General features: G+C 40.1%; 1 protein-coding gene across 5 annotated transcripts; it reads left to right on the top strand.

Annotated features, from left to right (window-relative positions):
- The first annotated feature begins 28,445 nt into the window (after positions 1-28,445).
- Positions 28,446-101,348, top strand: mvda (mevalonate (diphospho) decarboxylase a). Of its 5 annotated transcripts, none has more exons than XM_059564788.1 (11): positions 28,446-28,598; positions 28,847-28,915; positions 29,298-29,368; positions 29,490-29,604; positions 29,694-29,840; positions 31,855-32,057; positions 78,866-78,940; positions 81,514-81,732; positions 98,025-98,140; positions 98,253-98,361; positions 101,183-101,348. In XM_059564788.1, the coding sequence occupies exons 2-11, from the start codon at positions 28,870-28,872 to the stop codon at positions 101,270-101,272; spliced, it is 1,191 nt and encodes a 396-aa protein (XP_059420771.1). In that variant the 5' UTR covers positions 28,446-28,598; positions 28,847-28,869; the 3' UTR covers positions 101,273-101,348. The 5 variants fall into 5 exon arrangements, with proteins under 5 accessions (XP_059420771.1, XP_059420772.1, XP_059420773.1 ...); XM_059564789.1 differs by lacking the exon at positions 28,446-28,598 and adding an exon at positions 28,695-28,715; XM_059564787.1 differs by lacking the exon at positions 28,446-28,598 and having other exon boundaries at positions 28,724-28,915.
- The last annotated feature ends 42,831 nt before the right edge of the window (positions 101,349-144,179 follow it).

Below are 144,179 nucleotides of genomic sequence, written 5' to 3'. Positions count from 1 at the left end.
GATATGTCCCCAAAACCTTCAAACTGGCTGTTATTAAGCCTCTCATCAAAAAACCACAACTTGACCCCAAAGAACTAGTTAATTATAGACCAATCTCGAATCTCCCTTTTCTGTCCAAGATACTAGAAAAGGTGGTATCCTCACAATTATATTCCTTCTTAGAGAAAAATGGTATATGTGAGGATTTCCAGTCAGGATTTAGACCATATCATAGTACTGAGACTGCTCTCCTTAGAGTTACAAATGATCTGCTCTTATCATCTGATATCATCAGGAAACATGGTGTTAGCTTTCACTGTTATGCTGATGATACTCAGCTCTATATTTCTTCGCGGTCCGGTGAAACACACCAATTTGAAAAACTAATGGAATGCATAGTCGATATAAAAAACTGGATGACGAGTAATTTCTTACTGCCAAATTCTGAAAAAACAGAGGTGTTAATTATAGGACCTAAAAACTCTGCTTGTAATAACCTAGAACACTGTCTAAGACTTGATTTTTTCGTCATCAGTTAGGAACCTAGGTGTGCTATTTGATCGCAATCTTTCCTTAGAAAGCCACGTTTCTAGCATTTGTAAAACTGCATTTTTCCATCTCAAAAATATATCTAAATTACGGCCTATGCTCTCAATGTCAAATGCAGAAATGTTAATCCATGCATTTATGACCTCAAGGTTAGATTATTCTAATGCTTTATTGGGTGGTTCTTCTGCACGCTTCGTAAAACAAACTACAGCTAGTCCAAAATGCAGCAGCAAGAGTTCTTACTAGAACCAGGAAGTATGACCATATTAGCCCGGTCCTGTCAACACTGCACTGGCTCCCTATCAAACATCGTATAGATTTTAAAATATTGCTTATTACTTATAAAGCCCTGAATGGTTTTGCACCTCAGTATTTGAATGAGCTCCTTTTACATTATAATCCTCTATGTCCGCTACGTTCTCAAATCTCAGGCAATTTGATAATACCTAGAATATCAAAATCAACTGCGGGCGGCAGATCCTTTTCCTATTTGGCGCCTAAACTCTGGAATAACCTACCTAACATTGTTCGGGAGGCAGACACACTCTTGCAGTTTAAATCTAGATTAAAGACCCATCACTTTAACCTGGCTTATACATAACATACTAATATGCTTTTAATATCCAAATCCGTTAAAGGATTTTTAGGCTGCATTAATTAGGTTAACCGGAACCGGAAACACTTCCCATAACACCCTATGTACTTGCTACATCATTAGAAGAATGGCATCTACGCTAATATTTGTCTGTTTCTCTCTTATTCCGAGGTCACCATAGCCACCAGATCCAGTCGGTATCCAGATCAGAGGGTCACTGCAGTCACCCGGATCCTGTACGTATACAGACCAGATGTTGGATCAGCACCTAGAAAGGACCTCTACTGCCCTGAAAGACAGCCGAGACCAGGACAACTAGAGCCCCAGATACAGATCCCCTGTAAAGACCTTGTCTCAGAGGACCACCAGGACAAGACCACAGGAAACAGATGATTCTTCAGCACAATCTGACTTTGCTGCAGCCTGGAATTGAACTACTGGTTTTGTCTGGTCAGAGGAGAACTGGCCCCCCAACTGAGCCTGGTTTCTCCCAAGGTTTTTTTTCTCCATTCTGTCACCGATGGAGTTTCGGTTCCTTGCCGCTGTCGCCTCTGGCTTGCTTAGTTGGGGTCACTTCATCTACAGCGATATCGTTGACTTGATTGCAAATAAATGCACAGACGAAGCGCTATTCGAGTGGCGCCGATACAGGATGGCTGCCTCCGTGACGTGCTCTGCAGTTGTTTTTGTGTTTTTTTGTTAGTTTGTCCTGTCTTTAGTTATATTCCTGCAATCAGTTTCACCAGGGACGAAATGCTGGACATTCGGCAACACACATCTCCCGATATATCACCGGTTTTCGACTATTCTGATGTTTTGCTGGACATTCTTGTCGGCGGAGCGGCTGCGCTGATCACACGCTTCAAGAGGACGCGCAGACGGGGAAAAAGAGCTGGCGCGCTCGTGAGACTCAGAAAACGCAGATTTCGAACGCCGTTGCCTAGCATCCATCTGGCAAATCTCCGCTTTCTACCCAACAAAACGGACGAACTGCTTCTGCTCTCCCGGACGAATAAGGATTTCTCTCACTCTGCTGCTCTGTGTTTCACGGAAACTTGGCTGAATGACACCATACCGGACAGCGCGCTCCATCTGCTGGGCTTTCAGCTGTTCAGAGCGGACCGCGATGCAGAATCAACGGGGAAATCGCGCGGCGGCGGGACATGCTTTTACATCAATGAACGGTGGTGTACAGATGTAACTGTGTTAAAGAAGACGTGCTGCTCAAATCTCGAAACTCTCTTCATTCTATTCGCCGCGGAAGTTTCACTCGTTCATTCTGGTTAGTGTTTACATCCCTCCTCAAGCGCACGTGAGCTCAGCTTTACAGAAACTCGCTGAGCAGATCACAGAGACAGAACAACAACACCCAGACTCTGTTTTAATCATTCTTGGGGACTTTAATAAAGCCAATCTCTCCCGTGAACTGCCAAAATACAGACAGCATGTTACTTGTCCCACAAGAGACAGTAATATATTGGATCACTGTTACACCACAATAAAGGATGCATTTCACTCTGTTCCACGAGCAGCTTTGGGACGTTCTGATCACCTTCTGGTTCATTTTATACCGACCTACAGGCAGAAACTAAAATCAGCTAAACCTGTATTAAGGACTGTAAAAAGATGGACTAATGAAGCAGAGCAGGATTTACAATCTTGTTTTGACCTCACTGATTGGAGTGTTTTTGAAGCTGCTGCCACCGATCTGGATGAACTCACAGAGACCGTAACATCATATATCAGTTTCTGTGAGGATATGTGTATTCCTACAAAGACTCAACTAAATTACAACAATGACAAACCGTGGTTCACTGCAAAACTCAGACTGCTCCGTCAGGCCAAAGAAGATGCTTACGTGAAGGGGGACAATGTCCTGTATAAACAGGCTAAATACACACTGGAAAAGGAGATCAAAGTGGCAAAGAGGAATTATTCTGAAAAAATAAGGACTCAGTTCACTTTCGAACGACTCGGCATCAGTGTGGAAAAGTCTTAAGAAGATCACCAATTACAAGACACCACCCCCCAGCACTGTGGAGAATCAACGACTGGCAGACGATCTGAACGAGTTTTACTGCAGGTTTGAAAGAACATCCATCACCTGCCCTGAACGCCTCCCCACACAACCATTCACACCATTCACAACTCCTGCAACCCATCCTGATCACCTCTCCAATCAACCGCTCTCACCATTCACAACTCCTGCAACCAACCCTGAACACTTCTCCAATCAAGCGCTCTCACCATTCACACCTCCTGCATCCACCCTCTCCCCCACACCTGCAATTCAGATAAGTGAGGATGAGGTGCGCCAGGTCTTCCGGAAGCAGAAAAGGAAAAAAGCACCAGGCCCAGATTGTGTTACACCAGCCTGTCTGAAATCCTGTGCTGACCAGCTAGCCCCCATCTTCACACAGATCTTCAACAGATCGCTGGAACTGTGCGAAGTCCCTTCATGCTTCAAACGCTCCACCATCATCCCCATTCCAAAGAAATCCAAAATTACAGGACTAAATGACTACAGGCCTGTGGCTCTAACGTCTGTAGTCATGAAGTAATTTGAAAAACTGGTGCTGGCCCACCTGAAAGACATCACTGGACCCTTGCTAGATCCTCTTCAGTTTGCCTACAGAGCAAACAGGTCTGTGGACGATGCAGTAAACATCGGACTGCATTATGTTCTGCAACACCTAGACAGACCGGGGACTTATGTGAGGATCCTGTTTGTGGACTTCAGCTCTGCCTTCAACACGATCATCCCAAACCTCCTCTTGCCCAAACTAACTCAGCTCTCCGTGCCCACCTCCGTCTGTCAGTGGATCAACAGCTTCCTGACAGACAGGCAGCAGCTAGTGAGGCTGGGAAAATACACATCCAGCACCCGTACAATCAGCACCGGAGCTCCCCAGGGCTGTGTTCTCTCCCCACTGCTCTTCTCCCTGTACACTAATGATTGCACGTCTAAGGACCCCTCTGTCAAGCTCCTGAAGTTTGCAGACGACACCACACTCATCGGCCTCATCCAGGACGGTGACGAGTCTGCTTACAGACAGGAGGTTAAAGAGCTGGCTGTCTGGTGCACTCTCAACAACCTGGAGCTTAACACACTCAAAACAGTGGAGATGATCGTGGACTTCAGGAGAAACCCCCCTGCACTCCCCCCACTCACCATCATGAACAGCACTGTGGCTGCAGTGGAGTCATTCAGGTTCCTGGGCACCACTATCTCTCAGGACCTGAAGTGGGACATTCACATTGACTCCATTGTGAAAAAGGCCCAGCAGAGGTTGTACTTCCTTCGCCAGCTGAGGAAATTTAACCTGCCACAGGAGCTGCTGAAACAGTTCTACTCCACCATCATCGAATCCATCCTCTGCACTTCACTAACTGTCTGGTTCAGCTCAGCTTCTAAATCTGACCTCAGAAGTCTACAGAGGGTAGTGCGGACTGCTGAGCGAATCATCGGTTCAACCCTCCCATCTATTCAAGAACTGTACTTATCCAGAGTGAGCAAAAGGGCTGTTAAAATCACTCTGGACCCCTCACATTCAGCACACTCCCTCTTTGAACTGTTGCCATCTGGTCGACGCTACAGAGCACTGAGCACCAGAACGACCAGACACAGGAACAGTTTCTTCCCTCAGGCAATCCATCTTATGAACAGCTGATAATAACTGTGGAACACACTACACTATTTATATTTATATACACATACACTTATTTATCCAACTCATATACTTAGCGTACACTTAAATTTTTTGCACATAATATACATGTACATACATAAATGCTCATTGTAATATACCTGCCATACATTGTCAATTTGTATATTGTCATTCCTTACCCACCTATTTTTTTTTTTTGTATTTTTTATTCCTTATTGTGTTTTTTTGTTCTGTCGCTGTTATGTTGCACTGCGGAGCTTCTGTCACGAAAACAAATTCCTCGTATGTGTGAACATACCTGCCAATAAAGCTCATTCTGATTCTGATTCTGACACTATTTAACTGAACAGAGATGACATCACTGAATTCAATGATGAACTGCCTTTAACTATCATTTTGCATTATTGACACACTGTTTTCCTAATGAATGTTGTTCAGTTGCTTTGACGCAATGTATTTTGTTTAAAGCGCTATATAAATAAAGGTGACTTGACTTGACAGAGCGGGCAAGGACAATGGAAATGCCGATGCCCTCAGTCGTCTGCCTGTTCCCGATATTCCGGAAAAAGAAGCGAAGGAGGATTATGTCTTGATGTTGGACAGCGTTATTAGTCCTTTGACGACATCAGAGCAGATCAAGCACTGGACAACTCGAGATCTTGTCCTCTCTAGAGTGCATGAGTATGTACTTAAAGGTTGGCCTGATCACAGTAATAAAAACGAGTTTGCACCTTATAAACAGAGACAACAAGAGCTCAATGTTCAAGACTGGTGTGTGCTGTGGGGAGCCCGCATCATCATTCCAGAGCAAGGACGTGCAGGGTTGCTGGAACAGCTACAACAATCTCACCCAGGTATGTCAAGGATGAAATGGCTGGCCCATAGTTACCTGTGGTGGCCAAATTTAGATGCTGATATTGAGGCCCGAGTAAAAGATTGTACTGTGTGTCAAGACACTGTGTGCACCACTTCATCCATGGGAATGGCCACGACAGCCATGGAGAAGAGTGCATATAGACTATGCTGGTCCATTCCTGGGGAAGATGCTTTTAATTTTAGTTGATGCCCATTCTAAGTGGATTAAGGCATATCCAGTAAATTCAGCAACAACAGCGACTACTCTTGAGTGCCTCATAAAGAGTTTCAGTACCCATGGCATTCCTGAAATGATTGTGTCTGATAATGCTCAATGTTTTGTAAGTGAAGGGAGCAAAGAATTTATGTCTAGGAATGGAATAACACATGTTACTTCTGCCCCGTATCATTCATCATCCAATGGTCTTGCTGAGCGGGCAGTTCAAACTTGTAAGGACCTCATGAGAAAATGTTCTGGGAACACTATGGAGACCAGGCTGCATAGAGCCTTGTTCAGTTATCGTATTACACCTCAATCTACCACAGGATTGTCACCTGCCGAAATGATGATGGGGAGGAAATTGCAATGCACACTAGAAAAAATACACCCTGACTTCACTAGCAAAATTGAATTCAAACAACAAGTTCAAAGAGAGCAACTTGACCAACATGCAAAATATTGTTATTTTGAAGTGGGAGATACAGTGTACACTAGGGAACTTTGGATATGGACCAAGATGGGTGCAGGGAGTAATTCAAGATATTACAGGACCTGTATCCTATAAAGTAGCAATAGGAAGTGGCCAAGTAGTACGACATCATGTTGATCAATTATTCAGTCTACAACAACAAGAGATCTTGACTAAAGACTTTCCAGCTGCCTGGAGTGTTAAATCTTATGATGCTGATGTGTCAATGGATGCTGATATTCAAATGCCAGAATCACTCAGTATGTTGACAAAACTTGAGTTAATTCCAACTGTAGATAACTGGGAGCCTGAGCATTCGAAATCTGCCTGTCAAAGAAATCAGTTGCCAGATTCACCTTATGCTCAAAGAATGCCTGAATTGACTCAAACTGCAGATAGAAGGGAGCCTGAGTGCACCCTCGGGATGTATACAACGTTCAGTAATAGAGAGGAAACCACCAGCATATCTTAAGACTTTGTGACTTAAGAAATAGAGTATTCATAAAAAAAAATTTGTTCACTGTATAAATTGTCCTAGAAGATTTTGTGTCTTGGGAAAGGATGGCCTCTGAGTTAAGTGGAGGGGAAATGTTTTATGTTAAGGGTGATATTATGTGGCGCACTGGGTGTGTGGGCTGTAGCACTGTTAAAAGCAGAGAAGAATGCTCAGTGTGGTGTGCTTGCACTGTGTATTGCTGGCTATAGAGATGAGTCCCAATAAAGAGAGACCATTCAGAAGTTTCCGTGTTCTCTGAGTTAATCACTGGTATCTATGATACAACAGGTTTAGCGTATAGGGCTGTCACGTGATTAAGGAACGACTCGACCCGAAAGACTCATGAGATGAACGAATTATCTTTCCGGCTCGGACTGCATTGGTTTAGCGTATGTGGCTGTCACGTGATTAAGGAATGACTTAAACCCCCGAAGACTTGTCAGACAAGAGGTGAGGTGAGCTAATCACAGACTAAAGACCCAGGTAAAGAATGGATTAATCTTTTCTGTATCTTATAGCATTTTAGTTTTGTATTGTTTGTAGTGTGATCAACATTTGTGTAAGTACTAAATGTCTTGGGGAAGTAACACGTAACATGACGCCGCAGCATTTTCCCGGGCGCCGCAGCATAAATGGCTGCCCACTGCTCCGGGTGTGTGTTCACAGTGTGTGTTCACTGCTCTGTGTGTGTGCACTTTGGATGGGTTAAATGCAGAGCACGAATTCTGAGTATGGGTCACCATATTTGACTGAATGTCACTTCACTTTCGGAGTCTCACTTTCTTTCTGAACATTTTAATTACATTTTGCTAAAATGAACGAAATTACTCGAAAAAAGAGTCTGTAAAATGATCCGAACTTCCCATCACTACTGCAGATTGAGGGAGTAACCCCAGAGTGCAGTCTGGACGATGGGGCAGGGTGATACTTTGAGGCCCATATTTGTTTTTCCCTCCTTTGAAATTTTGCTCCGAGCCAGCAGGGGGCAGTTTGTGTTGAAACAAACAGAACGGTGGCAACTGCAGCATCAGAGTAATAACGATACCACGTTGATTGCATGAGGTGAGTAAAAGTGGTCGTACATAACTTATATGTTGACATTAAATGCGATGTTTGATCATTTATTTATCCATGGTACGTTAAATTTGAATAATTATTGTTAATAATTGTTATAACTTGCTAATTTTATTGTTCTTTGTGGATTGTAACAGTACACTCTGTACATGGCTTTCGTTCTTAGATTTTTTGCAGAGGTATGCCATTAAATTTTTTTCAAGTTATTTGAACAGACATGCATGATTATTGTGTGTATATTATTATTATTTATTTTTATTTATTTTTCAGGATGACATGCCTCTGATCAGGAGGTGGTGGTGTGCTGTTCTCTTGGACAACTTCACTCTGCAAATGTATGTAGCTGTTTGAATGTCCCTACATGAAACATTCTTTCTGTACTATATCTACTAATATACCTACCTCTTGTCATTTGTTCTTTTAGCCCTCAACCACTGAGGGGAGGAGCTTCACCATTCAAAAGGCAATGTCTTCAGGGAGAGTAGCAGGTTATTTGTGCACATACATTCAAAACGAATAACTAATAATTACATATGTGTGTACATGCAGAGGTATTTTTTTCTAGTTGTTACAGCTACATACTTGTTCAGATATGAAATTGAAGGGATTATGTACAAGTACTATATTGGTCAGTACAGCGGATCATTTCATATATAGCTATCAGTTAACATCAGCATCAAAGACATTTAAAAACAGTTCAGCTTAAATCACTTTCAGACAGCAGCGAGTGTTTGAAATAACTTCTGTTTGCGATCTAATGTGGATTTTGTTCACCATGTAAGACAGAAATATTTATATTCACTGTAAAAGATCTTCATGTGGATCATGTATACAAATATATACAAATATCTCACTGGATTATTACAAGTAATGGCAAAATTAATGTGTGGAAATGTAAACTAATATATCCTACTGACACACTACAGCAAAAGATATAAATAATTGGCTTAAAACTATTTTTTTCAATATGAAAATACTAACATGCCTAATACTTCTGCACCGTACTGTATATATTAATATTTTATTAGTAGTATAAAAGAATGAGGATGCAGTTGTGACAACAATCTATAAAGTTTGTCTAAAGCAAGGTTGTCTGTAGTGAGTGTTTATATAATGTTTATTATCTTTTATATATACATGTATAAAAAAAAAAACTATGTAGGTTTTTGTTTCAACAGCTTCCCCTGGAAATCCTCAGTGAAGTTATTTTGTCAACAGGTGACTCTGCATAATTGACACTTTCTCTGGTATGCAGATGGTTTAGAGATGTGGTCACTCAAGAAGTTTTTCGGAACGCGGGACACTTTGCATGTATAGTTCTTTCCTTGCAAAAAGTAAACAGATTTATTGTAGTAAAACTATTTGTTGGATAACTATAGTTTTTGTAGCAAAACCATGGTAAATTTTTGAAGGGAATGTTCATTATATTATTAGTGGCGTTCAGAGACTGGTCAATGTCACCTTTATTTATATAGCGCTTTAAACAAAATACATTGCGTCAAAGCAACTGAACAACATTCATTAGGACAACAGTGTCAATAATGCAAAAATGATAGTTAAAGGCAGTTCATCATTGGATTCAGTTATGTCATCTCTGTTCAGTTAAATAGTGTCTGTGCATTTATTTGCAATCAAGTCAACGATATCGCTGTAGATGAAGTGTCCCCAACTAAGCAAGCCAGAGGCGACAGCGGCAAGGAACCGAAACTCCATCGGTGACAGAATGGAGAAAAAAACCTTGGGAGAAACCAGGCTCAGTTGGGGGGCCAGTTCTCCTCTGACCAGACGAAACCAGCAGTTCAATTCCAGGCTGCAGCAAAGTCAGATTGTGCAGAAGAATCATCTGTTTACTGTGGTCTTGTCCTGGTGCTCCTCTGAGACAAGGTCTTTACAGGGGATCTGTATCTGGGGCTCTAGTTGTCCTGGTCTCCGCTGTCTTTCAGGGATGTAGAGGTCCTTTCTAGGTGCTGATCCAGCATCTGGTCTGGATACGTACTGGATCCGGGTGACTGCAGTGACCCTCTGATCTGGACACAGACTGGATCTGGTGGCCACGGTGACCTCGGAACAAGAGAGAAACAGACAAATATTAGCGTAGATGCCATTCTTCTAATGATGTAGCAAGTACATAGGTTGTTATGGGAACTGTTTCCGGTTCTGGTTTACCTAATTAATGCAGCCTAAAAATCCTTTAACGGATTTGGATAATAAAAGCATATTAGTATGTTATGTGTATGCCAGGTTAAAGAGATGGGTCTTTAATCTAGATTTAAACTGCAAGAGTGTGTCTGCCTCCCGAACAATGTTAGGTAGGTTATTCCAGAGTTTGGGCGCCAAATAGGAAAAGGATCTGCCGCCTGCAGTTGATTTTGATATTCTAGGTATTATCAAATTGCCTGAGTTTTGAGAACGTAGCGGACGTAGAGGATTATAATGTAAAAGGAGCTCATTCAAATACTGAGGTGCTAAACCATTCAGGGCTTTATAAGTAATAAGCAATATTTTAAAATCTATGCGATGCTTGATAGGGAGCCAGTGCAGTGTTGACAGGACCGGGCTAATATGGTCATACTTCCTGGTTCTAGTAAGAACTCTTGCTGCTGCATTTTGGACTAGCTGTAGTTTGTTTACTAAGCGTGCAGAACAACCACCCAATAAAGCATTACAATAATCTAACCTTGAGGTCATAAATGCATGGATTAACATTTCTGCATTTGACATTGAGAGCATAGGCCGTAATTTAGATATATTTTTGAGATGGAAAAATGCAGTTTTACAAATGCTAGAAACGTGGCTTTCTAAGGAAAGATTGCGATCAAGTAGCACACCTAGGTTCCTAACTGATGACGAAGAATTGACAGAGCAACCATCAAGTCTTAGACAGTGTTCTAGGTTATTACAAGCAGAGTTTTTAGGTCCTATAATTAACACCTCTGTTTTTTCAGAATTTAGCAGTAAGAAATTACTCGTCATCCAGTTTTTTCTATCGACTATGCAATCCATTAGTTTTTCAAATTGGTGTGTTTCACCGGGCTGCGAAGAAATATAGAGCTGAGTATCATCAGCATAACAGTGAAAGCTAACACCATGTTTCCTGATGATATCTCCCAAGGGTAACATATAAAGCGTGAAGAGTAGCGGCCCTAGTACTGAGCCTTGAGGTACTCCATACTGCACTTGTGATCGATAGGATACATCTTCATTCACTGCTACGAACTGATGGCGGTCATATAAGTACGATTTAAACCATGCTAATGCACTTCCACTGATGCCAACAAAGTATTCAAGTCTATGCAAAAGAATGTTGTGGTCAATTGTGTCAAACGCAGCACTAAGATCCAATAAAACTAATAGAGAGATACACCCACGATCAGATGATAAGAGCAGATCATTTGTAACTCTAAGAAGAGCAGTCTCAGTACTATGATACGGTCTAAATCCTGACTGGAAATCCTCACATATACCATTTTTCTCTAAGAAGGAATATAATTGTGTGGATACCACCTTTTCTAGTATCTTGGACAGAAAAGGGAGATTCGAGATTGGTCTATAATTAACTAGTTCTGGTGACAATTTGTTACACACACATTATATATATATACATATATATATACACACAGGGGTGCACATAATTTTTTTAAGCCTGGTTCTCATAAGAGAACCTGGAGATTTGGTTTGGTCCTCACACTGCATATAGCGTGACCCATTAAATATAACAAAAAAAAAAAAGATTAATAATAGTTATAATATTATTGCACTATATTTATTTAGTTTTTTTTAAATAAAATAATAGTAAATAAACTAAATAATAGTGTGATAATATTATTAAAAATAAAAGGCAGTCCTAGTATTAAATACAAATACATTTATTTTATAGTAAACTTAAAAATAAAATGCTAATATTTACTACTACTTTCTTTGTTTGCCTCTTTTTTTTTAACAATATATTTATTAAATTTTCAGTTTACATATCACATCAGATTACATAATGAATAACAATCATGTAAAACATAGCAAACATTTTTCACCCTATTATCCCTCCCACTACCCTTCCCCAGTAAAAAAAAAAAAAAAAAGGGTTGTTTCTTTTAAAGATACATAAATCAGGTAAGGAGAGTTTAACAATTCTACTCAGAAGATCATGATGCTACTCTATTCCCTCAGAGCTTGTTCTTGTTGTAGCAGGTTACCAACATTGACATTGTGTCTTAAGAAGTTAGTGAAAGGTCTCCAGACATCTTCAAAAGTATTTTGTTTATTTTTGACAATGTACGTTATCTTTTCCATTGACATATTTTATGCCATTTCTTTAACCCACATACCAATTCTTGGCCCATTGATATTTTTCCAATTCAGAGCAATTGTACGTTTAGCTTGTAAAATACACATATCTATGAATCTGACCTCTCTGCTCTGTACGGGAGGGCTGGTAGGATATATACCTAGGATAAAAAGCTTAGGATCCAGTGGTAGTTACTTTGATAATATTTGGTCAATCATATCAATAATCTCCTGCCAAAAGAGTTTCACTTTTATACATTCCCATATACAGTGGTACAAAGTACCTCTTGCCTCGTTACACTTTATACAGGTATCAGGAATATTATCGTTAAACTTGTGCAACTTGGCAGGAGTTATGTATGTACGCATCAGCCATTTGTACTGTATGAGTTTCAAGCTAGTATTGACTGTCTGCACCTGAGCTTTCTTACATGCCTCATTCCAATCTTCTAGGGATATTTCGTCATCTATATCTTCTTTCCATAATCTTAATCTTGATTCTGAGGATTCGTCAGACCCAGACACAAACAAGTCATACAGAGATGAGATTGAACCTTTATCATAACATATCATAACATGACCTTTATCATGTCCTATAATTGCTGCCTCTAGTGGGGAAATGTCCGGTATGTCTAATGAATGTTTTTGAGATGAGGATATAAAACTTCTAAGTTGAAGATATTTGAAAAAATGGGTCTTTGGAATGTCATATTTGGCTGATATTACTCCAAAGGGCATAAGTATTTCATCTTCACTGTACATATCTTGAATTTTTCTTAACCCCTTTTCAGCCCATATCCGAAATACTGCATCACATTTCCCTGGTTTGAAATTAGCGTTACCCCAAATAGGGCTGAAACGTGACAAGGGGGAATTCAAATTCAAATATTTACATGAATTAAACCAAATATTGATCATGTTCAATACAATAGGATTATCTGTGTTTTTTCTTAGGTATTTGTGGTCTGCTGCGTACAGGTATAGGTGCAGTGGTATTTTTGGAGTAATTGAACAAGCTTCCAAATCCATCCAAGCAGGAGGGCTTTCAGATGAAAAATAAAACATAATTGTACGCAGCTGAGCTGCCCAGTAATACCATTGAATGTTTGGACATCCAAGGCCTCCTCGGTCAAATGGTAGGTATAATAAAGATAGACGTAGTCTGGGACGTTTATTTTGCCAAATAAAGTTGGTAAACAATTTCTTAATTCTACTAAACAAAGGTGAGGGAGGGGGTAGGGGAATATTCTGGAACAAATAGAGAAATTTAGGGAGTATATTCATTTTTAGAATATTTATCCTGCCAATCATTGAGATGGGTAAAGATGTCCAACGTTCTATTGATGAGGTAGTATCTTCCAGAATTGGGTCATAATTTATCTGGGCAATCTTATTCACCTTGGGGACAATTTTTATGCCCAGATATGTAAATTTATCTGTTGAGGTAAAGGTAGACGCATAACTCGGGCAATTTTCCCTCTCTAATTCGTTAAGTAACATTATGGATGATTTTGAGTTATTAACTTTATATCCAGATATTTTTCCAAAAGTTTCAATGAGATCTAGGAGTGCAGGGACAGATCTGCTCAGGTTTTTCAGAAACAAAATGACGTCATCTGCAAATAGTGCTATTTTATGTTCCAGGTGACTTTCTCGGATTCCATAAATGCTACTATGCATTCTCACCCCTATGGCAAAAGGTTCTATTGCAAGGATAAATAATAAAGGTGATAGAGGACTTCCTTGCGGGCAACCTCTAGAGATGTTAAAAGGTTTAGAGACCACATTATTGGTCAAAACTTCTGCGGTAAGCTCAGTACAAAGCATTCTAACCCAATTACAAAATGTATTCCCAAAGCCAAAGCGAGTGAGCACCTCAAATAAGAAGTGCCATTCGACGCGGTCAAAGGCCTTCTCTGCATCAAGAGAGATTAAAGCCGTGTCTTTTGTCCCTCTCTGATTATGTAAAATATTGAGCACTCGTCTGACATTATGAAAGACCTGTCTACCTTGAATAAAACCATTTTGATCCTCTCCCACCACCAGAGGAAATTTTTTATAAATATCTATAGGTATGCCATCTGGGCCTGCCGCTTTTCCAGCCTGCATACAGTTAATTGCTTCTACGATTTCTACTTTTGTTAATTCTCCATCTAATGCACTACTTTCATTTTCTGAAATTTTAGGAATATTAAGGTTGTTTAGGAATTGTATTTGCTTATCGAAATTGCAAGTACCCTCAGAACTATACAGTTTCTCATAGAATACCCTGAAGGCCTCATTAATTTCTTTAGGGTCTACTATGGTTCTACCGTTTGGATCTTCAATGCAGTTAATAGACCTTTCTGTTTGTTGTTGTTTAATGCGCCATGCTAAAAGTTTCCCAGGTTTTTCCCCTTGGTCATAAAAGGATTGTTTTAGTCTCATTAAATTAACTGCTGCTTTGTTAGCTGAAAATTCATTGTTCATTGTAAAATTAATTGTACATGTATATCGTTAGAGTTGGGTTTCTTATTGTAGAGATCTATTTCAAGTTCTTTAATTTTCTCATCTAATGTCTTTATTTCTAATTGTGTACTTTTTTTTTTTTTGAGCTGGTAAAGATAATTTAAGGGTTTATCTGGCTAGCCAGGTAAGTTTCAGTTTAGTTTGCACCAATCCTGTACCATGAAAGTGGCTTGGCTAGCTACATTCATTGCCATAACTGCTCCAGGGCAGGTTATATTCTGAATTAGAGATCGAGGAGATGAGATGAGAGAAGTGACACACGTCTGACAAAACAAGTCACTTTGTTCATATGCCATCATGGTACAGGCCACTGCTCTGTTACCACTTTTATTTTCAAACAGAATTTACAAGCATATGGTAAAAACATATCACCTCACAAAGGTTTATCCTCATGCACAGAATCACAATGTGCTTAATCAGTATTAATTTGCAGATACTTCTTGACAATTTTAAACTGCTAAATCCTTCACCTGATAACTGTAACATAAGTGGAATCAATTATAAGACTACATACAATTATATTATGTAAATGCCTTTCTAGAATGATCAACAGTTAAAGGAAGTTATAACGTGTGTTCTCCAACACAACAGTGATGCTTTTAGGACAGATTTAGGTTGTAATTAAGTTTTAAAATTAAAATAATTTAAAATAAAAAAGTCAGCACTTTACTGTTAGACAGACAAACAATACACAAAATTTATGCTGTACATTTAAATGAAAATACGTGGAATACAATTCAATTCAGTTCAGGAAGATGTTGAAGAAAAAAGAAAAAAATTGGTACAAGAATGGAAGAAATCGATGGCTTCTTCAGTAAAAAACAGATCCAGATACTCCAACTGTTTGGTAGTCAGTTTACAGAGAATCCGCTGTGTAACAGGTCGCCTTTTCAGGAACAGTTGAAACAAAGATGAAAGCCAAAGTCTGGGTTGGCTCGCCATCATTACTTGCAGTTTGTACATCCTCTACTTATACACCACAGAAGAGTTATTGTTCAGTATCACTGAACTGACTTTTAAAACCTTACCTACACAAAAGATCATAAAGGAATTTAATTAATTTATCAGTGTAAATCATAACAATAAAGACTGGCAAACACTGGGAACCATAGCATCATGCTACGTGCAATTGACTCAAAGGGGTGGAGTGGTCACTTGTTAAGTCACCACTCCATCTTTCATATAAACATTCATATCTTGTTAATCACTGATAAATGGTATATATCTATTGCAAGCAGCTATATATATATATATATATATATATATATATATATATAATATATGTGCCTATGATTTGCAATGGAACTCAATTTTAATGTTTAACATGGGTGTATTCACAACACATATAGCATACAATATAATATCTTAAGATCATTCTTCATTCTCCCGGGTTTCGGCACCACTGTAATGATAAAAACCTTCGTATTCATCCGGAAGGAGGAGGCGGGAACCGGCGGACAATCAAATCACATTTTAATAATACAAAATAAACACAAAACAGCGCACCAGCCCCTCACGGACGACTGGTGCGCTCAAATAAAAACCAAAACACAACTAAAAGCCCAGGCCTGGTCCTCTCTCGTCCTTCACTGTCGTCGCTCCAGTTTTATATCCTTCCATCTCCTACGTGGGACTCGAGACCGGCGGTGGGCCGCAGGTGCCACTGATTTGCCAAATCACTGCCGGCCTCACTCGTGTTCCCACGTCCCTCGGCCCCGCCCCACTCGCCACAATTATGTTAAATAAATCATTACAATGTAAGAAAGTAAATCTATGTATTTATTTATAACAAGCAAGAGTCAATAATTATGGCCAACGTGTTTTGGAGAGAAACATTTTTCATAATTTAATTTCCCCCCACTTTTAATTTTTTTACTTCAATGACAGGTTAGATTTTTGACAATTTTTTTAATGAAAGGGTAAGGACAATAAACAATGCAGATTTCTTTTTTACATGCAGTTTTGATCATATTTACCAGGGGTGCCATTCATTCTGACCATGACTTTATCTGTTTTATCTGCTTATTTTTAAGTTACACAATATTTGATTGAAAAAGAAACTCAAACTTTTTGAAATGGTAGTATTATTTTATACAGAATCAATTATTTATAAATTTAGAAGAGGATAAAGTTAGTGTTGAATAAAATTAAGGAAAACAAATATATTGATCTAATATATATAGCGCATTACTTTTAAATTCATTCAGCTTCAATTGCCAAATATATCTAACTTTTAACTTTAAGTAACCGATACATTTAAAAAGGAGTAAGAGTGGGAGTGAGTGTGAGTGAGATAGATTGTGTGAGAGAGAGTGTGAGGGAGGAAGTGAGTGTGCGAGAGAGTGAGTGGGAGTGAGTAAGAGTGGGAGTGAGTGTGAGTGAGATAGATTGTGTGAGAGAGAGTGTGAGGGAGGAAGTAAGTGAGTGTGAGAGAGAGAGAGAGAGAGTGAGTGGGAGTGAGTAAGAGTGGGAGTGAGTGTGAGAGAGAGAGAGTGTGAGGGAGGAAGTGAGTGTGAGAGAGAGAGTGGGAGTGAGTAAGAGTGGGAGTGAGTGAGTGAGAGAGATTGTGTGAGAGAGAGAGTGGGAGTGAGTAAGAGTGGGAGTGAGTGAGAGAGATTGTGTGAGAGCGAGTGAGAGAGAGTGTGAGGGAGGAAGTAAGTGAGTGTGAGAGTAAGAGTGGGAGTGAGTGAGTGAGTGTGAGTGAGAGAGATTGTGTGAGAGAGAGAGTGGGAGTGAGTAAGAGTGGGAGTGAGAGAGGTTGTGAGAGAGAGAGAGAGTGAGAGAGGAAGTAAGTGTGTGTGTGTGAGAGAGAGAGAGTGAGGGAGTAAGTGAGTGTGTGTGTGTGAGAGAGAGAGAGAGAGAGAGAGAGGAAGTGAGTGAGTGTGAGAGAGAGTGGAAGTGAGTAAGAGTGGGAGTGAGTGAGTGAGTGAATGTGTGTGTGAGTTTTTCATTAAACATAACAATATATATTCCTGATCAACTATGTTAATGACTATGTTTTTACATAGACACCTAGAGCTACTAAGCTCATGGTATGTTTATTTTCACGGGCAAACATTTTAATAATTTTCTTGTTAAAAATTTGCTGTAATTATACTTGTGTAACAGAGCTCACTGTGAATTAATCCACTCTTGACACGGATTTGCTATTTTAAGCAATATTTCGGAAAAGAGAGAGGACATAACTAGCTAGTCTTTCATCCATATATTTCTTGAGAACATCATATCATATGCAATGCAAGTTATGTGAGACTTTTTTTGAAGGGTATTTTCCTAATTTGACAGTAAATATCTTTTTTTCATATTTAGAAATGTGATTTCTAGAAAATTATATTTATACCAAAGTATGCATTGAGGCTGATGATGAAAATAAAAATGATCTCACAGACATAAAATGGACCCACAATAATAGTATGGCCCACATGACTATTAACCAATGTCTCCATTTATCATCCATTCAATTTTGTATTTACAGATTCATTATTCTCCAATATTAATCCTCTGGACAAAGGTTTGTATAATATACAAGTATGCTTTTATGGACAAACACATCTTCCCAAATGAATGAATGAATGATCTCTCTCTCTTTCTCTCTCTTTCTCTCTCTCTCTCTGCTGGCAAGAAAGAAGAAATTTCCAGTTATCTTTCTCAACACTGTAAGAGTTGTTTTTTTGTTTTTTTTTAATTATAACCTGCGACTCATTAATTAATGCTGAATCTATGGCCTGGTTTCAGAGACAGGGCTTTGCCTAAACCAGGATTAGGTCATAGTTATTTCATAGTTATTTTATAAACATGCCTTAGAAAAAAGCATTACTGGTGTACAAATGCACTGACATGTTTTAAGATCAGTCAGTGGACGTTTCTTTCAGTTGAAATAGCTCAGATTTACATTTTAGTCTAGGGCTAGACTTAAGCCTTGTCTATGAAACCGGGGGTTAATGTGGCTTTTGATTTCCACTTTACTGCAGAGTTTAACTCCAACTTTGATTTAAACTCCACTCCCTTTAATTATCAATTAATTTAAATAATTGAATTATTCAATTAATCAACATTGGTTAGCTTAATCAGGTGTGCTAGATTAGGGTTGGAGCTAAACTCTGAAAAAGAGATGCCCTTGAAAACAAGTTTTGAAATTGCCTATTCTGTTTATATTTATACAGCAGAGGAATTGCTGCAGAAGTCAAGCATATCACGGCCTCTTGAAGGTATTTTTCTAAAATTCTATTCTAAAATTCAGAATATTATATTCTGAAATTCAGAGTATTATATTTATTGTAAATATTAATAAATCTAGTTAGAGTGAAATTTTGTCTTATGCCACAGTTGCTTCGCAGCTCCTCGTAGAAGAGCCCCAATGTTCAGACTCTGCAACAAAGAGTAAGTCAAGTTTTGATTTTTAACACTAGAGTAATGCTACACATTCAAGGAGCATTATGCATTATTGCTTCACAGGCTATCGCACAAAAGTCTTGCAAAGACTACAAGAAATTGTCGAGAACCAGCAAGACATTCTTGCCATGCAGAGGCAGTTACTGGCTGCAGTAGCTGTGACCATGACAGAGGAAGATGGGGAATTTTTGGAAAATGGGCCATGCCAAACACTGGGGGATCTGCAGACCCTTGACAGGGATTTGGAAAATAAAGAAAAAAGGGCCAAGATGGTAATACTTATGCAAGACACTCAAATCTATTACCAGATTTTTATGCAGGGGAGACCGGGGACAGTTGCAACACTTTTTGCATTTGGCTCTGTTACTCGGAGATTAGACAAACCAATTTTTTATACAATATACTTACATCTGTCTGTTAATAGTCTAAACCATTTAAAGATTGTTCCAGAATCTACATTTTTCACAATTTGCATTTGAATGTAAGGAGTCCGATGTTGCAACTGACCCCGTGCCCGGGGACAATTGCAACACTGTTTGGGGATGGTTGCAACATGTTACAAATACAATATATGTCAGTTTTAGCTAAATGATTATTATCAAATATTTATTCATCAGCTTTGATTAATGACAATTATAGATTTTTCTAGATGAATAGGCCTTATGTGCAGATGTAAAATATTCAAAATGATATCAAATACAGTAGGCTTTTAGTAAAATAAGAAGAATGGAACGATTTGTGAGGCAATTAACTTTTATTTAGCCTATTGTCATGTAAAACATTTTTTTTAAACTATATTTTTTATTATCATTTTTCATTTTAGCAAAACAAAGGTTTACAATGTAATGTCAACAATATAACTGCATCTTGCATCTACTTTAACGATAACTTTACAGCAATAACTCTCATTTTAACAACTGTCAAAACTGTAATATCAACAATAATATAATACTCTGGATTCAGTCAGAGTCGCAGTTGTGACATGTGTACACATCACCTCCAGGGGTACAATCCTTGTGTGCCCAGGATTTACAGCTCCAGCACTGTAACCAGACTTCCCTCGACTTTGAATAACTCTCGAGACAAACGATACAGAATTCTTCTGATTCTGATTCAGGCATTACGTTCTTGAGTTTTTTGCTCTTCTTTCCCCCTTTTTTTGTAACTTTTTTTCTCTCCAAGTCTTTTTTTTGCTCTCTCCAAAATATGGAGTGGGACCCCTCTGTCTGAGACTCTCTTCCTCACTCTGGGCATACTGAAAAGAAAGATAAATATATGTATATTTATAGGTAATTAAACTATTCACTGTGTCCTCCTCTGCACATAAACACACAGTTGCACCAAAGCATGGCCACAGACATCTGCACACATGCGCACACACACATAAACTTGATGAACTATATTATATCTAAGTAAAAACTTGTGTGCAGATGAATGAAAAATTATGAAAGAACTTTTAAAATGTTAAAAATACTGCTATGTGGTCTGTTTTTATATTTATGCATTGTACGGGGACAGTTGCAACAGTTGTTGCAACTGTCCCCTTACCTGTCAGCCATGATAAAACCTCATGTGCTAGCTAAACAAGGTGGCATTGAAACATGTTAACCATATTAGCTTAAAGTTAACATATCACTCATTTAAACCATATAAGTTTGAACTGAATCACAAAAAACAATTACAGCATTTTAACAAAAACAAAGCTCAAGAAAATAAATACTTTCATACCTCAAAAACAGTTTTTTTTTAATAAATCCTGGAGCATCTCAGGAATCTCCTTGATGTTTCTCTGCAAGGGAGGGGCATCCAACTGAGCATGTGCAGTGTGAGTGTCATCACTCTAGCTTCTTTCTGATTGGAGAAAAATGACATGTTGCAACCATCCCTTGTTGCAACTGTCCCCGGTCTCCCCCACATGATAATAGTGTATTTACAACCTAGTGCAAATAGTAGTGACCTTTATACAACATATAGGTTCCATTTACATACCAAGGGGGTCAAAAAATTTTTTATTTGAATCTAAAACTTTTTAAGAAGAGTAGGGTTGGGTATCGTTTGAATCTTATCGATTCCTAGTTTCGATCTGACCTGTTTGCAGATCCGTTTTCCCTGCATTATTCGGGAATGTAATATGTTTTCCCTCACTTTTCTTTCCTTTAACAAGCTTAAGGGTTGAGTGATGTTTATGCTGTTTTGAGGCCGAAAGTGTGCGGGAGAGCAAAAGCACGTAACAGCAAATTATAATGTGATTCTGCTCTCCCTCACTCTTTCAGAAACAACACCGCAGGCGGCATGCAAACCTTAACAATGCAGGATACTTTTACTACTATTAAGCTTTTTCTTGGTAGACTAACAAACTCAGAACTGAGGCCATTCATACTGTTCTACCCACTCTTCTACAGAAAAATCCTCTGTGTCCTGCACATTCTTGGTTTTCCATCTGCTTTTTGGCTAACTGAGTGGTTCTGAATATGACTAAAGTAATAGGAGTAAATGGAAAAAATTAATAAAATTAGATCTTAAAATAAGAACAATTGCCACCATTCACATGTTCAAAAGTTTACACCCCCTATGCAACATGCTTGCATTAATGAAATTATAGTTTTTGAATGAATAAAAGTAGAGTTGTTTCAGAAGAAAATGTTCACATATGAATGTGGAACAACACAATCACAGCTTGAATGCTTTACATTCAAATAAAAACAAAAATATTTAATCTGCTATCATGATGCCATATTCTTTTTTTCCTCTAAATAAGTCTTTCTTTCTTTTAAACAGACGAATTACCTTCGGTCCCTTGGAGGAGCAAACCCAGGTGCAACCTTGCGCAATATGCATCAAATGAAGTCTTAGGTGCCTACAGCCTCAAAGGGAAAAAAGGCAAACTACCCTTCCAAAACCTGAATCTATGCAACATGATCATAGGCATGTTATAAGTCTTTTTCTATAGTTCTAGCCAATTTTTTTGCACTTTGGAAAATTGTTCTTGTCCCAATGTACATCATTTTAAATAAAACCATATCCAAATGTTGACATGATATTATTCCTACCTCTAGGGGCAATGCAGAAGGTGTACAAGTCTCTAAAGGCCAGTGAGATTGAAGACCTCATTTCAATGGTCCTAAAATTTGCCCCACACAGGCGTTTAAAATGGTATGTAATCGTGTCATATTTGCTTTAATTTTCAATGATTTAATGTACCTCATGCAAAATAAAGTTTTGATATTAGTTTTAATAAAATCTAAACTTAAGTTAGAAAGTATAACTACTAGATGAATGTAAACAGTAGTTTAGTTATATTATCCTAGTTTATTATCTTCCCTGGGTGTCACTTATGCGGTAATGTGCAATAAAATTATTTTAGGGCAAATTAATTGTAGTAATAAATTCACATCTTAAGGCTTGCAGGTGACTTCAGTAGTTTTCATATAAGTATACATTCCCCCCCCAAAAGTAAAACTAGGGCAAGTTAAAAGCATTATATGATGTTTAGTAATTATTGTAGTAACTGCCTCATAAATAAATAAATTCCTGGCCAGTAAAAAAAAATATATATATATATATATATATATATATATATATATATATATATATATATATATATATATATATATATAAAATTATGGCTGCAAAATTTTGTGAACTCGCCGGCCATCGACACAAAGTCCAGAATTTTTTTTATTTATTTTTTTATGCCTATAATTTCTAACTGACTTGTGTCTTTTTTTCCCCTTTGTTTTTTTTTCGCAGCTAATGAAGTGAAGACTTGGAGAAGTTTTACAGTTTTGTTCACCGTATACGTTTTCAGTTTTGTTCCCTGCACACGTTCACTGTACACATTTTCAAACTTATACATTTTGTTTATTTAAAATAAAATGTTCATATCCCATTTCAGATATTGAGATCTTTTCTTTAAATGCAAGTCATATATATATAATTCATGGTTCATATGATTATGTACAATAAGAACAATATTATTGTTGTACTACAATAAAATATGTTTACAATAAACTATGTAGAAGTATTGGCTTGTTTACTGATTATTAATGTACAGACATCAGAATGTAGTGGTTAGGAGAACGTTCTGGGAACTTTATGAGAACGTTAGTTTTTGGTTCCCAGAGCGTTCCCTATTGGTTATCCAGGAAAGTTTTCTTAACGTAAATAGAACGTTCCCTTAAGGTTAAGGTAAGGTTCCCTTAAGGTTCTGGGAACGTTCTATTTACGTTAAGAAAACTTTCCTGGAAAACCAATAGGGCTTATTGAGCTCCCAGAGCGTAAAATTGTTAGCTGGGATATTGCCGTGTCACTTTAAAAAACCAGCGAGACTAACCATGTTCCGTACACTTTTCTCTACTCAAACTTTGATTGATGTCTTGGGACAAATAGTTTTTGAGAAAAGTGGGGAAAAGTAGTAGAACCACCTCAGCCAGTGTACGGAAGATGCTAGGGGTTAACTGTGTTCCGTACAGTGCTCATAACTTGATTTCATTGATTTTTATATTTAACAATTTGTGATAACATTAGTATGGCGTCAAATCCATGCCAATAATAACCGAGCATACAACTGATGCTTGCGCAAATCACTTCCGCGAGAGGAAAACTAAGGCCCTGTCCCAAATCGCGCACTTCATGTGGACTTTCGGTCTCGTGGACTTGAAATGCGCGTGCTCGCCGAGTCTACGAGTCCGTAGGCCGTCCCATTCAGCATTTTAACGCTCCGAAGTGTGCTCAGCAGCTCCCCCTTTGTACCATTGAAGCGGTCTTCCGCGAAGCCCGCATAGAAGCAGGCTCCACGCACTTCAACTACCCAGGAATCCTTGCGAAAGACCAATCAGACAACAGATGGGAGGATATTTCGCTCACGGACTGTAAACATGGCTGAGAAGAGAATATTTAAGTGTAAAAGTATCAATGTTTTTTATGACATAGGCGTACATTTTACCAGTTGTTACTTACAGTTATACAAACATTATCGACCAGTTGATATCTCAAACATAATAATAGCGCGTTAAATAATACGATCGCATTATGATTCATTACATAAATAGAACCGAATGTCATAGCTTTATGAGTCATATAAACGTAGTATGAATATTGAAACCTATACATTTTTATTAAACTCATTTTAATTTTGTGTTAAAATTTAACATTATGTATTATTATGTACAAATGTATTTATCATTTAAATAACCATGACATCTATTCTAATGCCCAGGTGGCATTTACAATTATAGAACTGTAAAAGCAGGCTGTGTATTTCACATGGACATATTATTTGGGAAATTAAAATCAATCCTGTTCTCTATGCTAAAGACTGTAATTTATTTAATGATATTTGTGATATTTTTCTAATAAAGGGGCTGATGAGATGACCTTTAAGTTTATTCATCTCCGTATGGAGAGGGATAAGTCAACCAGACCTTCTTCCTGTTTCCGGCGTGACGATCGAGTCTGTCCCAAAAATACCTCTCAATGCACCCTCGCGGACTCGCGCTAAGGGCCCTATAGGTCTGCACTACATGACGTCACCGAAGTGTGGACTCTGAGGAAGTCCACAAGTCCGGAGTGTGCCATTTGGGACAGGGCCTAAATCGGACGCGAGGAAACGGAAGCCCGTATGGAAAGCCAAGTGGGCCAGAAAACGCGTGCTTTTCAATGCCGTATTAATTTTAAAACGCCGTTTTCATAACGCCGCGAGGCGTTAAATAAGCGCCGTTATGCGATAAGTTAATGCTAGACGCCACCACGCGTTAAATAATGCCACAAGCCGACAGACGTTAAGTTAACATGACACGCCACTTAAGATGCAGATTTATTTACTCATCTACATGGACACACCTCTCATGGCTACAAGGACTCTAAGGCAAGTCAGAGCATCCAGTTTGCAAGAGCGCGAAGATGGCAAGGATAGCCCTTACAATTATACATATAGGGGAAAAATGCCCCTGAATGAGCTTTTGTCTCATAAAGTTATCACCCCAGTCATGAATGAGTGCAAATTTGGAAATTATTTTATTCAACAGTTAAATTAATAAGAAAGTAATATTGTTATTTTATTATTATATTATATTTTGAGTAGGCTATCATTTCAATTTAATAAATAGTTGGCGATAGTTTCACAAAAATAGAAATTCTGTTTATTTACATTTACTCAACCCAATGATTCAGATGCAGCTTCTGAAACAAAAGTATAGCATGTGTAATTCTAAATTAAATATTAATATTTAAAACTACATTTTGTTTGCTTTTTCACATTTAACACAATTAGGCTCTAAAATATCTTCTGAGGGTACTTTTTCTTCTTTTTTTAAAAACATAATAACATATGATAAACTGAAATCATACTCAAAAGTAGATACCTGATTTATTTTACAATAAAGCAATTACAAATATAGATAAAGGGGATATAGTTATTGAATGACACAAATAAGTCCAAATTTTGAAATTTTTACAATGGTTAAATAAGAAAATGTATGGCAAGTCCTGACCTTTTGGATGTATTTAATTATAAATACCTTTGTAATCTATAATAACAGTACATTTATTCATTCTTGAATATTAATATAGGTACCTGTAATTTTGGCCAAATTATATATACCTTGTTTGTGAATTTGCACATGCTATAATGTAAGCATCATTAATGACCCATTTGTATTTAATAAAAAAATTAAAAAAGATTGATTAGTGAAATGAAAGAATGATTTAATAAAAAATGAGATTGATTATTAATTGTCTCTTATTGGCCTGATTAGCTTAGCCCTCAAAACCTTTCTTATTTAGTGGTACAGTATTGCATGATTTGTACATAATACACTTTGCATAAACGTTTGCAATTAGTTTTTTAAAAGGTAACGTTACAGTATCAAGGCCTCTATGCTTACATTTCTTTTTTTATATTTTTTTTGTTTAGGAATATAAATAAATAGGGCAATATTTTAGTTTTTTTTTTTTTTTTTTACCTTTTTGATCCCATTTTCCATCTCAATTTTATTAAATTAGTAAAATACAATCCAGAAGAATAAGTTACCAGTCAAATGAAATTAGCATCAACATTTCAGCTTTGCGAGGCACAGAACTCTGCTGTTGCATTAAGGATTATACAGACTTTTTGAGAAGACTTAGAGGTGGCGTTAATGTATTTCATAAGAACGATGTAATTAATGTTTAAAATATAAAGTTTTGAAAATGGAAATATTAAACTATTTAAATGACTCATTTATACTTTTAAATTAAACTGAAACCGACAGTAGGTGGCAGCATGTCACTGCCTTATCAATGAATCATTTATTTAATCGATTCATTAATTCATTTAAGAACAAAGTAAATGACTCTCTTTATGAATGGGTGATGGGTAAATCATTGACTCGCTAGGTTTGTTCAAAAATGCAGATTCATTCAAAAACGTTGTTCAGAAACAGCTGTGTGTTTGCTTGGAGATGCATCGCGATCAGCTGTGACTTTCTTTGAATTTGTTTTTAAGAAATAGAGCAAATTAAGTGTTCCTGAAATTTAAGCCCATATGTTCAGGGGCGCCTGCAGGATTTCTTCCGAGGGAGCCCTCTCTACACTGTTTATGATGAATGACAATACTGCAGTCTGCTTTCATGATCTGAGGTGAACAAATAAACATTTACTGCCTTCATTCAATCCCCATACTCCGTCTCTTTAATCTTATTTACTATCCTAAATGCATTATTAATTATTAAATTAAATATCAATTTTTAAAACTACATTATTTTTTATTTTATATATATATATATATATATATATATATATATATATATATATATATATATATATATATATATATATATATATATATATAAGAAAAAATAATGTAGTTTTAAAAATTGATATTTAATTTAGAATTACATATGCTCTACTTTTGTTTCAGAAGCTGCATCTGAATCGTCATATATTTACAGACTAAAACAGTTTGGTTATCAGCATTCTTCAAAATATCTTCCTCAAACGCAATAAAGGCATAAGGTTTGAAACAACATTGGGTTGAGTAAATGTAAATAAAATTTCTATTTTCGTGAAACTATCGCCAACTATTTATTAAATTGAAATGATAGCCTACTCAAAATTTTATATAATAATAAAATAATAATTTAACTTATTAATTTAACTGTTGAATAAAATCATTTCCAAATTTGCACTCATTCGTGCCTGGGGTGATAACTTTGAGACAAAAGCTATATGTATAATTGTAAGGGCTATATATATATTGTTTTTTTTCTCAATGGCTCTGCGATGGAGGAGTACGCGTGTTCATTATCGTTGTTATTATTATAAAATAGAGTATTAATTAATGGTTATGTCGATGAATGACATTTGTTAATCATATTTTATTAAGTATGACAAAGTAAAAGTGACAAGATGCAGCTGCTTTTTTCAGGATTTTTTTATTTTATTGTATTTACTTAAAGAGTGTTAACTATGCGGCTGCACATAAAAGTAAACTATATTTAGTAAAATAAAGTAAATATTGCCACAACCCATTCGCTTTGGACGAGGATTCGGTTCAGGACTACAAACACTAATAAATAGAACTACAAGCATGGTGGACATGCGTGAGACCACTGATCTATAATAGAACATATATCATATATATAGATCAGTGCGTGAGACCGACGGTAAGCTATGACGGTAAGTAGGGCGAATTCTAAACGGAAGTGAGCATCCCTATGCCCTACTCCCTTCGAATGGCAGAGCCCTTTAAGTGTGTTCTTTGAAGGGTGCAGGGCTTTGGAACTCCCAAACTTTACCCTGACAACGCTGCTTGTGCGTGCAGAATTCAACACTTTATTGGTTGTTGCAAATGATTATTTCTTCTCATTATTATTGTTATTTTATTCGAATATTGTCTAATTGTGTCTTATTTACTATTACACTTTTTCAAACTAAACTTGCTTACACTATTTATATCAGTGACGAAAACAATGTTATATTACATTTAAAAAAGACAAATATAATTCGTCTATTCTACTTACGTTTGTATGTTTAATCGAAATCAACCCCAACTTTGCATTAAAAAGCATCGCAAGATCAAATATCTGAAGATCACATGATCACAAACGGAAATCACTTCCTGGAAGTGACCATCGCATGAGAAGACATTACATTGCATGTTCCCTTGGCTAACGGACTTCTGGAAGGGTTCAGTTGTTCACTTTAGTTGGAACGTTTCTACAAAGAGACGCAACAAAGACGTGGAGTTATTAATAATATTTTATCTTATATATTAATATATATTTATACTTTTTAATGCATTACTATGAAGAAGAAAAAAAAACAATTTGAGATGTCCTTTAATATGATAGTTTCGATGAATTTCCGGGTTACGGGCAGGAGGAGGACGGAAGAAAAGGCAAGGCTAGGAAACGAGGAAGCATCCATGTTAGAAACGCACACATGATCAAAGTTGTCCGTTAAGTTTTCTCCAATGGTGTAGCCGTGAAGGTTGTTATCTTCCAATAATAAGGTCATCTCATTCTCTAGTTCTGGTAAGACCATGGTCCGACGCCAATGATTGGGTCACTTTAATATAGGGTTGTTCGGTGATCTCTCTAATTGGTCAAATACGGATCCTCCTGTTTAGCGTGAACCAATCCAAACCCAAGGTTGTGTTTCATTTGCTTTCACACTGTTATACAAAAGCTGGTAACCAGTGCAAGTTACTTGTTTATAATCATTCACTTCTGTTAAATTATCCGAGTGTAGATTTTTTTTTATTAATTTATGAAAATGCCAGAAAACGACAAGCAAAGTCTCTCTATGGTCACCTGCACGGCACCGGTAAACATCGCTGTCATCAAATACTGTAAGTGTGCATACTTTAAACGTAACATATGATCTCTCAAAGTTAAGTAACAGTAGTTTCAACATTCAGTTGTGATTATTATGATGTGAGATGATCATTATTTTTGTTTTGAGAAAGTTTTGAGTGTTTAATTGTACTTATTTTACACTTTAGTAAAGATGTAAACAATACACTTTATACAATGCAGTGCCGGTCACACATTTGTTAGTGTGTTTAATTAAGTGACCAAATATGTTTTCGGTAAACTGTCTACACTTTCTGTAAATAGTAATTTGATTCGAAATAACATTTGCAATGAATATTAATAAGAAATTACATTTAACATGTTCTGCTTATGTTTTCATGTGTTTTATTGAGTTATTTATAATTGACATTCAATCAGGGGGGAAACGTGATGAAGATCTCATTCTGCCAATCAATTCATCCCTCAGCGTAACACTGCATCAGGACCAGGTGAATGATAGTACCCATAAACCCTGTCAGCATCTGTCACTGTACCTCAATTCATTTAAAGCGCTCCAAATTTAGCTCAAACAGTGAGGGAACCATTATATACTATAACTCTCTTTCTCAGCTCAAAACAACCACCACAATTGCATGCAGCAGAAATTTCCAACAAGACCGCATCTGGTTGAATGGCAAAGAAGAGGATATCAGCAATTCCAGGTTGCAGTCATGTCTGCAGGAAAGTATGTCCTTGGCTTTCAGAACATTACAATAAGTTAAACTTTATGTCAGGAGCTATCATTGTGATGTCAATCTTATTTATATTCACCAGTTCGAAGGGTTTCTCGCAAGAGACGAAATAGTGGTGATTCCACTTCTGATGTCAGCAGTGTTTCTCATAAGGTCCATATTTGCTCTGTGAATAATTTTCCTACTGCTGCTGGCCTGGCATCCTCTGCATCAGGATATGCCTGTCTTGGTGAGTGTAAACAAATTGCATATACAGTTTCAATCAAAATTGTTCAACCCTCTCAACTTGCAAGACGTTTTGCAGCCGTTAAGATAACTTTATGCAAATGGTTCAACCAAGGTATCAGTTATGGGGTTGAAACTGTTGCGTAATTCCAGATAAATATATATTTGAGGCACAAATAAATGTAAAGAGATTCACAAATGAGTTCCATAAATATATAGACGTTTTCAAAAATGATAAAAAAAAAATGTAACAAACAAAATGAGATTTGCTTAAAAAATGATAAATAAATTTAACAACAAAATGAGATTCTACTTTAATTTTACTTATCTCTTTACTTGTTTAACATTCTGTATTGTCATTCCACTATGTTTAGAACTAGCCATAGAAATATTATAGCCTAATATGGTAAATTCCCATACGGTAAAGTCAGTTAGGCCTACAGAAATACATTAATAAAGAATCAAAGCTTTATTGGCATTATTGTTTACATTTACAATACTCAAAAGACATAAGTAGAACATAAAACAAATAAACTGATTTTGAATTTAATTTAATTTAAATATCGGTGAATGGTTTTAAAAAAACAAATAAGCAGTTGGAACGTTATTGAAATGCTTTCAAAGGTACAGGGTTGCTTGTCTAATCATAAATTTAATTCATTTTTGTGAAACTGTATGTGGTCTCATTCTTTTTATTTGTGAATTTGGTTACATTTATTTGTGGCTCAAAATCTGTTTATCTGGAAATATGCAATAATTCTAACCCCATAATTAGTAAACTATTATAAAAAGTTTTTTAATACACATTTAAGTGATTCTGAAAACTTAAAATTGATGAGAAATCAAATAATTTCTAATTATTACTTATTTGATTAATTTCTAATTATTAATGTTTTCAATCCTTAAAAGCTAAAATTTGTAAATAATCTTTCATTCAGTAACCTCCAATAAATCTTACCTTTAAGTGCTTACAAGCTTCAGGCACATTTCTACTGGAATCTTGGCTTGTTCCTCAAGCTTCCTGATCATTGATCTATGGTTTTCATGTTGCAACTGCTTTCTTCAAATTAATCAAATGTAATAATTAATAAAATAAAATAAATATTTTTAATTAGATTTAAATCTGGAGACTGAACAAACCACATATAAACTTTATATGACTGATCCCCGAACCAAACGTACTGAACCAAACAGTAGATTTGCATATAAACTTTAGGATGGTTGACTGGCTGGAAAGATTATCAGCTTCAGACTATACACTAAATGTATTTCGGTCTTTGCCAAAATGGCCTGGTATTTCAAAGAATCTATGATGTCCTTTATATAGTCCAAAAAGTTCCGGTTTGGTTGCATCACTCCATAAAACATTCTTCCAGCACACTCAAAGGTTTTCCTCAACTTTAGCACATTCATGGGTTAAATGTATGTATGTGTAACAGCTCAAGCTAATTAAGTTTTGTTATAGAATTTCCAATGGCTTAAATTTGTGTTTTAAAAGTGACATGATGTGTAGCCAAGTATGGTGTCACCTACTTGGAATTTGTGCTCTGCATTTAACCAATCTAAGTGCGCACACACAAAGCAGTGAGTAGTGAACACACACACACACACACACACACTGTGAACACACACCCAGAACACTGGGTGGATATGTGCTGCGGCACTCGGGGAGCAGTTAGGGGTTCCGTGCCTTGTTTGGGTCTCAACTCATTCATGGTATTGAGAGTGGAAGAGAGCACTGGTCAATCACTCCCCCCACCATTTCTTTTCTTTTTTTTTTCTTTTTAAAAGATCCTGTAATTAAAAAATATTAAGTTATATATTGACATGATCAATTTTAACATGGCACTAAATGGTTGTAGATGCTACAAAGAAAAAAAAAAGATCTTAAGAAAAACTAACATTTGTAAATTATTACAGTTTCTGGAGGTTGAATAATTTTGATTGCCATGGTACTTGTACTAGTATGACATCCTGTTCTCCTAATGATCATAATGTTAAAATTTGGTTTGTTTTAGTGTATACTCTGTCACAGTTGTTCGGTGTGGAGAGCGAGCAATTGTCTGCAGTGGCGCGACAGGGCTCTGGCAGTGCATGCAGGAGTTTGTACGGTGGCTTTGTCCAGTGGAAATTGGGGGAACAATTGGATGGGAAAGACAGTCTTGCTGAACAAGTGGAATCTGAGTCGTACTGGCCAGAGCTCAGAATATTAATCTTAGTGGTGAGTGTGTGGATTTAATCCCTAGAATGGCATCAGCATAGAAATAGTGTTCCTAAAAGGTTATTTTATTTAAAATATTGCTTGAATGTTTTAATTTAACAAGTTGTATCTCCTAGGATGCATGGGGTTATTTGTTGATAAAATAAACCTATTATTACAAGATTTTCTATAAAATATTGAAACTAAAATAATGAGAAAAATGAAAAAAGTAAGACAAACAAGTATTGTTTGGTATGTATACAATCAGGGTATCTTCCTATCATTTTATTTATTTATTTATTTTTATTTAAAGGGTACATAACATACACAGTTTCACCTAATCTCATGCTAGTCTTGAGTACCTATAGAGTAGTACTGCATCCTTCATATTTCCAAAAAGTCTTTAGTTTTATCATATTTATAAAAGAAAAATACAGCTTTCCGATTCTCTCCGGAAAAAAGCAGAGCTCCTGGAGGCGTGCCATGGGTGGAGCTATAATACTGATGTTTTGTGTTGTTTCTTTTAACATATATTCACTTATGTGCTGATTTCCAACAAAAGACAGAAATCTGATGCTGTTGTACTTACATGAATGTGGTATTTTATCACTGACCACTCCATGTTTTAATAGCAAATGATGTGCAAGTCCAGTGTCGACCTGGGCTTGTTTATAAAACATTTGTCACTGAAATGACGGGAACACACAAACGCACTTGCTATACTCCGTTAGGCTGTTAAAACATGTTAGGCTACCTGTGAGGTTTTTCTTAAATAGACATAGAATAAAATTAGTAGGCTAAAAATCAGCATATTTCATGTCGTTGTAGATCATATAGGCCTACAGTAAAATGCAAATGTCATTAAATAAAGTAATTTCTGTTTTGCCAATAAAAACAAAAACAAACCTATTTATATATTGTCGGTGCAGTATAGAAGGGATGAAGGGATGAAGGGGGGGGGGGCGTTTCAGCACCGCCCACACATTCAAACAAATATTAAAGCATAATCAAATTTTTTACCCATAAACAAAAATACGAAAAATCCAGCTACATTTTAGTTTTCTGTTTCTTAAACATTTTCTCATTTCTCTTCATTTCTTTTTAAGCAGAAAATCAAATGACGAAAGATAAATGGACCGTAATCAGGGTATCTTCCGTCCATTCCAAATCCGTTTTCAATTAAAAAAAACTGAAAACGAAAGACTCGAGAGGATTCAAGTGAGAGAACATGAATTCAATAACGAGAAATGGAAAAATGGCTCGTTTATTCGTTATTCCATTTAGTTTAACCCTCTGGAGTCTAAGGGTATTTTTGGGGCCTGGAGAAGTTTTGTCATGCCCTGACATTTGTGCTTTTTTCAGTTTCTTATAAATATGTAAAAGGATAAAGTCTCATATCACTGTAATCAGCACAAACTGGTCTATAATAATATGTGAAATGCATGCATGTACATGATTGTATTTTTGAGAAAAAAAATATTATGTGTGGTTAGTGAAAAACTAAAAATGCAAAATGCACAAAAAAACACATAAAGAACATTGGTTCCCGGGACTTTTGAGAACTGGAGCTTGTAGCCTGGAATTTTTCTTTCTAAATTATGTGAAAATCATCTTGTTTACTCACTCACATAAAACAATATATTGATTTAAATTTAAGACACTTTTTGTTGGTAAAAGTCATATGCGAGTAGGCGTCAACTATCATGAATATCATTGTGATTTACACCTGAGAAGACAAAGGCCTGCAGAATGAGCTGCATAATGAGCCTCAGATTTGTCACTGAGAGGGAAAGAGTTACAAGAAAGAATGTGAGAACAAAATAAATCTATATAATTTTATGTTTGTAGTTTATTTAGAATATATTTAATTATCCCACAACATAATTTAATATCCACTTGGGGGAGCAGTTAAACAGTTTATTAGGAACAATCAAAGCTGAATTTCAAATTAATGTTTTTGCATCATTACTCCAGTCACACAATCCTTCAGAAATCCTTTTAACAATCTTATTTTCTACAAAAAAAATTATTATTATTATTATTATTAATGTTGAAAAGAGCTGAGAATATTTTTCAGGTTTTTTAGGGGGGATAAATTGAAAGAAAATATTGTTTGTTACATTTCTTAAAGTTATCTTTATTTGTTAAATTTATATGATTTACATCAAGCTTTTGAATTGTATAGTATTGTATATTGTTATTGAAACTTCATAATATTTCACTTGATTATACATTTAGTCAGGAATTATAGTTTGGAGAAAGTCTTTGGAAAAAGTCTAACTAGTAAAATGTTTACACATTATTTGAAAACTAGTACAAGTATATAAATCAATAAAAAGAGACTTAATCATGTTTATGATCTCTGCTGGATAAAGTGCTTCATTCTTTTTTTTCTGAGGAAATCCCAATCTCAAATCCTCAACCACATCACATCTTTTTGGGGTGAATTATGTCTTATTCTTCTCATCGCGAAGCAAACAGTAAAATAAAAAGAACTTGAAGAACAGTCTCGCTGCTTTTTCTTCTGTGTGGGCGTATTCAAACTGCGTGCTTCAGTTTGAATCTGAATAGAGCGTTCAGCGTGTGGGCGTGGTCTCATTTGAAGATAATGAAGAGAGACGGACAGACATCGCGTTGTTTTCATATGGATTACTTTATCACAGAATATTTGTTTTCGGCGGCACTTGTTTAGTTTAAAAGCAGACATGTCAAGCTTTCTTTAGATATCTCTCTCATGTCCCTTCGTTGAGTATTAACGGAGCTACATTTCATTTTAATGACGTGTTTGTAAATGAAGATCAGCGCAGACAAAGGCTGCAGACAGCACACCTTGTTTGTTATCTTTATTTTATAAGTGCACAAAGTTTTGTTGTTATTATGTCTGTATACAAAAAAAAGTAGGCCCTTTACAGATTCGATTGATGTATTGCTCTTATCTGTACGATTAAAACTGAAAGTGTCATTTAAGTTCTTTTCGGGGTTATCAGGAGAAAATGACTCAAAACGCGTATACGTGCTAATCAACTCTAGAGGGTTAACAAACGGAAAATTAGTTTTTGGCTCTATCTCATTTTGTCATTTGGGGTTTACAAATAGGCTTCAATATTTAATTCGCACTTGTGGGTGGAGCTGAAATGCTCCTTTCATCTGATTGGTCGAATCGCTCCGCCTTCAGCTCGGTCTTTTCATTCTTTCAGGCAGAATAAGAGTCAGTACGAGTGCGGCACTGTAATGTCTGAAACCACCGCTCCCTGTTAATTAGCATAATATTTGAAACAGATAGGCTGGGCACATAATTTATGCTGCTGCGACTTGCAAGTGACCCCTTTTGAAATTATTTCTAGGTTATAGTATTGTTTGAATATTGTCCCACTGATAAATACAGTGCAAATTGTTCTGTCCAATTAGATGAAAGTGAAGTCAAAATAAAAATCAATAGTATCGCGGCATATTATTGATTTTTATTTTGACTACACTTTCATCTAATTGGACAGAACAATTTGCACTGTATTTATCAGTGGGACAATACTGTGGGACAATCGTTTCCACCGAAATTACCCAGAACATTTGTACCAGGAACTTTTTTCCCCCCAGACCTGTTGCTTTCTGCATTTCGCGGTGTAAAGTACCTGGAAGATTAGGCAAATAGACTGGTGACATAGGTCTGCGCGCGTTTCTCAATACTATAGTACGCTGATTTTGTTTGGCATCCTCAGTAATTCAGACTTATCGCATTTGACTCGGAAGTGTGATGTCCGCGACGACGCAATGAGGACTGAGCTCTCGCTGTCTTTTTAAACAACTACATTCTCACCTGAAATACTTTTAAAATTAATTTCATGACACAATAACAGTAATATTTTGAAAATGATCAGAATAAAGGGTGGTTGAACTCAATCAATGCTGCGTGAACTCAACCAATCAGGATGTTTAGCGCCCAAGCCCCGCCCCCTAAAGTTCCGGAACTTTGAGAAAGTACTACCTCGCCAGCAGGGACTTTCTGAGGGGCATTTTTTTACCTGAAACTTTATTTAGTTCCTGGTTCCTGTGGTGGAAACACACCGAGTACCAGGCCAAAGTCCCTAGTTACTGGGTAAAGTTCCTGCGGTAGAAACGGGGCAATAGAATGAACAGTTCCATGATAATATATCTGTAACATTTACCACTCTCCTCTTTTAAGTCTAAAGGAAATAGGTAGGTGTGTGTGACATAATTAATTGTGGACATTAATATAGTTAAATTTATGAAATAAATTAGTAATATTAGTTTTATTACATACTAAATTGAATGATGTTTCTCTTCTTAGTCTTCTTTGTTGGGCTTGAGAAAGCCATTGGATTTGGAATGGACGGAAGATACCCTGATTGACCGTACACAATCAGGGTATCTTCCGTCCATTCAAAATCCATTTTCAATTAAAAAAAACTGAAACCGAAAAGACTCGAGGATTCAAGTGAGAGAACATGATTTCAATAACAAGAAATGGAAAAATGGCTCGTTTATTCGTTTTTCCATTTAGTTTAACAAATGGAAAATGAGTTTTTGGCTCGATTTCTCATTTTGTCGTCTGGGGTTTACAAAATCGGTTTATGGCTTCAATATTTCATTCGTACTTGTGGGCGGTGCTGAAACGCTGCTTTCATCTGATTGGTCGAATCGCTCCGCCTTCAGCTCGGTCTTTTCATTCTTTCAGGCAGAATTTTGTCTGAACACTTATTTTCTACAAAAATAAACATTATAAATAAAGAATAAAAAAAATAAACTCTAATAATGATGTATTTATATTGTGACTAGGGATGGGTACAGAAACCCGGTATTAAACTGGCCCGGGGCTAAATTATGAAAGACCGTAGTATCAGTAAGATCTCACGCTATCGGTTCTGCTTTCGGTACTGGAGGGAAAAAATTTATGTACTATGTATTTTTGCTTAATAATATTATCGTGCACATTTTATCTCACTAAACATTTCTAATGTGCGATATTAAGACGTTTGCCTGTGAGATCTGCGAGATCTCTCATGCGCGCCGCGGAGGCTGTCTGTCAGTCACACACACACCACAACGAGCGCGGCGCACACACATGCACAACAGTACGAAAACTCCCGCTTAATAATAAAGAGTGACGATGGCGAAGATATTTGCTTAATAATGTTATCGTGCACATTTTCTAATTTGCGATATTATTAAGATGTTTGTCTGTGAGATCTACGAGATCTCTCATGCGCGCCGCGGAGGCTGTCTGTCAGTCACACACACCCACAACAAGAACGAGCGCGGCGAACACACACGCAATAAGGGGCCGTTCACATATCGCGTCTTTTGCGCGCTCAAGTTCGTTATTTCAAATGTAGGCATGCGGTCGCGATGCGCACATGATGCGACGAGCTCGTCTTTGGGTCCGTTCACATATCGTTCACATAGCACCTAAAACGCTTTCTCCTTCTTTCCAAAGCGCTCAGGCAGTTGCGCCCCTGAGGCGACTGCCGTTGCTAAGCAACCATGACGTGCTCTCTCCATGAAGACGCGGAAATTTCAGCAAAGGATAAATTAATTTGTAGCACTAAAAATCTCTTGCAGTAGCTCTGCTACTAAATATATTAAAGGATGAAGCTGATTGGTTAGTTCTTGTCACATGACCCGCGGTGCGCTTGCGGCATTCTGAAAAGTTGAAATGTTTTGAACTCGATGCGGTGCGGACGCTCCTGGAAAAAAGCGGCGTGCCTACCGTTTTCCACACGTTTTAGACGCGATATGTGAACGGCCTCTTACAGTACGAAAACTCCCCTTAATACAAAGAAGGACGATGGGGACACAGTTAAACGTTCCAAAGTGTGGTTATACTTCACTAGAGTTGATGCAGACAACGCTGGTTGTCATAAGTGCAACAAAATTTTTGCATGTAAGGGCGGAAACACAAGCAATCTGTCAAAGCATCTTTCAAAAGTGCATTATGTGCAGACAGAGAAATGCAAAGTTTTCGACTGCCGAACACAACACAAAGTAACACAACACAATGTACCGATAAGAATACCGTTAAAGTACCGGACCGTTAAGCAGTATCGGTAAGAGTAGTAAGACCGTTACAAAACCTTAACGATACCCATCCCTAATTGTGACTCCCCTGAGGCCATCCTTAAAAATATTTTGGTTTGCAGTAACAGTAATTTTTTTTAAAAAAAGGGTCGGTAGGTCGGTCTATATTTTTTTTTCAAGTTTCAATGTAAAAAAAAAAAGTAAATTTTTGTGATGGTGATGATGTCGGTATGAATTTAAACAAATTAGCATATCGTGACGTCACTGACTGGGTCTTCAACCCGTGCCTTCGGGCGCATCATTGCAAACCTCATTTTGATGCAGGCTATATAGACCACAAACAAATTTAAATCTTTGTCAAAAACACGTTTAATGCATGAATTTCAGGTGAGAAAAAAAATGAGGTACAGTGTATCGATACGATACACTGGTGTCACGGTTCGGTACAGCAAAAAGAAAAAATTGGCAGATAAATTTCCTTGATTTTTAAAAAATGTTTTATTTATTAAAACTAACAAAGTATGTTTTTTTTTTTTTACATTGAACAATGATGGAGCTATTCTTTACCCATCTTCTATGGTGTTTTCTTAGCAGCATACTGTATAAAATTAAAACAGCTCCTTATAAGAAAAAAATGAAAATGTTATATTATTGTAGTAGTTCTGAACAAATACAAAGATGTAACTTTTTATATGGAACTCTATAACTCTTTATATTGAGTGTGTTTTTACTCAATTGGTTCTCTATAGGGCTTATGTTTTTTGGAACAAAGCAGGAATTACGGTCTGTCTGAAATGGGCTCGTGAAGGAGTATTGTAACGGGGCTCAATTACATTAAGCATGTTCTTAAAACCTACGTTTTCCACTACAGAGTAAGGCGCTCGCTCACTCAGTACGCGCTGAAGGCTCGTTGCAAAATGGCTAATGCGTTTAACAGACCAGAAATAGAAGATCCTCCAATAACCAACAGGTCTGGTGTTTGGGTGCACTTTGGATTCCCTGTAAGCTATAATGGTGATGATAGAATGAATGGTAAATAGTAAGGTCTCATATCCGCGGCTATAATGTAAATGTAGCCTACCAATCGCCATGGTGATTTTGCCCTGTTTGAATCCGTTGGAAATGTCTGTCTAAATGGTGCGGGGATAGTTTGTTCCGTGTATGTTTCTCCTTTTTTTCCCCAGATTTTTTTCCCCCACACTAAGGTGATGTCGGCGTAAATGAGTTGACATGTTTCAAGTAACGTATTCCCTGGTGTTTTTTTTTTTTTTTGTATTCCCGCTGGTGTACCCTAGATGCGACATATCGTTGTTTTTTTTATCCACCACTCTCTTGCCATCACCATTATAGCTTACAGGGAATCCAAAGTGCACCCAAACACCAGGGGCCTCATTTATAAAGCGTGCGTACGCACAAAACGGGGCTGGAAACGTACGTACGCCAGTTCCCACGCAAAGGTTGTGATCTATAAAAAACAAACTTGACGGGAGAATGTGCGCACCTTTAAGCAAACTTTGAGCCGTGCGTACGCACATTCTGGAGACAAAGGGAATTGGCGACACCGATGGTGAGGTCGTGAACTAAAGTTAGATTGTAGAAAATAAATGTGAGAAGAACGATTATAAGAATGAATGACATTTAATTTTCACTCCATTTCATACGTTATATCCACATTATCATGAAGATTAAATCCAACAGTGTTATTTGTGCCGATTGTTTTAGGCTATATACATCTAGTAAAATCCAAACGTAATTCAAAATGTATTAAAAGTAAAATAAAATAATAATCAGCGCTGCCTTACAGTCACATTGTCCACAACGGGAGCACAGGAGGACATGGCGCGATACATGTGATAGCCTACAGAATAGCATGAAATACCCTTTTATTAGAGAACTGCAGAACACAGTGTAAAAAGGAAATATTTTCCTTAATGTACATAGCCTATATCATAAAATGTCAAAGTCTGCAAATACAGTCATGAAGCACAATCGCTACTCATCATCGGTCCTAACTATTACGGTGTTCATTACAAAACCGTCAAGAAGCATGTGTTCACTATAACATTTTCGTCTTAAATTTTCGCCCACAAATTAATTAAGTGATTTTGTCAAGGTGTTAACGATCAGTCTATTTGCTAGAAACATATAAATTCTCCGGTGACCCGGGTATGTAATGCTTCATGATGGCACTCCTGGCACTGTTGGAGGATTACGCTAATGGCAGAATAAGGAGAGAACGAGTTTTCAGGGACCATGATGATTTCCTGGCCCATGATGATGACTGGCTAATAAGCCGATTTAGATTCCCTAGAGCTGTGCTCTTGGATCTATGTGCTGAATTGGGTCCAGTATTAGAGAGGGCAACACGCCGGAACCATGCCATCCCAGTCCAAATACAAGTCCTCACCACTCTGGGGTTCTTGGCAACCGGCTGTTTCCAGCGGGAATTGGCAGACAGGTAAATTAATAATATAAAAAAACTATAAGTAATCCTCAAATTTGTCTCTAAGACCTTTTTGTATATGAAATAATTCTATTGGAATCTATCATCTCACCCTATAGGTCTGGTATATCACAGCCGTCCCTGAGTGCCATAATATCTGTCGTTTTAAATGGTATACTTAATATGGTTAGTCGATACATCAGGTTCCCCTACACTGTGCGAGAACAGGCCGAAATTAAAACGCAATTTGCAGCAATGTCTGGTTTCCCAAATGTAATCGGCGCAATTGACTGCACTCATGTTGCTATAAGGGCACCATCTGAAAATGAATTTGCTTATGTTAATAGAAAGCATGTGCATTCTATTAATGTTGCCACTCGCACTGCTTCTTTTTATTAGTGACCCCACTGCTGTGGCCACCAAATAACACAGTTTTCCGAGCCTCCACCTCCCCTACAAGTGTTTCAATCTCAGTATCTGAGAAATTACGTTTTTTTCCTCTTTTCTCACCTGTCGCCATTATTAAAATTAGGCTAACAGAAATGCACGTTTTCACTTTCTTGGATTAATTAATTGGCGGGTCGCATGCCAGTTTTCCAGGTATATATGGGATTCCACTCTCATTTACATGCTGATCAGCAATCATGAGGTGATTTGCATTGACTATTTATGGTTAAAAATGGGCGTGTACAGGGCGGGATATGAGGCTGGTTCACGTACGCACATCTGCGGGTGATCTGTGATTTATAAAGGGAACATTGCTTACAGGTGTGCGTATGCACGGTTTTATAAATCGGAATATTTTTTGGCGTACGCCATTTTTGGCTTTTGGGCGCACGTAAACTTTTAGTAAAGATCCTACGCATAGTTTTATAAATGAGACCCCAGACCTGTTGGTTATTGGAGGATCTTCTATTTCTGGTCTGTTAAACGCATTGGCCATTTTGCAACAAGCCTTCAGCGCGTACTGAGTGAGCGAGCGCCTGACTGAGTAGCCTAACATAAACATATAAGTTGATGTTTTTTTCTTCTTCGGGGGTGTCAGGGGCGTTGCCTGTTACGTCGTTTGGGTTATTGGGCTACCTTGTTGAACGCATATCATTATATTTCACAATTTTTTTTTTTTTCCAAATGTAATTAATTAGTCCAACGAACCGTTCGGTCCATAATGCGTGCCGCGTACCGAACCGAAAGCCTCGTACCGAACGGTTCAATACGAATACGCGTATCGTTACACCCCTAGTAAAGACCAATATTTCTGATGATTTATTGGCGTGAAGTTACGTGCAAAATGACAAACAGGAGTGCAACATTTTCGAAAAACAATAAGCAGAGTGGACTGCCATAATGCAAAGCATTTACTGCAGGCTTCAACATGGCTGTGTTTACGATTAAATTTCAACAACAACAAAAAATCGCATAGGCGATTTTCTTAGGCCATCAAAAAATATTTTTTCGAATATTTGTCGAATTTAAAATAAAAATCCACATTCGAATACGCATATGAATTTTAGGTGTGCATTAAGGAAGCTGCCTTGAGCCCCGGAACGTGTTCCATTCCATCTGGCCGCGCACACAGCTGTGTCTACACAACTTTCAAAGGCGGACGAGCTCGACACGCACAATATCTGCTTTCTCATCTTTCACCTCCTGTACGCGCACGAGATGCAATGACAATACACGTGTCATTGCATTATAAGGTTATGTTAGCCTATCCAGTTGAAGCCACTTAAAAAAAATAAATAAAAAAATCAATGTGGAGAAGATCTTGTTTACATCAAAACTGAAACCGAGCCGTTCACACAGAACGCATATTTCGCCCATCTCATATTTTTAAATGAAAAAATGTATCCTGTGTTACTGGTTTTCCGCCCTTTTTATTTATTTAACAATGCATGCATACATGATGCTGTTTTGTTTATAGTTCTTTAAGCAACTTAATTAATAATAATTGGTTCATAAACATTTTATATTTAATTAAATATTATGTTTTTTTCACAGTCATGTATTCTAATGCTTTGAATAAACATGCAGTAATATTTTGCTCGATGCGCTATCATGAGCCTCAGAAGAGAAGCAAAAAGCTTTTCTTCACCCTAACTGAAATTATGCATTTAAAATTTGAATACAATTCAAATTTTGATCATATTTAAGTAAAAAATCCGAATTTAGTTTTTTCAGCTATTTTGACAGCCCTAGGCGATTCAAGCCCGAAACTGTATGAGACTGAATACCGGCTGAATTCACATTTCTGTTGTAAAAAGAGAAACATTGTGCAGAAGTATTATTTGCTGTTTTGCGTGTTTGTCTGAAGCTGCAGTTGCTGTGTGACGCCTGTTCAAAAAAAAAAAAAGAAAAAAAAACCTGGACGCGCTCCGAGAAAAGGTCGTTAAAATCATTTTCTTATTTTCGTTTTCGAAACTTGTGTTGGTTGATTCGTGCTTGATTCGTGCAAAAGATTTTCGAACATAAAGTGACAGTCGACATGGTCACGGTTTTAGACTAGAGAGGAGAAGGGATGGGAAAAGATCTGGGCACAGTTTTTCCAGAACTTCGTGCCAAGTTAAAGCGGTGTCGAGCTGTTTTAATAAATATTTTTAGATGTATTATGGTGCCCGAACCCGTATGACTTTGAACAGTGACCGCGAACATTTAGTTTACTGCAGCCGCAGCCATCATTACCAAGCGCGAACCGTTGACTCTGACAGTGAGTGAGAGTATGAGACGAAGCGAATGCACAGGCCACAGTGTGACATCCGTGTAAACACAGATGACGTCAAGGGTTTTTTTTTAATTAAAGAAGATAGCCTTCATTTGTATGTAGACCAAGGCAATTAATATATTTACAATACTTACTTAAATATAATTAATAGTATATTTATTGCGTTCATATTAGTTGTTTGAAGAGTAAAAAAATAATTGGTCTGTCTTAACGCAAATTTACAATCGGCAAGTCGGTCGGACTAAAAGCAAAAAAAAATAAAAATTTGAGTCGGTGCTAAATTGACAGGGTCGGTCGGGTTACGGCAAACAAGAATATTTTTAAGGATGGCCTGACAGTGAACCCTTGCTCAAAAAAAAAAATGTGTGTATCTATATATATAAAATCCTCAGTTCTAGGAGATATGTGAGTAAATAATAGATATAAAAAAGAAAAAAGTGGGTGCTTGGTTTCGGAAAACAAATACAGCTCGTAAAAAATATGATGAAAAAGTCATGCTAACATATTCATTCATAGAACTAAGCAATTAAAACCTTTTTTATACTAGATTTAACTTGAATTTCAATATTAAACTGACTTTAAAATCTCAAGGAGTTTATAAGTTGAAACGGTAAAATGTCACAGTGCATGTTAAATAGCCTAAATGAATCTAGTATCCGAAGACCTTGATTGCATGTTAGCATAAAACAATATCTTTTTTTAGGGCCCGAGCACCGATGGTGCGAGGACCCTCTTGTTTCTGTTCCGTTTATTATTATTAGGGCCCGAGCACCGATGGTGTGAGGACCCTATTGTATCTGCTCTGTTTATTATTATTATTCCGGTTCTTCTTCTTCTCCAAAATAAATCGCATTTTTGAGGGCTTAAACATGCGAAGATCTTGAGTTTTCATCGAAGGGCGTGTCCGTGGCGGCCTGGCGAATTTCGATGATTCGCCATGAAAAATGAAGTTGCTATAACTCAGACATACAATGTCCAATGTGCCCAAAACTTCACATGTTTAATAAGACTCCTGACCTGAACATATTTACATGCCCATATTCAGTTATAGTCATAGCGCCACCTATAGGCAACAGGAAGTGACATATTTTACACTTCGACAGACTACTCCTAGAAATTTTTTGACATCAATGTCTTTTTTATGGTCAGAAGTCTTATCCAACATGTGAAGTTTGGGGCAGATTGGACATCGTATGTCTGAGTTACAGCAACTTCCTTTTTCATGGCGAAACATCGAAATTTGTCAGTCCGCCATGGACACGCCCTTTAACGAAACCTCAAGTCCTTTGCAATTTAACATCGCAAAGGGCTTTAGATTACACTGACCAAGTTTGGTGTTCATCTGAATAATTCTCTAGGAGGAGTTCATTAAAGTACTACCCCTGAAAATGGCAAAAACAACACCAATTTTGCAGGGAAAATTCAAAATAACCGACTTCCTGTTGGGATTAGGATTTCGTACCAAGATACTTTTTTGTAGGTATTGGTTTGTACCAATTTTTGTACATGTACGTGAAACATAGCTCGAGGCGCACTCCGTTGAAAGTGTATAGGTGGCGCTATCGAGCCATTTTGCCACACCCGATGGAATATTGGCCTTCAGATCTGTTCAAAGGCATGTGCAATGTTAAATTGTGAAGATCTTGAGTTTTCGTTAAGGGGCGTGTCCATGGCGCCGTGACAAAATTCAAAGTCTCGCCATGGGAATAAAAGATGTTATAACTCAGGCATAAAATGTCCGATCTTCCCCAAACTTCACATGTGTGATAAGGGTCCTGGCCTGAACAGATCTGAAAGCCAATATTCCATTGGGTGTGGCAAAATGGCTCTATAGCGCCACCTATACACTTTCAACTGAGTGCATATACACATTCAACGGAGTGCGCCTCAAGCTATGTTTCACGTACATATACAAAAATCGGTACACACATGTAAAACACACCAGTACCTACAAAAAAGTTTCTTGGTATGAAATCAGAATCCCCCAACTGGAAGTCTGTTATTTAGAATTTTCTCTGCAAAATTAGTGGGTTTTTTTTTGCCATTTTCAGGGGTTGTACTTTAACGAAGTCCTCCTAGAGATTTATTCAGATCAACACCAAACTTGGTCAGTTAAATCTAAAGGCCTTTGCGATGTTAAATTGCGAAGATCTTGAGGTTTCGTTAAAGGGAGTGTCCATGGCGGCCTGACAAATTTCGATGTTTCGCCATGAAAAAGGAAGTTGCTGTAACTCAGACATACAATGTCCAATCTGCCCCAAACTTTGCATGTTAGATAAGACTTCTGCCCTTAACAGATCTACATGCCCATATTCAATTATAGCCATAGCGCCACCTGCTGGCAACAGGAAGTGACATGTTTTACGTTGTAACAAACTACTCCTAGAAATTTAATGACATCAACATTTTATTTTGGTCAGTCTAATCTAAAGGTCTTTGCAATGTTAAATTGTGGAGATCTTGAATTTTTGTTTAAGGGCGTGTCCATGGCGCTGTGACAAAATTTTATGTCTCGCCACAGCAAGAGAAGTTGTTGTAACTCAGGTATTAAATGTTCAATCTTCCCCAAACCTCACATGATTGATAAGAGTCCTGGCCTGAACACATCTGAAGGCCAATATTCCATTATAATGATAGCGCCACCTGCTGGCAACATGAAGATTGGCACATATTAATGACTTTGACATATTGCAATTATGTTTATGACATGAAATGCATATTTCTCACCGTTCATCTTTTTACTAAATCAACTCGCTGACGGTGAGCCCGGGTGCGAGGGCCCGTTCATCGCTGCTTGCAGCTTTAATTATTAGGGCCCCAGCACCGATGGTGTGAGGACCCTCTTGGAATTGCTCCGTTTATTATTATTATTATTATTATTATTATTATTAGGGCCCGAGCACCGATGGTGTGAGGACCCTCTTGGAACTGCTCCGTTTATTATTATTATTATTATTATTATTATTATTATTAGGGCCCGAGCACCAATGGTGTGAGGACCCTCTTGGAATTGCTCCGTTTATTATTATTATTATTATTATTATTATTATTATTCTTCTTCTCCAGGATGAATCGCATTTTTGAGGGCCTAAACATACTCAAAAAGTCATGAAACTTTGCACACACCTCAGAACCGGCGAAAATGTACATCTGATATGGGTTTCAGAAGTGGGTGTGGCAAAATGGCTCGACAGCGCCACCTATACACGTTCAACGGTGTGCGCCTCGAGCAATGTTTCACGTACATGTATGAAAATCGGTACACACATGTAACTCTCCAATACCTACAAAAAAGTCTCTTGGAGCAAAATCCAAAACCCAACAGGAAGTCGGTTATTTTTAATTTTATGAGCAAATTTTGTGTCATTTTTGTCATTTCCATGCGTTGTATTTTAACGAACTCCTCCTAGAGATTAATTCAGATCAACACCAAAGTTGGTATGCCTAATCTAAAGGCCTTTGCGATGTTAAATTGCGAAGATTTTGAGTTTTCGTTAAAGGGCGTGTCCGTGGCGGCCTGGCGAATTTCGATGATTCGCCATGAAAAATGAAGTTGCTATAACTCAGACATACAATGTCCAATGTGTCCAAAACTTCACATGTTTAATAAGACTCCTGACCTGAACAGTTTGACATGCCCATATTCAGTTATAGTCATAGCGCCACCTATAGGCAACAGGAAGTGACATATTTTACACTGCGACTAACTACTCCTAGAAATTTTATGACATCAATGTTATTTTTGTGGTCAATCTAATCTAAAGACCTGTGTGATGTTTAGTTGTGAAGATCTTGAGTTTTCGTTGAAAGGCGTGTCCATGGCGCCGTGACGAAGTTTGATGTGTCGCCATGGGAATAAAAGATGTTATAACTCAGGCATAAAATGTCCGATCTTGCCCAAACTTCACATGTGTGATAAGGGTCCTGGCCTGAACACATCTGTAGGCCAATATTCCATCGGGTGTGGCAAAATGGCTCCATAGCGCCACCTATACACATTCAACATAGCGCGCCTCGAGCTCCGTTTCAAGTACATGTACAAAAATCGGTACACACATGTAACACACCAATACCTACAAAAAAGTCTCTTGGTACGAAATCCTAATCCCAACAGGAAGTCGGTTATTTTGAAATTTCCCTGCAAAATTGGCGTTGTTTTTGCCATTTTCAGGGGTTGTACTTTAACGAACTCCTCCTACAGATTTATTCGGATGAACACCAAACTTGGTCAGTCTAATCTAAAGCCATTTGCTATGTTAAATTGCGAAGGACTTGAGGTTTCGTTAAAGGGCGTGTCCATGGCGGCCTGACAAATTTCGATGTTTCGCCATGAAAAAGGAAGTTGCTGTAACTCAGACATACAATGTCCAATCTGCCCCAAACTTCACATGTTGGATAAGACTCTTGACCTGAACAGATCTACATGCCAATATTCAGTTATAGTCATAGCGCCACCTATTGGCAACAGGAAGTGAAATATTTTACACTGCGACAAACTACTCCTAGAAATTTTATGACATCAATGTTATTTTTGTGGTCAGTCTAATCTAAAGACCTGTGTGATGTTTAGTTGTGAAGATCTTGAGTTTTTGTTAAAAGGCGTGTCCATGGCGCCGTGACGAAGTTTGATGTGTCGCCATGGGAATAAAATATGTTATAACTCAGGCATAAAATGTCCGATCTTGCCCAAACTTCACATGTGTGATAAAGGTCCTGGCCTGAACAGATCTGAAGGCCAATATTCCATCGGGTGTGGCAAAATGGCTCGATAGCGCCACCTAAACATTTTCAACAGAGTGCATATACCCTTTTAACGGAGTGCGCCTCAAGCTATGTTTCACGTACATGTACAAAAATCGGTACACACATGTAACACACCAATATCTACGAAAAAGTCTCTTGGTACAAAATCCGAATCTAAACAGGAAGTCAGTTATTTAGATTTTTCTCTGCAAAATTGGTGTTGTTTTGGGCATTTTCAGGGGTTGTACTTTAACGAACTCCTCCTAGAGATTTATTCAGATCAACATCAAACTTGGTCAGTTAAATCTAAAGGCCTTTGCGAAGTTAAAGTGGGAAGATCTTGAGGTTTCGTTAAAGGGAGTGTCCATGGCGGCCTGACAAATTTCGATGTTTCGCCATGAAAAAGGAAGTTGCTGTAACTCAGACATACAATGTCCAATCTGCCCCAAACTTTGCATGTTAGATAAGACTTCTGCCCTTAACAGATCTACATGCCCATATTCAATTATAGTCATAGCGCCACCTGCTGGCAACAGGAAGTGACATATTTTACGCTGAGACAAACTACTCCTAGAGATTTTTTGACATTAATGTATTTTTGTGGTCAGTCTAATCTAAAGGCCTGTGTAATGTTAAATTGTGGCAATCTTGAGTTTTTGTTAAAGAGTGTGTCCATGGCAAAAATGACCAAATTTGATGTCTCGCCACAGCAAGAGAAGTTGTTGTAACTCAGGCATAAAATGTTTGATCTTCCCCAAACTTCACATGTTCGATAAGAGTGCAGCCCTGAAAACATCTGAAGGCCAATATTCCATTATAATGATAGCGCCACCTGCTGGCAACAGGAAGATTTGCACATATATGGAATAAACATTGATATATTCTACTTATATTTATGAGTTTAAACGCATATTTCTCACCGTTCACCTATTTACTAGAGCCACTCGCTGCCGGTGAGCCCGGGTGCGAGGGCCCGTTCATCGCTGCTTGCAGCTTTAATTATTATTATTATTCTTCTCTAAGAGGAATCGCATTTTTGAGAGACTAAACATGCTCGAAAAGTCATGAAACTTTGCACACACCTCAGAACTGGCGAACATTTACGTCTGATATGGGTTTCAGAAGTGGGTGTGGCAAAATGGCTCGACAGCGCCACCTATACACGTTCAACGGTGTGCGCCTCGAGCTACGTTTCATGTACATGTATGAAAATTGGTATACACATGTATCTCTCCAATACCTACAAAAAAGTCTCTTGGAGCAAAATCCGAAACCCAACAGGAAATCGGTTATTTTTAATTTCATGAGCAAATTTTGTGTCATTTTTTTCATTGCCATGCGTTGTATTTTAACGAACTCCTCCTAGAGATTAATTCAGATCAACACCAAAGTTGGTATGCCTAATCTAAAGGCCTTTGCGATGTTAAATTGCGAAGATTTTGAGTTTTCGTTAAAGGGCGTGTCCGTGGCGGCCTGGCGAATTTCGATGATTCGCCATGAAAAATGAAGTTGCTATAACTCAGACATACAATGTCCAATGTGTCCAAAACTTCACATGTTTAATAAGACTCCTGACTTGAACAGATTGACATGCCCATATTCAGTTATAGTCATAGCGCCACCTATAGGCAACAGGAAGTGACATATTTTACACTGCGACTAACTACTCCTAGAAATTTTATGACATCAATGTCTTTTTTGTGGTCAGTCTAATCTAAAGGCCTGTGTGATGTTAAATTGTGAAGATCTTGAGTTTTCGTTAAAAGGCGTGTCCATGGCGCCATGACGAAGTTCGATGTCTCGCCAAGGGAATAAAATATGTTATAACTCAAGCATAAAATGTCCGATCTTCCCCAAACTTCACATGTGTGATAAGAGTCCTGGCCTGAACACATCTATAGGCCAATATTCCATCGGGTGTGGCAAAATGGCTCGATAGCGCCACCTATACACTTTCAACATAGCGCACCTCGAGCTCCATTTCAAGTACATGTACAAAAATCGGTACACACATGTAACACACCAATACCTACAAAAAAGTCTCTTGGTACGAAATCCTAATCCCAACAGGAAGTCGGTTATTTTGAATATTCCCTGCAAAATTGGTGTTGTTTTTGCCATTTTCAGGGGTTGTACTTTAACGAAATCCTCCTAGAGATTTATTCAGATCAACACCAAACTTGGTCAGTGTAATCTAAAGCCATTTGTGATGTTAAATTGCGAAGGACTTGAGGTTTCGTTAAAGGGCGTGTCCATGGTGACCTGACAAATTTCGATGTTTCGCCATGAAAAAGGAAGTTGCTGTAACTCAGACATACAATGTCCAATCTGCCCCAAACTTCAAATGTTGGATAACACTCTTGACCTGAACAGATCTACATGCCAATATTCAGTTATAGTCATAGCGCCACCTATTGGCAACAGGAAGTGAAATATTTTACACTGCGACAAACTACTCCTAGAAATTTTATGACATCAATGTTATTTTTGTGGTTAGTCTAATCTAAAGACCTGTGTGATGTTTAGTTGTGAAGATCTTGAGTTTTCGTTAAAAGGCGTGTCCATGGCGCCGTGACGAAGTTTGATGTGTTGCCAAGGGAATAAAAGATGTTATAACTCAGGCATAAAATGTCCGATCTTGCCCAAACTTCACATGTGTGATAAGGGTCCTGGCCTGAACAGATTTGAAGGCCAATATTCCATTGGGTGTGGCAAAATGGCTCGATAGCGCCACCTATACACTTTCAACTGAGTGCATATACATTTTCAATGGAGTGCGCCTCAAGCTATGTTTCACGTACATGTACAAAAATCGGTACACACATGTAACACACCAATATCTACGAAAAAGTCTCTTGGTACGAAATCCGAATCCAAACAGGAAGTCCGTTATTTAGAATGTTCTCTGCAAAATTGGTGTTGTTTTTGGCATTTTCAGGGGTTGTACTTTAACGAACTCCTCCTAGAGATTTATTCAGATCAGCATCAAACTTGGTCAGTTAAATCTAAAGGCCTTTGCGATGTTAAATTGGGAAGATCTTGAGATTTCGTTAAAGGGAGTGTCCATGGCGGCCTGACAAATTTCGATGTTTCGCCATGAAAAAGGAAGTTGCTGTAACTCAGACATACAATGTCCAATCTGCCCCAAACTTTGCATGTTAGATAAGACTTCTGCCCTTAACAGATCTACATGCCCATATTCAATTATAGTCATAGCGCCACCTGCTGGCGACAGGAAGTGACATATTTTACGCTGAGACAAACTACTCCTAGAGATTTTTTGACATTAATGTATTTTTGTGGTCAGTCTAATCTAAAGGCCTGTGTAATTTTAAATTGTGGCAATCTTGAGTTTTTGTTAAAGAGCGTGTCCATGGCAAAAATGACAAAATTTGATGTCTCGCCACAGCGAGAGAAGTTGTTGTAACTCAGGCATAAAATGTTTGATCTTCCCCAAACTTCACATGTTCGATAAGAGTGCAGCCCTGAACACATCTGAAGGACAATATTCCATTATAATGATAGCGCCACCTGCTGGCAACAGGAAGATTGGAACATATATGGAATAAACATTGATATACTCTACTTATATTTATGAGTTTAAATGCATATTTCTCACCGTTCACCTATTTCACCGTTCACCGGGTGCGAGGGCCCGTTCATCGCTGCTTGCAGCTTTAATTATTATTATTATTCTTCTCTAAGATGAATCGCATTTTTGAGAGCCTAAACATGCTCGAAAAGTCATGAAACTTTGCACACAGCTCAGAACTGGCGAAAATTTACGTCTGATATGGGTTTCAGAAGTGGGTGTGGCAAAATGGCTCGACAGCGCCACCTATACACGTTCAACTGTGTGCGCCTCGAGCTACGTTTCACGTACATGTATGAAAATTGGTATACACATGTATCTGTCCAATACCTACAAAAAAGTCTCTTGGAGCAAAATCCGAAACCCAACAGGAAGTCGGTTATTTTTAATTTTATGAGCAAAGTTTGTGTCATTTTTGTCATTTCCATGCGTTGTATTTTAACGAACTCCTCCTAGAGATTAATTCAGATCAACATCAAAGTTGGTATGCCTAATCTAAAGGCCTTTGCGATGTTAAATTGCGAAGATTTTGAGTTTTCGTTAAAGGGCGCGTCCGTGGCGGCCTGGCGAATTTCGATGATTCGCCATGAAAAATGAAGTTGCTATAACTCAGACATACAATGTCCAATATGCCCCAAACTTCACATGTTTGATGAGACTCCTAACCTGAACAGATTGACATGCCCATATTCAGTTATAGTCATAGCGCCACCTATTGGCAACAGGAAGTGACATATTTTACACTGCGACTAACTACTCCTAGAAATTTTATGACATCAATGTCTTTTTTGTGGTCAGTCTAATCTAAAGGCCTGTGCGATGTTAAGTTGTGAAGATCTTGAGTTTTCGTTAAGGGGCGTGTCCATGGCGCTGTGACAAAATTCAAAGTCTCGCCATGGGAATAAAAGATGTTATAACTCAGCTATAAAATGTCCGATCTTCCCCAAACTTCACATGTTTGATAAAAGTCCTGGCCTGAACAGATCTGAAGGCCAATATTCCATCGGGTGTGGCAAAATTGCTCGATAGCGCCACCTATACACTTTCAACGGAGTGCGCCTAGATCTATGTATCACGTACATGTACAAAAATTGGTACACACATGTAACACACCAATACCTACAAAAAAGTCTCTTGGTACGAAATCCTAATCCCAACAGGAAGTCGATTATTTTGAATTTTCCCTGCAGAATTGGTGTTGTTTTTGCCATTTTCAGGGGTTGTACTTTAACGAACTCCTCCTAGAGATTTATTCAGATGAACACCAAACTTGGTCAGTGTAATCTAAAGCCCTTTGCGATGTTAAATTGCGAAGGACTTGAGGTTTCGTTAAAGGGCGTGTCCATGGTGGCCTGACAAATGTCGATGTTTCGCCATGAAAAAGGAAGTTGCTGTAACTCAGACATACAATGTCCAATCTGCCCCAAACTTTGCATGTTAGATAAGACTTTGCCCTTAACAGATCTACATGCCCATATTCAATTATAGTCATAGCGCCACCTGCTGGCAACAGGAAGTGACATCAATGTTATTTTTGTGGTCAGTCTAATCTAAAGACCTGTGTGATGTTTAGTTGTAAAGATCTTGAGTTTTCGTTAAAAGGCGTGTCCATGGCGCCGTGACGAAGTTTGATGTGTCGCCATGGGAATAAAAGATGTAATAACTCAGGCATAAAATGTCCGATCTTGCCCAAACTTCACATGTGTGATAAGGGTCCTGGCCTGAACAGATCTGAAGGCCAATATTCCATTGGGTGTGGCAAAATGGCTCGATAGCGCCACCTATACACTTTCAACTGAGTGCATATACACTTTCAATGGAGTGCGCCTCAAGCTATGTTTCACGTACATGTACAAAAATCGGTACACACATGTAACACACCAATATCTACGAAAAAGTCTCTTGGTACGAAATCCGAATCCAAACAGGAAGTCAGTTATTTAGAATGTTCTCTGCAAAATTGGTGTTGTTTTTGGCATTTTCAGGGGTTGTACTTTAACGAACTCCTCCTAGAGATTTATTCAGATCAACATCAAACTTGGTCAGTTAAATCTAAAGGCCTTTGCGAAGTTAAATTGGGAAGATCTTGAGATTTCCTTAAAGGGAGTGTCCATGGCGGCCTGACAAATTTTGATGTTTCGCCATGAAAAAGGAAGTTGCTGTAACTCAGACATAAAATGTCAAATCTGCCCCAAACTTTGCATGTTAGATAAGACTTTGCCCTTAACAGATCTACATGCCCATATTCAATTATAGTCATAGCGCCACCTGCTGGCAACAGGAAGTGACATATTTTACGCTGAGATAAACTACTCCTAGAGATTTTTTGACATTTAATGTATTTTTGTGGTCAGTCTAGTCTAAAGGCCTGTGTAATGTTAAATTGTGTCAATCTTGAGTTTTTGTTAAAGAGCGTGTCCATGGCAAAAATGACAAAATTTGATGTCTCGCCACAGCAAGAGAAGTTGTTGTAACTCAGGCATAAAATGTTTGATCTTCCCCAAACTTCACATGTTCGATAAGAGTGCAGCCCTGAACACATCTGAAGGCCAATATTCCATTATAATGATAGCGCCACCTGCTGGCAACAGGAAGATTGGAACATATATGGAATAAACATTGATATATTCTACTTATATTTATGAGTTTAAATGCATATTTCTCACCGTTCACCTATTTACTAAAGCCACTCGCTGCCGGTGAGCCCGGGTGCGAGGGCCCGTTCATCGCTGCTTGCAGCTTTAATTAGGGCCCGAGCACCGATGGTGTGAGGACCCTCTTGGAATTGCTCCGTTTATTATTATTATTATTATTATTATTATTATTATTATTCTCCAGGATGAATCGCATTTTTGAGGGCCTAAACATACTCAAAAAGTCATGAAACTTTGCACACACCTCAGAACCGGCAAAAATGTACATCTGATATGGTTTTCAGAAGTGGGTGTGGCAAAATGGCTCGACAGCGCCATCTATACATGTTCAACGGTGTGCGCCTCGAGCTATGTTTCACGTACATGTATGAAAATCGGTACACACATGTAACTCTCCAATACCTACAAAAAAGTCTCTTAGAGCAAAATTCTAAACCCAACAGGAAGTCAGTTATTTTTAATATTATGAGCAAATTTTGTGTCATTTTTGCCATTTCCATGAGTTGTATTTTAACGAACTCCTCCTAGAAACTTATTCAGATCAACACCAAATTTGGTATGCCTAATCTAAAGGCCTTTGCGATGTTAAATTGCGAAGATTTTGAGTTTTCGTTAAAGGGCGTGTCCGTGGCGGCCTGGCGAATTTCGATGATTCGCCATGAAAAATGAAGTTGCTATAACTCAGACATACAATGTCCAATGTGCCCAAAACTTCACATGTTTAATAAGACTCCTGACCTGAACATATTTACATGCCCATATTCAGTTATAGTCATAGCGCCACCTATAGGCAACAGGAAGTGACTTATTTTACACTTCGACAGACTACTCCTAGAAATTTTTTGACATCAATGTCTTTTTTATGGTCAGTATAATCTAAAGGCCTGTGCAATGTTAAATTGTGAAGATCTTGAGTTTTCGTTAAGGGGCGTGTCCATGGCGCCGTGACAAAATTCAAAGTCTCGCCATGGGAATAAAAGATGTTATAACTCAGGCATAAAATGTCCGATCTTCCCCAAACTTCACATGTGTGATAAAAGTCCTGGCCTGAACAGATCTGAAGGCCAATATTCCATCGGGTGTGGCAAAATGGCTCGATAGCGCCACCTATACACTTTCAACGGAGTGCACCTCGAGCTATATTTCACGTACATGTACAAAAATTAGTACACACATGTAACACACCAATACCTACAAAAAAGTCTCTTGGTACGAAATCCTAATCCCAACAGGAAGTCGGTTATTTGGAATTCTCCCTGCAAAATTGGTGTTGTTTTTGCCATTTTCAGGGGTTGTACTATGTTTCACGTACATGTACAAAAATTGGTACACACATGTAACACACCAATACCTACAAAAAAGTCTCTTGGTACGAAATCCTAATCCCAACAGGAAGTCGGTTATTTTGAATTTTCCCTGCAAAATTGGTGTTGTTTTTGCCATTTTCAGGGGTTGTACTTTAACGAACTCCTCCTAGAGATTTATTCAGATGAACACCAAACTTGGTCAGTGTAATCTAAAGCCATTTGCGATGTTAAATTGCGAAGGACTTGAGGTTTCGTTAAAGGGCGTGTCCATGGCAGCCTGACAAATTTCGATGTTTCGCCATGAAAAAGGAAGTTGCTGTAACTCAGACATACAATGTCCAATCTGCCCCAAACTTCACATGTTGGATAAGACTCTTGACCTGAACAGATCTACATGCCAAAATTCAGTTATAGTCATAGCGCCACCTATTGGCAACAGGAAGTGAAATATTTTACACTGCGACAAACTACTCCTAGAAATTTTATGACATCAATGTTATTTTTGTGGTCAGTTTAATCTAAAGACCTGTGTGATGTTTATTTGTGAAGATCTTGAGTTTTCGTTAAAAGGCGTGCCCATGGCGCCGTGACGAAGTTCGATGTGTCGCCATGGGAATTAAAGATGTTATAACTCAGGCATAAAATGTCCGATCTTGCCCAAACTTCACATGTGTGATAAGGGTCCTGGCCTGAACAGATCTGAAAGACAATATTCCATTGGGTGTGGCAAAATGGCTCGATAGCGCCACCTATACACTTTCAACTGAGTGCATATACACTTTCAACGGAGTGCGCCTCAAGCTATGTTTCACGTACATGTACAAAAATCGGTACACACATGTAACACACCAATACCTACAAAAAAGTATTTTGGTACGAAATCCTAATCCCAACAGGAAGTCGGTTATTTTGAATTTTCCCTGCAAAATTGCTGTTGTTTTTGTCATTTTCAGGGGTTGTACTTTAACGAACTCCTCCTAGAGATTTATGCAGATGAACACCAAACTTGGTCAGTGTAATCTAAAGCCCTTTGCGATGTTAAATTGCGAAGGACTTGAGGTTTCGTTAAAGGGCGTGTCCATGGCGGCCTGACAAATTTCGATGTTTCGCCATGAAAAAGGAAGTTGCTGTAACTCAGACATACAATGTCCAATCTGCCCCAAACTTCACATGTTGGATAAGACTCTTGACCTGAACAGATCTACACGCCAATATTCAGTTATAGTCATAGCGCCACCTATTTTGAGTTTTCGTTAAAGGGCGCGTCCGTGGCGGCCTGGCGAATTTCGATGATTCGCCATGAAAAATGAAGTTGCTATAACTCAGACATACAATGTCCAATATGCCCCAAACTTCACATGTTTGATGAGACTCCTAACCTGAACAGATTGACATGCCCATATTCAGTTATAGTCATAGCGCCACCTATTGGCAACAGGAAGTGACATATTTTACACTGCGTCTAACTACTCCTAGAAATTTTATGACATCAATGTCTTTTTTGTAGTCAGTCTAATCTAAAGGCCTGTGCGATGTTAAGTTGTGAAGATCTTGAGTTTTCGTTAAGGGGCGTGTCCATGGCGCTGTGACAAAATTCAAAGTCTCGCCATGGGAATAAAAGATGTTATAACTCAGGCATAAAATGTCCGATCTTCCCCAAACTTCACATGTTTGATAAAAGTCCTGGCCTGAACAGATCTGAAGGCCAATATTCCATTGGGTGTGGCAAAATTGCTCGATAGCGCCACCTATACACTTTCAACGGAGTGCGCCTAGATCTATGTATCACGTACATGTACAAAAATTGGTACACACATGTAACACACCAATACCTACAAAAAAGTCTCTTGGTACGAAATCCGAATCCAAACAGGAAGTCAGTTATTTAGAATGTTCTCTGCAAAATTGGTGTTGTTTTTGGCATTTTCAGGGGTTGTACTTTAACGAACTCCTCCTAGAGATTTATTCAGATCAACATCAAACTTGGTCAGTTAAATCTAAAGGCCTTTGCGAAGTTAAATTGGGAAGATCTTGAGATTTCCTTAAAGGGAGTGTCCATGGCGGCCTGACAAATTTTGATGTTTCGCCATGAAAAAGGAAGTTGCTGTAACTCAGACATAAAATGTCAAATCTGCCCCAAACTTTGCATGTTAGATAAGACTTTGCCCTTAACAGATCTACATGCCCATATTCAATTATAGTCATAGCGCCACCTGCTGGCAACAGGAAGTGACATATTTTACGCTGAGATAAACTACTCCTAGAGATTTTTTGACATTTAATGTATTTTTGTGGTCAGTCTAATCTAAAGGCCTGTGTAATGTTAAATTGTGTCAATCTTGAGTTTTTGTTAAAGAGCGTGTCCATGGCAAAAATGACAAAATTTGATGTCTCGCCACAGCAAGAGAAGTTGTTGTAACTCAGGCATAAAATGTTTGATCTTCCCCAAACTTCACATGTTCGATAAGAGTGCAGCCCTGAACACATCTGAAGGCCAATATTCCATTATAATGATAGCGCCACCTGCTGGCAACAGGAAGATTGGAACATATATGGAATAAACATTGATATATTCTACTTATATTTATGAGTTTAAATGCATATTTCTCACCGTTCACCTATTTACTAAAGCCACTCGCTGCCGGTGAGCCCGGGTGCGAGGGCCCGTTCATCGCTGCTTGCAGCTTTAATTAGGGCCCGAGCACCGATGGTGTGAGGACCCTCTTGGAATTGCTCCGTTTATTATTATTATTATTATTATTATTATTATTATTCTCCAGGATGAATCGCATTTTTGAGGGCCTAAACATACTCAAAAAGTCATGAAACTTTGCACACACCTCAGAACCGGCGAAAATGTACATCTGATATGGGTTTCAGAAGTGGGTGTGGCAAAATGGCTCGACAGCGCCATCTATACATGTTCAACGGTGTGCGCCTCGAGCTATGTTTCACGTACATGTATGAAAATCGGTACACACATGTAACTCTCCAATACCTACAAAAAAGTCTCTTAGAGCAAAATTCTAAACCCAACAGGAAGTCAGTTATTTTTAATATTATGAGCAAATTTTGTGTCATTTTTGCCATTTCCATGAGTTGTATTTTAACGAACTCCTCCTAGAAACTTATTCAGATCAACACCAAATTTGGTATGCCTAATCTAAAGGCCTTTGCGATGTTAAATTGCGAAGATTTTGAGTTTTCGTTAAAGGGCGTGTCCGTGGCGGCCTGGCGAATTTCGATGATTCGCCATGAAAAATGAAGTTGCTATAACTCAGACATACAATGTCCAATGTGCCCAAAACTTCACATGTTTAATAAGACTCCTGACCTGAACATATTTACATGCCCATATTCAGTTATAGTCATAGCGCCACCTATAGGCAACAGGAAGTGACATATTTTACACTTCGACAGACTACTCCTAGAAATTTTTTGACATCAATGTCTTTTTTATGGTCAGTATAATCTAAAGGCCTGTGCAATGTTAAATTGTGAAGATCTTGAGTTTTCGTTAAGGGGCGTGTCCATGGCGCCGTGACAAAATTCAAAGTCTCGCCATGGGAATAAAAGATGTTATAACTCAGGCATAAAATGTCCGATCTTCCCCAAACTTCACATGTGTGATAAAAGTCCTGGCCTGAACAGATCTGAAGGCCAATATTCCATCGGGTGTGGCAAAATGGCTCGATAGCGCCACCTATACACTTTCAACGGAGTGCACCTCGAGCTATATTTCACGTACATGTACAAAAATTAGTACACACATGTAACACACCAATACCTACAAAAAAGTCTCTTGGTACGAAATCCTAATCCCAACAGGAAGTCGGTTATTTGGAATTTTCCCTGCAAAATTGGTGTTGTTTTTGCCATTTTCAGGGGTTGTACTATGTTTCACGTACATGTACAAAAATTGGTACACACATGTAACACACCAATACCTACAAAAAAGTCTCTTGGTACGAAATCCTAATCCCAACAGGAAGTCGGTTATTTTGAATTTTCCCTGCAAAATTGGTGTTGTTTTTGCCATTTTCAGGGGTTGTACTTTAACGAACTCCTCCTAGAGATTTATTCAGATGAACACCAAACTTGGTCAGTGTAATCTAAAGCCATTTGCGATGTTAAATTGCGAAGGACTTGAGGTTTCGTTAAAGGGCGTGTCCATGGCAGCCTGACAAATTTCGATGTTTCGCCATGAAAAAGGAAGTTGCTGTAACTCAGACATACAATGTCCAATCTGCCCCAAACTTAACATGTTGGATAAGACTCTTGACCTGAACAGATCTACATGCCAAAATTCAGTTATAGTCATAGCGCCACCTATTGGCAACAGGAAGTGAAATATTTTACACTGCGACAAACTACTCCTAGAAATTTTATGACATCAATGTTATTTTTGTGGTCAGTTTAATCTAAAGACCTGTGTGATGTTTATTTGTGAAGATCTTGAGTTTTCGTTAAAAGGCGTGCCCATGGCGCCGTGACGAAGTTCGATGTGTCGCCATGGGAATTAAAGATGTTATAACTCAGGCATAAAATGTCCGATCTTGCCCAAACTTCACATGTGTGATAAGGGTCCTGGCCTGAACAGATCTGAAGGCCAATATTCCATTGGGTGTGGCAAAATGGCTCGATAGTGCCACCTATACACTTTCAACTGAGTGCATATACACTTTCAACGGAGTGCGCCTCAAGCTATGTTTCACGTACATGTACAAAAATCGGTACACACTTGTAACACACCAATACCTACAAAAAAGTATTTTGGTACGAAATCCTAATCCCAACAGGAAGTCGGTTATTTTGAATTTTCCCTGCAAAATTGCTGTTGTTTTTGTCATTTTCAGGGGTTGTACTTTAACGAACTCCTCCTAGAGATTTATGCAGATGAACACCAAACTTGGTCAGTGTAATCTAAAGCCCTTTGCGATGTTAAATTGCGAAGGACTTGAGGTTTCGTTAAAGGGCGTGTCAATGGCGGCCTGACAAATTTCGATGTTTCGCCATGAAAAAGGAAGTTGCTGTAACTCAGACATACAATGTCCAATCTGCCCCAAACTTCACATGTTGGATAAGACTCTTGACCTGAACAGATCTACACGCCAATATTCAGTTATAGTCATAGCGCCACCTATTTTGAGTTTTCGGTAAAGGGCGCGTCCGTGGCGGCCTGGCGAATTTCGATGATTCGCCATGAAAAATGAAGTTGCTATAACTCAGACATACAATGTCCAATATGCCCCAAACTTCACATGTTTGATGAGACTCCTAACCTGAACAGATTGACATGCCCATATTCAGTTATAGTCATAGCGCCACCTATTGGCAACAGGAAGTGACATATTTTACACTGCGACTAACTACTCCTAGAAATTTTATGACATCAATGTCTTTTTTGTGGTCAGTCTAATCTAAAGGCCTGTGCGATTTTAAGTTGTGAAGATCTTGAGTTTTCGTTAAGGGGCGTGTCCATGGCGCTGTGACAAAATTCAAAGTCTCGCCATGGGAATAAAAGATGTTATAACTCAGGCATAAAATGTCCGATCTTCCCCAAACTTCACATGTTTGATAAAAGTCCTGGCCTGAACAGATCTGAAGGCCAATATTCCATCGGGTTTGGCAAAATTGCTCGATAGCGCCGCCTATACACTTTCATCTGAGTGCATATACACTTTCAATGGAGTGCGCCTCAAGCTATGTTTCACGTACATGTACAAAAATCGGTACACACATGTAACACACCAATATCTACGAAAAAGTCTCTTGGTACGAAATCCGAATCCAAACAGGAAGTCAGTTATTTAGAATGTTCTCTGCAAAATTGGTGTTGTTTTTGGCATTTTCAGGGGTTGTACTTTAACGAACTCCTCCTAGAGATTTATTCAGATCAACATCAAACTTGGTCAGTTAAATCTAAAGGCCTTTGCGAAGTTAAATTGGGAAGATCTTGAGATTTCCTTAAAGGGAGTGTCCATGGCGGCCTGACAAATTTTGATGTTTCGCCATGAAAAAGGAAGTTGCTGTAACTCAGACATAAAATGTCAAATCTGCCCCAAACTTTGCATGTTAGATAAGACTTTGCCCTTAACAGATCTACATGCCCATATTCAATTATAGTCATAGCGCCACCTGCTGGCAACAGGAAGTGACATATTTTACGCTGAGATAAACTACTCCTAGAGATATTTTGACATTTAATGTATTTTTGTGGTCAGTCTAATCTAAAGGCCTGTGTAATGTTAAATTGTGTCAATCTTGAGTTTTTGTTAAAGAGCGTGTCCATGGCAAAAATGACAAAATTTGATGTCTCGCCAGAGCAAGAGAAGTTGTTGTAACTCAGGCATAAAATGTTTGATCTTCCCCAAACTTCACATGTTCGATAAGAGTGCAGCCCTGAACACATCTGAAGGCCAATATTCCATTATAATGATAGCGCCACCTGCTGGCAACAGGAAGATTGGAACATATATGGAATAAACATTGATATATTCTACTTATATTTATGAGTTTAAATGCATATTTCTCACCGTTCACCTATTTACTAAAGCCACTCGCTGCCGGTGAGCCCGGGTGCGAGGGCCCGTTCATCGCTGCTTGCAGCTTTAATTAGGGCCCGAGCACCGATGGTGTGAGGACCCTCTTGGAATTGCTCCGTTTATTATTATTATTATTATTATTATTCTCCAGGATGAATCGCATTTTTGAGGGCCTAAACATACTCAAAAAGTCATGAAACTTTGCACACACCTCAGAACCGGCGAAAATGTACATCTGATATGGGTTTCAGAAGTGGGTGTGGCAAAATGGCTCGACAGCGCCATCTATACATGTTCAATGGTGTGCGCCTCGAGCTATGTTTCACGTACATGTATGAAAACACACACATGTACACACATGTAACTCTCCAATACCTACAAAAAAGTCTCTTAGAGCAAAATTCTAAACCCAACAGGAAGTCAGTTATTTTTAATATAATGAGCAAATTTTGTGTCATTTTTGCCATTTCCATGAGTTGTATTTTAACGAACTCCTCCTAGAAACTTATTCAGATCAACACCAAATTTGGTATGCCTAATCTAAAGGCCTTTGCGATGTTAAATTGCGAAGATTTTGAGTTTTCGTTAAAGGGCGTGTCCGTGGCGGCCTGGCGAATTTCGATGATTCGCCATGAAAAATGAAGTTGCTATAACTCAGACATACAATGTCCAATGTGCCCAAAACTTCACATGTTTAATAAGACTCCTGACCTGAACATATTTACATGCCCATATTCAGTTATAGTCATAGCGCCACCTATAGGCAACAGGAAGTGACATATTTTACACTTCGACAGACTACTCCTAGAAATTTTTGACATCAATGTCTTTTTTATGGTCAGTATAATCTAAAGGCCTGTGCAATGTTAAATTGTGAAGATCTTGAGTTTTCGTTAAGGGGCGTGTCCATGGCGCCGTGACAAAATTCAAAGTCTCGCCATGGGAATAAAAGATGTTATAACTCAGGCATAAAATGTCCGATCTTCCCCAAACTTCACATGTGTGATAAAAGTCCTGGCCTGAACAGATGTGAAGGCCAATATTCCATCGGGTGTGGCAAAATGGCTCGATAGCGCCACCTATACACTTTCAACGGAGTGCACCTCGAGCTATGTTTCACGTACATGTACAAAAATTAGTACACACATGTAACACACCAATACCTACAAAAAAGTCTCTTGGTACGAAATCCTAATCCCAACAGGAAGTCGGTTATTTGGAATTTTCCCTGCAAAATTGGTGTTGTTTTTGCCATTTTCAGGGGTTGTACTATGTTTCACGTTCATGTACAAAAATTGGTACACACATGTAACACACCAATACCTACAAAAAAGTCTCTTGGTACGAAATCCTAATCCCAACAGGAAGTCGGTTATTTTGAATTTTCCCTGCAAAATTGGTGTTGTTTTTGCCATTTTCAGGGGTTGTACTTTAACGAACTCCTCCTAGAGATTTATTCAGATGAACACCAAACTTGGTCAGTGTAATCTAAAGCCATTTGCGATGTTAAATTGCGAAAGGACTTGAGGTTTCGTTAAAGGGCGTGTCCATGGCGGCCTGACAAATTTCGATGTTTCGCCATGAAAAAGGAAGTTGCTGTAACTCAGACATACAATGTCCAATCTGCCCCAAACTTCACATGTTGGATAAGACTCTTGACCTGAACAGATCTACATGCCAATATTCAGTTATAGTCATAGCGCCACCTATTGGCAACAGGAAGTGAAATATTTTACACTGCGACAAACTACTCCTAGAAATTTTATGACATCAATGTTATTTTTGTGGTCAGTCTAATCTAAAGGCCTGTGTAATCTTAAATTGTGGCAATCTTGAGTTTTTGTTAAAGAGCGTGTCCATGGCAAAAATGACAAAATTTGATATCTCGCCACAGCAAGAGAAGTTGTTGTAACTCAGGCATAAAATGTTTGATCTTCCCCAAACTTCACATGTTCGATAAGAGTGCAGCCCTGAACACATCTGAAGGCTATAACTCAGACCTACAATGTCCAATTCCATTATAATAAATTCCATTATAATGATAGCGCCACCTGCTGGCAACAGAAAGATTGGCACATATATGGAATAAACTTTGACATATTCCACTTATATTTATGAGTTTAAACGCATATTTCTCACCGTTCACCTATTTACTAAAGCCACTCGCTGCCGGTGAGCCCGGGTGCGAGGGCCCGTTCATCGCTGCTTGCAGCTTTAATTATTAGGGCCCGAGCACCGATGGTGTGAGGACCCTCTTGGAATTGCTCCGTTTATTATTATTATTATTATTATTATTCTTCTCTAAGATGAATCGCATTTTTGAGAGCCTAAACATGCTCGAAAAGTCATGAAACTTTGCACACACCTCAGAACTGGCGAAAATTTACGTCTGATATGGGTTTCAGAAGTGGGTGTGGCAAAATGGCTCGACAGCGCCACCTATACACGTTCAACGGTGTGCGCCTCGAGCTACGTTTCACGTACATGTATGAAAATTGGTATACACATGTATCTCTCCAATACCTACAAAAAAGTCTCTTGGAGCAAAATCCGAAACACAACAGGAAGTCGGTTATTTTTAATTTTATGAGCAAATTTTGTGTCATTTTTGTCATTTCCATGCGTTGTATTTTAACAAACTCCTCTTAGAGATTAATTCAGATCAACACCAAAGTTGGTATGCCTAATCTTAAGGCCTTTGCGATGTTAAATTGCGAAGATTTTGAATTTTCGTTAAAGGGCGTGTCCGTGGCGGCCTGGCGAATTTCGATGATTCGCCATGAAAAATGAAGTTGCTATAACTCGGACATACAATGTCCAATCTGCCCCAAACTTCACATGTTTGATGAGACTCCGAACCTGAACAGATTGACATGCCCATATTCAGTTATAGTCATAGCGCCACCTATTGGCAACAGGAAGTGACATATTTTACACTGCGACTAACTACTCCTAGAAATTTTATGACATCAATGTCTTTTTTGTGGTCAGTCTAATCTAAAGTCCTGTGCGATGTTAAGTTGTGAAGATCTTGAGTTTTCGTTAAGGGGCGTGTCCATGGCGCCGTAACAAAATTCAAAGTCTCGCCATGGGAATAAAAGATGTTATAACTCAGGCATTAAATGTCCGATCTTCCCCAAACTTCACATGTTTGATAAAAGTCCTGGCCTGAACAGATCTGAAGGCCAATATTCCATCGGGTGTGGCAAAATGGCTCGATAGCGCCACCTATACACTTTCAACGGAGTGCGTCTCGATCTATGTTTCACGTACATGTACAAAAATTGGTACACACATGTAACACACCAATACCTACAAAAAAGTCTCTTGGTACGAAATCCTAATTCCAACAGGAAGTCGATTATTTTGAATTTTCCCTGCAAAATTGGTGTTGTTTTTGCCATTTTCAGGGGTTGTACTTTAACGAACTCCTCCTAGAGATTTATTCAGATGAACACCAAACTTGGTCAGTGTAATCTAAAGCCCTTTGCGATGTTAAATTGCGAAGGACTTGAGGTTTCGTTAAAGGGCGTGTCCATGGCGGCCTGACAAATTTCGATGTTTCGCCATGAAAAAGGAAGTTGCTGTAACTCAGGCATACAATGTCCAATCTGCCCCAAACTTCACATGTTGGATAAGACTCTTGACCTGAACAGATCTACATGCCAAAATTCAGTTATAGTCATAGCGCCACCTATTGGCAACAGGAAGTGAAATATTTTACACTGCGACAAACTACTCCTAGAAATTTTATGACATCAATGTTATTTTTGTGGTCAGTCTAATCTAAAGACCTGTGTGATGTTTAGTTGTGAAGATCTTGAGTTTTCGTTAAAAGGCGTGTCCATGGCGCCGTGACGAAGTTCGATGTGTCGCCATGGGAATAAAAGATGTTATAACTCAGGCATAAAATATCCGATCTTGCCCAAACTTCACATGTGTGATAAGGGTCCTGGCCTGAACAGATCTGAAGGCCAATATTCCATTGGGTGTGGCAAAATGGCTCGATAGCGCCACCTATACACTTTCAACTGAGTGCATATACACTTTCAACGGAGTGCGCCTCAAGCTATGTTTCACGTACATGTACAAAAATCGGTACACACATGTAACACCCCAATATCTACGAAAAAGTCTCTTGGTACGAAATCCGAATCCAAACAGGAAGTCAGTTATTTAGAATGTTCTCTGCAAAATTGGTGTTGTTTTTGGCATTTTCAGGGATTGTACTTTAACGAACTCCTCCTAGAGATTTATTCAGATCAACATCAAACTTGGTCAGTTAGATCTAAAGGCCTTTGCGAAGTTAAATTGGAAAGATCTTGAGATTTCGTTAAAGGGAGTGTCCATGGCGGCCTGACAAATTTTGATGTTTCGCCATGAAAAAGGAAGTTGCTGTAACTCAGACATACAATGTCCAATCTGCCCCAAACTTCGCATGTTAGATAAGACTTCTGCCCTTAACAGATCTACATGCCCATATTCAATTATAGTCATAGTGCCACCTGCTGGCAACAGGAAGTGACATATTTTACGCTGAGACAAACTACTCCTAGAGATTTTTTGACATTAATGTATTTTTGTGGTCAGTCTAATCTAAAGGCCTGTGTAATGTTAAATTGTGGCAATCTTGAGTTTTTGTTAAAGAGCGTGTCCATGGCAAAAATGACAAAATTTGATGTCTCGCCACAGCAAGAGAAGTTGTTGTAACTCAGGCATAAAATGTTTGATCTTCCCCAAACTTCACATGTTCGATAAGAGTGCAGCCCTGAACACATCTGAAGGCCAATATTCCATTATAATGATAGCGCCACCTGCTGGCAACAGAAAGATTGGCACATATATGGAATAAACTTTGATATATTCCACTTATATTTATCAGTTTAAATGCATATTTCTCACCGTTCACCTATTTACTAAAGCCACTCGCTGCCGGTGAGCCCGGGTGCGAGGGCCCATTCATCGCTGCTTGCAGCTTTAATTATTATTATTATTATTCTTCTCCAGGATGAATCGCATTTTTGAGGGCCTAAACATACTCAAAAAGTCATGAAACTTTGCACACACCTCAGAACCGGCGAAAATGTACATCTGATGTGGGTTTCAGAAGTGGGTGTGGCAAAATGGCTCGACAGCGCCACCTATACATGTTCAACGGTGTGCGCCTCCAGCTACGTTTCACGTACATGTATGAAAATCGGTACACACATGTAACTCTCCAATACCTACAAAAAAGTCTCTTAGAGCAAAATTCTAAACCCAACAGGAAGTCAGTTATTTTTAATATTATGAGCAAATTTTGTGTCATTTTTGCCATTTCCATGAGTTGTATTTTAACGAACTCCTCCTAGAAACTTATTCAGATCAACACCAAATTTAGTATGCCTAATCTAAAGGCCTTTGCGATGTTAAATTGCGAAGATTTTGAGTTTTCGTTAAAGGGCGTGTCCGTGGCGGTCTGGCGAATTTCGATGATTCGCCATGAAAAATGAAGTTGCTATAACTCAGACATACAATGTCCAATGTGCCCAAAACTTCACATGTTTAATAAGACTCCTGACCTGAACATATTTACATGCCCATATTCAGTTATAGTCATAGCGCCACCTATAGGCAACAGGAAGTGACATATTTTACACTTCGACAGACTACTCCTAGAAATTTTTTGACATCAATGTCTTTTTTATGGTCAGTATAATCTAAAAACCTGTGCAATGTTAAATTGTGAAGATCTTGAGTTTTCGTTAAGGGGCGTGTCCATGGCGCCGTGACAAAATTCCAAGTCTCGCCATGGGAATAAAAGATGTTATAACTCAGGCATAAAATGGCCGATCTTCCCCAAACTTCACATGTGTGATAAAAGTCCTGGCCTGAACAGATCTGAAGGCCAATATTCCATCGGGTGTGGCAAAATGGCTCGATAGCGCCACCTATACACTTTCAACGGAGTGCACCTCGAGCTATGTTTCACGTTCATGTACAAAAATTGGTACACACATGTAACACACCAATACCTACAAAAAGTCTCTTGGTACGAAATCCTAATCCCAACAGGAAGTCGGTTATTTTTAATTTTCCCTGCAAAATTGGTGTTGTTTTTGCCATTTTCAGGGGTTGTACTTTAACGAACTCCTCCTAGAGATTTATTCAGATGAGCACCAAACTTGGTCAGTGTAATCTAAAGCCATTTGCAATGTTAAATTGCGAAGGACTTGAGGTTTCGTTAAAGGGCGTGTCCATGGTGGCCTGACAAATTTCGATGTTTCGCCATGAAAAAGGAAGTTGCTGTAACTCAGACATACAATGTCCAATCTGCCCCAAACTTCACATGTTGGATAAGATTTTTGACCTGAACAGATCTACATGCCAATATTCAGTTATAGTCATAGCGCCACCTATTGGCAACAGGAAGTGAAATATTTTACACTGCGTCAAACTACTCCTAGAAATTTTATGACATCAATGTTATTTTTGTGGTCAGTCTAATCTAAAGACCTGTGTGATGTTTAGTTGTGAAGATCTTGAGTTTTCGTTAAAAGGCGTGTCCATGGCGCCGTGACGAAGTTTGATGTGTCGCCATGGGAATAAAAGATGTTATAACTCAGGCATAAAATGTCCGATCTTGCCCAAACTTCACATGTGTTATAAGGGTCCTGGCCTGAACAGATCTGAAGGCCAATATTCCATTGGGTGTGGCAAAATGGCTCGATAGCGCCACCTATACACTTTCAACTGAGTGCATATACACTTTCAAAGGAGTGCGCCTCAAGCTATGTTTCACGTACATGTACAAAAATCGGTACACACATGTAACACACCAATATCTACGAAAAAGCCTCTTGGTACGAAATCCGAATCCAAACAGGAAGTCAGTTATTTAGAATGTTCTCTGCAAAATTGGTGTTGTTTTTGGCATTTTCAGGGGTTGTACTTTAATGAACTCCTCCTAGAGATTTATTCAGATCAGCATCAAACTTGGTCAGTTAAATCTAAAGGCCTTTGCGATGTTAAATTGCGAAGATTTTGAGGTTTCGTTAAAGGGCGTGTCCATGGCGGCCTGACAAATTTTGATGTTTCGCCATGAAAAGGGAAGTTGCTATAACTCGGACATACAATGTCCAATCTGCCCCAAACTTTGCATGTTAGATAAGACTTCTGCCCTTAACAGATCTACATGCCCATATTCAGTTATAGTCATAGCGCCACCTGCTGGCAACAGGAAGTGACATGTTTTACGCTGCGACAAACTACTCCTAGAAATCTTTTGACATTAATGTATTTTTTGTGGTCAGTCTAATCTAAAGGCCTGTGCAATGTTAAATTGTGGAGATCTTCAATTTTTGTTAAAGGGCGTGTCCATGGCGCCATGACAAAATTTGATGTCTCGCCACAGCAAAAGAAGTTGTTGTAACTCAGGCATAAAATGTTCAATCTTCCCCAGACTCTGCATGTTCGATAAGAGTCCTGGCCTGAACATGTCTGAAGGCCAATATTCCATTATAATGATAGCGCCACCTGCTTGATATATTCCACTTATATTTATGAGTTTAAATGCATATTTCTCACCGTTCACCTATTTACTAAAGCCACTCGCTGTCGTTGAGCCCGGGTGCGAGGGCCCGTTCATCGCTGCTTGCAGCTTTAATTAGGGCCCGAGCACTGCAGTGCGAGGACCCTATTGGAATTGCTCCGTTTATTCTTCTTCTTCTTCTTCTTCTTCTTCTTCTTCTTTTCCGTAATGAAGCGCATTTTTGAGGGCCTAAACATGCTCCAAAACTTACGAAACCTTGCACACACATCAGGACCGGCGAAAATTTACATCTGATATAGGTTTCAGAAGTGGGTGTGGCAAAATGGCTCGATAGCGCCACCTGGTAAATTTCAACGGAGTGTCCCTCGAGCTACGTTTCACGTACATGCATGAAAATCGGATCGCACGTGTAACACACCAATACCTACAAAAAAGTCTCCTGGTACAAAACACGATTTTTTTTACACGATTTTTGTGCAGTTTTTGCCGTTTCCATGCCTCGTACTTTGACGAACTCCTCCTACAGTTTTAATCGGATTATCTTCAAATTTGGTGAGGGTCATCATAAGACCTTTGTGACGTGAAATTGCGAAGCTTTTGAGTTTTCGTCAAGGGGTGTGTCCCTGGCGGCCTGACAAAGTTTGATGTTTCGCCGTGAAACAGGAAGTTGCTGTAACTCAGGCAAGCAATGTCCGATCTGCCCCAAACTTCACATGTGTGATGGGTATTCTGTCCTGAACAAACACCCATGACCAAATTCAGTTATAGTCATAGCGCCACCTGCTGGTAACAGGAAGTGACATGGTTAACACAGTTATGGACTCCTTGCAAAATAATAAAAGGCATCAACAAGGGTTAAATAGGCTGGCAAAATTTTATAAGCATGCTAATACATGCTAGCAACATTTAGCTAAGTGCTAAAGCATGCTACTAATGCAGTGAAACAGGAAGTTGCTGTAACTCAGGCAAGCAATGTCCGATCTGCCCCAAACTTCACACGTGTTATGGGTGTTCTGTCCTGAACAAACACCCATGACCAAATGCAGTTATAGTCATAGCACCACCTGCTGGTAACAGGAAGTGGCATGGTTAACACAGTTATGGACTCCTAGGAACATATTAAAAAGTGTCAACAAGTGTTAAAAAAGGCTGGCAACATGCTAGAAACATACCAATACATGCTAGCAACACTTAGCTAAATGCTAAAGCATGCTAGTGAGGCAGTGAAAAAGGAATTTGCTGTAACTAATGCAAGCAATGTCCGATCTGCCTCAAACTTCAAACGTTTGACAAGAGTCCTGTATAGAACACATCAACATGCCCATATTTGATTATATTCATAGTGCCACCTGCTGGCAACAGGAAGTGGCATGTTTAACACTGTTATGGACTTCTTGCAAAATAATTAAAGTCATCAACAAGGGTTAAATAGGCTGGCAAAATTTTATAAGCATGCTAATACATGCTAGCAACATTTAGCTAAGTGCTAAAGCATGCTACTAATGCAGTGAAACAGGAAGTTGCTGTAACTCAGGCAAGCAATATCTGATCTGCCCCAAACTTCACACGTGTGATGGGTGTTCTGTCCTGAACAAACACCCATGAACAAATTCAGTTATAGTCATAGCGCCACCTGCTGGTAACAGGAAGTGACATGGTTAACACAGTTATGGACTCCTTGCAAAATAATAAAAGGCATCAACAAGGGTTAAATAGGCTGGCAAAATTTTATAAGCATGTAATGCTAGCAACATGTAGCTAAGTGCTAAAGCATGCTACTAATGCAGTGAAACAGGAAGTTGCTGTAACTCAGGCAAGCAATGTCCGATCTATCCCAAACTTCACACGTGTTATGGGTGTTCTGTCCTGAACAAACACCCATGACCAAATGCAGTTATAGTCATAGCGCCACCTGCTGGTAACAGGAAGTGACATGGTTAACACAGTTATGGACTCCTAGGAACATATTACAAAGTGCCAACAAGTGTTAAATAAGCTGGCAACATGCTAGTAACCTACTAATACATGCTAGCAACAATTAGCTAAGTGCTAAAGCATCATATTATTGCAGTGAAACAGGAAGTTGCTGTAAATCAGGCAAGCAATGTCCAATCTGTCCCCAAACTTCACACGTGTGATGGGTGTTCTGTCCTGAACAAACACCCATGACCAAATTCAGCAATAGCCATAGCTCCACTTGCTGGTAACAGGAAGTTACATGTTATGGACTACTAGGAACATATTAAAAAGTGTCAACAAGTGTTAAAAAGGCTGGCAACATGCTAGAAACATACCAACACATGCTAGCAACACTTAGCTAAATGCTAAAGCATGCTAGTGATGCAGTGAAAAAGGAATTTGCTGTAACTAATGCAAGCAATGTACGATCTGCCTCAAACTTCAAACGTTTGACAAGGGTCCTGTCCTGAACACATCAACATGCCCATATTTAATTATATTCATAGTGCCACCTGCTGGCAAAAGGAAGTGGCATGTTTAACACTTTTATGGACTCCTTGCAAAATAATAAAAGGCATCAACAAGGGTTAAATAGGCTGGCAAGATTTTATAAGCATGCTTATACATGCTAGCAACATTTAGCTAAGTGCAAAAGCATGCTACTAATGCAGTGAAACAGGAAGTTGCTGTAACTCAGGCAAGCAATGTCCGATCTATCCCAAACTTCACACGTGTTATGGGTGTTCTGTCCTGAACAAACACCCATGACCAAATGCAGTTATAGTCATAGCGCCACCTGCTGGTAACAGGAAGTGACATGGTTAACACAGTTATGGACTCCTAGAAACATATTAAAAAGTGCCAACAAGTGTTAAATAAGCTGGCAACATGCTAGTAATCTACTAATACATGCTAGCAACAATTAGCTAAGTGCTAAAGCATCATATTATTGCAGTGAAACAGGAAGTTGCTGTAAATCAGGCAAGCAATGTCCAATCTGCCCCCAAACTTCACACGTGTGATGGCTGTTCTGTCCTGAACAAACACCCATGACCAAATTCAGTAATAGTCATAGCGCCACTTGCTGGTAACAGGAAGTTACATCTTATGGACTCCTAGGAACATATAAAGATCTTGAGGTTTCGTTAAAGTGCGTGTCCATTTCGGCCTGACAAATTTCGATGTTTCGCCATGAAAAAGGAAGTTGTTGTAACTTAGACATACATTGTCCAATCTGCCCCAAACTTCACATGTTGGATAAGACTTTTGACCTGAACAGATCTAAATGCCAATATTCAGTTATAGCCATAGCGCCACCTGCTGGCAACAGGAAGTGACATGTTTTACGTTGTAACAAACTACTCCTAGAAATTTAATGACATCAACATTTTATTTTGGTCAGTCTAATCTAAAGGTCTTTGCAATGTTAAATTGTGGAGATCTTGAATTTTTGTTTAAGGGTGTGTCCATGGCGCTGTGACAAAATTTGATGTCTCGCCACAGCAAGAGAAGTTGTTGTAACTCAGGCATAAAATGTTCAATCTTCCCCAAACTTCACATGATTGATAAGAGTCCTGGCCTGAACACATCTGAAGGCCAATATTCCATTATAATGATAGTGCCACCTGCTGGCAACAGGAAGATTGGCACATATATGGAATAAACATTGACGTATTCTACTTATATTTATGAGTTTAAACGCATATTTCTCACCGTTCACCTCTTTACTAAAGCCACTCGCTGCCGGTGAGCCCGGGTGCGAGGGCCCGTTCATCGCTGCTTGCAGCTTTAATTATTAGGGCCCGAGCACCGATGGTGTGAGGACCCTCTTGGAATTGCTCCGTTTATTATTATTATTATTATTATTCTTATTATTATTATTCTTCTCTAAGATGAATCGCATTTTTGAGAGCCTAAACATGCTCGAAAAGTCATGAAACTTTGCACACACCTCAGAACTGGCGAAAATTTACGTCTGATATGGGTTTCAGAAGTGGGTGTGGCAAAATGGCTCGACAGCGCCACCTATACACGTTCAACGTGTGCGCCTCGAGCTACGTTTCACGTACATGTATGAAAATTGGTATACACATGTATCTCTCCAATACCTACAAAAAAGTCTCTTGGAGCAAAATCCGAAACCCAACAGGAAGTCGGTTATTTTTAATTTTATGAGCAAATTTTGTGTCATTTTTGTCATTTCCATGCGTTGTATTTTAACGAACTCCTCCTAGAGATTAATTCAGATCAACACCAAAGTTGGTATGCCTAATCTAAAGGCCTTTGCGATGTTAAATTGCGAAGATTTTGAGTTTTCGTTAAAGGGCGTGTCCGTGGCGGCCTGGCGAATTTCGATGATTCGCCATGAAAAATGAAGTTGCTATAACTCAGACATACAATGTCCAATGTGTCCAAAACTTTACATGTTTAATAAGACTCCTGACCTGAACAGATTCACATGCCCATATTCAGTTATAGTCATAGCGCCACCTATAGGCAACAGGAAGTGACATATTTTACACTGCGACTAACTACTCCTAGAAATTTTATGACATCAATGTCTTTTTTTGTGGTCAGTCTAATCTAAAGGCCTGTGCTATGTTAAATTATGAAGATCTTGAGTTTTGGTTAAAAGGCGTGTCCATGGCACCATGACGAAGTTCGATGTCTTGCCAAGGTAATAAAATATGTTATAACTCAGGCATAAAATGTCCGATCTTCCCCAAACTTCACATGTGTGATAAGAGTCCTGGCCTGAACACATCTGTAGGCCAATATTCCATCGGGTGTGGCAAAATGGCTCGATAGCGCCACCTATACACTTTCAACATAGCGCGCCTCGAGCTCCGTTTCAAGTACATGTACAAAAATCGGTACACACATGTAACACACCAGTACCTACAAAAAAGTCTCTTGGTACGAAATCCTAATCCCAACAGGAAGTCGGTTATTTTGAAATTTCCCTGCAAATTTGGCGTTGTTTTTGCCATTTTCAGGGGTTGTACTTTAACGAACTCCTCCTAGAGATTTATTCGGATAAACACCAAACTTGGTCAGTGTAATCTAAAGCCCTTTGCGATGTTAAATTGCGAAGGACTTGAGGTTTCGTTAAAGGGCGTGTCCATGGTGGCCTGACAAATGTCGATGTTTCGCCATGAAAAAGGAAGTTGCTGTAACTCAGACATACAATGTCCAATCTGCCCCAAACTTCACGTTGGATAAGACTCTTGACCTGAACAGATCTACATGCCAATATTCAGTTATAGTCATAGCGCCACCTATTGGCAACAGGAGGTGAAATATTTTACACTGCGACAAACTACTCCTAGAAATTTTATGACATCAATGTTATTTATGTGGTCAGTCTAATCTAAAGACCTGTGTGATGTTTAGTTGTAAAGATCTTGAGTTTTCGTTAAAAGGCGTGTCCATGGCGCCGTGACGAAGTTTGATGTGTCGCCATGGGAATAAAAGATGTTATAACTCAGGCATAAAATGTCCGATCTTGTCCAAACTTCACATGTGTGATAAGGGTCCTGGCCTGAACAGATCTGAAGGCCAATATTCCATTGGGTGTGGCAAAATGGCTCGATAGCGCCACCTATACACTTTCAACTGAGTGCATATACACTTTCAATGGAGTGCGCCTCAAGCTATGTTTCACGTACATGTACAAAAATCGGTACACACATGTAACACACCAATATCTACGAAAAAGTCTCTTGGTACGAAATCCGAATCCAAACAGGAAGTCAGTTATTTAAAATGTTCTCTGCAAAATTGGTGTTGTTTTTGGCATTTTCAGGGGTTGTACTTTAACGAACTCCTCCTAGAGATTTATTCAGATCAGCATCAAACTTGGTCAGTTAAATCTAAAGGCCTTTGCGATGTTAAATTGGGAAGATCTTGAGATTTCGTTAAAGGGAGTGTCCATGGCGGCCTGACAAATTTCGATGTTTCGCCATGAAAAAGGAAGTTGCTGTAACTCAGACATACAATGTCAAATCTGCCCCAAACTTTGCATGTTAGATAAGACTTCTGCCCTTAACAGATCTACATGCACATATTCAATTATAGTCATAGCGCCACCTGCTGGCAACAGGAAGTGACATATTTTACGCTGAGATAAACTACTGCTAGAGATTTTTTGACATTAATGTATTTTTGTGGTCAGTCTAATCTAAAGGCCTGTGTAATGTTAAATTGTGGCAATCTTGAGTTTTTGTTAAAGAGCGTGTCCATGGCAAAAATGACAAAATTTGATGTCTCGCCACAGCAAGAGAAGTTGTTGTAACTCAGGCATAAAATGTTTGATCTTCCCCAAACTTCACATGTTCGATAAGAGTGCAGCCCTGAACACATCTGAAGGCCAATATTCCATTATAATGATAGCGCCACCTGCTGGCAACAGAAAGATTGGCACATATATGGAATAAACTTTGAAATATTCCACTTATATTTCTGAGTTTAAATGCATATTTCTCACCGTTCACCTATTTACTAAAGCCACTCGCTGCCAGTGAGCCCGGGTGCGAGGGCCCTTTCATCGCTGCTTGCAGCTTTAATTATTATTATATTTCTCCAAAATGAATCGCATTTTTGAGGGCCTAAACATGCTCGAAAAGTCATGAAACTTTGCCCACACCTCAGAACTGGCGAAAATTTACGTCTGATATGTGTTTCCGAAGTGGGTGTGGCAAAATGGCTCAACAGCGCCACCTATACACGTTCAACAGTGTGCGCCTCGAGCTACCTTTCACGTACATGTATGAAAATCGGTATGCACATGTACCTCTCCAATACCTACAAAAAGTCTCTTGGAGCAAAATCCGAAACCCAACAGAAAGTCGGTTATTTTTAATTTCATGAGCAAATTTTGTGTCATTTTTGTCATTTCCATGCGTTGTATTTTAACGAACTCCTTCTAGAGATTCATTCAGATCAACCCCAAATTTGGTATGCCTAATCTGTGGCGGCCTGGCGAATTTCGATGATTCACCATGAAAAATCAAGTTGCTATAACTCAGACATACAATGTCCAATCTGCCCCAAACTTCACATATTTGATAAAACTCCGAACCTGAACAGATTGACATGCCCATATTCAGTTATAGTCATAGCGCCACCTATTGGCAACAGGAAGTGACACATTTTACACCGCAATGAACTACTCCTTGAAATTTTATGACAATATATGAATATATATTGAATAAATATTTAATGAATATTTTATGACCAATATTCCATCGGGTGTGGCAAAATGGCTCGATAGCGCCACCTATACACTTTCAAGGGAGTGCACCTCGAGCTATGTTTCACGTACATGTACAAAAATCGGTAAACACATGTAATACACCAATACCTACGAAAAAGTCTTTGGGTACGAAATCTGAATTCCAACAGGAAGTCGGTTATTTCGAATTTTCTCTGCAAAAATGGTGTTGTTTTGCCATTTTCAGGGGTTGTACTTTAACGAACTCCTCCTAGAGATTTATTCAGATCAACACCAAACTTGGTCAGTGTAATCTAAAGCCCTTTGCGATGTTAAATTGCGAAGATCTTGAGGTTTCGTTAAAGGGCGTGACAAATGGCGGCCTGACAAATTTCGATGATTCGCCATGAAGAAGAATTAGGCTGTCTACCTACTGTATATTGTGTAAATTCTTTAACCCACAGTAACAAATTTTAACCGATTAATCGTGTATTTTCGTTTGCTGCATGTTTTTTTTTTAATGCTAAAAAATATATTAAGTTTGTGAGAGGAAAAAAAATATACGTCATGTATAAGTTGCATTTTATTACATTCAGTAATAATCAAGGCAGGCCTAATAATGTTATAGGCTAATGTACCAACAGGATAGTTTTACTTCCCTTACAACAAATCATTTAAATTTAACAAATTAACAGAACAGAACAGAAAAAGAATTAAAAATATATAATTCTAATGGTTAAATATAATTGCAGTATATAATAATATACATACCCGATTTAAAAAAAGATCCGGGTACTGAAATTGCCAGCCTGCAGTCCAGATCTTTTAACCATAGAAAACATTTGGCACATCATAAAGAGGAAGATGCGAAAAAGAAAACCTAAGACAGTTGAGCAATTAGAAGCCTGTATTAGCCAAGAATGGGACAACATTCCTATTCCTAACCTTGAGCAACTTGTCTCCTCAGTCCCCAGAGATTTGCAGACTGTTATAAAAAGAAGAGGGGATGCCACACAGTGGTAAACATGGCATTGTCCCAACTTTTTTGAGATGTGTTGATGCCATGAAATTTAAAATCAATTTATTTTTCCCTTAAAATTGTACATTTTCTCAGTTTAAACATTTGATATGTCGTCTATGTCGTATTCTGAATAAAATATTGAAATTTGAAACTTCCACATCATTGCATCCTGTTTTTATTCACAATTTGTACAGTGTCCCAACTTTTTTGGAATCGGGTTTGTATACATTTAGTCATTATTTATTTATTTATATATATATATATATATATATATATATGTGACGCTTTAACAATAGCATACATAAGAGCCTATGTGTAAAGGTCTTTCTTTAAATTTTTGATGTGTAGACTGTAGCCTAAGACTATCCCACATTTTTAAAATTAACATGGGGTAAAATTTTCTAATGGTTTTTAAGGATGTTACAATGTTATATTATAATTGTGGTTTTACTTCCTTTCATCTTCATTATTAAACCAACATTTTACAATTACATTCAGACCGCATTCCATCTCTTTGCATCACCTGGCAGCAGTTTCGCGAATTATTTTAACACACGACTGACTTGCAGTTAACACCACGGCCCTGCGGTGGCGGTATTACCCATTCTGGTTGGCCACCTACTGTATGTCATTTGAATGGTCTCACAAAGTAGAATAAAGCAAGTTTAATTGTTTGGGGCTTTGACTAAACTTGAGCAATGCATTACTTCTGTGTATGTCAAACATTCATTTCGAAACTGTTAAGGGATACTTCTCATCTACTTTTCATTTTATGAGCTTTTATTTTAAGCAAATCATCTATATCGCTGCATTTACATGCTAAACGTTCAAAATGGTATTTGAAGTCTTTAGCGTGTTTAACGTGTTGTTTGGTTTAGTCTTTTTTTTTTCACTTTCTTATTTTTATTTTATTTTTTATTTTTTTACTGGTCAGATCATTAAAACACATAATACCCTACAAGATGCATTCCAGAGGACTCGCACCATCTATTGAGATCGTGAAAAATGCTGATGTCTTTTTGTCATTTACTCATTTCTGTATCTGATATGTAGATGTTTCCTTTTAGGTGAGTGCTGAGCAGAAGTCTGTAGGGAGCACATCTGGAATGCATACCAGTGTGGAGACAAGCCAGCTTCTGAAGGTTTTTTCATTTTTGTTTGTCTTTACTGACATGTGTTTTAGCAATATCACACAAGCAAGTGCTGTTGTTCTGCATAAAGTGTTGGGTAGTAATTTATATGTAATCCAGATTATGAAATCAGATTCTAAAATTAAGTACTTGTAATTAGATTATAATATTTTTTTTAAAAATGTGGTTATTCAAATTATAGTTACTTTTTTAATGAATTACAATTAATAAATATTATTTACACAATTGCAGTAAATTAATAATTTATTGATTCTCCCTGTTTTTTTTATGTTTCACACTTAAAAAAATTATACTGTGTATTGTTATGTGGGGCTGTAGTATAAAGTGCACGTCAAGGGAGTAGAGTCCAAGGAAGTAATTTTTTATAAATCTGCAGGGAGAACAGAACAATCACATGGGCACAAAACATTAAACATAATCAATACAGGACAGCCTGAGGAGAACTTGGAGCTTAAATAACTGGAGGAACGTAATCAGTAAGAACAGGAACAGCAGACCCTCCAGGGAAGGCCCATCCTTCCCAATGGAGTCCCAGTGGAGGAGGGAGAGTGGGTTCTCAGGAGGAGGATGAGGGACAGTTCATGGGGCCAGGGTGGAGAAGAAGGTGTGATGAATCAGGAACAGGATGAGCCAAATGGAGATCCAGACCACAGCCAGAACAGCGGCCCATGATGGTGTCGTTGGAGGGAGGAGCCAAGGTGAAGGTAGGGCTGGTGATATCAGGGGGCCAACAGACAAAGCTGGGGGAAGAGGAGACCAGGGCAGGAATCCAATGGAGCCAGAGTGACAGAGGACGAAGGCGAAGGCCGGAGGGATTAGGGAGCCTGATGAAGCCAGTAGGATAACGGTCCACAGAGGAGATGAAGGAGCTAGGAGCAAAGATGGAACCGATGGATCAAAGGGCCAAAGTGGAGGCCGGAGGTGGAGACAGGGAATCCTTGGCGCTGACTGAGGGTGAACTGAGTGGAATCAGTGGAGACAGGACTGAGGAAATGGCTGGTTTGAGGAGAGGAGGTGGGAGAGGGAGGCTGGGAGGGGACATAGGAGAACAGGAGCTGGGCGTAGATGCAGGAGATTGAGGGCTGGGCATAACCAGCAGAGACATAGGAGATTCAGGGCTGGGCAGAACCAGTGGAGAATTGGTTATTATCTCCCAAACCAGTCTATTAAATCCACATTAAAAATGTCTTCTAGTTACTCATAATATCCAGAGGACAGTTGCAGCTCACCCTAAGTGGCAAGCTTGTGGACAGGCTTCCCTCCAAGCCATAAATCTCCACTAGTACAACCACAGCGATACATGGTGTTGCCGGCACATGCACCTGGTCAGACGTGTCTTGAGGTTCTAGTTCGGGGGCGATGATCTGCTCAGTCACTCTTGTTTGCGATAGCCCATTGATAGCTGTGTGCTCTGGCTCTCTCTCTGTGGTTGGCTCGGGCAGACATTCTGTATAGCGTGATGGTGATGGCTGGCTTAGCTCTGGATCGACGAAATGCAGCAAAACTCCCTCAAGGACCATCCATGGGCAGGCTTGCTGAAGCTGACTTCATACACAGCGAGGGGTCCGGGAAGGTGGTGAGATTTCCCAGGTTGATAAATGTCCTTGTGCGCTCATCAAGGAAGTGATCTCCCTGCTCCAGGAAAAGCATTTGTAACCTTCCTCCAATCTGGGAGGAGGGAGAAATAGAAGAATAAATCAAACCAAACAAACCAAAATCACAGCAAATCTAAACTTTGGTCCTGTATTCTGTTACTTGTGGCAGCATGATAAAGTGTAAATTGACAAGTGATCAAGTGAAAAGATGGCAAGTGTGGATTTTGGGACACAAATGAATGGTTGATTCAGTCACTCACTCAAAAGGCTCTCACTTGTTGCCACCTCCAGCTGTAACAATGTAACCTGCATGTAACCCAGCAGTTCTCAATTCCAGTCCTTGCACCCCTCTGCTCTGCACATTTTGTTAGTCTCTCTTTATTAACATACCTGATTCAGATAATCAGCTAGTTAGAAGTGAGCTCTGTGCATGAACTGTGTTACGATTGACATCTTGGTCTCTCACATTGTTCATTGTTCCCTTCTCCCTGAGCAGGTGAAATCTAACAAAGTTTACTTCACTTCGGAACATTCACGGATTTGCGCTGCGCAACATCTGCACACACGGACAAGTGTGACATCATATAGCCTACCTCTGTAAATAAATTAAATTTAAATTCACGTCTTGCACACTTCAGTGGACTTTTAATGGAACATAAGTTTGCTTTGAACTGGAATCGTGGCAGAATATCCTGAGATGTCCACTTTGCAGGGCACTTACATTTGAATAGAACAAACATCTGAAGTGATAAGAGAAGCATACAAAATGTGCAAAGTAGGGGGGTGTGAGGACTGGAATTGAGAACCACTGATGTAATCTGTTATTATTTAAAACATTTTTTGCAATCAGAAGTGTTCAAAATTGCATCTGTTGTAATCTAGCAGTGGAATCCAAGGGAAGTAATTTAGATTGCTTTAATTTACATAGGTTTGTAGACAAATAAATTCACCTATTATACTCTTCCACAGTACCGGGCAGATGTTGTGGTCCCCAGTCGTATGGAGAAGATGATCAGGGTTATTCGAGAACGAGACTTTCCAGCATTTGGTGAGCTGACCATGAAAGACAGTAATCAGTTTCATGCCATCTGTCTGGACACATACCCACCCATATTCTACCTGAACAACATGTCGCACCGGATCATCAGTCTAGTGCACCACTACAACCAATACTATGGAGAGACCAGGGTGAGTGCAAGTGATAAATTCAGATCATTAGAGATTTAATGTCACTAAGCGAGCAAAATTTTACAAATTCAGTCATTATTTAATCCTTGAAAGAGCTCATAATTTCAACCTGGTACCCTGTAAACAAAAATATTGTTTCCAGACGAACAGACAAAACTAAGGTTACCTTTGTTTTTAGGAATTGATTTTTAAATTAGCCAAACACATCAATGCTCACTAGAAAGTGTTTATGTATGCAATAATCCATCAGAGAATCAGTGAATGGACTGTAAGTTTGAAACTATCTGAGAAGTCTTACAAACTCTAGAAAAGCCATGAAATGCCCAAACACAGGTCAGGTCAACAGGTCAATTTAGCTTAAAGGGAATAAATTAAGATTTTATAGGGAATTTGTACAGAATCACTGTTTCACGGCTGATCACTCTGCCAGCGATTTACTGAACGAGCTGTATAACATCAACTCTGCAATGGATATAAATATCCAAAATATAGTGAAAACACTATTAATTAGCACAGTAACAACAAGATCGGCAGTTTAAGACATTAACAGAAGCACAAAATACTTCTCTTTTCAAATTTAAATAAGACTTTATTGGATAAATCTAAGACATATAAACTAATCTAACACACGCATTCACACATTCATACAAGTTGCAGGGAGAAAGTGAGGAAAGAAATCCCAAGTTTAAAGCAATATGTGCAATTGCATAGAGCTGAACAACTGTCAGTCACATAATTAACACTCGAATTTACTTCCTCAATGAGGTTAAAATTTATATTAAATGCACCAGGTCAGAATCTGGAGGTACTTGCTTTGCTTGTTTAGGGGGTTTCCCGAGGTTGCTGATTGGCTTGAAGTTAGGGCTGTGCGATTTGGGGAAAATTTCTAATTGCAATTTTTTTGACAGATATTGCGATTGCAATTTGATTTGCGATTAACCCTGAAATCCTTTCAATTTTCAATTGGTGTTTTGGGAGGGGTTCTATATATATATGGCCACCGCCATCTGAACACCCGGCCTGTGGATCACCTTGAACTTAAAAGGCTGAAGAGCTAGATACCAACGAGTGATCCGTGCGTTGGTATCCTTCATGCGGTGGAGCCACTGCAGCGGAGCGTGGTCCGAACAGAGGGTGAACTCCCGTCCCAGGAGATAATAGCGGAGGGAGAGGACGGCCCACCTGATGGCAAGGCACTCTTTCTCTATGGTGCTGTACTTAGCAGGAGAGTGTAACAACGGCCCGCCACACAGAGCAGCCTTGACCTGGGTAAAGGCCTGCTGACACGGCTCCGTCCACTGGACCATATCTGGCACCTCCTTTTTAAGTCAGTCAAAGGGCTGGTGAGGTCCGAATAATTAGGAATAAACCGTCTATAATATCCCGCCAGCCCCAAGAACTGCCTTACCTCCTTTTTGGTCTTGGGACGTGGGCAGGTCGCAATAGCGGCTGTCTTATCATTTTGGGGACGCACCTGTCCATGCCCCAAGTGGAAGCTCAGATACCTTACTTCCACACGCTTACAATCGCACACTTCTTTGGGTTGGCAGTGAGCCCCGCTCCCCTCAGCGACCTCAGGACATCCCTCAGATGCTGCATATGCCGCTGCCAATCATTACTAAATATAATGATATCATCCAGGTAGGCAGCCGCATATGCAGCATGGGGCCGCAGAATCTTATCCATGAGGCGCTGAAAGGTAGCTGGTGCCCCGAACAAGCCAAACGGAAGGGTAACAAACTGGTGTAATCCAAACGGCGTTGTGAAAGCTGTCTTTTCTCTGGATAATGGAGACAAGGGGATCTGCCAATAGCCCTTTAAGTCCAATGTCGAATAAAAACGAGCCGTGCCTAGCCGATCAAGCAATTCGTCAACTCGCGGCATTGGATACGCGTCGAATTTCGACACAGCACATAGTGCACTGTCTGATGTGATACTGTAGCTGACGGCTGAATGGTTGCAATTTTATCTCTAATAGTATCGATTTTAGAAGTAAAGTAGTTCATAAAGTCATTACTGCTGTGGTGTTGGGAAATGTCAACACTTGAGGCTTTATTTTTCGTTAATTTATCCACTGTATTGAATAAATACCTGGGGTTATGTTTGTTTTCTTCTAAAAGAGAAGAAAAGTAATCGGATCTAGCAGTTTTTAATGCTTTTCTGTAGGATAGGTTACTTTCCCGCCAAGCAATACGAAATACTTCTAGTTTGGTTTTCCTCCAGCTGCGCTCCATTTTTCGGGCTGCTCTCTTTAGGGTGCCAGTATGCTCATTATACCATGGTGTCAAACTGTTTTCCTTAACCTTCCTTAAGCGTAAAGGAGCAACTGTATTTAAAGTGCTATAAAAGAGAGAGTCCATAGTTTCTGTTACATCATCAAGTTGTTCTGAGGTTTTGGATATGCTAAGGAATTTGGATACATCAGGAAGATAACTTAAAAAGCAGTCTTTTGTGGTAGAAGTGATGGTTCTTCCATACTTGTAACAAGAAGTAGAATTTACAATTTTGGCTATATGAAGTTTGCACAGAACTAAATAATGATCTGAGATATCACTTGGCTGAATAATTTCAACACTATCAACATCAATTCCATGTGACAGTATTAAATCTAGAGTATGATTTCGACAATGAGTAGGTCCTGAAACGTGTTGTCTAACCCCAATAGAGTTCAGAATGTCTATAAATGCTGATCCCAATGCATCTTTTTCATTATCAACATGGATATTGAAATCACCAACTATTAAAACTTTATCTGCAGCCAGAACTAACTCGGATGTAAAATCACCAAACTCTTTAATAAAGTCTGTATGGTGCCCTGGTGGCCTGTATACAGTAGCCAGTACAAACATAACAGGGGATTTATCATTAACATTTGTTTCTCTGGATAATGTTATATGAAGCACCATTACTTCAAACGAGTTATACTTGAAGCCTGCCCTCTGAGAAATCCTGAAAACGTTGTTATAAATTGAAGCAACACCTCCCCCTTTGCCTTTTAAATGCGGCTCATGTTTATAACAGTAATCTTGGGGGGTGGACTCATTTAAAATAATGTAATCATCAGGTTTTAGCCAGGTTTCTGACAAACAGAGTACATCTAAATTATGATCAGTGATCATATTATTTACAAAAAGTGTTTTCGTAGAAAGGGATCTGATATTCAATAAGCCAAGCTTTATCATTTGCCAATGTGGTGGCAGCAGTGGGATATTCCAGAAGAGGAGCATTGCTGTGTCAAATCTTCAGGTGTGATGGCACCAAAGCGGGCACGTGGTGAGAAACCAGCCCAGGTGGACCCTGGAGAAGATGGGGAAGAACTGCAAGGGGCTTTTGGAGAAGCTGTTGAGCTGATTTCCTATGAAAGTTCTTCTAAGGATATTGCAGAGTTGAAGGATATGTTCCAGAAGTTCCTGCTGAATCAAAAAGTGACACAGGATCGTCAAGAGCAAGAAAATGCATGGCAAGAGACAAGATGGAGGTCTTTGCAGCATCAGTTTCGACTCCTTCAGGAGGAAGTGGGTCAGCATACTGCACAGGAAAACTTGCCAGCAGGGGGAAGTGAAGATCCAGGCACTTCTTCCAGAATTTCTGATGGAGCGCAACATCCAACTGCTGGGAGTCTGTGGAAAGAGCCAAATATGCAGCAGCTCAGTGAGATGGATGACATTGAGCATTATCTTACTTCTTTTGAGCGAATTGCTACAGTGTGTAAATGGCCTCCAGAAGTTTGGGCCATTCGCCTAGTTCCCCTGCTCACTGGCAAGGCCCGTGATGTAGAGATGGCTGTGGATGAAGTGACCGACTATGTGCAAGTGAGAGAGGCAATATTGAGGAAATATTCTATCAATGCTTAGACTTACTTGCAACGGTTTCGTACCATGGAAGTGTTGATGGAAGAGACTCCAAAAGAACTGTATGTTCGGTTGAAAGATTTGTTTTACAAGTGGGTGAAACCGGCAGGAAAGACCGTCTATGAGGTTGCAGAGACTATCATTTTGGAGCAGTTTTTGAGAATGCTGTGTCCTGAGCTGCAAACCTGGATTAAAGAGCATGATCCATCTTCTGCTGAGGAGGCCACCAGGCTGGCAGATGTCTTTGTGGAAGCTAGGCGAATATATTTGATATAATAATATGTGAGCAGCATGTATGTACATGATTGTGTTTTTGAGAAAAAAAATGTTATGCGTGGTTAGTGAAAAACAAAAAATGTTAAAACACTTGAATAAGGCAAAAAAACACATAAAGAACAATGGTTCCCAGGATTTTTGAGAACTGGAGCTTGTAGCCTAGAATTTTTCTTTCTAAATTATGTGAAAATCATCTTGTTTACTCACTTACAAAAAACAATATATTGATTTAAATTTTCTAAGACACTTTTTGTTGGTAAAAGTCATATGCGAGTAGGCGTCAACTATCATGTATATCATTGTGATTTACACCTGAGAAGACAAAGGCCTGCATAATGAGCTGCATAATGAGCCATTCAGTCAGCTGTGCGACTGTGAGGGAGGTGTTACAAGAAAGAATGTGAGGACAAAATAAATCTATATAATTTAATGTTTGTAGTTTATTTAGAATATATTTAATTATCCCACAACATAATTTAATATCCACTTGGGGGAGCAGTTAAACAGTTTATTAGAACAATCAAAGCTGACTTTCAAACTAATTTTTTGCACCATTACTCAAGTCACACAATCCTTCAGAAACCCTTTTAACAATCTTATTTTCTACCAAAAAAAAACATTTATTGTTATTATTATTATTACCATTATTATTATTATTATTATTATTATTAATGTTGAAAAGAGCTGAGAATATTTTTCAGGTTTTTTAGGGGGGATAAATTAAAAGAACACCATTTTTTGTTACATTTGTTACAGTTACATTAATTTGTTACATTTATATTATTTACATCAAGCTTTTGAATGGTATAGTATTGTATATTGTTATTGAAACTTCATCATATTTCACTTGATTATACATTTAGTCAGGAATTATAGTTTGGAAAAAGTCTAACTAGTAAAATGTTTACACGATATGTGAAAACTAGTACAAGTATATAAATAAATAAAAAGAGACTTACTCATGTTTATGATCTCTGCTGAATAAAGTGCTTCATTCTTTTTTTTCTGAGGAAATCCATTTCTCAAATCCTCAACCACATCGCATCTTTTTGGTGAATTATGTCTTATTTCTCTCATCGCGAAGCAAACAGTAAAATAAAAACTTGAAGAACAGTCTCGCTCGCTGGTTTTTCTTCTGTTGTGGGCGTATTCAAGCCGCGCGCTTCAGTTTGAATCTGAATAGCGCGTTCAGCGTAGGGGCGTGGTCACATTAGATATAATGAAGGGAGACGTGAAAAACGGACATCGAGTTGTTTTCATATGGATTACTTTATCACAGAATATCTGTTTTCGGCGGCACTTGTTTAGTTTAAAAGTAGACATGTCACGCTTTCTATAGATATCTCTCTCATGTCTCTTCGTTGAGTATTCACGGAGTTACAGTTCATTTTAATGACGTGTTTGTAAATGAAGATCAGCGCAGACTAAGGCTGCAGACAGCACACCTTGTTTGTTATCTTTATTTTATAAGTGCACAAAGTTTTGTTGTTATTATGTCTGTATCCAAAAAAAAGTAGACCCTTTACAGATTCGAGTGATGTATTGCTCTTATCTGTATGATTAAAACTGAAAGTGTAATTTAAGTTCTTTTCGGGGTTATCAGGAGAAAATGACTCATAACGCATATCCGCGTTAATCGACTCCAGAGGGTTAAAGAGCATGATCCATCTTCTGCTGAGGAGGCCACCAGGCTGGCTGATGTCTTTGTGGCAGCTAGGCGAAGGACAGAACCTTGGGGTTATGCTCAGTGGAAGACTTCAAGCGTAGCTACAAGGGGGACTATTAAGCGTTATAGTTGTGGCCAGATTGGCCATAAAAAACCCATGTGTCCAATCCTGAATAAAAAGCTTACCAATGTCTGTTATGTTCCCCGAATGATGATACCTGAACCTACCAATTTTCCAATGCCCAGTGAGGTCACCATTCCTGTAAAACTTAATGGTTAAAAGGTTATAGCTGTAGTAGATACACCCAAACGTTAGTAGAAGCTGGTCTTGTATCTGAGTGTTCTTTGGAAATTGATTGCCCTGTCATGGTAAAAAGTTGAATGGTGAAGAACGGTCTTATCCGACCACTGAAGTGTATTTAGGGGTTAATGAGACATCTTATCTTATGAAAGTGGGGTTGGCTCCAAAACTGCCCTATCCTGTGATTATCGGTCATGACTGTCCTGTGTTAATGGATTTATTGTGTCCAGGTAGTACTTGCAATTTGGTGTTAACCCGGGCCAAATTTAGGCAGAGTCATGAGGTGAATGAGGGAAACCCTTTGAAATGTCTTCCATTTTATGATTGTGAGATTCTAACGCACCCAGTGAAGCCTGTGAAATCTAAAGGAGAGAAGAGGCTAGACAGGTTTCAGGGAACAGTGGTAGAAGTCACAGATGGGGAAGGTTTAGAAAAATTCAATTGTGAGTGGTAGATCCCTACTGATCTGTCAGAACTGCAGAAAACCGTTTCCGAAATTGGTCCCATCTATGTTAGAATGATTGAAAATGCAGAGCAAGGCAAAGATATTGTCTTTAAGGGTTCTTTTTTTTTTGCTTGGAGAATGGTATTATGTATCGTAAGACCCAAAATGCCCTACAAATGGTTCTCCCTTTGAATGTATGTTACATGGTCATGAAATTGGGGCATTCTGTTCCCTGGGCTGGTCATTTGGGTCGCCGTAAAATGTACTATCGAATTAGCAAACACTTTTTCTGGCCAGGCATGACTAAAGATATAGCCGAATTCCGTAAGAGGTGTCCAGAATGCCAGAGCACTGCCCCTCAGGGTCCCCCAAAAGCACCTTTGATGCCTTTGCCAATAATTGAGGTGCCTTTCCAATGGCTGGGCATGGACATTGTCGGCCCTGTGGAGAAAAGCAAAGCAGGTAACAAATATATGTTGGTAATTTGTGACTATGCAAGCCGATATCCTGAGGTTTTCCCTTTGAAAAACATTAAGGCAAAAACTGTAGCTTTTTGTTTGGTGCAGTTCTTTTCTAGGGTGAGTTTACCCCAGGAGATATTAACTGATCGAGGAACTAATTTTACCTCAAAATTACTGAGGCAGGTTTATCAACTGCTGAGGATAAGAGGTTTGAAGACCACCCCATACCATCCAGAAACTGATGGTCTCTGGATCATCAAACCCTTTAATCATTTAATCAAACCCTTGTTCAAATGCTCTGTAAGTTTGTTTGTGATACAGGGTCTGATTGGGACCAGTGGTTACCTTACATACTGTTTGCATATAGAGAAGTTCCTCAGGCCTCTACAGGTTTTTCTTCCTTTCAGTTGATATATGGGCATGATGTGAGGGGTCTCTTTGTTGAAGGAATCCTGGGAGCAAAGTTCACAGACCGTGAGTACAGTCAATGCCCTAAGGAGCAGCACCCAGCTCGCCCCGTTAAGCGCGCTAAACCGCCTAGACGTCAGGGCCCCCGGCAAAGAATTGTGCTGGACCCGACGCCCTCTAAATCCTCCTGATCGTTGGGGGAGAAAGAGGAAGGGGCAAAGTCCCGCCGTGGCCGGACCACCCCAGAAGCTCTCTCGACTGCCTGCTACTGGGCCCACCGTTGTTGCGTCCATGCAAAGCGCCATTATTATGGCGAACGCAATAAATATTTCACATTTTCAAAAAGAGAGCAGTTTTCCTCTTCCACACTTGTCAGTGTTCAGGCCCCTATTCTGCGGCCTGCCATCCAACATTATCCAGCCTCTTGTCACGCGAGCTGTGGCCTGGCAGGCCATCCCCGGAGTGTCCAAGTGGGTTTTGGGGATAATAAAACACGGCTACTCACTGCAGTTCGCCCGAAGACCCCCGCGTTTCCGTGGGGTGATTACCACTTTGGTAGAGCCGGACGATGCTCAGGTCCTCCGCACCAAAGTGATGACACTGTTAAGGAAGGGAGCCATAAGAGATAGTTCCTCCCTCAGAAAGCAGATCGGGGTTCTACAGCCGTTACTTCCTTGTCCCCAAGAAAGATGGCGGTCTCAGACCCATCTTAGACCTCAGGCTCCTGAACCTCTCCTTCATGAAACGGAAGTTCAGGATGCTGAGATTGAAGCAGATCCTCACGAAGGTTTGCCCCGAGGACTGGTTCTTCTCGCTGGACCTCAAAGACGCTTACTTTCACATCCAGATAGCCCCCCATCACAGACGATTCTTGAGATTCGCATTCGAGGGTGTGGCTTACCAATATACAGTTCTTCCCTTCGGGCTGTCTCTAGCTCCCCGCACTTTCACGAAGTGCATGAACGAGGCGCTTTTCCCTCTGAGACGGATGGAAACCGCGTTCTGAACTATCTCGACGACTGTAGCGAACCGAGCTAGACCACCACAAACCTGTGCTCCTAGGACTCAGGGTCAATTTTGCCAAGAGCTCACTGCTCCCCAGCCAACGTATTACTTTCCTGGGAGCGGTTTTCGACTCAGTCCATATGAGGGCGGTCATATCACCAGAGCGCGCTCTGGTACTTCAGCAGCTCACGGCCTCCGTCAGGAACAAAGCCTGTTTCCCTCTGAAGTTCTTTCAGAGGATGCTAGGGCTGATGGCCTCCACCTCCCCAGTTTTACAGCTCGGCCTGCTACGAATGCGGCCCCTGCAATACTGGCTGAAACTCCGGGTCCCACCTCATGCTTGGCGGCACGGCCGCTTTCGCATCAGGGTCAACCAGGCCTGTCTAGCAGCCCTGGAGCCTTGGATGAACCTTGTTTGGTTCAGCCATGGGGTACCCCTACAGGCGGTTTCCAGAAAGATGGTGCTCTCAACAGATGCGTCCAACCTGGATTGGGGCGCTCTATGCAAGGGCAGACCAGCCTTTGGCTCGTGGTCGCACGAGGAGAGCCATCTCCCTATCAACTGTCTCGAAATTGCTGGCAGTAGAACGAGCCCTTCAATTCTTTCAGGTGATCCTGAAAGGGTGCCACGTCCTAGTCCAGTCAGACAGCATGACAGTGGTGTCCTACATAAATTTCGTCCAGCTGCCTCTGTGCACTGGCAAAGCACCTCTTGAAATGGGCACTACCCAGGTTGTGATCGCTCAAGGCGACGCATATACCTGGCAAGACGAATCTGGGAGCAGACATGCTTTCACGGAGCAATGTCCCTTCGGACGAGTGGATGCTCCATCCCCAGACAGTTCTCAAAATCTGGGAGATTTTCGGGAAGGCAGATGTCGACCTCTTCGCCTCAGAAAGCAACTCTCATTGCCCAACTTTTTGAAGGACACAGATGCGCTGGCCCACGACTGGCCCAGCCTCCTCCTTTACGCTTTTCCCCCGATCGCTCTGATCCCTCAGGTCATCATACGAGACAGTGAAGACAGGCACAGAGTCCTCCTGGTGGCCCCACTCTGGAGGAGCCAAGATTGGTCCTCGGAGCTATTCAGGCTTTCCATGAAAGCCCCATGGCCGATTCCCCTGAGGCGGGACCTCCTCTCTCAGGTGAACAGGACAATCTGGCATCCCCAGCCAGAACTCTGGGCTCTGCACGTATGGTCCCTCGATGGAAGCCTCTATGCCTCCCAGGGGACGTGCTACACACCATTGCTCAGGCGAGAGCCTCGTCTACAAGACGCCTCTACGCCCAGAAATGGCCAGTCTTCATTGACTGGTGCTCAGCATGAAACGAAGACCCTGTTGAGTGTGATGTATCTCCGATACTGTCATTTCTCCAAGAGCGTCTAGACAAGGGTCTCACCCCTTCCACGCACAAGGTGTATGTAGCAGCCATCACAGCATTTCATGCTCCTATCGCTGGCCAATCAGTGGGTCGTAACAGCCTCATGCCCTGCATGCCTTGAGTTTGGGCCCAGTGACTCAAAGGTCATTTTAAAACCCAGGCATGGCTACGTCCCTAAAGTGCTCTCAACTCCGTTCAGAGCACAGGTAAATTCCCTCTCAGCTCTGCCTCCATTGTCAGGTGAGCGAGAGCTGGATTTACTCTGCCCAGTGAGGGCTTCGAGGATATACATTGAGCGGTCACAGCCGTTCAGGCAATCTGACCAGCTTTTTGTCTGCTTTGGTGGCCGCACCAATGAGTCTTTGGTCTCAAAGCAACGCCTCTCGCGTTGGATAGTCAATGCTATCGCTTTATGTTACTCCTCCATGGGCCTTGAGTGCCCCATAGGAGTAAGAGCCCACTCCACTAGAGGGATGGCCTCTTCTTGGGCCTGGTCTAGTGGTGTCTCTATCAAGGACATCTGTGAGGCGGCTGGCTGGTCCTCGCCGTCCACTTTTGTCAGATTCTATAACCTGGACATTCCTGACCTTGCACGCTCGGGTTCTTCCGGTTTGATACGACGGCCTCTATCAGACGCCATCATCATGCCACCTGCAGGGAGCTAGCTCTCTCTTAAGCAGTGTAGCGTTAAGGGTTTGACGGCTTAGGCTCTCTCACTTATCCCCTGGACCCCAAGGTGTTCAAGATAAGTTTTTTGTCGTTCCCTACCATGGCACAGCATGGTTGAATTCATTCCCCATACGCAGTATGAGTGAAGTATTGAAAGGGAACGTACTCAGCTATTCAGTCTTGCCCACTTCCATGTACCAAAAAGCAGATGTGATCTTTTTTTAGGTCTAGCTGGCTGGTATCGGAGGTTTATACCTCATTTTGCCACTAGGCTCCATTAACAGATCTGACCCGGAAGTCAAGTCCAAATCAGATTCAGTGGACTGAACGGGACAGGCTAGCTTTCCAGGATGTTAGGAATGCTTTACTGACTAATCCTGTTCTTTGTAGTCCTGATTTTGAGAAAATGTTTGTGCTTCAGACAGATGCTTCTGAAGTAGGATTGGGAGCGGTTTTGAAACGAGCAGGGAGGAGAGTTACATCCTGTGGCTTAATTGAGTCGGAAACTGTATCCTCAGGAAACAAGGTACTCCGTTATTAAGAAGGAGTGTTTGGCACTGAAATGGGCCCTTGATTCTTTCAAATACTATATTTTGGGACGAGACTTTTTAGTTGAAACGGATCATCGAGCACTGCAATGGATGGATAAAATGAAAGATACCAATGCTCGTGTAACTCGTTGGAGTTTGTCAATGCAATCCCTCCATTTCACTGTAAGACATCGGCCAGGGTCGGAAAATGTGACCGCTGATTTTCTCTCTCGCTTACCTTGCGAGAGCTTGGGGAAGGGGGAAGATGTCATAAGTCATCTTTAATCTTTGGGCTATGCCCTGTGTTTTTGTTTGGTTTATGTTTGTTTGGTTTATATTATTGATATGAATGTTTGTTTTTGGCTTTATTTTTCTGGTCTAAGGTGCACATTAGCTCAAGAAAAAGAGACGCCAAAAAGGGTTATTTTTGTAGTTATTTATTCAAAGTTTCAGTTTTATTTCCTTGCCTTTTTTCCTCTGGGGGATGAGGGTTTAAGAGGAAGTGCGGCCTTTTTGTTTTCTATTTTATACAATCAAATGGAATTCTGGGTAATGTAGGCATAGTCTACTGGCTAGTCAAAGCAGGGGGGTCAACGTTTATTGTTTATTTTGAATGTGTGTATATGTAAATGTATTGTTCAGTTTTTGAATGTATTTTTGTAATGTTAATCTTATGTTGTTTTGAACTTTATATTCAATTGAGTTTATGTGGCTGTTTATGTGTGTGTATATGATTTTTCTTTTTGTGGGTTTTCCTATAATTTGGGATGGTTTGGATCCTTGAGTTTAAAAAGGGCATGCTTGGCCTCTCAGGGTTGAGTGTTGGTTGGGGCCTCCATGAGGAGGGTCAACTTTAATATCTCCAGTGTCAGATGTGAGTCAATAAACTTTTTTTGACTGCAAGCAAGCGTCTCCCTGCCTTTGTTCTGGTCATGTCCCCACAGGAGCATACAGGTTAACCAGTGTAATAGGAACTAAATTTATTTCACCACAGAGAAATATATATCTTCCATTTTTATCAGATATAGTCTGTTTATGTATGAATGGTACTTGCTTCTTTACTATAATCGTGACTCCCTTTGATTTAGTAGAGAAGATTGACTGATCTCCTTGAGCTGCCCATCTAGGATTAAGAAGTTCCTTTCGTGTGTTTAATATGAGTCTTCTGTAGAAATAAAATTTCAGCATGCAATTTATTAATATGAGTATACACCTCAAGTCTTTTCACTGGAAGATTCATGCCTCTCACATTCCAACTCAGAAGTCTTACTATGCCTTCTCTGTGTGTTTGACCTATTCTATTCATAACTATAAATTCATATCTTTATATAAAAATTATTATATTTTTTCTGACATCCAACAAAAGTTTAATTTTACCAGGCCTTTCAACCGAACCATAACCCCCTTTCCAAGAACAAGGATCAGAGCAAGAAAAAACAGAAAAACCCTTATTCCCACCCACATTCAAACAGAAGAGAGAGAAAATGCCTCCTGTTGGATCTACTTGTGGCATGAACTGCTGCAAACTTCTGCAAAGGATTGTGGTTCTTGAAACAAAGTTACTTGCTGGACTTCCAAAACATATGGAACACTCAGCAGTCGTAATGGACCCCCCCAGCATACAGCTGGTGAGTCCCATGAATCTTCTGAATCTCAACAGTTTATACCAAGTGTAGAGGAACAATCCGAAACTGATAGCCACACTAATCGATGGGCACAAACAGGGAGCGAGACCCAAAGGAACACGAGACATCAGATTGTCATGGGTTTCTCGTATTGCTGCCATAGCTTCCTCTGCCCCAGATTTGACTATGAGAGGCTTGTAAATACTGGTTTTCTACCACCCCCTATACATCTTCAGAACAGATTTGAACCATTAATGAATGCGGGTGAGGAATCCTCAAATGTGATAAAACATGGATCGGATCAGCCTCCTTAAGAAGGACTTCAGTGAACTCTTTGAAACAATTCAAAGACTCAAAGTTCAGTCGTTCATCAGTGGACCACTCCAAGCAAGGGGAACAAATATGTTTTCACGGATGCTTGGGCTGAACACATGGCTACAAAGATCTTGCAGTATAAAAGGTGTGAATTTTATCGACAACTTCAATCTTTTCTGGGGCCATAGACAACTGTTTAAACCGGATGGCCTCCACCCAAACAAACTTGGTGCTAGAGTGCTTAAGGACAATATCTACTTCTCCCTCCATCATCCTTCAGCAGTCTGTGTCAATACATTCCACACGCACACCGGGTCCGTGTCATCATGTGGGTGGCATGTCCAACAAGGACACTGATAACACCATGCAGCCACAACAATCACTGCTGATGGACACTATCACACCTCTTTAATGTTATTTTTAGTGATCTCCGGCTGGCGAAGTCGAACATCATTAGCGCCGGCATGAATAACAATTTTACTGAATTTACGTTTAGCATTAGCCAGCACTTTTAAATTTGCCAAGATGTCAGGTGCTCTGGCTCCTGGTAAACATTTGACTATGGTGGCTGGTGTCTCTATATTCACGTTCCATACAATAGAATCACCAATAACTAGAGCACTTTCATCAGGTTTCTCAGTGGGTGCATCACTGAATGGGGATAACCTGTTTAATGTTTTGATCGGAATAGAAGAGCGGTGTTTTGACCCACGACTATGCTGCGTCACTGTCACCCAGTTGCCCTGCTGCAGGGGCTTTGTTGCCCGAACCGAACAATGTACAGGAATCCCTGAGCTAGACGTATCCAAAGCCATATCTAGAGCCCTAATATTCTTACTGTCCTCAATTAAAGTTTCGAAGCGTGTCTCTAATTCTGAAATCTTCTCTGTCAGCCTAACTATTTCCCTGCATTTATCACATGTGAATCCCTCATTGCTGACAGATATAGATAAACTGTACATGTGGCAAGAGGTGCAAATAACAATAGCAGGAGAAGCCATTACTCACAGTCCTTGATGAAATATTCTTACCCTTACCACAGTTGTTTGATGAACTTGTGAAAAACTGGAGCGAGAGAGAGGAGAGGAGAGGAGAGGAGAAAAGAAAACAGCGATAGGTATGAATGAAAACGTTAATGACAAGCTAATAAATAAAAGTGAACGATCAAAATTAATCTGATAAGATTGATCGATAATATCAGAAATGTGGTGGAAATTAAGTTATATTTTATCACTTTAAACAACAGAGTGATAGTAAGATAAAGATTCTAGAGAAAAAACAGCTACACGGAGCTACGATCAGCAGCAGCAAGGCCAGCAGCCAGGAAGCAGAGAAAACACTGTCCAACACCCGCAGTCAGGGAGACAGACACCCAGAGCATTAATAAGTAACACAATCCACCATAAAACGTGCAAGAAGAAGTAAATAAGGAACTGCTTGAAATGAGCTAGTGGTTTGCTGGACACTATACACTACTTCCGCATTTGTCCACGACACTGTTGTCATGTGGTTTCTACGTCAGTAAAGGCGGTAAAAAAGGGTAACTAACGTCATTGACAGGTGACTGCACTGCCCCGTGTCACTGTTTAGAATGGTAATTTTCTCATGATTTACAAGTAGTTGAAAACATTAGAGATATTGTTAGTAATCAGCTCGACAAAATATATAACACTAGCCTAGTGGTTTTTGGATATTTTACTGCAAATATCAAATTGTACCTTTAACGTTATGTTGTATAAATAACGAAGTGTATTCTATGTGAAATTATGAGTTGAATCCCATTGATTAAAAACTTGCTATCAAATGCTTCACTCTAATGGTCATCTTCAGCGCACGCAGCTCAAAACAGAAATGCAGAACATTAACTGCTAACGTTTTAGGCTAACGTTATAATGAGAGCACTATAATTGTCATAGTTTCGTTGACGTTAAGTGTTAGCTATCTGTTAATCAAAATATAAAACATTATTTACCGTTTATAACTGCAAGGTGTTCGTTACAAATTTTCCCTGTGTTAACATCGGTAATGATGTAAGTCGAATGTCTGACTTGACTCTTGTTAATGTATTTTGCCCCGCCCACCAAACATATGATTCGACTATCAGTCGAATATCGGCAAGATTCTAAAATTCCGATTATGAAAATCCTTAGTCGGGGAAACCCCTAGTTCTTAGCAATTCATTTTTCATCAAAAATGAAGTTTTGATATATTTAGTGTAGGACATTTGCAAAATTTCTTCATGGAACATGATCTTTACTTAATATCCTAAGGATTTTTGGCATTAATGAAAAATCAATAATTTTGACTCCATACAATGTATTTTTTGGCTACAAATATACCCCAGTGACTTAAGACTGGTTTTGTTGATTTTCAATTCATTGAATTCCAGCAACAGGAAATGGTCCCACTTTATATAAAGTGGCCTTAACTGACATGTACTTACATAAAAAAAAAAAAAGTACAATTGTACTATGTGGGAAACAGGTAAGGTTAGGGACAAGTTTGGTGGTATGGGCAGGTTTAAGGGTGGGTTAAGGTGTAAGGCAGGGATAGGCAACTCCGGTCCTGGAGGGCCACTATCCTGCAGAGTTTAGCTTCAGGCCTCATAAAAACTCAACTCTAGTAATCCCAAAAACACTGATTACCTTGTTCAGGTGTGTTTAATTTGGGTTGGAGCTAAACTCTGCAGGACAGTGGCCCTCCAGGACTGAAGTTGCCTATCCCTGGTGCAAGGGATGGGTCAACAGTATTATTAGAAATGTAATTATGAAATTAATTACAGATGTAATTACATGCTTGTATTTTTTAAATATAAGTACAATATAAAAGCATGTATGTTCCCATGACAATACAGCATGATTATTATTATTTTGTTTTGTTTTATTATCATTTTTATTTTATTTTTTATGCTGATGTCCATCAGCAAAGTCCCTACTCCAAGGGGATAGGGATGATCACTTCCATTTGGAATTTGCCCTGTGAACCGTTCAGTACCAATATCTGTACCGTCACACCCCTAGTACCAACCACCATTTACGCTTAGGTCATCAGGCAGTCCTTATTGCCAAGCCCTGCATATATTTTGTACACATTTCATTTTGCTTTGGCAAGTATTTAATTGTTTTACCCAAAGAAAAATTATGGCTTATGCAGCAGACATTAATAAATAAATCGGTGTCTTTATGCAATTAATAATTCAAATTGATTAAAATTTGTTGATTAATATTGGCAGCTGATACATCGTTGCATCTGTATTGAATACTAAGTCTATTCTGTCTCTTTCTTAAATCGTATAGCATACTATTATGCTTTGATGTAAATGGATTGATGTATTTGCACCATTTGAATTGTTTCAGGTGGCATACACCTTTGATGCTGGTCCTAACGCTGTTATTTACACCTTGCAAGACCACTTGCCAGAGTTTGTACAGGTGGTCCGTCATTTCTTTCCCCCAGAAGTCAATGGAGAGGAGTAAGTTAGAAATCAGGCCTGCTGTTAGTTTTAATTTAAAAACTAATTTTGCAGCTCTCACAGAGCACAGGCACGTCATGTTATGATCCTAACTCTAAATTTTAATTTGCAGGTTTGTCAAAGGTCTTCCTGTTTGTTCAGCTGACCTTTCTGAGGAGTTAAAGAGAGACATTAATATGGAGCCCACACCCAAGGCTATACGCTATATAATCAGCACCAAGGTAATTGTCTGAAAATGGCTGCTATGTGTATTTCATTAACTGTAAAGCACATTCATATGTCATCATCTTGTTCTGTATTGTATACCCTATTTTCAGTGTTGGGAGTGACGCGCTTCAAAAGTAACGATACTACAGAAATGTATTTCTCCCCCTTTATATTAAGTGGCCTTAACTACTATGTACTTACATTTAAATTAATAATTTGGTACAATGCACTTAATGTGTACATACATGTTTTTATATTGTACTTATATTTAAAAAATACAAGCATGTAATTACATCTGTCATTAATTTCATAATTACATTTATAATAACACTGTTGACCCATCCCTTACACCTTAACCCACCCTTAAACCTGCCCATACCACCAAACTTGTCCCTAACCTTACCTGTTTCCCACCTCAATAAGCAGCAAAAGTGTTTATCAATACAATATGAACACAATAAGTACAATTTTTTTTTTTTTATGTAAGTAAATGTCAGTTAAGGCCACTTTATATAAAGTGGGACCATTTCCTGTTGCTGGAATTCGATGAATTGAAATTTGAAATGACTGCAGAGACGGATTCTACATTTGTTAGACAGACACACTCCCATTACTTTCAGTTCATCAGAGAAAAAGACAAAAAAGCATAGTCAATGCAATATATGTGTGACACAACTCTCAACATCAAGAAATAGCACGAGTAACTGAATAAACACCTGGACTGCCACTAACACTAAGCTAATGGAGAGACCTGCAGGGTCGGAGAAGAAAGAGAAAGCAGTGGAAAAGTGCGAACAAGCAACAGAAATTAAGTTAAACTAAAAATAACAATCTGTTTTTTATTAAATCAGTCTATTGGGAGTGTAATGGTACACAAACATGATGGTTCGGTACTTACCTCGGTTTTGATGTCACGGTTCGGTACAGTTTCGTTACAGCAGAAAAAATAATAATAATTAAACACTGGTTTACTGAACAAAGTGCTCTTTTTTAATATAAATTCAGTTATAATTCTAATTTTCTTAAGGATTAAATTCTACCTCGGTTTATATGCTCTAAACTACAGTGAGCCCTTTTACATTAGACCTACTATAAGGTTACAGTTAACAACAGAGCCCAAACTTAAATTTAATTAATATTTATTTTTAAATAACAAGTAACTCTCAATTGAAAAAATATATATGCACATAATGCAGTTTTTAAATTAACTTCAAAATCATAAAAATTCTATTTGTTATTGAAATAGACAGTATATTAGGGCTGCACGGTAAATCTCCATCACGTGCATGCTTTCACATGGAGCAGCATTTACTACACAGAGCCATTTTTCCCTGACAAGCTGCACAAAGCCACACCCAAAAATTTTATGTTCATCTATTTACCCCCAGGGCACCTAAGATGTAGGTGACTTTGTTTCTTCATTAGAACACAAACAAAGATTTTTAACACAAACCATTGAGTCTGTCAGTCTTATAATGGAGGTTAATGGAAATCCATGACTAAAACATACAGTAAAACAATAAAAACATGCACAAACAAAACCAAATTCAACCCTGCAGCTTGTGATGATACATTTATGTACAAAGACACAAAACGATCTGTCTGTGCAAGAAACTGAACAGTATTTGTATCGGTTTATACTGATTGAGCGATTACCTGAGGCATACATGTTTATTTTGCATTAAAGCTAGTAGTAAAGTGGAAGACATGATCGCGCTGCCATTTGAACTGAGGCATTTATACAGCAATCTGTCACCACATCAAAAAGTGCCAAAATGGCATTTATTGTTTGAACATTTTTGGTATGAATGCATGTACAATGAATATATTTGACTTAATTAACCGATTAACAAAATGAAAAAAAGACATCTTTTTTTATTTAAAAAAAAAAAATTGCTGTTCGATCTCGCCATCCAGCGCCTCACAAACACACATGCAATATTGCAGTCTGTTCATTATCAGAATAAAACAATCAACCAAACATATAGCTATAGGCTGCTGGTTAATTTAATAGTCTGCGGTACAATCCGTGCCATTCATCTGTTACAGATTTTGTTCTTTGTTCTTTTTCGTGTGAGAATAATAGGATTTTCTTTTTTTTCATGTGAAGAGGATGTTTTTTTTTTTTTTGGAAAGCATGTTAAGTACAAAGCCTGGTTTACATAATATATAATAGTTTGGCATTCAAATTATTCGAATATGGAAACATTTAATTGGATTCGTGCTGAATGAGAAAGGTAGGCTGCGTGAGAACTGCGCCATTTGCTTAAATTTGTTTTGGCTGGCTTAGCAACTTATATTTTTCATTTTTGTTTTGCTCTGAATACTGTTTCAAAATAGCCTATAGGCTAGCTATTGTGTTTATTATTTGTACATTATAATATTCTGTTTTATTTACCAGTATTATTTCTGAATTTAATAACGCAGTTTGTGCTTATCTGTGTTTAACCTAAACTACAACATAACTTTAATGTAGACCTACATACCGGTATCTAAATATTCTTTTATATTTTTATGCTATAGTAGACCTACTGTACCACATCATCCTCCACTGTATGTATACTCAGCAGTAATAAACTACATTTTAGAATTTTAGAATGCCTAGTCAAATTCTGTGTAAATTTTGTGAAAGTAAAGTAGTGTAACGCATTACAATTCAGAGACAGTAATATTGTAATATAACTCATTACTTTCAAAAGACCGTAACTAGTAATATATAGAATGTATTTCATTTTGGAAGAAACTTGCCCAATGCTGACTATTTTGAATTCTGTGTCAGGAAAGAAAGTTTTATGTACAACCTGTTTACCATAATTGCTGCATTATGTATTTTAGGCTGGTCCTGGGCCATGTGTGGTGAAGGATCCAAACCATCATTTGTTAGGAGCTGATGGGCTGCCCAAGAAGAGTGCAATTTCAGATTAACCTAAAGATTCTTACAGAAAAGTAAAAATTGGTTTTGCATCAATAAAGATACTTTGTGAATATGTTTCAATATAAATTGTTGTGTAAAGTGTGAATTTACTCTTATTAAAATAATGATGACATATTTATTTATTTATTTTGTCTGATCTGCATAAAGAGGTTTTATTTATTAATTAAATTAATTTTAAAGAATGGGGGACATTTACAAAACTTTATATTTAAGTTTAAAATGTTTATGATCCACAAAAACAGCATATTGTCATCAGAAACCACTAGCATTAGCTTGTGATCTTTGTAGTTTAGGTTGGAGATCATTTTACTTTAAAAAAAAATTATAAAATATTTTAAAGTAAACTTTTAATGAAGTAATAAAGACTTGAAGAAAGCTTGCTGAATATTAATTGGCATATTAAAAAGAATATTAACATTGATGCAGCAATTGTAACAAAATAATCATACTCATTTTCACAAATACTAAGATAAAAAAAATATAATGTTAAATAAAAAAATACTGAAATGTTTTAATAGGTAATGGCATTGGTTGTTGATGTCATGTTTGACTTGAAATGTGCTGCGTTGGTCAGTTAAGCAACAACATCACAGCTTATCTCAGTCCTCCCAAAGATGTGTTGATTCCTCATGTTATGACCTGCTACTTCAGAGATTAAGAATTATGCACACAACAGACACGCCACAGGAGATTTGTGAATGGCAGTGAAGTGACGCTACTGATGCTGGTAGGTCTCATAACCGTAACATAGCGAATGTTACAAGCCTAGATTACATCTATAATTGTTACTCTTGATCATGTGTGCCTTGATAATCTACCACATAATAGCCTTAACACCAATGAATTTGTTGTTGTCCAGTGGACACCACAGAAATGAATAAATACCGTAAACTGAATCCTATTGCAAATTAGCTCAAAAGGGAAATGTATAAAAATAATTCAAATTAATTATAATTACAATTATTTACCTTAGCTGCCAGTAGTAACAGGCAGAATTAATATTACAATCATTAATCTGTTCGTCCAGTGAACATTCAGTGTAATTTCATATCTCTAAAAAAGGATATTTTTGTGGCCATTGAAAACTACTTTCTTGCAGTACTAATGCATTAGAGCATGTGGCTATAGATCAGATCATAAAAGGGACATTATTCACAAGCGATGATGGATCCAGAAACTCATGTAGTTTGTGCACAGAAGTTTTATTAACTAAACACTTCAAAAACAAATCAAAAACAGAAAAGAGAAAAAAAAACTTAGCTGAATTGGTACATTCATGCTAAACAAAGGTAAATTAATGAAGATAAAATCAAAGAGAAGGTGATAGCATAAACATGAAGTGAAACCAAGAGTGAGAAGGAGGAGAAAGAGAGAGAGGGGTCTAAGTGTCAGTGAGATGGTGACTGCTTGCAGTTGAGGTAAAGGGCTTAGCTTTGGCTACAAGCAGTTCTTTGTTTACACAAAGGTCTGTGAAGTGCATAGACAGTAAAAGAAATGGACACAGCGACCCCATTGGATTCAACAGAGACAAGTCAAGCTCAAACTGAGCTTGATGATGTAGAGGTCACGTGAGCAACCTGTCTGACAATTGTAAGTCTTCGCTGTGCCAAGAGAAATCTGAATGTCAATGTCACCTTTATTTATATAGCGCTTTAAACAAAATACATTGCGTCAAAGCAACTGAACAACATTCATTAGGAAAACAGTGTCAATAATGCAAAAATGATAGTTAAAGGCAGTTCATCATTGGATTCAGTTATGTCATCTCTGTTCAGTTAAATAGTGTCTGTGCATTTATTTGCAATCAAGTCAATGATATCGCTGTAGATGAAGTGTCCCCAACTAAGCAAGCCAGAGGCGACAGCGGCAAGGAACCGAAACTCCATCGGTGACAGAATGGAGAAAAAAACCTTGGGAGAAACCAGGCTCAGTTGGGGGGCCAGTTCTCCTCTGACCAGACGAAACCAGTAGTTCAATTCCAGGCTGCAGCAAAGTCAGATTGTGCAGAAGAATCATCTGTTTCCTGTGGTCTTGTCCTGGTGCTCCTCTGAGACAAGGTCTTTACAGGGGATCTGTAACTGGGGCTCTAGTTGTCCTGGTCTCCGCTGTCTTTCAGGGATGTAGAGGTCCTTTCTAGGTGCTGATCCACCATCTGGTCTGGATACGTACTGGATCCGGGTGACTGCAGTGACCCTCTGATCTGGACACAGACTGGATCTGGTGGCCACGGTGACCTCGGAACAAGAGAGAAACAGACAAATATTAGCGTAGATGCCATTCTTCTAATGATGTACCAAGTACATAGGGTGTTATGGGAAGTGTTTCCGGTTCCGGTTTACCTAATTAATGCAGCCTAAAAATCCTTTAACGGATTTGGATAATAAAAGCATATTAGTATGTTATGTGTATGCCAGGTTAAAGAGATGGGTCTTTAATCTAGATTTAAAATGCAAGAGCGTGTCTGCCTCCCGAACAATGTTAGGTAGGTTATTCCAGAGTTTGGGCGCCAAATAGGAAAAGGATCTGCCGCTTGCAGTTGATTTTGATATTCTAGGTATTATCAAATTGCCTGAGTTTTGAGAACGTAGCGGACGAAGAGGATTATAATGTAAAAGGAGCTCATTCAAATACTGAGGTGCTAAACCATTCAGGGCTATATAAGTAATAAGCAATATTTTAAAATCTATGCGATGCTTTATAGGGAGCCAGTGCAGTGTTGACAGGACCGGGCTAATATGGTCATACTTCCTGGTTCCAGTAAGAACTCGTGCTGCTGCATTTTGGACTAGCTGTAGTTTGTTTACTAAGCGTGCAGAACAACCACCCAATAAAGCATTACAATAATCTAACCTTGAGGTCATAAATGCATGGATTAACATTTCTGCATTTGACATTGAGAGCATAGGCCGTAATTTAGATATATTTTTGAGATGGAAAAATGCAGTTTTACAAATGCTAGAAACGTGGCTTTCTAAGGAAAGATTGCGATCAAGTAGCACACCTAGGTTCCTAACTGATGACGAAGAATTGACAGAGCAACCATCAAGTCTTAGACAGTGTTCTAGGTTATTACAAGCAGAGTTTTTAGGTCCTATAATTAACACCTCTGTTTTTTCAGAATTTAGCAGTAAGAAATTACTCGTCGTCCAGTTTTTTATATCGACTATGCAATCCATTAGTTTTTCAAATTGGTGTGTTTCACCGGGCTGCGAAGAAATATAGAGCTGAGTATCATCAGCATAACAGTGAAAGCTAACACCATGTTTCCTGATGATATCTCCCAAGGGTAACATATAAAGCGTGAAGAGTAGCGGCCCTAGTACTGAGCCTTGAGGTACTCCATACTGCACTTGTGATCGATAGGATACATCTTCATTCACTGCTACGAACTGATGGCGGTCATATAAGTACGATTTAAACCATGTAATGCACTTCCACTGATGCCAACAAAGTGTTCAAGTCTATGCAAAAGAATGTTGTGGTCAATTGTGTCAAACGCAGCACTAAGATCCAATAAAACTAATAGAGAGATACACCCACGATCAGATGATAAGAGCAGATCATTTGTAACTCTAAGAAGAGCAGTCTCAGTACTATGATACGGTCTAAATCCTGACTGGAAATCCTCACATATACCATTTTTCTCTAAGAAGGAATATAATTGTGTGGATACCACCTTTTCTAGTATCTTGGACAGAAAAGGGAGATTCGAGATTGGTCTATAATTAACTAGTTCTTTGGGGTCAAGTTGTGGTTTTTTGATGAGAGGCTTAATAACAGCCAGTTTGAAGGTTTTGGGGACATGTCCTAATGACAATGAGGAATTAATAATAGTCAGAAGAGGATCTATGACTTCTGGAAGCACCTCTTTCAGGAGCTTAGATGGTATAGGGTCTAACATACATGTTGTTGGTTTAGATGATTTAACAAGTTTATACAATTCTTCCTCTCCTATGGTAGAGAATGAGTGGAACTGTTCCTCAGGGGGTCTATAGTGCACTGTCTGATGTGATACTGTAGCTGACGGCTGAATGGTTGCAATTTTATCTCTAATAGTATCGATTTTAGAAGTAAAGTAGTTCATAAAGTCATTACTGCTGTGGTGTTGGGAAATGTCAACACTTGTTGAGGCTTTATTTTTTGTTAATTTAGCCACTGTATTGAATAAATACCTGGGGTTATGTTTGTTTTCTTCTAAAAGAGAAGAAAAGTAATCGGATCTAGCAGTTTTTAATGCTTTTCTGTAGGATATGTTACTTTCCCGCCAAGCAATACGAAATACCTCTAGTTTTGTTTTCCTCCAGCTGCGCTCCATTTTTCGGGCTGCTCTCTTTAGGGTGCGAGTATGCTCATTATACCATGGTGTCAAACTGTTTTTCTTAACCTTCCTAAAGCGTAAAGGAGCAACTTTATTTAAAGTGCTAGAAAAGAGAGAGTCCATAGTTTCTGTTACATCATCAAGTTGTTCTGAGGTTTTGGATATGCTAAGGAATTTGGATACATCAGGAAGATAACTTAAAAAGCAGTCTTTTGTGTTAGAAGTGATGGTTCTTCCATACTTGTAACAAGAAGTAGAATTTACAATTTTGGCTATATGAATTTTGCAAAGAACTAAATAATGATCTGAGATATCATCACTTGGCTGAATAATTTCAACACCATCAACATCAATTCCATGTGACAGTATTAAATCTAGAGTATGATTTCGACAATGAGTAGGTCCTGAAACGTGTTGTCTAACACCAATAGAGTTCAGAATGTCTATAAATGCTGATCCCAATGCATCGTTTTCATTATCAACATGGATATTAAAATCACCAACTATTAAAACTTTATCTGCAGCCAGAACTAACTCGGATGTAAAATCACCAAACTCTTTAATAAAGTCTGTATGGTGCCCTGGTGGCCTGTATACAGTAGCCAGTACAAACATAACAGGGGATTTATCATTAACATTTGTTTCTTTGGATAATGTTATATGAAGTACCATTACTTCAAACGAGTTATACTTGTAGCCTGCCCTCTGAGAAATCCTGAAAACGTTGTTATAAATTGAAGCAACACCTCCACCTTTGCCTTTTAGACGTGGCTCATGTTTATAACAATAATCTTGGGGGGTGGACTCATTTAAAATAATGTAATCATCAGGTTTTAGCCAGGTTTCTGTCAAACAGAGTACATCTATATTATGATCAGTGATCATATTATTTACAAAAAGTGTTTTCGTAGAAAGGGATCTGATATTCAATAAGCCAAGCTTTATCATTTGTTTATCCATATTGCTTCTGTTTTTTATTTGTTGAACCTCAATTAAATTGTTAATCTTAACTTGGTTTGGACGTTTTTTGTATTTTGTAGTTCGGGGAACAGACACAGTCTCTATAGTGTGATATCTAGGTGAAAGAGTCTCTATGTGCTGAGAATTAACTGACCTCTGTGACGGGAGGCAGCTAGCAGATGGTCGGTTTAGCCAGTCTGTCTGCTTCCTGACCTGGGCCCCAGTTATTCAAGTATAAACACTAAGACTATTTGCCATATTTCTAGAGAGAAGAGTGGCGCCACCCCAGGAGGGATGAATACCATCTCTTTTAAACAGGTCAGGTCTGCCCCAAAAGCTCGTCCAATTGTCTATGAAACCTATGTTATTCTGTGGGCACCACTTAGACATCCAGCCATTGAGTGATGACAATCTGCTATGCATCTCATCACCACGGTAAGCAGGGAGGGGACCAGAGCATATTACAGTGTCTGACATCGTGCTTGCAAGTTCACACACCTCTTTAATGTTATTTTTAGTGATCTCCGACTGGCGAAGTCGAACATCATTAGCGCCGGCATGAATAACAATCTTACTGTATTTACGTTTAGCATTAGCCAGCACTTTTAAATTTGCCAAGATGTCAGGCGCTCTGGCTCCCGGTAAACATTTGACTATGGTGGCTGGTGTCTCTATATTCACGTTCCGTACAATAGAATCACCAATAACTAGAGCACTTTCATCAGGTTTCTCAGTGGGTGCATCACTGAGTGGGGAGAACCTGTTTAATGTTTTGATCGGAACAGAAGAGCGGTGTTTTGACCCACGACTACGCTGCCTCACCGTCACCCAGTTGTCCTGCTGCTGGGGCTCTGTTTCCGGAACCGAACAATGTACAGGAATCCCTGAGCTAGACGCATCCAAAGCCGTATCTAGAGCCCTAACATTCTTACTGTCCTCAATTAAAGTTTGGATGCGTGTCTCTAATTCTGAAATCTTCTCTGTCAGCCTAACTATTTCCCTGCATTTATCACATGTGAATCCCTCATCAGCGACAGAGATAGATAAACTGTACATGTGGCAAGAGGTGCAAGTAACAATGACGGGAGAAGCCATTACTCACCGTGCTTGATGAAATATTCTTACTGCGGTTGTTTGATGAACTTGTGAAAAACTGGAGCGAGGGAGAGGAGAAAAGAAAACAGCGTCAGGTTCGAATGAAAACGTTAATGACAAGCTAACGAGTGCTAACGCTTTGCAGGTGTACTGCACTCACGGATATAAAATAAAAGTGAACGATCAAAGTTAATCTGATAAGATTGATCGATAATATCAGAAATATGGTGTGAATTAAGTTATATTTTACCACTTTAAAAAACAGAGAGTGATAGTAAGATAAAGATTCTAGAGAAAAAAATAAAATTAATCACCCGCAGAATCTTGCAGACGTTGTTGAACAATTTTGTCCTGTTGCTTTTATGGGCTTCTCCCTTGACTTTATGCCTCCATGTCCCCCCATAGCCTCATAGACAGTAAAAGATTGCCTGCGAGCTTCTCCTTCTGTCCATACGGTAATTTCCCTACTGTGCGACAGAGAGACGCAGGTTATGATGCAATCGTTAGCCTATTTTTAAAAAAATGGGGTTTATTAACAAGTTAATTAAGTTCGAGATGAGCAAAAAAAAAAAAACAGTAGGTACTGTGCACATACGCTTGTTTTCATATTTAGCATACAAAACATAATTCCACATTTAATCTCCGATTTATGAATGTGAATAGGCTAATATATGAACTGTCTGACCAAACAATTAAAATGCTAATTATGCAAGACAACCTCGTGCTTTGTTCATCTGAACAACTTGAATAGACTTTATATTGAATGCGATTATGCACACATTTTAATAAAGTCAAATCAGTTTTTGTAACAAGTGAATACGTTCATTGACTTAAGACATAACACATATGACACTTTTTCGCCACATGCTGGCATATTTTGTGAAATACGAATAAATGGTCACTGAACTAATCATTTTGGTGAACGAACTGAAAATGAATGAATCTCTTGAAAGAATCATAATTTCCACCACTAGTGCGTTGTAAATCAATACATTTTCAGGTGAAGACGCTAAATGCAGGTTTTGTGGCTAAAGTTTGTTAAACAACGTCATGACATAACTCTGTCGGATGACGATGCCACCACTTTTAACCACGAAGCAAAGACATTTTTCCAGAGTTGTCATCCACACTGAAATGTCTGAAGACATTACATTTGCCTTACTGTGCATGTTTAAACCTCACTGAGATGATACAGACATAAGTTTCATGGACATATTTCACCATTTTCTGGCATGATTACTAAGAATTTTTCTAAAACGCAACTACCCTCGTGTTTTGTGGCAGGACAGCAAGTGTGAGTAAATTTTCTGTTGTCTTTTTAGGACTGTAATATGAAAAGCATGCAAAGTAAATATCTTTAGAAACGGCTTGAATTTGAATAACATAACTGCAATTAACATTACTGCTATTGACATGTCTAGTGATACAATGTTTTACAAAACTAAACATGCTTCATCGTTTCTAAAAGCCTCTGTTTCCACAGTCCATTCTACAACGGGAAAACAGCATCCCAAATTTATCTGCTCTGGAGGCCGTTTAAATAGGCCGGAAGGCCAAAACGAGAGGAAAATATTCTTTTCCAACAGGAACGTAGTAATGCGGACAAGGCTTGAGCAATTGTCAAATCAGGCAACCAATTGCTAAGCTGGCAACACAGTAGGCTACCCAGACATTTTTAGCTTGCCTCATCAAATGTTACTAACCCTTCTACTTTCCCGCAGCCAACAACTACAGCACCTGAAGCAAGCACTTTTTTGTTGCAACACTGGCCTGCACATCCCAGTATTTCCATCATGTTACTTCTAACCCCCTTTTTCTTTTAAGTGTCCTCCAGCTCACGTAGCAGACATTAGCATAAGCATGCCTCTGCTAGCAGTGCAGGCTACACAGGTTCTCCAAGACATCACACACCCCAGCCCCTTCCCACAACCCACAGCTACAGCAGCTAAAGCAAACGTGAGGCCGCCTTCATTCGTAAACACGCCCACAAATCTTCCGCTCCCTCATGCTACTAACCATTTTTCTGTTCAGTGGCCTCCAGCTCCAGATTTTGTCAGAAGGCAGAGGGCACTAAGACCTATTAGTGGTCAGAAAAGTTCACCGAACCCTCTTCAGCCAACCCCTCTAACGCCAGCCCATCCCCATTCACTCAAACTTGTTATCTACCATAGTTAACTCTCCTAACATCCCCCTATCTATCTATAGATAGATCCTCACTCCAGCCATCCGAGCAGTACCCGCTCCCGCAGGAGCCTTTTTTCCATATTTCCTCTCTGCCGCAGCAGTGTATGCTCCCACAGGAGCCTTTCCTGTATCTCCCCACTTCCGCAGCAGTGTCTGCTCCCACAGGAGCCTTTCCTGTATCTCCCCACCGCCGCAGCAGCGTCTGCTCCTCCAGAAGCCTTTTCTGTATCTCCCCACTGCCGCAACAGTGTCTGCTCCCACAGGAGCCCTCTCTGTATCTCCCCACTGCCGCTACAGTGTCCGCTCTCGCAGGAGCCTTTTCTGTTTTTCCTCACTGCCGCAGCAGTAGCCGTTCCTGCAGGAGCCTCTACCTATATTTCACCACTGCCGCAGCAGTGTCTGCTCCCGCAGGAGCCCTTTCCATCCTTCCCTACTGCCGCAGCAGTTCTCGCTCCCGCCGGAGCCTAAAATTTTTTTTGTCTATACTTGATAGCAAAACTATCGCTTACTTCATTAAATAAAGTAAGAATGACCAAGAAAGGAAAATTTGTAATTCAACCTCATCAAGCTCGCTTTTCTTATGTCCAACTCCGGAACGCTCAATCTAAATTCGCGCTGGACCCTCTCTTCGTCAACGGCTTTTGGTTCCCAAAAAAAAAAAAAACCCTAAAAACTGATCCTTGCTCAATCAGGCCTACCCGCAGAAAATTTCCCAGCCACTCATTTCACATCGGGGCAGCAACTTCAGCAGCACAAAAAGGGCCTCTCAAAAAATCAGATAGAGGCCCTCGGTTGTTGACATTTTAAAAAATTACATCAGGTATGATCAACTCCACTCCAATAATCCAGCCCATGTAGCCCTGATCGGTAAAAAAAAAAAAAAAAAATTCAGCATTTTAAATCATGTTGTTTACTTGATTAATCAGAGGCTCTCCTTCCCAATACAGTCAGTTATCGCTTCTTTGGTCAAAGTAATGGCCCTCCAGCCGTTGTTACAAATTTCCTCACCTATTCAGCATTGGAAAGGGCTCTCCGTTCCGGTGCAGCAGGGCATTGGCTCCCTTCGGTCACAATGTGAGCCTTTAGTCTGTCATTGAGTTGCGCTGCGTGCTCAGTAGCGGGCGGGATTCTCCCTCCCGGTGCAGCAGAGCCACAGGCCCCCTTCGGTCGTTGTGACAGCCCTCCATCTGATGCATCAAATCACGCCTTGTATCCAGTCACAAGTGGGACTCTCCCTTCCGGTGCAGCAGAGCCGCAGCTCCCTTCGGACGCAGCGAGAGTCCCTCCAGCAGTCGCATTTTCTTGCTTACTCCGCATCGGACGGGGCTCCCCTCCCGGTGCAGCAGACCCATCGGCTCCCTTTGGTCGCAGGGTCATTCTTCAGTCTGTCGTTCTGAGTATGAAGCATACTCGGCGGTGGACGGGGGATCTCCCTCCCGGTGCAGCAGAGCTGTTGGCTCCCTTCGGTCGCAGTGGGAGCCCTCCATCCGATGCATCAAACCACGCCTCATATTCAGTCGAAAGGGGGACTCTCCCTTCCGGTGCAGCAAAGCCGCAGCTCCCTTCGGACGCAGCGAGAGTCCCTCCATCAGTCGCGTTTTACTGCTTATTCAGGATCGGACAGGGCTCTCCCTTCCAGTGCAGCAGGGGCGTGGCTCCCTTCAGTCGCTGTGAGACCCCTTCATCAGATGCTTCAAATCATGCCTCATATCCAGTCACAAGGGGGACTCTCCCTTCCGGTTCAGCAGAGTCGCAGCTCCCTTCGGACGCAGTGAGAGTCCTTCCATCAGTCGCGTTTTATTGCTTACTCTGCATGGGACGGGGCTCCCCTACTGGTGCAGCAGACCCACGGCTCCCTTCGGTCGCAGGGTGAACCCCCTGTCTGAGTTATGTTGCATGCTCAAGGGCGGACAGGGATCTCCCTCCCGGTGGAATAGAGCCGCTGGCTCCCTTTGGTCGCAGCAGGAGCCCTCCATCTGATGCATCAAACGGCGCCTTGAAACCTCTTGCCTATTCTGCATCTGACAGCGGTCTCCCTTCTGGTGCAGCAGACCCACAGCTCCCTTCGGTCGCTGGGTTAACCCCCCCATCCGAGTTATGTTGCATGCTCAAGGGCGGACCGGGATCTCCCTCCCGGTGGAATAGAGCTGCTGGCTCCCTTTGGTCGCAGTGAGAGCCCTCCATCAGATGCATCAAACCAGCCTCGCATTTAGTCGCAAGTGGGACTCGACCTTCCGGTGCAGCAGAGCTGCAGCTCCCTTCGGATGCAGCAAGAGTCCCTCCACCAGTCGTGTTCCATTTAGCATCAATCAGGGCTCTCCCCTCCAGTGCAACAGGGCCGCGGCTACCTTCGGTCGCAGTGTGATCCCTCCTTCTGTCATTTTGAGTCACACTGCGTGCTCTACAGCAGACAGAGCTCCCACTCCCGATGTAGCAGAGTCACGGGCTCCCTTCGGACGCTGTGAGACCCCTCCGAGGCGTAAAACCATGCCTCTTATCAACTCACAATGGGGACTCCCCCTTCCGGAGCAGCTGAGCCGCAGCTCCCTTCGGATGCAGCGGGAGTCCCTCCATCAGTCGCTTCTCTTTGCCTTCTCAGCATCGGACTAGGGCTCCTCTTCCGGTGCAGCAGACCCATGGCTCCCTTCGGTCGCAGGGTGAACCCCCTCATCTGAGTTATGTTGCATGCTCAAGGGTGGTTAGGGTTCTCCCTCCCGGTGGAGTAGAGCCGCTGGCTCCCTTCGGTTGCATTAGGAGCCCTTCATCCGACGTGCCAAACCCCACCTCGAATCTCATTGCCTATTCAGCATCTGACGGGGCTCTCCCTTCCAGTGCAGCAGACCCATGTCTCCCTTCGGTCGCAGTGTGAACCCTTCGTCTGAGTTATGTTGCATGCTCAATGGATCTCCCCCCCGATGGGGTACAGCGGCTGGCTCCCTTCAGTCGCAGTGAGAGCCCTCCATCAGATGCATCAAACCGCGCCTCGTACTCTGCTGCAAGAGGGACTCTCCCGTCCGGTGCAGCAGAGCCGCAGCTCCCTTCGGATGCAGCAAGAGTCCCTCATTTTTTATATCCGGCATCGTGCTCCTCTCATAGCAGCCATCTTAACTAACACAACAAGTGTATATATATCCAGCCTTCCTATCTCCTGTCCTACAATAGTTTTTCGGCATCCCTATTCCACACCAACTCCTCACTTCTAATCTATTTTATCCCAAATTAGGGATAGGGGGAGTTCTTTGGGTTCAGGCTATGCTCCGGGCCCGGACCCCTTCCCCAGGACAGCATGCCAAAATATGCTTACTATTCACTTTCAGATTAAAGCGAAGAACAAGAACAAGTGAGAGGCCAAGTGAGAACAAGTGAGAGGCCACTTATATTTGGTTTGAACTGAGCCGTTTGAGTGGAAAACATGCCTCCAAAAAAAGAGGCAAAACAGGAAGACGAATATGTGACTATCAGCAGTGTAAATGAACTGCTGCAGCAACAAAAGGCAATGTATACCGCATTACTGGAACAACAACACGACAATTTCAAAGGCTTTGTTAAGCTAATAATGGATTCCACGAACTCTAGATTAGAGTCAATAACCAGGGAACTACAAGAAATAAAAACCAGCCTGCAATATACACAAAAAGAAGTGGATGATATTAAAACTGAGACAACAGATCTGAAGGAACGCAGTACCTCGATGCAAAATGATATTTTTAAAGTCTGTGACAGCTTGCTGGCGGTCTCGGACAAAATGGAGTATCTGGAGAGCCAAACCAGGCGGAATAACCTGGTATTTGACGGGATACAGGAGTCACAAGGAGAGACCTGGTCAGAGACGGAGGAGAAGATAAAAAAAGTTGTGAAGGAAAAATTACAGCTGCAACGCGAGGTGGAGGTAGAGAGGGCTCACCGTACAGGGAAACCCGGAGGAGAACGACCAAGGCCAATTGTGGTAAAACTTCTAAGGCACAAGGACAGAACGGAAATACTACAAAGATCCAAAAATCTAAAAGGTTCCAGAATATACATCAACGAAGATTTCACAGAGGCAGTAAGAAGGAAAAGAAAAGAACTCATGCCGGATTTAAGAGCGGCGAGAGAAAAGGGGGACATTGCCTATTTACGGCAGGATAAACTGATTATTCATCCCCGGTCCAGTACACCAAAACAACCAAGACCAGCTAATATCAACACATAAACAGGTAGGCCTATGATATGTTGAAATTTTAAAGCCCACTATGTCACAAAATAAAATTCACACACATAACGGAGATAGTCACTTAATACAAAGATTGGTTGAATATGAGCACCTGGAACTGAACACCTTAGAGTACACGGAACACCATGAACAGGACATGGAAAATGACATTGATCCGGTGAACAATTTTTTTGCTAGCATCAACAATAACTGTCACTATTACACTGATGAACAATTTAATAGTTCAATCAAGACCGAGCAGCAGTTATCTATTATCCACTTTAATAGTAGAAGTCTGTATGCCAACTTTCACAGTATCAAATACTATCTAAAACAATTGAAACAGCACTTTAACATAATTGCAATAACTGAATCGTGGATAAACAGTGAAAAGGGATCAGATTTTGAAATTGAAGGATATGAAATGTCTTCTATTAACAGAGTAAATAAGAGTGGGGGTGGTGTGATACTGTATGTGGACAAGGATTTAAATTATAAGGTGGTGGAAAAAATGTCAATGGTGGTGGATAATTTGCTGGAATGTGTCACAATAGAAATATGTATGGAAAAAAAGAAAAATATTAGTGTAAGTTGTATATATAGGTCACCAGGTTCAAATATTGATACATTTAAGGACTGGATGGAGGAAACATTTATAAAAACTAGGCAAAAAGTCATGTTCATCTGTGGGGACTTCAATATTGATTTGTTAAACCCAAATAATCATAAAATGACAGAAGATTTTATTAACACCGTGTTTAGTTTAGGCCTGTATCCCCAAATTACCAGACCCAGCCGAATTACTTCTCATTCCGCAACACTAATAGACAATATATTTACAAATATCATACAAAATAATACAGTGAGTGGATTACTGATTAATGATATCAGTGACCACTTACCAATTTTTACAGTGTATGACAATAATTATAGTTTAAATATACAGGATAAAAAAACATTTTCCAAAAGGGTCAGAACAGAAGAAACAATGGAGGCATTAAAAGTTGATCTGCTAGCACAAGATTGGGAGTTTATGGATAATGAAAAAGATGTAGATAATGCATATGAAGAATTTCTAAGAATATTTAAATTATTATATGATAAAAATTGCCCGATTAAAATATTTAGTAAGAAACAAAAACATAATGATAAACCATGGATTTCCAAGGGATTACAAAATGCCTGTAAAAAGAAAAATACACTTTATAGAGAATTTATAATACATAGAACTATAGAGATTGAACATAGATATAAGAAATATAAGAATAAGTTAACCAGTATTATGAGAACTTGTAAGAAAGAATACTACGCAAAACTAATAGATAATAATAAAAATAATATTAAGGGTATGTGGAACATCTTAAATAATATTATTAAAAATAATACTAGACAGGCTACATATCCACATTACTTTATTGATAATGATAAAAATATCAATAATATGGAGGAAGTGGTGAATGAGTTCAATACATTTTTTGTAAATGTGGGACCTAACTTAGCAGAGCAAATTCCAATTCCACAAATATTAGAAAGGAATTATAATAATTTAGTAGAAAGAAATCCCAGTTCAATATTTTTGACAGCAGTTGATGAAAAAGAAATAAAAGATATTGTTAAAGGATGCAAAAACAAACCATCCACTGATCATGATGGAATAGACATAAAAATTATACAAAAAGTAATAGAGGGGATTGCCAAACCACTAAAGAACATCTGTAATTTATCATTTTTAACCGGCAAATTTCCAACAAAAATGAAAATAGCAAAAGTCACCCCTCTATACAAAACTGGAAATATACACCATTTCACAAATTACAGGCCTGTCTCTCTATTATCACAATTTTCAAAAATTTTAGAAAAACTATTTAACAACAGATTAGAAAAATTCATAGATAAAAATAACCTACTCTCTGACAGTCAATATGGATTTAGAAAAAAAAACTCAACATCATTAGCACTAACAGAACTCATTGAAGAAATCACAAATGCCACAGACAAAAATAACTATGCAGTTGGAGTATTCATTGATCTAAAAAAAGCATTTGATACAATAAATCATGAAATATTAATCAGTAAATTGGAACGAATTGGGATTAGGGGGGTAGTTTTAAACTGGGTAAGTAGTTATCTGAGAGACAGACAGCAATTTGTGAAGATAGGAGAGTATTCATCTGAATGTTTGAGCATGGTTTGTGGTGTTCCACAGGGGTCAGTGTTGGGACCAAAGTTATTTTTATTATACATTAATGATATTTGTAAAGTATCTGAAGTATTGAATTTTGTATTATTTGCAGATGATACAAACATATTTGGTTCTGGGGACAGCTTACAGCAACTCTTGGAATTAATCACTTCAGAATTTAAGAAAATAAAACAATGGTTGGACATTAATAGGTTATCACTAAATTTGAGTAAAACTACATTTATGGTATTTGGAAATTGTAAATCAAATCATCAAGCACAGATACAGATAGAGGGTGTTAACTTAGAAAGAGTACATGAAAATAAATTTCTTGGAGTGATCATAGATGAAAAGATCTGCTGGAAGCCTCACATAAAATACATCAAAAACAAACTGTCCAGAAGCATTGCAGTTCTAGCAAGAGCTAAGCATATATTGGATCTTAAATCTCTTCGCATCTTGTACTGCTCATTATTGTTACCTTATTTGAATTACTGTGTAGAGGTTTGGGGAAGCACTTACAAACATTCACTACAGCCGCTAGTTATAATGCAAAAAAGAGCAATGAGAATTATTCATAATGTCGGATTTCGGGAACACACAAATTCATTATTTTTGCAGTCTAGATTAATAAAATACCATGATCAAATTGAATATCAAATTGCAGTATTCATGTTTAAAGTAAGAAATAGGTTATTGCCAGGGAATATACAAAAGATGTTCTCAGAGAGGGAGGGAGGGTACAACTTAAGGGGAAGGGGAAATTTTAAGATTAATAGATTTAGAACAACAAGGAAAAGATTATGTTTATCAATTTGCGGAGTGAAATTGTGGAATAAACTAGATGAAAACTTAAAGCAATGCCCTAACATATTCCTCTTCAAAAAAATGTTAAAAGAAAAGATTTTCAAGAAGTATCAAGAAGCACTGTAGTGAAAGTAGGAGTGCTCCTTTGTTATGATTTAAATACTTGTTAGTGGTCACTTTGATGCATGTATGTAGGTATGTAAATATGTAGGTATGTATGTATAGGTATATGTATATACATGTATGTATATGTATGTGTTCATGTATGTATATGTATGTGTGTATAAGTGTGTATGTGATATCAGATAACAAAAAAATAATAATAACATAAAAAATTGTTATTTAAAGGAATGTAAGAATTAAAGGGGTAGGAGTACATAAGTTTAGCTTCTTCCTACTCCTTTTCGCACATGAGATAGAAGTATGTTTACACAGGAAAAAAAAAATTGTAATTTGTTACGGCTTATCTGGTGTCATTTTTTCTCTTTTTTTTTCTTTTATTTAAAAAAAATAAAAAATAAAAAATGCTTTAAACATTTTTGTATTTTATTTTACATATTCTTCTCTCATGTTCGAAATAAAGACTTCAATCAAAGCTGAAGATCTTTGCCCGAACTCGACCGGACCCGATGGTTTTGGTCGGGTTCGGGCTTAATTTATATCATCTTATGCGGGCTCGGGTCGGGCTCGGGCTTGCGCTCCGGTTTGCGAGGTAAATGAGCGGTCATGTGATGTGTTTCGATTACCGCGAGAAAGATGCGAAAATAAATGCTGAGTAGGTGTAACGGAGGCTTGCCTCTGGCGATTACGTTTTGGTTGCACCAGCAACTAAAGCAAAGTCTGAGGTGTGGAAAAGTTTTGACCATGTTTATAATGAGAATAATGAGCCAGTGGGTTATATTGCTGAACGCACCATCAGTAAGCGCAGGAACGCGCTGAAGCCATCTACAGTGGATTCAATAATTCTCCTCCTCAAAAACATGTAGACTTAGCCTAATCTCTGTGAGTAAAGATTTTTTAAATGATAACTAAATATTAATTGAGTCTTAAATGCATTATGAGGACAGTATTCACGCTAATGTTTGCATTATTTTTTTATTAAATGTCATCTGCTAGTGGCAAGGCAAATCCGGCGGAGCCGGATCTTAATTTAAAATTTATCTTAATTTAATTTGTTAAAAAAAGACTCGTTTTTATTGGTGCGTTGGTCTATTTATAGGCTAAATGAGCCTAGGTCTATTTAGAGTGCTGAGATGTTAAGATGTCACAGCTGACTTATTTTATTTCTTTATTCAAACTTCCGAGTGGTCTAGTCTACGTTAGTTATGAATAAATTGTGTTAAAATGTATAAATGACTCATTCTTGACAAAAGGCAAAAGAGCTGTGTGTGAGCACATTTGAATAATGTCGGGCTGTAAATGGGTTCTGGCTTTTAAAAAGCTGTCAATCAAAATGTACTTGTCGGGCTCAGGTCCTGTCGGGCCTAACTTTTACTGTATGGCCCGATTACCGCTCTATTTCAGATTAGATGTAAGGGTGAACTTGTGAATTGCTTCTACAGGGCCATAACGTAAGATGCAAGGTAAAGGCGCCTTCATATTCAATAAAATAAGAAACCCTGCCCCCTGGTGAAGTGAGTGCTGTTATCAGATTAACCTGGAAGAGTCTGCTCACACTTCCGGGGTCACATTTTGCTAGGAGACCAATGCAAGCTCACTTCACAGCCCAAGTGGAGCAGCGATTGATCTGTGCTGTCAGTAGTGTTGGGAATCGTTATAAATTTTCTGGTTCCGATTCCGGTTCCATTAAAATCATTAAACAACTATTAAAAAGTTGTGATATAGAAAAAAAAATGAACAGTACTCAACTACTCAATACTGCTCAATACTCAATACTCAAAACAGTACTACTGCTCAATACTGTTTATTAATTACTGTCAATTTAATTTAAAGTTTGGCAAAATTCAACATATATTACAGTACACAAATTTTCAGGTTCAGATTCCGTTTCCAATTAAATTAACTTTTATTATGTTTTTTACTATTTTACTTTCATTGAATGTAGTGTTGCTGGAAGGTAGTAAGTAGAGGAGGGAAAAGGAAGAGGAGATCATTCCTATTCAGATTATGCTTATTACTTGGTGCTCAGGACTATAAATATGCCCTAGTATTGGTCTAGATGACGTTAGATGAAATGAGAGCACATGTTGAAAATAAATAAATCAAAAATAAAAGTGTCTCTGCTTCCTTTTGAGGTTCAGAGAGAACATCAAACCAAAGTGGAACAAAAGGGGGTATAGAATGTAAATGGATTTAAAAATAGCTGACTGTTATTATTAACATAGGGTAATCAGTCTGATCTTAGAAACAATCAGTAGCACTAGTGATTAACTGTAAGATTTGTGTTGGGCAACACACCATGGTTGGTCACAGCTGCTGTGTGTTCAGCTCCCATGCTTAGACAATACCGTGTGTACCTTGCCCTTCGTAGCGTGTTTAATTACTATGCTACCCCAATAACTGAATAATTATTCTCTAGATAAACAGTAAATGTAACTACATTTAGATTTAATTAACTAGTAACTGATCAATAGCATTCAGGAAGGATACATCTAAGTTTGTTACATTAGCTGAGAAAAATTGGAGATAGGGAAACTGAGAATAGAGAATGTGAAAAATCAGAAACCAGGAATTAGGTTAAATTCAAATTATTTCACACTGCATACACAGATGCTGTATTTAAAAGCTTAAAGTAAAGGATTTTAAACCCCTAATTGTTAAAGCTATTGAGTAGCTTCCATTTAAATGAACTTTTATTATGTTTTTTACTATTTTACTTTCATTGAATGTAGTGTTGCTGGGAGGTAGTAAGTAGAGGAGGGAAAAGGAAGAGGAGAGCATTCCTATTCAGATTATGCTTATTACTTGGTGCTCAGGACTATAAATATGCCCTAGTATTGGTCTAGATGACGTTAGATGAATTGAGAGCACATGTTGAAAATAAATACATCAAAAATAAAAGTGTCTCTGCTTCCTTTTGAGGTTCAGAGAGAACATCAAACCAAAGTGGAACAAAAGGGGGTATAGAATGTAAATGAATTTAAAAATAGCTGACTGTTATTATTAACATAGGGTAATCAGTCTGATATTAGAAACAATCAGTAGCACTAGTGATTAACTGTAAGATTTGTGTTGGGCAACACACCATGGTTGTTCACAGCTGCTGCGTGTTCAGCTCCCATGCTTAGACAATACCTTGTACCTTGCCCTTCGTATCGTGTTTAATCACTGTGCTACCCCAATAACTAATAATTATTCTCTAGATAAACAGTTAAATGTAACTACATTTAGATTTAATTAACTAATAACTGATCAATAGCATTCAGGAAGGATACATCTATGTTTGTTACATTAGCTGAGAAAAATTGAAGATAGGGAAACTGAGAATAGTTATTTCACACTGCATACACAGATGCTGTATTTAAAAGCTTAAAGTAAAGGATTTTAAACCCTAATTGTTAAAGCTATTGAGTAGCTTAGCCTAAGATGAAACGATGCTAAGTCATGTTAGCTTTGCCACTTAAGATGGTCCTTTTACAACATGGCACCACCAGGTGACTTGTGTGCTATGTGGAGTTAGCACTTCCTGTTACAAGTAGTTGTCATTGTAACCAACGCATGCTAGTGCAATTCAAGCAGTTTAGTATCTGCCTATTTCAAAGAAGTTGCCCACAGTTTTAAAATGTGGTGCATTCAGTCCTTCAAGACTTGTTGCATTAAATAAGCACTTCTGCGAGTGCTTCTCTAATTTCACAATAAACTTCTTGCGCTTGTTTAAAGAATAACAAAACAGGCTTGCTGTAAGTTAAAGCCGGTCTAAACAAATGTGTAATTATGTGTGTCTCACACATGAATACTGAAGTACAGTATTACACCTTTAGTTTCACTCAGGTTGCTAGGCTTGTATACATACAGTCAAAGTGTAGATGAATTGCATCAATCTAATTATAATCTATAAGGCCTTGATGTTGTAGAAAGAGGTGCATCACTCAAATCTACCTTTATATAACACACTGCGCTGACATTTCTTAATCAGAAACAGAAACAATACTGCAATTTTGTGATTTCTTCACTAAAGCAGATTAATTCAGTAAAGTACAGTTTGTACATGCTTCTGAGCTGAGATTTCTTTGTCAGAACAGACTTAACGCTTTAATACTGAAATTAGGGTTTCTTCACTAAAATCAGATTAACTTTACACTGATACCATTAAGCATGGAATACTTATAGACTCTTTTAAATCCCAATATAGGTTCTAATTCAATCCCCTATTTTATATGCATTTAAAAAAGCCACCAAATGGGGACAAAAAGTCACACCTTATTCTTCCCTGGATTATATATAATTCCCCTCAAGCATACGCTGGCACACACTTTTAGGCTGACACACTTTTAAACTCATAACCTTTGTTTTATCATACCGCGCCCTCCACCAATTACTGTAGTGAATCAGCTCAAAGGGGGAATATGAATAATCAATCATAACTAGTTATGATTAATTATAAAAATTTAGATCCACTGTAAGTATTTACTTGACCTCTCAGTGTCAACTGTCTGTCTAAACTTGTCTGTCTGTCAAGGAAAATAACTTTCTTACTGTATAGTACTACTCAGAGCATGTAGCAAAAATCTGTTCCTCAGTTTTGAGTTGAGCAAACAATGAACATCCTCAAGTGTGATACATTTAGACTTTATTAACTACATAAACTCTTAAACTAGTCTAACATACACATACACACACACACACACACACACACACACACACACACACTTTTGTTTTTGTGAAAAGTGGGGACATCCCATAGGCGTAATGGTTTTTATACTGTACAAACTGTATATTCTATGGCCCTACACCAACCCTACACCTAACCCTAACAGGAAACTTAACAGCATTTTTACTTTCTCAAAAAAACTCATTATGTATGATTTATAAGCGTTTTGAAAAATGGGGACATGGGTTATGTCCTCATAAGTCACCCTCTCCTTGTAATACCTGTCATACCCATGTCATTATACAAAGTTGTGTCCTGATATGTCACAAAAACAAGAGCACACACACACACACACACAAGCATACAGTGGGTATAGGAAAAAGGGGTTATAGCTTAAGCAGTAAAGAGAAGAGAAATATAAACATGAAGCTATCATACAATTTGATATTCAGTAGATCTACAGCCAGAAGGAAACATCAGATTCTTAGTTCAAACACGCCTTTGTAAAAGGTGCATATGATACTTAATGTATCAATTAATAAGACTAAGTTTGACACCTGCTGTGGCAAAAACAATTACTAACAAATAGCATCTCAGTCTAAGAGACAAGGAATCAAATTATATTTAAGGAAAGAAGTTTATTTTCCTTAAAGAGGTCCGTTCACTGTTTCAGCAGCTACCCTGAAACACAACAGACCTGAATCACACTGAAAACAGACAGCCTTATTATACTGTTATCACCCCCACTTCTTACAAGAAGTCATAGATCCTCTTCTGACTACTATTATTAATTCCTCATTGTCATTAGGATATGTCCCCAAAACCTTCAAACTGGCTGTTATTAAGCCTCTCATCAAAAAAAACACAACTTGACCCCAAAGAACTAGTTAATTATAGACCAATCTCTAATCTCCCTTTTCTGTCCAAGATACTAGAAAAGGTGGTATCCTCACAATTGTATTCCTTCTTAAAGAAAAATGGTATATGTGAGGATTTCCAGTCAGGATTTAGACCGTATCATAGTACTGAGACTGCTCTCCTTAGAGTTACAAATGATCTGCTCTTATCATCTGATCGTGGGTGTATCTCTCTATTAGTTTTATTGGATCTTAGTGCTGCGTTTGACACAATTGACCACAACATTCTTTTGCATAGACTTGAACACTTTGTTGGCATCAGTGGAAGTGCATTAGCATGGTTAAAATCGTACTTATATATCGTACTTATATAGTTAATTATAGACCAATCTCGAATCTCCCTTTTCTGTCCAAGATACTAGAAAAGGTGGTATCCACACAATTATATTCCTTCTTAGAGAAAAATGGTATATGTGAGGATTTCCAGTCAGGATTTAGACCGTATCATAGTACTGAGACTGCTCTTCTTAGAGTTACAAATGATCTGCTCTTATCATCTGATTGTGGGTGTATCTCTCTATTAGTTTTATTGGATCTTAGTGCTGCGTTTGACACAATTGACCACAACATTCTTTTGCATAGACTTGAATACTTTGTTGGCATCAGTGGAAGTGCATTAGCATGGTTTAAATCGTACTTATATGACCGCCATCAGTTCGTAGCAGTGAATGAAGATGTATCCTATCGATCACAAGTGCAGTATGGAGTACCTCAAGGCTCAGTACTAGGGCCGCTACTCTTCACGCTTTATATGTTACCCTTGGGAGATATCATCAGGAAACATGGTGTTAGCTTTCACTGTTATGCTGATGATACTCAGCTCTATATTTCTTCGCAGCCCGGTGAAACACACCAATTTGAAAAACTAATGGATTGCATAGTCGATATAAAAAACTGGATGACGAGTAATTTCTTACTGCTAAATTCTGAAAAAACAGAGGTGTTAATTATAGGACCTAAAAACTCTGCTTGTAATAACCTAGAACACTGTCTAAGACTTGATGGTTGCTCTGTCAATTCTTCGTCATCAGTTAGGAACCTAGGTGTGCTACTTGATCGCAATCTTTCCTTACAAAGCCACGTTTCTAGCATTTGTAAAACTGCATTTTTCCATCTCAAAAATATATCTAAATTACGGCCTATGCTCTCAATGTCAAATGCAGAAATGTTAATCCATGCATTTATGACCTCAAGGTTAGATTATTGTAATGCTTTATTGGGTGGTTGTTCTGCACGCTTAGTAAACAAACTACAGCTAGTCCAAAATGCAGCAGCAAGAGTTCTTACTAGAACCAGGAAGTATGACCATATTAGCCCGGTCCTGTCAACACGGCACTGGCTCCCTATCAAGCATCGCATAGATTTTAAAATATTGCTTATTACTTATAAAGCCCTGAATGGTTTAGCACCTCAGTATTTGAATGAGCTCCTTTTACATTATAATCCTCTACGTCCGCTACGTTCTCAAAACTCAGGCAATTTGATAATACCTAGAATATCAAAATCAACTGCAGGCGGCAGATCCTTTTCCTATTTGGCGCCCAAACTCTGGAATAACCTACCTAACATTGTTCGGGAGGCAGACACACTCTTGCAGTTTAAATCTAGATTAAAGACCCATCTCTTTAACCTGGCATACACATAACATACTAATATGCTTTTATTATCCAAATCCGTTAAAGGATTTTTAGGCTGCATTAATTAGGTAAACCGGAACCGGAAACACTTCCCATAACAACCTATGTACTTGCTACATCATTAGAAGAATGGCATCTACGCTAATATTTGTCTGTTTCTCTCTTGTTTCGAGGTCACCGTGGCCACCAGATCCAGTCTGTGTCCAGATCAGAGGGTCACTGCAGTCACCCGGATCCAGTACGTATCCAGACCAGATGCTGGATCAGCACCTAGAAAGGACCTCTACATCCCTGAAAGACAGCGGAGACCAGGACAACTAGAGCCCCAGATACAGATCCCCTGTAAAGACCTTGTCTCAGAGGAGCACCAGGACAAGACCACAGGAAACAGATGATTCTTCTGCACAATCTGACTTTGCTGCAGCCTGGAATTGAACTACTGGTTTCGTCTGGTCAGAGGAGAACTGGCCCCCCAACTGAGCCTGGTTTCTCCCAAGGTTTTTTTCTCCATTCTGTCACCGATGGAGTTTTGGTTCCTTGCCGCTGTCGCCTCTGGCTTGCTTAGTTGGGGACACTTCATCTACAGCGATATCATTGACTTGATTGCAAATAAATGCACAGACACTATTTAACTGAACAGAGATGACATAACTGAATCCAATGATGAACTGCCTTTAACTATCATTTTTGCATTATTGACACTGTTTTCCTAATGAATGTTGTTCAGTTGCTTTGACGCAATGTATTTTGTTTAAAGCGCTATATAAATAAAGGTGACATTGACATTGACTTATATGACCGCCATCAGTTCGTAGCAGTGAATGAAGATGTATCCTATCGATCACAAGTGCAGTATGGAGTACCTCAAGGCTCAGTACTAGGGCCGCTACTCTTCACGCTTTATATGTTACCCTTGGGAGATATCATCAGGAAACATGGTGTTAGCTTTCACTGTTATGCTGATGATACTCAGCTCTATATTTCTTCGCAGCCCGGTGAAACACACCAATTTGAAAAACTAATGGATTGCATAGTCGATATAAAAAACTGGATGACGAGTAATTTCTTACTGCTAAATTCTGAAAAAACAGAGGTGTTAATTATAGGACCTAAAAACTCCGCTTGTAATAACCTAGAACACTGTCTAAGACTTGATGGTTGCTCTGTCAATTCTTCGTCATCAGTTAGGAACCTAGGTGTGCTATTTGATCGCAATCTTTCCTTACAAAGCCATGTTTCTAGCATTTGTAAAACTGCATTTTTCCATCTCAAAAATATATCTAAATTATGGCCTATGCTCTTAATGTCAAATGCAGAAGTGTTAATCCATGCATTTATGACCTCAAGGTTAGATTATTGTAATGCTTTATTGGGTGGTTGTTCTGCACGCTTAGTAAACAAACTACAGCTAGTCCAAAATGCAGCAGCAAGAGTTCTTACTAGAACCAGGAAGTATGACCATATTAGACCGGTCTTGTCAACACTGCACTGGCTCCCTATCAAGCATCGTATAGATTTTAAAATATTGCTTATTACTTATAAAGCCCTCAATGGTTTTGCACCTCAGTATTTGAATGATCTCCTTTTACATTATAATCCTCTACGTCCGCTACGTTCTCAAAACTCAGGCAATTTGATAATACCTAGAATATCAAAATCAACTTCGGGCGGCAGATCCTTTTCCTATTTGGCGCCTAAACTCTGGAATAACCTACCTAACATTGTTCGGGAGGCAGACACACTCTTGCAGTTTAAATCTAGATTAAAGACCCATCTCTTTAACCTGGCTTACACATAACATACTAATATGCTTTTAATATCCAAATCCGTTAAAGGATTTTTAGGCTGCATTAATTAGGTAAACCGGAACCGGAAACACTTCCCATAACACCCTATGTACTTGCTACATCATTAGAAGAATGACATCTACGCTAATATTTGTCTGTTTCTCTCTTGTTCCGAGGTCACCGTGGCCACCAGATCCAGTCTGTGTCCAGATCAGAGGGTCACTGCAGTCACCCGGATCCAGTACGTATCCAGACCAGATGGTGGATCAGCACCTAGAAAGGACCTCTACATCCCTGAAAGACAGCGGAGACCAGGACAACTAGAGCCCCAGATACAGATCCCCTGTAAAGACCTTGTCTCAGAGGACCACCAGGACAAGACCACAGGAAACAGATGATTCTTCTGCACAATCTGACTTTGCTGCAGTCTGGAATTGAACTACTGGTTTCGTCTGGTCAGAGGAGAATTGCCCCCCCAACTGAGCCTAGTTTCTCCCAAGGTTTTTTTCTCCATTCTTTCACCGATGGAGTTTCGGTTCCTTGCCGCTGTCGCCTCTGGCTTGCTTAGTTGGGGACACTTCATCTACAGCGATATCGTTGACTTGATTGCAAATAAATGCACAGACACTATTTAACTGAACAGAGATGACATAACTGAATCCAATGATGAACTGCCTTTAACAATCATTTTTGCATTATTGACACCTTCTATTGGCTCCTTCTCTGTAAATTTCCACTTAACCCGTAAACCAAAACTAGCTGTTTTCAGAAAACACAATGGTCTTCCTAACCCCCTGGGCTTTTATTATCTTCACACCCGTGAGGTCAAAGGTCTTTATTTATGGCTAACCCCTCTGTCTTTCCTGAGTAAATTACCCACACTAAAGACTTCAAAGGCTCTTTGTTTTACTGTGTGATGTCTTCGTTATATTTCAGGTGACAAACATACATACTGAGAGGGAAACATAAGTTAAATCCAAAGGAAAAAATAAAAATTTATGAAAACCCACTAAATGTCTAAGAAAGTAAATAAGAAAGAGTAAAATATAAATTTTTCTACAACAATTCCTCCTCTTTATCATTCTCTGATAAACGATTTAGATTAATTAACATTAGTTTTGATAATAACAACTTAAAAACTTGCTTGTTTTTAATTCTAAGCAAACTCATACATGATTATAATATCGAAAACGTAATTTATTATAATTTTCAAGTCATTTCATCACAGTTATTACTGTCTTTCGTATACCTGATCAATCTTCACATTTTTGTGTAAATGTTGTCACTCTCGTCACTCTCATAATCATCACATTTGTATTCACTATCTATTGGATAAGCGGTCAGTTTTACTGCTTGTATGGGTGACCCAGCCCTGACCAATCATTGTACTGAGCTGGAAATACACCTCATAATTCATGGCAAGCAAAAACAGAATCAGAATTCCTATCACTACAATTGGCAGAACAGTTTGAATTATCAGTACATCCATCCTCCCCACAAAGACATAAACCCATCCGGCCCACAGGTTGTCAGTCCGCTCGGGTTCTCTTAGGGCCTCTCTCATGGGTTTAATTATGTTGCAAAGTTGAATGTAGTCTTACAAAGTCCACACATTCCTGGCAGTCTGAATGGGTACCACGGTCTTGAACAATCCATCTTGTCTAGTGATTGCAGCTCTTTGCAATGATCAATATCTCTGGTTGTGGCTGCACAAATGGCTTTACTCTGCACAATGGCCTTATCACTCCTTCTGAGTGACTTTGCTCTTGCATTTGGTGTTTGGGCTCAATCTTGAGGCTTATTGTTGGACTTGTTGTTGTTGCTGCTGAGGCTCCTCCTCCTGTTGCCCTTCCGATATGGGCGGAACTCTCCTGCAGTGGCTGGCGTGCACCCACGTAGCTCTCTCTCTGACCTTCACTGCCGTGTGTGTTCTCAACAAAACTTGGAATTGCCCTCGTCACCGTTTCGCCCTCCAGTTCTTCCTCCTCAGGTCACAAATTACCACGTAATCCCCCGGCCTGATCTTATGCAGAAATGTCTCCGCAACCTTCTTCTGGGCGCTTTCGCCTGCACAGAACTGTTGGATAACAGACAAGACATCTCTTTGCAGTAATTCAACAATTCATTTTCAGACACATCCGTTGATGGAAGCCTGCGTTTTCCCCGTTCTATACCCATGAATGGTGGTCTACCAAAGAGAATTTCGAATGGGCTCAAATTTGTTTTGACTCTCTTTCTCATTCTCATGTACATTAACACGGTTGAGAGTGCTTTCACCCATGAGAGTCCAGTTTCCTCACAACACTTTGCCAATTTGTTCTTTACTGTCTGATTTTCCCATTCAATAGCCCCTCCACTGGCGGCGTGATAGGCGCAATGTGTTCTCATATCAATTCCTAAGAACTGACCCACCTGTTTTATTGCCTCATTGACAAAATGTGTACTCAAACGGCCCTTCTAGGTCTGGTTGGGATACCAGTTGCGTTTTGACACCTTGTGCCACATTGTGTGTTTTACAGATAACACATCACATCCACAATTCTTTCATCTGTACAATCATTCCCCCTTTTGATACATGGATCTTATGATACTATGATACTTACTATTATACTTATGTCAACTTAGCATAATGTTGAAAGAAATGTTTGGGAAAACAGGGCGTTCCAACAACGGATCTCCACACGCTATTAACAGCCTGACGCCTTCCAGTTGTTTTTTTCAACTCTTGTGGAAAAAGACTGCATGCTCTGTAAACAAGGAGAAATGTCAAGATTAATGTCAACTTGTGCGCAAGTGGTGCTTTTACTATTATCTTCAGTCTGATCCGCAGTCATATCAGCCCTAGCATTTCCTGTTGAAAATAAACTTTTATCATTAGTATGCGCTGCGCACTTACAAATCCAAATTTTGTCTGGCAAAAGAATAGCCTCGGGCAGGTCCGATACCAGAGACGCGTTTAGTATCGACCTCCCTTCTGATTTCAAGAATTTTTTGTGCTTCCACAAAGCACTAAAGTCATGCTTGACCCCGAAAGCATATCGCGAGTCTGTGTATATTGTCACGCATTTATCTGCCATCAGTTTACACGCTTCGGTCAATGCGACCAGTTCCGCTGCCTGCGCAGAATAGTGTAATTTGTCAGACTTCAGAGTTTCAAATTCAGTCGTTACAGCATAACCCACTTTATTTTGTCCTGTTTGTGGATCTTTCGAGGGCAGACCCATCCACAAACAGGACATTGTCACAATTATCAAGCGGTATGTCTAAAAGGTCTGGATGTGGTGTGCACACCTGTTCGAGCGCTGACAGACAACAGTGATTTTCCCCGCCATTCTCCTGTGTGGGCAGAAGGGTGGCAGGATTCAAAGTTGTGCATCATTTTACAGTTATGTTTGGCATGTCCAACAAAATTGTATGATACCTCAGCCATCTGGCTGTAGACAAATGTGACGTTCTCTGCTCTTGCAAAATCATGGATACTGCGTGTGGAACCACTAAAGTCAAATCAGAGTAGCTTAAATTCTCTCGAGGCCATAACAGCCAGCTTGGCCGCTGCCACTGCTCTCAGGCAGTGTGAAAGTCCTGCAGCTACAGCATCAAGTTTCGTTGAAAAATAGTCCACAGGTTGCAGTCTGTCACCATGAGTCTGCAAGAGACTGGAAGACATAAAACCATTCTTTTCATCGACCATCTGTACAAACGGGCGGTTTATGATAGGAAGGCCTAACGCTGGAGCCATAGCCAATTGCACTTTCATGTTATCAAATGCTTCCTCAGCCTCGCTTGTCCAAACAAGTCTGTCACCTGACCTCAGCCTTTTCCCTGTCGTTAGGGCATGTAAAGGCTGCTCAAAAATGCATAATTAGGAATGAATGTTCTGCAATAAGCACACATCCCCAAGAATGACAGCATCAGTTTCTTTGTAACTGGTTTTGGCACCTCTTTTATGGCCCGCACCCGTTTCTCAGACAGTGCTTTGCTATTTGGTTTGATAACATGTCCCAGGAAGGTAACTTCCTGTTTCACAAACTGCAGCTTCAAAAGACTAACCTTGTGTCCCCCCTGCTCAAGATGCTTCAGGATAGTCACAGTGTCAGCAACGCAGATAGTTTTATCTTTGGCACAGATTAATAAATTATTGCTCTTTCCAACAATTTTGACAGTATTTCTGCCAAAGAAATCTCTGAAATGTCTGAGGCAGAAATAGCCCCCACCCCATGTTTTGTGACATCATTCTTCACAACAACAGCCACAGTTCTCACAACCTGCACATCAAAATCGCAGTTTAAATGCTCCAAAACTTTTGCTCTGTGCTATGTCTGTATCAACTTCAACCCAGTCTGTGGCCTGCAGGCACTTTTTCACAAAAAGCCCTAAATCTTTCCACTGCTGTTTTATGACATTCGACAAAGATAGGTGGGGAACCCTCTCTTCTGTCATTAAATAACACTGCAATTGTTGTTCATTCAAACTCACAGAAAGTGCACACATATTCTCTGTCCAGAAGATCTTGTCAAATTTCACACTTTCATTCTCCACACCATTAAACCAAGTTTCTTCATACTCTGAGTCTCGCTCAACTACGACATGTGACGTGCAATGCATTTTATCAGGCTTCAAAAACTCTGTGTTGGTGTTGTTCGATCCTTAGCCAATTTCAAAATCATCTCTACCCAATCAACTTTTTTTATCTGCCATTCTTAAGCCACTGCGGCACAAATTCAGAACATGTCATTTGTGGTGCTTCCTCAATGCTAATTCCATAGTTGTGGGAAGTTGTGGCCTAATGGTTAGAGAGTCGGACTCGCAATCAAAGGGTTGTGAGTTCGAGTCTCGGGCCGGCAGGAATTGTGGGTGGGGGGAGGGCATGTACAGTGCTCTCTCCACCCTTAATACCACGACTTAGGTGCCCTTGAGCAAGGCACTGAACCCCCAACTGCTCCCCGGGCACCTCAGCATAAATGGCTGCCCACTGCTCCGGGTGTGCGTTCACAGTGTGTGTGTGTGTGTGTGTGTGTGTTCACTGCTCTGTGTGTGTGCACTTCGGATGGGTTAAATGCAGAGCACGAATTCTGAGTATGGGTCACCATACTTGGCTAAATGTCACGTCACACTAAAATAGGAATCAGCACTGATGGTCAAATTTAATTCACACATTAAATCTCTGGCCATTAGAGGAGCGATCAAATGGCCTGAAGCCGAAGTGTTTTCCAACACTTTTCCTGTCATTTTCGGCACACATGGCAAGTCACATGGTCGTAAAGTGCTCTGGCACGCCGGTATTGACTTAAAAGTTAATTATTACTCCCTCGACTATTATTGGGTATCTTGGCATTTGAGAAAACCCTGTGCTTTTGTACATTTTTAAAAATTCATCAGAAACACTGCTCAAAATTTCAACATTCACAACATTGTTCAAAACACACAAAGATTTGCAAGCACATTCTTCATTGCAGAAATAGCAGAAAGTAAATCAGTGTATGTGTTTGTGTATGTTTTGCGTGTTAGAAATAAATGTTCACTTCCCTTTCTCTTGTCAGCCACCAACCTCCTCGAACTGGACCATCTCCTTCCTGCTCTCCGTCTCTTTAATCTTTTCAGTGTCCACACGCAGAGGAAATTCTGCTCTTATGGTGTTAGTGAAATTTTCCACTTCTTTCCTGTATGGTTCGTTGCTTGCATGGTCCCAGTCTGTGTGCACACCTCTCACGTCCGTTGTTGCCAGTTTTCCGCTCACCTTATGCCAGTTTGCTGGACCCATTTTCACACCCAGCATCCGTCTCAGTTCTTGTGAAGTCGTGCTGAACTCTTGGCACAGTAAAAGCTGTTCTTTCGTAAACCTTTCGCTCGCGTCCTGTGGATCTGGTAACATAAGATGTGCCATCACGTCTCTCATATCCCTGTCCAAGCTCTTAAAAACAAAACAAAAAAGCATTGGCCCATCCGGACCCGCAACTTCGACCATCAGAGCTCTTATGTTTTCGGCACTGTGTCTTTTGGAGCTGTGACGCTGATCTTTCCACTTTTAATCGTCTTTGTTCTTGCCACTCTTGGCCTGCTGGTGCTAGGTCTTTCTGAATCAGTTGTGCTGGGAACAAGTTCAGACGCCTTCCCGAAAACGTCCTGTTCTTCGTCATGTGCACTGCTGCGTCTGCCGCTGCTCTCGCTGTAACTCGTGCTGCATTTTGTGCTGGTCTTTGGAACGGAGAGCAGTTGAGATCATGGTCCAGTTTCAGGGCTGTCAGCTCTGCCACAGGGTAGTGATGTTTATAAGCAGGTGGTGCTGACCCGATCTCGGGTGCATATTGGAAAACACAAACACACTTTTCATTAGTAGCATTTTGCTCCAGTGGAGCTGTTTTCTCACACACATTCTCTTTTTCATTTCACCCCTACATGCCAATTCTTTCTCCATTTGCTTACGTTCTTGTCTTTCAGCCTCTTCTAACCAACAACCTATAGTCTGAGTAGCATTCTGTTTTCTCACCTTGTTGAATCACCTTGAACTTAAATGGCTGTAAAGCTAGATACCAACGGGTGATTCGCGCATTGGTATCCTTCATGTGGTGGAGCCACTGGAGGGGCGCGTGGTCCGAGCAGAGGGTGAACTCCCGTCCCAGGAGGTAATAGCGAAGGGTGAGAACCGCCCACCTAATGGCCAAACACTCCTTCTCTATGGTGCGGTACTTAGTCTCTCTCTTCAAGAGCTTACGACTAATGTACAGCACCGGACGGTCCTCCACCTCCTGGGACAGGACCGCGCCCAGCCCCCTGTCCGACGCGTCAGTCTGCAAGAAAAAGGGGAGAGAAAAATAAAGAGAGTGCAGGAGCGTCCCGCCACACAGGGCAGCCTTAACTCGGGTAAAGGCCTGTTGGCACTGCTCCGTCCACTGGACCATATCCGGTACCTCCTTTTTAGTGAGGTCAGTCAACGGGCTGGTGAGGTCAAAATAACGAGGAATAAATCTCCTGTAATATCCCGCCAGCCCCAAGAACTGCCTCACCTCCTTTTTGGTCTTGGGCCTGGGGCAGGTCGCAATTGCTGCCGTCTTATCGATTTGGCGACGCACCTGCCGTGGCCCAAGTGGAAGCCCAGATACTTTACCTCCACCCGCCCAACTGCGCACTTCTTCGGGTTGGCCGTTGGCCGTTAGCCCCGCCCGTCTCAGCGCCCTGAGGACCGCCCTCACATGCTCCAGGGCTGCCAGTCCCCACTATAGATGATAATATCATCCAGGTAGGCTGCGGCATATGCAGCATGGGGCCGCAGCACTCGATCCATGAGGCGCTGAAACATAGCCGGGGCCCGAAAAAGCCGAAAGGAAGCGTAACAAATTGGTGTAATCCAAACGGTGTGGTGAAGGCTGTCTTTTCTTTAGATATGGGAGAAAAGGGGATCTGCCAATATCCCTTTGTTAAGTCCAATGTCGAGTAAAAGCGAGCGTACCTAACCGATCGAGCAACTCGTCAATTCGCGGCATAGCATCAAATTTGGATACTGCATTCACCCTGCAGTAGTCTACACAGAACCGCACCGAGCCGTCCGTTTTAGGTACCAAAACTATCGGGCTCGCCCAATCAATGTGTGACTCCTCGATTACTCCCATCCCCAGCATGGCCTCTAATTCAGTCTGAACTACTTTTTTTGTGTTCAGGCAACCTATATGGCCGGCTGTGAATTACGACACCCGGCTCTGTCTCAATGTGGTGCTGAATCAGGTCCGTACGACCAGGTAGGGGTGAAAACACGTCCGCAAATTCTACCTGCAAATGCGCAATGTCAGTGAGCTGCGAGGGCGAGAGGTGATCTCCCCCTAGGGCCAGTGCGAGGGATTTCTCTTTAGTAACCGCCTCTGGCCCGAGATCCTCCTCCTCACTCACTGCTGTCGCTAGCAGCACTGACTCCTCCCCGCTCCATTTCTTAAGGAGGTTGAGGTGGTAGATTTGCCGTGAGTCGCCTCTATCTGTTCGTACTACCTCATAATTGAGATCCCCTATCCGCCGTGTGACCTCAAAGGGTCCTTGCCACTTGGCCAGTAATTTGGAGCTAGAGGTTGGCAGTAACACGAGCACTTTATCTCCCGGTGCAAATTCTCCTAGCTTCGTCCCCCTGTTATACAGCTGGCTTCTGAAGCAAGTCCTGGGCAAGTCCTGGGCCTGAAGCAAATTCTCCATAGAGAGCCGCCCCAGTGTATGGAGTTTTGCTCGCAGGTCCAGGACATATTGAATTTCATTCTTGCTATCCGAGCGTCCGTCCTCCCAAGTTTCTTTCTTTCTTCTTCCTGTACGAACTTCCAGATCATGGTTTTCAATCTGCGATTAAACCGTTCGACCAGGCCGTCTGTTTGTGGGTGATAGACGCTGGTACGCACCGCTTTAATGCCCAACAATCCATACAATTCGCTTAACCCTCTGGAGTCTAAGGGTATTTTTCGGGCCTGGAGAAGTTTTGTCATGCCCTGACATTTGGGCTTTTTTCAGTTTCTTATAAATATATAAATGGGTAAAGTCTAATCTCACTGTAATCAGCACAAACTGGGCTGTAATAATATGTGAAATTATTGTACGTACATGATTGAGTTTTTGAGAAAAAAAATATTATGCGTGTTTAGTGAAAAACTAAAAATGTTAAAACAATTGAATAAGGCAAAAAAAACACATAAAGAACAATGGTTCCCGGGATTTTTGAGAACTGTAGCTTGTAGCCTAGGATTTTTCTTTCTAAATTATGTGAAAATCATCTTGTTTACTCACTTACAGAAAACAATATATTTCAAAAAAATTTTTGCATCATTACTCCAGTCACACAATCCTTCAGAAATCCTTTTAACAATCTTATTTTCTACAAAATAAATGTATTGTTATTATTATTATCATTATTATTATTATTATTATTATTATTATTATTATTATTATTATTATTATTAATGTTGAAAAGACCTGAGAATATTTTTCAGTTTTTTTAGGGGGGATAAATTAAAAGAACACCATTTTTTGTCACATTTGTTACAGTTACATTTATTTGTTACATTTATATTATTTACATCAAGCTTTTGAATGGTATATATTGTATATTGTTATTGAAACTTCATAATGTTTCACTTGATTATACATTTAGTCAGGAATTATAGTTTGGAAAAAGTCTAACTAGTAAAATGTTTACATGTTATGTGAAAACTAGTACAAGTATATAAATAAATAAAAAGAGACTTACTCATGTTCATGATCTCTGCTGAATAACGTGCTTCATCCTTTTTTTTCTGAGGAAATCCATTTCTCAAATCCTCAACCACATCACATCTTTTTGGGGTGAATTATGTCTTATTCCTCTCATTGCGAAGCAAACAGTAAAATAAAAGAATTTGAAGAACAGTCTCGCTGCTTTTTCTTCTGTTATGGGCGTATTCAAGCCGTGTGCTTCAGTTTGAATCTGAATAGCGCGTTCAGCGCAGGGGCGTGGTCACATTAGATATAATGAAGGGAGACGTGAAAAACGGACATCGCGTTGTTTTCATATGGATTACTTTAACACAGAATATCTGTTTTCGGCATCTGTTTATTTAGTTTAAAAGTAGACATGTCAAGCTTTCTATAGATATCTCTCTCGTCCCTTCGTTGAGTATTCACGGAGTTACAGTTCATTTTAATGATGTGTTTGTAAATGAAGATCAGCGCAGACAAAGGCTGCAAACAGCACACCTTGTTTGTTATCTTTGTTTTATAAGTGCACAAAGTTTTGTTGTTATTATGTCTGTATCCAAAAAAAGTAGACCCTTTACAGATTCGATTGATGTATTGCTCTTATCTGTACGATTAAAACTGAAAGTGTAATTTAAGTTCTTTTCGGGGTTATCAGGAGAAAATGACTCATAACGCGTATCCGCGTTAATCGACTCCAGAGGGTTAACGTGCGTGACATAAACGCGGTGCCCTGATCCGTGAGAATCTCCTTCGGGATTCCCACGCGGGAGATTAAACGAAACAGGGCATCCGCCGCACTCTTTGCCGAGATGTTGCGGAGCGCCACTGCTTCAGGATATCGTGTCATGTAATCCACTAAGACCAACGCGAAACGATATCCCCGTGCCGATCGTTCTAACGGCCCGATGAGGTCCATACCAATTCGCTCGAAGGGGACCTGCTCTAGGGGAATAGGGCGCAAAGGCGCTTTTGTGGTGGCCGGTGAGTTTGCCAACTGACATTCCCGACAAGACGCGCACCACCTGCACACGTTCTCGTGAATGCCCGGCCAGAAGAATCGGGTCGTTAGTCGATTTAGTGTTGCCGCTACTCCTAAGTGTCCTGCCATAGGATTACAGTGCGTCGTCTGGAAAAGCATTTCCCGACGGCTCCGAGGTACTAACAATTGGGTTGTATCTTCTTTTGTCTGAGTGTCGCGGGTCACTTGATACAACCGATCCTTGATAATGGCAAAATACGGCTGGGCTAGCGGACACTCAGGGTGGAGGACCTGCCCATCGATAGAACGGACCTGCTCGAAAGCATGTTTGAGTGTCTTGTCCTGGGATTGTTCCAGGGGAAAGTCATCGCGACTGGAAAGGTTTAGCCTCGCCACGTCACACGAATCCCCTGAGACCGCCCCGCTAGGTCCTGGTACAGATTCTCCCACCTGCGGGCTCGACCCGCCCCCCGGCCGGTTCTATCCCCCGACAGCATCCACTGTCAAACACCCCAATAAATGCTAAAACGCTGGCCAATTACTTCCCAAGAATAGCGGATGCCGGAGGCGCGAACTAACGGCCACCTCCACATTATGCTTTTGGCCCCAAAATTTAATGGCTATGGCCTTTACGGGGTATTCCACTATATCCCCGTGCACACACCTCACTTTAACCATGCGGCCCGTATCCAATGCCCCGGATTGTATCAGGCTTTGATGGATGGAGGTCTGGTTACAACCTGAATCCACCAAAGCCTGATAGGTACCCCCTTTAATACTCACGGGTATTTGGTACAGCCCGGCTTGATCGGGGGCAGCCTGCGGGTCGTCCGGGGTCCGGACCAGTGTCCCCACCTCCATAACCGGGCACCTATCCACAAAGTGGCCCGGATCCCCACAACGCCAGCAGGCCGGCCCAGGCCTCCCCTCCGCCCTAGTAGCAGGAAGTGGGTCAGGGGATTGGCGTGGGGAAGCAGCAGAGGACTCCTTACTCCCCCCTCGTTGGGGTGCGGCCATTCCCCGCACAGGGCCTCGCGCCCCGGCTGCGGGCTCCATCCACATCCTCCAGCGGGGGCCCGGCCTCGGTGGCCCCACCCAACGGGACCTAGGGAGAGGGACAGATTTAGGGGCAGGGGGGAAGGGGGAGACAGGTGAAGAGAGAGAGAGAGAGAGAGAGACAGAAGGGAGGGGCTCGCCGACCCCGGAGCACGCCGCCAGCTGGTCTTCCGCCAGTTGAATGGCCAGATCCAACGACGCCGGGCGGTGGCACTGGACCCACTGGGCAGTCTTCTTTGGGAGGTGGGAGATGAACTGTCGCTGCCTCCGGCCAACAGCCATTTGCGGCACGAGTCCCGGAGCTGCTGTGCCAAGACAAAGGGTCTGGAGGATGGCTCTTCTCAGGTCGGCATAGACCAGGAGGTTCGGGACAGGTGGTTGTTGTGCCGCCTTTTGGGCCTCCCCCAACAGCAGTGGGATCACCCGGATGGGCCAGCTGTCCATCGGCCACCCACATGCCTCTGCCGTCCTTTCGAAAAGGTCCAGGAACGCCTCTGGGTCATCTGTGGGCCCCATCTTCGTCAGCGGCATGTGGGGGGCGGGGCCGGCACTAGGGGAGGTCGTACCCATCCGACCCTCCCGGTCCAGCAAGCTCCGGAACAGCTCGCGGTCCACCTGCTGGACCTGCATCATGGCCTGGAACCGGTGTTCATGGTCGGCCCGCAGATCCAGCAGGGCTTTGTGGTGTTCCTGATGCAGGCCCGCGAGCGATGTTATGATGTCCTGACGGAGACTGCATGGCGGAAGTGTTCTCCTTCCTCCCGGGTTTCGGCACCAGTGTGGTAAGGTTCAAATGATCAAAGAGGAAGGAGACCGGGATCAGCGTTCTGAGGCTCGTGGGTATTTATTGATCAAAGTAAAACAGAAAATAAAGTCGCGCCACATGCGCCCACATTCAAACGTCCTTCACGCTAAGTTACTGCTGTCTGCTTCGAGGTTTCTCCAGCTCGCCTCGGCTCTTTTCCCCCACGAGTCCTCAGCTCTCTCGTCCTTTGCCGGTTGTTGTGCAGCTTAAATACCGGTTCCCCACACCAATCACTGCAATGAGATCCAGCTGTTAATTGTCTCTCACCTGAACCACTTACCACCGCTCGTCTCTTCATTCGCTCTCCCATTGCAGACTTCGCTAAACCACGCCTCCCCCGCTACAATCCTTTACACACGTGACGAACACATACAACAACCATTCTGTTTCTTTTTTCTTTTGTTCTTTTCAACTGACCCTCTCACAACATTCAGTCTAACTTTACTCAATGACCCTTCTTCAGGAAAATCATGATATTTGATCAGCTTTTCTATGTGTACACTTATGCCCATAATTCTTTTTCTATTTGACCGAAAACTGGTGTATAAAAATTTTGATAGTTACTGTTTGCTGATCCCATGTTGGCTGACTTCAATCTCTTCTGGATTTCCTTTGACGTACGTCTATAATCTGTTAAACGTCTTCAACAAATCCGATTTTGTCACCTCAAATCGGCAAGGTTAGCAAAAATGCTCTGTAATTACAGCTTACTCAAAATCTTCCCGTGAGTGCTTTCCAGCGCTCGATTGATTCTAGTTCACCTAATCAGCTGTGGCTCTTCCGTCCACCTACAAGTTAGTTTTCGGCATAAAATTGACTCGACTTCCCCATGTTACAATTTACCCCTCGAAAACCTTCTCTGCTCGCACCAAAGCGATGGTCAGCCACTATGGTGCGGTACTTAGTCTCTCTCTTCAAGAGCTTACGACTAATGTACAGCACCGGACGGTCCTCCACCTCCTGGGACAGGACCGCGCCCAGCCCCCTGTCCGACGCGTCAGTCTGCAAGAAAAAGGGGAGAGAAAAATAAAGAGAGTGCAGGAGCGTCCCGCCACACAGGGCAGCCTTAACTCGGGTAAAGGCCTGTTGGCACTGCTCCGTCCACTGGACCATATCCGGTACCTCCTTTTTAGTGAGGTCAGTCAACGGGCTGGTGAGGTCAAAATAACGAGGAATAAATCTCCTGTAATATCCCGCCAGCCCCAAGAACTGCCTCACCTCCTTTTTGGTCTTGGGCCTGGGGCAGGTCGCAATTGCTGCCGTCTTATCGATTTGGCGACGCACCTGCCGTGGCCCAAGTGGAAGCCCAGATACTTTACCTCCACCCGCCCAACTGCGCACTTCTTCGGGTTGGCCGTTGGCCGTTAGCCCCGCCCGTCTCAGCGCCCTGAGGACCGCCCTCACATGCTCCAGGGCTGCCAGTCCCCACTATAGATGATAATATCATCCAGGTAGGCTGCGGCATATGCAGCATGGGGCCGCAGCACTCGATCCATGAGGCGCTGAAACATAGCCGGGGCCCGAAAAAGCCGAAAGGAAGCGTAACAAATTGGTGTAATCCAAACGGTGTGGTGAAGGCTGTCTTTTCTTTAGATATGGGAGAAAAGGGGATCTGCCAATATCCCTTTGTTAAGTCCAATGTCGAGTAAAAGCGAGCGTACCTAACCGATCGAGCAACTCGTCAATTCGCGGCATAGCATCAAATTTGGATACTGCATTCACCCTGCAGTAGTCTACACAGAACCGCACCGAGCCGTCCGTTTTAGGTACCAAAACTATCGGGCTCGCCCAATCAATGTGTGACTCCTCGATTACTCCCATCCCCAGCATGGCCTCTAATTCAGTCTGAACTACTTTTTTTGTGTTCAGGCAACCTATATGGCCGGCTGTGAATTACGACACCCGGCTCTGTCTCAATGTGGTGCTGAATCAGGTCCGTACGACCAGGTAGGGGTGAAAACACGTCCGCAAATTCTACCTGCAAATGCGCAATGTCAGTGAGCTGCGAGGGCGAGAGGTGATCTCCCCCTAGGGCCAGTGCGAGGGATTTCTCTTTAGTAACCGCCTCTGGCCCGAGATCCTCCTCCTCACTCACTGCTGTCGCTAGCAGCACTGACTCCTCCCCGCTCCATTTCTTAAGGAGGTTGAGGTGGTAGATTTGCCGTGAGTCGCCTCTATCTGTTCGTACTACCTCATAATTGAGATCCCCTATCCGCCGTGTGACCTCAAAGGGTCCTTGCCACTTGGCCAGTAATTTGGAGCTAGAGGTTGGCAGTAACACGAGCACTTTATCTCCCGGTGCAAATTCTCCTAGCTTCGTCCCCCTGTTATACAGCTGGCTTCTGAAGCAAGTCCTGGGCAAGTCCTGGGCCTGAAGCAAATTCTCCATAGAGAGCCGCCCCAGTGTATGGAGTTTTGCTCGCAGGTCCAGGACATATTGAATTTCATTCTTGCTATCCGAGCGTCCGTCCTCCCAAGTTTCTTTCTTTCTTCTTCCTGTACGAACTTCCAGATCATGGTTTTCAATCTGCGATTAAACCGTTCGACCAGGCCGTCTGTTTGTGGGTGATAGACGCTGGTACGCACCGCTTTAATGCCCAACAATCCATACAATTCGCTTAACCCTCTGGAGTCTAAGGGTATTTTTCGGGCCTGGAGAAGTTTTGTCATGCCCTGACATTTGGGCTTTTTTCAGTTTCTTATAAATATATAAATGGGTAAAGTCTAATCTCACTGTAATCAGCACAAACTGGGCTGTAATAATATGTGAAATTATTGTACGTACATGATTGAGTTTTTGAGAAAAAAAATATTATGCGTGTTTAGTGAAAAACTAAAAATGTTAAAACAATTGAATAAGGCAAAAAAAACACATAAAGAACAATGGTTCCCGGGATTTTTGAGAACTGTAGCTTGTAGCCTAGGATTTTTCTTTCTAAATTATGTGAAAATCATCTTGTTTACTCACTTACAGAAAACAATATATTTCAAAAAAATTTTTGCATCATTACTCCAGTCACACAATCCTTCAGAAATCCTTTTAACAATCTTATTTTCTACAAAATAAATGTATTGTTATTATTATTATCATTATTATTATTATTATTATTATTATTATTATTATTATTATTATTATTATTAATGTTGAAAAGACCTGAGAATATTTTTCAGTTTTTTTAGGGGGGATAAATTAAAAGAACACCATTTTTTGTCACATTTGTTACAGTTACATTTATTTGTTACATTTATATTATTTACATCAAGCTTTTGAATGGTATATATTGTATATTGTTATTGAAACTTCATAATGTTTCACTTGATTATACATTTAGTCAGGAATTATAGTTTGGAAAAAGTCTAACTAGTAAAATGTTTACATGTTATGTGAAAACTAGTACAAGTATATAAATAAATAAAAAGAGACTTACTCATGTTCATGATCTCTGCTGAATAACGTGCTTCATCCTTTTTTTTCTGAGGAAATCCATTTCTCAAATCCTCAACCACATCACATCTTTTTGGGGTGAATTATGTCTTATTCCTCTCATTGCGAAGCAAACAGTAAAATAAAAGAATTTGAAGAACAGTCTCGCTGCTTTTTCTTCTGTTATGGGCGTATTCAAGCCGTGTGCTTCAGTTTGAATCTGAATAGCGCGTTCAGCGCAGGGGCGTGGTCACATTAGATATAATGAAGGGAGACGTGAAAAACGGACATCGCGTTGTTTTCATATGGATTACTTTAACACAGAATATCTGTTTTCGGCATCTGTTTATTTAGTTTAAAAGTAGACATGTCAAGCTTTCTATAGATATCTCTCTCGTCCCTTCGTTGAGTATTCACGGAGTTACAGTTCATTTTAATGATGTGTTTGTAAATGAAGATCAGCGCAGACAAAGGCTGCAAACAGCACACCTTGTTTGTTATCTTTGTTTTATAAGTGCACAAAGTTTTGTTGTTATTATGTCTGTATCCAAAAAAAGTAGACCCTTTACAGATTCGATTGATGTATTGCTCTTATCTGTACGATTAAAACTGAAAGTGTAATTTAAGTTCTTTTCGGGGTTATCAGGAGAAAATGACTCATAACGCGTATCCGCGTTAATCGACTCCAGAGGGTTAACGTGCGTGACATAAACGCGGTGCCCTGATCCGTGAGAATCTCCTTCGGGATTCCCACGCGGGAGATTAAACGAAACAGGGCATCCGCCGCACTCTTTGCCGAGATGTTGCGGAGCGCCACTGCTTCAGGATATCGTGTCATGTAATCCACTAAGACCAACGCGAAACGATATCCCCGTGCCGATCGTTCTAACGGCCCGATGAGGTCCATACCAATTCGCTCGAAGGGGACCTGCTCTAGGGGAATAGGGCGCAAAGGCGCTTTTGTGGTGGCCGGTGAGTTTGCCAACTGACATTCCCGACAAGACGCGCACCACCTGCACACGTTCTCGTGAATGCCCGGCCAGAAGAATCGGGTCGTTAGTCGATTTAGTGTTGCCGCTACTCCTAAGTGTCCTGCCATAGGATTACAGTGCGTCGTCTGGAAAAGCATTTCCCGACGGCTCCGAGGTACTAACAATTGGGTTGTATCTTCTTTTGTCTGAGTGTCGCGGGTCACTTGATACAACCGATCCTTGATAATGGCAAAATACGGCTGGGCTAGCGGACACTCAGGGTGGAGGACCTGCCCATCGATAGAACGGACCTGCTCGAAAGCATGTTTGAGTGTCTTGTCCTGGGATTGTTCCAGGGGAAAGTCATCGCGACTGGAAAGGTTTAGCCTCGCCACGTCACACGAATCCCCTGAGACCGCCCCGCTAGGTCCTGGTACAGATTCTCCCACCTGCGGGCTCGACCCGCCCCCCGGCCGGTTCTATCCCCCGACAGCATCCACTGTCAAACACCCCAATAAATGCTAAAACGCTGGCCAATTACTTCCCAAGAATAGCGGATGCCGGAGGCGCGAACTAACGGCCACCTCCACATTATGCTTTTGGCCCCAAAATTTAATGGCTATGGCCTTTACGGGGTATTCCACTATATCCCCGTGCACACACCTCACTTTAACCATGCGGCCCGTATCCAATGCCCCGGATTGTATCAGGCTTTGATGGATGGAGGTCTGGTTACAACCTGAATCCACCAAAGCCTGATAGGTACCCCCTTTAATACTCACGGGTATTTGGTACAGCCCGGCTTGATCGGGGGCAGCCTGCGGGTCGTCCGGGGTCCGGACCAGTGTCCCCACCTCCATAACCGGGCACCTATCCACAAAGTGGCCCGGATCCCCACAACGCCAGCAGGCCGGCCCAGGCCTCCCCTCCGCCCTAGTAGCAGGAAGTGGGTCAGGGGATTGGCGTGGGGAAGCAGCAGAGGACTCCTTACTCCCCCCTCGTTGGGGTGCGGCCATTCCCCGCACAGGGCCTCGCGCCCCGGCTGCGGGCTCCATCCACATCCTCCAGCGGGGGCCCGGCCTCGGTGGCCCCACCCAACGGGACCTAGGGAGAGGGACAGATTTAGGGGCAGGGGGGAAGGGGGAGACAGGTGAAGAGAGAGAGAGAGAGAGAGAGACAGAAGGGAGGGGCTCGCCGACCCCGGAGCACGCCGCCAGCTGGTCTTCCGCCAGTTGAATGGCCAGATCCAACGACGCCGGGCGGTGGCACTGGACCCACTGGGCAGTCTTCTTTGGGAGGTGGGAGATGAACTGTCGCTGCCTCCGGCCAACAGCCATTTGCGGCACGAGTCCCGGAGCTGCTGTGCCAAGACAAAGGGTCTGGAGGATGGCTCTTCTCAGGTCGGCATAGACCAGGAGGTTCGGGACAGGTGGTTGTTGTGCCGCCTTTTGGGCCTCCCCCAACAGCAGTGGGATCACCCGGATGGGCCAGCTGTCCATCGGCCACCCACATGCCTCTGCCGTCCTTTCGAAAAGGTCCAGGAACGCCTCTGGGTCATCTGTGGGCCCCATCTTCGTCAGCGGCATGTGGGGGGCGGGGCCGGCACTAGGG

Source organism: Carassius carassius, chromosome 13 (assembly GCF_963082965.1).
Source record: "Carassius carassius chromosome 13, fCarCar2.1, whole genome shotgun sequence".
In the NCBI taxonomy this organism is placed as follows: Eukaryota; Metazoa; Chordata; class Actinopteri; order Cypriniformes; family Cyprinidae; genus Carassius; species Carassius carassius.
This window is presented reverse-complemented; position numbering and strand designations above follow the sequence as displayed.

Excerpts from the sequence above, each read along its gene's own strand:
- mvda (XM_059564787.1), top strand. The coding sequence starts at position 28,834 with ATGAAAATGCCAGAAAACGACAAGCAAAGTCTCTCTATGGTCACCTGC. Across the intron at positions 29,841-31,854 it reads ATCAGGATATGCCTGTCTTG|TGTATACTCTGTCACAGTTG; the intron begins GTGAGTGTAAAC and ends GGTTTGTTTTAG. Across the intron at positions 32,058-78,865 it reads TCAGAATATTAATCTTAGTG|GTGAGTGCTGAGCAGAAGTC; the intron begins GTGAGTGTGTGG and ends GTTTCCTTTTAG.